Here is a 133,750-nt window from a genome sequence, read left to right on the forward strand (position 1 = left end):
GAACCAGAAAATGAAAACAAGATAGCTGTATACGCCTACTTTCTAACATGTAAAGTAACTATTAAATTAATTTATTATTCTTCATATCCTATAACAAGAGTGGCTCTAAATTATTTTACACAGATTAAAAAAATTTAATTTTACAAAATAACCGATGGTTTTATTTATTAAAAACAATTCATCACAATAATTATTATTTTTTAAATATTATAAAAAGGAAGTAATAATATTATATTAAAAAATATATTTGTTTTGAGAGTTTTTTTTCAAAAACTGTATTTATTATGGGACAGAAAAAATAAATAAAATATATATACAATATATATATATATATTTAATCAAAATTATAATTTTATTTAATAATTTACGTAATAAAAAATTTCATTAAATGTTAATATTAATTGCTTGAGAAAACTTTAATTCTACTACCGAAAAATATTTATGGAACCTCATTTAATGAATTAATTAACTACAGTATTATTACGTATGGAAAAACAAATAGTCAACACAACCGAGCGGAAAATCCGTTTAAGGCACAATTAGAAATAAAAATAAATGTGGGGAAAAAGGGTAGTGGGGCTGGTGTATGTAGTAGATCCACGTGTACCATAACGCCTGGACTAAGAAAGTAATATGAATCTGATATATTTGATCGATCCGCGTTCATTTTTATTGTTATATATTAAAAAATTTAATAAAGATTATGAAGTGAATGAGTTTTATTTAATTTGATAAAACAGTGCATCTCTGGCATCACTGACTCGAGAAACTGGACCGAAGCTGGTGAAAGGAGACCCAGCTAGGAAGTCAGAAACCCAGAAGGTTACTCACGTGCACCATCATGTCACTCCCACCATTGATGTTAGCGACAGTTCTTTGAAATTTACCCATGTCCTCTACAATCTCTCCCCTGCTGGTACACGCTTTTCTAAACCTTCATGCGTTACTTTTATTTATTTATTTATTATTATTATTATAGATATTACCTTCCTAAGTTACATTGGATTTGGTCGTCTTCCTCTTTTCAATTAACAATTTCAGTTGACGGTACTAATAGGTAATATGACATAATTTTGTACGTACGGTGTACGAAAATTAGTTCAAGTTAGAACGGCACCGTCTGATTATGTATTTGAAGTAGTCAAGCATAGCGTTTTAAATATTATCATTTACTTTTGTTAATTAAATTATTCCTATGTTAATTAAACATAGTAAAGGCATGTGTATGTGTACCAGATAAAACATTTGTGGTCGATTTGTATTCAAATACTAATACCAATTATTCCCACTAACGGCGTCGACTTTTCTTTTTTACTGGTTCCATTTGATTAATTTAATTAACTAATAAGCTGGATGATTTTGTGGCCGACAAAATTTTCACGAAATTCCTAATGACAGGAACACTAAACTCACTCCTCATGTGTTAGACGTGACAAAATCCTTTGAATATCTTGGTTAATAGAAATTTATTTTAGATAATTATTTGAAGCTAGCTATTGAAGGAGGTTTGAATATTTGGTGCAGAGCTTTATGAACAAGCGATAAAGTATGAGAAAGGAACATTCATCACTTCAACCGGGGCATTGGCAACGCTTTCTGGGGCCAAGACGGGTCGCTCTCCCAGGGACAAACGCGTCGTCAAAGATGATCTTACTGAGAACGAGCTTTGGTGGGGAAAGTGAGTACTAAGTTTAAACAACTAATAATATTTGCGGCTTATATATCTCTGTCATGCTATATGTTCCATTTTCTTTGTCTTTATTTGCAATGGATCACACGTTATTTAATTTCCATATTTGGTAATCACAGGGGTTCCCCTAACATCGAGATGGACGAGCACACTTTCATGGTGAACAGAGAAAGAGCTGTTGATTACTTGAACTCCTTGGACAAGGTAATTTAATTTTCCCCTTCTTTTATTGAAAATAATCAGATATTATATTAGTAAGGAAATTTTATACGATGAACCAATTAAAAATTATGAGTATGACTTATAAATTACGATGTCGATATAGATATATTTTTTTTTCCACTCGAGTTTTTGTTAGAAAAATGCGATGATGATAACTTTTAATGAATATTTTAACGAACGGTCCATGATAGCTAAAGAGGAAGGCGTATGTGTATCTCGTGTTTTGGCTTTTAAGATGGTGACGTGGGGATGGTGCTTGGATTGTCTTTTTGTCCAAGTGAGTGGGCGAGAGAAAAGTTCGGTTGATCCCTTAGGAAACACGAGTCACACGACACTTTCGTCATGTGTCATTTACTTTGAATAGGGTGGTTCGTGTTTTGTACTGGCTTTGCTTAGCGGTGCTTTGTATTTAGTATGTTTATGGGTATTTTCATTCTGTTAAGAAATAGAGGTTATGCAATTGTGCATCCAGAAAACCATTACTCAACCGCAGGATTCATGAACGAATAAGGATATATACCTTTCCTTTCACAGTACAGAGACTGTGACTGTGATGTGCCGTGCCTTGTCCTTCTATGTTAGTGATGAGTTCATTACTTCCGTTAGAAAAGCGTCCAGCTGTTTGTTCGTATCTGTAATGCTATCCGCCCCCACAAAACACTGTTATACAACATCATTTTATATTAAAATTGAGTTTAGTAGATATGCATCGTTATTATAAAAGTTTAGTTAATCAGAAATTATCTTTCATATAATTTTTAAGATAATTATAAAAGTAATGATTGTTTGGAATTACATGACAATTTTAGTAAACTCTTAAGAATCGTAGCAAATTTTTTCACAGTGAATACTAGGATAAGCTCCCTGAGTAATGGATGAGAGTTTTCAAGCAGTTATTCTTTGCTTAAATAATAAAAATACTAGTACTTTATATCATGTCTCATCTCATTGGATGGAGATCCCAATTAATAGTGTTCTAATTAATAACAATGTTTGTGATTTGCATGTTCAAATGAATGATCAATTTGTTGCTTAAACAACAATTATACTTTATATCATATCATATCTGATCTTATCTGGATGACAATTCCTCCTACTAGCAATAACATTGGTGATATGCAGGTCTTCGTCAATGACCAGTTCTTGAATTGGGACACAGAGAACAGAATCAAAGTCCGGATTGTCTCTGCCAGAGCTTACCATTCATTGTACATGCACAACATGTAAGTGAAAACTAAAGAATAATTTACCATTGCCAACTTGATCATTCTTTCTCTCTTCTTCCTTCGAGACAAAAGGTAAAGGTATAAGCCCCGCCAGATAAGTGCCCTATCGTTGAAAGCCTTAATTTATTATAAATTTATACATACATGTATATATATATATATATATATGGGTGGTGATGTGAATGGAGGAAAAGGTCCCCCCGAATGCATGTTAGTTTAGTTTAGTGTACAAGTGGATAACTGGGTGGGTGACAGGTGTATCCGACCCACTCCTGAAGAGCTGGAGAATTTTGGTACTCCGGACTTCACTATATACAATGCTGGACAGTTCCCGTGTAATCGTTATACTCACTACATGACATCCTCCACTAGCATAGATCTTAATCTTGCTAGGAGGGAAATGGTCATCCTCGGCACACAATACGCCGGGGAAATGAAGAAGGGTCTTTTCAGTGTCATGCATTATCTCATGCCTATGCGTCGAATCCTCTCCCTACACTCTGGATGCAACATGGGCAAAGATGGGGATGTTGCACTCTTCTTTGGACTTTCAGGTATAGTATCACCCCATCAAAGGTTGCATCGGTATAGTGTGCCTCCACACAGCTACCCTACCTTCCTTCCTCAGCCATACTCAATACTCCACTGCTTTTCTTGTATGCTTGTTATGGCTACTTGTGTTGCCTTTTCCTATAATCCTGATGGACCCTTTTCTTCTCTTCTTTATTATTGTTTCTTTTAGGCACTGGAAAGACCACTCTCTCTACCGACCACAATAGGTATTTAATTGGAGATGATGAACACTGTTGGAGTGACAATGGTGTCTCCAACATTGAAGGTGGTTGCTATGCCAAATGCATTGATCTCTCGCAGGAGAAAGAGCCTGATATTTGGAATGCAATCAGGTTTGGCACAGGTATTTGATCAGCCCCAAATAAATAAAAAAAAGCATTTTCACTTTTTTATTTGTCTTTCACTTCCCTCCTATTCCTAATATGAAATGCATTTTGACTTTTTATTCTTCTTTCACTTGATTTCCAGTCTTGGAAAACGTGGTGTTTGATGAGCATGACAGAGAAGTTGATTACTGTGATAAATCGGTTACAGGTAATTATATTGTCATGGTTGAACCCGATTTTGATTGTGTAATGAAATTGATTGTGTTATTAAATTATTTGCCGGTTAGCTGACAACAATAGGACTAAGCTGAGACTTTTTCTTGCTAATGAACAGTTGACCTCATACGTGCAAGTTGTTTTTCAGAAGCAACAGCTAATCTATTTATAATGCGAGGCCACTTCATAAAACTAAACATCCGCACATACGCAAGAAGGAATTGAATAATAAAGTCACAAGAATATGACAGATAAATAATTGAATATGAACATTATTTTGTCTTTAATCAAGCAATATGACAGAACTTGACGGGGAATTTTGGGGTGCTACGTGTAAACGTAGCTTGTAATCATCCATTACAAGAGAACCCTGCTAATAATTACATAATTGCATGATCATTTTTTTATTTTTATTTTGCAGAAAATACTCGTGCAGCTTATCCTATAGAGTACATTCCAAATGCAAAGTTACCTTGTGTTGGCCCTCACCCAAAGAATGTCATACTTTTGGCTTGTGACGCATTTGGTGTGCTCCCACCCGTGAGCAAGCTAAACCTGGCGCAGACCATGTACCATTTCATCAGTGGATACACTGCTTTGGTAATGTTTCACATTAACTAGCTTCATTCCAACGTTATAGTATTTATTAATGTTGCCTTTTCTGTAATTCTCACAATCTTTTTTTTATAACAACTTTAGGTGGCTGGCACAGAGGAAGGCGTAAAGGAGCCCCAGGCAACTTTTTCAGCTTGTTTTGGTGCAGCATTCATTATGCTACACCCTACTAAGTACGCGGCAATGCTTGCTGACAAGATGCAGAAACATGGTGCTACTGGATGGCTGGTTAACACTGGTTGGTCTGCTGGCAGGTATGGTTCTAATTATGTCATTGAGATAGAATTTCTCTCTGACCTTATATAGTATTGTACCCTACAAAGTCTAGAATTCACCAAATTATATCATATGTTAAACTGCAGCTATGGTTATGGGAGTCGTATTAAACTACAATACACAAGAAAAATCATTGATGCCATTCACTCTGGAAGCCTCCTGAATGAAGAGTACAAGAAGACTGAGATTTTTGGGCTTGAGATCCCCACCGCAGTGGAGGGTGTCCCTTCAGAAATTCTGGACCCTGTGAACACTGTAAGTTATCATAGACATGTCCACCTTTTTTTTTTTTTTTTTTTTTTTTTTCTATCCTTTGACATGTTCTTTTTTAACATTGGTGTTTTTGTGATTGCAGTGGTCAGACAAAAAGGCTTACAAGGAGACACTATTGAAGTTAGCTGGATTGTTCAAGAAGAATTTTGAAACATTCACCAACTACAAGATTGGCAAGGGCAGCAACAACCTGACAGAAGAGATTCTCGCAGCTGGTCCAATCTTTTGAGACAATGTTATGTTGTATTGTGTGGTTCGGATTGTTAGGATAGTATAAGATAAAATCTCGCCTTAGAATAATATTGTACCATTGGTTCTGTTCAAATTTACAACTCTAGTCTTATATGAGAATGGTATTTATGTAGTGTTACATTTACATTTTTCTTCCCTTTGGGTCCTCCTTAAGCTTTTAACATTTTCTATCATGCGTTGCAAACCAAGCAAGTTTTCCCTTCTGTGTCACACCACCATCTCTTATCTTGTCTGCCATTGCTCTCTTCTCGTTGCCACTAGAATTATAATGCATAGCGTGCGTTGTCAACTTCAATTGATTGTGTCGTGATTCACGATTAGCAGGGGATGAACATTGAACATTGGCTTTCAATTTAAGTTCCAAGTACTACGCTAATCATTCATTCTATTACACTTTCCCAACAGTCAACACACTAAACATAAGGAATATATGTTTATTCTTGTTTAATTTTACAAGTCTACCACACGGCTAATTCATTGCTCGAGAAGAACTATTTAACGTGACAGAGAACACCCTAACCAGGAAATTATGTGAGAAAATCTATATACACTACTCGAAAATTAAGAGCTGTTTTTTTTTTCCATTTTGAAATGAAATTATCTGTTTAAAAGGTTATTAAATTGAAATTGGTTGTGCGCTTATAAAAATCCTCTTAAATATAATTAAATTTGAGAGAAATTCATTAAACTAATTTCACAAGTTAGACCAATTAATTTGATATTAAATTTATTTATATTCTTTAATTATTCAAACCACAGTGAAATATAAACAGGGCAACTCTGTTCAGACTCGAATCAAATATTACAAGTTGCATAATATATGTTTGAATTTGAAAAGGAAATATAGATGGCACTTGTGATAATGTTCAGTATTGACTTGGGGACTGTATGTGAAAGGAGGGGGTAGTTTGGGTGGCCTAAAAGGTAACCAATCGAGAAAAAAGAAAACTAAAAATTTTGCTCATTAATTATTGTTTGCACATTTTTTAGATGAGTCTTTTAGTAGATAGCAGTACTGCGTCTTGTAATAGAGTTGTGTAGTTCGGCCTTAGCGTGTAGGAATCTATTGATTTTTATTTATTTATAGAAATTAAATAACAATAGTTAAATTCAAATATATAAGACTACCTATATATTACTCCAATTTTTCTTCAAATCCGACTCTTATAATTGTATAGAAATAACTTGAATTAGTTTAACAAATCCGTAAATACGTATTTTAGCTCGGTCTCCTTAGAGAAGTGTATTAATAATGCATTTAATTACAGTCATGGTTCATTAACCTTAACATTGATATAATTAAATTTGTTTCCAACATTCTTTTTACATATTTACTAAGGTTGAGCTAGAAGAATATTTTAGTGATTTATTTTAAATTAAATAGGTTTAAGTTATTTCAATGCATGTTAGTTTGTTTTTTTTCCATAAATATAGTTTATGCAATATTTCAAAATTCACAACTGATGATTAATATGTATTTGTGAGTTGTGATTTTTATTAAACAAATATTATTTTAAAATAGAAAGCATTATACCGACTTCCGTATTCTCATGTGTGTGATAGTTTAGTGTCAGGGGCTTTTGTTTTGTTCTTTTATTTATTTTTTAAATAGTCACAAGTGTGTAGATATATTTTATTTAACTCTAATAACTGCAAATTGGTATTAGGATGAAAGAAACTTGATTAATGTAATTGGAGGAGATGTTGCTACATGGGGGCGCAGGCAGGGATCTAGATATATTTTTCTTAAAGTTAATCACTTTTTAAATATTAACTAAATTCATATATTATTAAAAATTAACTAAATTTATATTATTTTTTAAAATTTACTTAATAATTTTAAATATATTATAGTGTGCGAAGATAATATTCATTTTAAATTTTTTAAGTTTTTGAGAAAAAAAACGTAAAAATTTACATATTTACTAATGATTTTATTAGAACGAACTATGGTTATTTTATTTTTTATAAGAATCAATTCTATTTGAGTTGACGAGGATCACTGTGAACAAAAAAAAGTTGATACTACTATGAAAAATTATTTCCTTAATTTAATTGCATATCAACTTAGACGTGAGAGAGATAAGAGATTTATATCAATTAACTAAGTGATTAAAATTTGAATTTTAACTTTTATAAATATAAAAAATTCAAGCTAATAGAAAATACCTAACTATTTAATTTGTGTTAAACTTCTAAAAAAAATTATTTCCATGTCCAAAGAAGAATACTCATTGATAATAAACAAAAAGAAATTACATATTTGAAATTTGATTTCAATATTAAATATTGATTAAACTAAAACTATTGTATAAATTATTCAACACGTTTATGGATAGTGAATTTTTATTTATTTATTAAAAATTATAATGACGATACTAGAATTTAAATTTCCAATCAGGTAAGGTTTCAATCTCTCCACTATTAGAAGAGTTTGTTGGTTTTAATAATGAATTACATGATTTAAATATGTCGGATGAAATATATGTAAAAATAAAATCTTAAGTCAATTTCAAAAATTGTATAATAATTAATAAAACATGAAGAAATTAATTTGGAAAAAAATGACGCCAAATCTGGGATTTTTCTTAACTCACAATCTTCTGTTGATTAAGTCACACAATTTTCTCAACCATGTTTGAAAGATTATTATGTTGTACAGAAAATAATGAGCAATAAAAAGCCCTAAAAAAACTTTAAAAATTTATGATAAATAAAAGATTGAAAATACGAGAGAACCATGAGTTTGAATTCTTTCTTAATTTAAGTTTTAACAAGTTTTCGCGATTTTTTTATCCAATTTAGTTCACATATAAGTGTTACAAGTATTCCATGATAAAAAAAAGACTAAAATATTTCACACTTTGATTATTTGTTTTAGGATTTAAGATTTAAAATCGGCAATTAAGACCTAATTGTAAGAGATGACATCTTTCTTTCTTAACTCTTATAATTATTGAAGGAAATCTACAACAGGTGGAGATTAATATAATAATATAGATACAAAATACACCATGTTCTATTATGAATTAAAGAAAAAAGTTATGACTAAAATGGTGAATTTGGTAACAAAGAATGATTCAGTTTTGTTTAATCCTTTTTAAGAAATAAAATAACAATTAACAATATATAAACCACCATTTCTTTAATAATTTAGAGTTTACACCTATTTAATAGGAAATAGTTTCTATACTCTTATATATATATATATATATATATATATATATATATATATATATATATATATATATAAAAGTAGGTAGTTTTATTGACATATCGTTAATATAAGTGGAACTTAGTTCACATATTTTAAATAAGATTTTAAATTTGATTATTACAAATAAAAATAACATAGAGATTTCATTAAATATAGTGAATCAAATTTTTCTGTGAAACTTAGTTATAAATAAAAAAATTAATAAACATTTTATGCTAATAATATAATTAAAAAAATTATTTTTTGATGCACGTTATATAATAACTCAATTTAACGGGGTCATCAAAATAAAAGTTAAGCTACAATTTCACGATGTAGTTAGGTATCGTGATCAATATAATCTTTACAAATTACAAATTTACAATTGGCATATTTAATAATTGAAGAATTATTTTCAAATAATTAATTAATACTAATTCACAAATAAGTATTATCGTTTTCCATAAATTTTAGGTAAAACATTTATATCACCTTTATATATAAATTAAAATAACTATGTTGGACTGGAATGTTTTTAGATAATATTTTTTTAAACATATTTTTTAAAAAATTATTGTGTAGTGTTTTTAGATTTTTTTAATTTCTTACATATTTTTATTTATGAATTTTTATCTTTATTTTTAAATTGAATTTTAGTACTTTTAAAAGTAAATATTAATAATTAAAAATAACTTTATATCATAATATAAATCATTTATCATAAATTTAAAATGTATGTTACATATTTAAAAATATTAATTTATTAAAAATTTAATTATATTATAACTTATATTATCAAAAGTATTCATTTATTATAAATTTGTTGCATAAAAATATGTATTCAATGTATTACACAAGTTAAAATCATATTTGATATAAATAATTTTAACAAACGTCACCGAACCTTTGCACAAATCAAATGCAAATGTATTAACACCAAATGTATTTGAAAATACATGTCATGAAATCTTAACCGTAAAAAGTGTTTTATTTTATGGGAAAAAAGTTGTAAAGCCAAGTAAATAAGTACTAACAGTCCGATTAAGTTGTTCCTGTTTGGTTCGTATGTTGTGTTGCATTCATTGATAAGAGGTTTGAACTCAAATACTTGTCTTTGATGTTCAGCAACATAGTAAGGGGACATATAGTTCTAGCTTGACCGAATTCACAAGCTGCACATGATTGGACACGTGTTGCCTAGTTGGCATCTTGTCTTGTCTTTATGTTTCTAGTTTCAAAATGAAGCAATGATTTGGATGAGCGACACAGTTACATTATCATGGACACGAGTGTGATTGTGGTTCAATATCAGTCTCTTGCAGCTTCAGGACACAGCTTTCTGAACCTGAAATCAGAATATGGGGACATTGTTTTTTTTCCACTCACCCGTTCCACGCCTTTCACACCCCTCCATCCCAAAACCCATTGCACTTCCTCCTCTCTCTTGTTTCAGGTCAGAATTTGACTCCCACTTCTCTACCCTTTCAATCTTCACCACTATTTTTTGTGTTTTACAGTTATATTCTAAGTGGGGTGTCCTCAAAATCCAACTTTGGTACCTTTTAGACTAAAAAGTTGCCCCTTTTGCTTTGATCGTTCATAATTTATGCAATTCAGCTCATGAATGGTTCATGGCTTACCCTTTTTCTTCTGCTTAATTCTTGTGATGAATTTTCACTTTTTCAGGAATAATGGAGATGTCAATGGCTTACATGAACAAAAGTAACCTTTTTCCTTTTATGTTCGCTTCTTTTGTTTCTGAATTTTAAATAATTTTTTCCGGTGTATATTAGCCGATTCATATACGAGGCTAGTCGGCAACTAACTTGGGAATTTGTATCTTAGGTCAGAGGGTAATAAAAAAGTGGACATGTCCCAGGTATGTTGCTTTTTGTAGTTTTGTTTCAAAGATGATGTGTTTTCACATGTCCTTTTACTTTCGCATTGCCTTCTCACTGTTTTTCCCCCTTTGTGTTTCAGTCAATATATGATGATGACCAGAATGTGAAACAAGATAATATTTGGCAATTGTTCAAAGAAGCTCAACAGAGTTAGTTCTTTCACCTCAGTCATACTTGTACCTTTTCTTGTTAAATAACTTCTTGTGTATTTTCTTGTTGCATGTAGACATACTATACTTAAACAAACAACGCCTTGGGGCCATTGATGAACTAGACAAAACAAACAGAGAAAAGCAGTTGCTACTCAAAAAGATAAAGAAGTTGGAAGCAGAAAAGCAGGCTGGTGCTGGTAAAGGTAAAAGGTGATAGTTTAATAGCATGTACTTTCGAACCTCATGATACATATTTGGTCAATTCTAGATAAATACATGTCATTTGTTGTTAGCATCCTTTAGTTTATCTTCTGTCATACTATTGAAACATGATTCCATAGACACATGTTTGATTACATTTGGTTTCTTCCCTTAAATTAAGAAATACATTTCCTTCCCTTTGCTTAAAGGACCAGTGTTTTCTTTACTTCATTTCCCATGATAAGAACCTTGGATGAATCATGTCACAAAAGCTAGCCATTGCCCCTTGTAGTTGGAGAGCCCGAGGCCTTATAAACCCCATGTCATACTTTCGAATGTAGGACTCAAGTCCTATACCTTGCAATTGAATCCTAACATCCAACCACGCTCTGCAGCCCTGACATTCATGTGGGCTGCTTGTGCACTAGCCCTTTGATTAGTCCCAGGCAAAAGCTGCAATGCCAGTGACCACCTGCACTGTTTGTGCGTAGCTGAGAGATGCGGTGAAAGACTTTGATATCAATTGATAAGAACCTTAGAAGAACCACACCACAATAGTTAGCTTATTTAGTTGGACAGACCATTGCCTTATAAGCCTCACCCCAGAATACTTTCAAATCTATAGTAACAAAATTTATTATTAATCCAATTTTAACAATAATAAAGTCTTTTAAGTTCTAGATGATTAATTGAACTATGTTTTTGTTTGTATTTTGTAACCCAGATAGCCTATCAGCTAGTTCAGAATTGTTGCTTCGGATAGACTCCATGGTCCTTGGCAGCATGATTAGTCCCAGAGAGGCATCTGAATTAAGAAGTTTGGTGGTGAACCACAGAGTGAGTGTGGCTGATGTTTTTAATACTATCTCACAGAAAAGAGATCCTGAACTTCTGGGAGACCTTCGTCACTTTTCAAATGGACACAAAAAGTAAATCCTGCTTGTACTTGATTTAAAGCTCTCAATGAATGATCCAATGTATGTTGTGTTATGTGCCTACTCAAACCTCTGAAAAAAATTCAAAATTCTCGGTAATTTTATTTTACTGGGTAGTAGTGGCACACAGCATGTAGCATACTCAAGTTACTGAAAAGTAACTGAGCTTGCAGAGAGGCATAAATATTATAATCTATAAAACTAGAGATGTATAAGCTTATTGTATTAACTATAAACAATAAAACATTTGATGTTTAATATGATACTGAGTCAGCCTAGGTTTATGCTGGAACTATTCTCTGTTCATAATTGGTATAATAAGTTACTATGTTTATTCTTCAGTTTTCTTTTCTCAGATGAAGTATTTAAAACCTGATTGTCCTTTGTTGTATCAACTTCATTCAGGAATGGTTTTCATATTGTTCACATTTGCACAGAAATGACACCATTGGTTCCTAGAGGATCAATAGCTTCATATGTGACCGGCATATCTCGTGCACTTCAAAGAAAGGGCCACGTGGTGGAGGTTATATTGCCAAAGTAATTAAGAAATTTATGTCCTTTTATTTCCTTTGCCTTGTGTTACTCTTTCAATTAATTATCGACCAAAATGGGCATAAAACTTCTTAGTCTATTTTGTGCTCTGTTTCTAGGCATTTGACGTATATTATAATGCTATGTTAGTTTAATACTTTGTTGATATTTTATAATTCCTTAATTTTGTTGTATCTAATTTTCATGTAGGTATGCAAGTTTAAACCTAGATGAAGTGCAAGGATTACGTGTACTTAATGCAGAGGTTTACTCATATTTTAATGGTCAATTACATGGAAATAGAATTTGGACTGGGTTAGTTTGGCTTTCTTTGTCTGTTTAATTACCATATGTTTTCATATAAAATGGATAAAATTATCAATGAAAGATATTAGAAATAATATTTTATGTCTTGTTCCTTGTTTAAAATCTACTGATTTTCATTTATTCTATACTTACTCTTAGTGTGTGACAGTGTTGTTTATGGCATTGGAGTCATTTTGATCGAGCCAGTGTACTATTCATCATTTTTCAGCCGTGAGATGATATATGGCTACCCTGATGATTTTGAAAGGTGAGTGAAATGATATATGTAATGATTGATTTATCTAGTTTCCATCTGCTATTATGGCAAAACAAAGAAAAACTTACACTTTGAAGTATATATAAAATGCTAATGAGAATTTTGAAATGTTTTTGGTTAAAGGGAAAATTAATATAATTAAGAATTAAAATTAGAGACTGGAAGGCAGGATATTTTCTTCAAATGCAAGTGTTTTCAGCTTGACAATATATAGTTTGAGTGCTGCCACTGTTGCAACAAAAAATAGATGAGTTAATTCACAGACTGCAAAGGTAAAAAAAATAGAAGTTAAAATGAGGAAAAGATTGTATAATTTTTGCATATCAACATACTATTTTTGAAACCCATTATGACTGAATTTTTGTGCATTCAAACTATCTACATATCTAAAAAGAGATACTCTGATAGCTAGTATCTCATCTGGACCTTAGTTTCTGGTTATAAGTGAGAGGAAAGTTTTTACTTGAAAAGAGATCTGAATTGTATATTATTTTTCTGATTAGTTTACAGCAGTAGCTACTATATATATATATATAGCCATGAAAATCAGATGAAATAAATGATAACCTAGAGATTTAGGCTACAAATATGTACATAATAATAATAAGAGAGAAATAAGGAAAACTAATCCCAATTATAATAAGGGAACTATAAATAATTGCATGCAACAACATTTTCCTTTTACTTTGGTGTACTTAAATGTCAATAATCTTTATATGATTTCTCTTTCCATCAGGTTCTCCTATTTTTGTCGGGCATCATTGGATTATATGGTAAAATGTGGGAAGCAGCCTGATGTATTGCATCTGCATAATTGGGAGACTGCCATTGTTGCCCCCCTTTTCTGGGATATGTTTGTTAAACAGGTGTCTGTTCTTAATTATAAATTTTACGTAGTTTGATTTGTAAACTTTTCTATTGGTAATGGTATGAAAGTCTCCATTAATGGGAGAAAAGATACAAAGAGTATTGACAACAATAGGAGGTGATAGTGTGATACAATAACTGGAAAAAGAAAAGAGAAAAAAAAATCACTGTGAAACTATTTTGCTCAAGTTAATAACAAAAAACAAACCTTAAATTTTATAGATTGGTAATGCCGTTTGATTCATGATGGAGCATAAACCAGGGAAGGGAAATTCAATTCCAATGGCCTCAAAATGACGCAATCCAACAATTGAAAGTTCAAGGTCTTGTTATTTGTTTCCCCAAAAGGCTATAGATGTAATCATTAAGTTCTTATTGAGTCCATCTCACCTTTTCCTGGCATTATCTCAGAGGATCTTGTTGTAACAGTCCTGCATTATTTGTAATTGTAATTTATTGTAAATTAGGACATATTTTAATGAAAAATTAATGTAGTAGAGCCTTGTAAAATTCAATAGCGTGAATAACATTCAGAATTTTTCTAGTCTTGTTTCAAGTGATCCTTTTCTTCATCCATCCGGGGGGGGGGGGGGGTGGAGAGCATATTTCTACTTTCTCCATCCTGTAGCATATTGGAAACTGCACTCTGTGTATGGTGGTGGTATAACCATCTTTATCCTTTATGGCCCTTAAATTGCTTTGTCTTTTTTATTTTATTTTAAAAACTGCAGTTTTTCTTGTTATGTACAAGGATGATTTAAATATGGAAGATTATATTGCTTTGTTGCATAGATCTTTATTGGCATTTATTCTTTTGTTTCTGGTTCTTTACCTAGAAGAAAAGATCATCTGTAATATTCTTAATCTTTTGTTTTGTTTAGGGACTCGAAGGAACCAGAATATTGTTTACATGCCATGGTTTCAATTCACAGGCTAGTAACAGATGTTTCCCTGTTGAATATGCATTTTATTTTGAATTTTCTCCACCTTATCATTTCTTCCAGCTGAAATTTGCCGGAAAAACTACATATTGTTTGTTGTGGAGTTTATGTTTACATTTTCCATGTCAATCTTGTAATTATTGGATGTGCTGTGTGTGTTATAGGGTATTGAGAAACCAGATAAATTGGCCTTATGTGGGCTTGATCCTTTAAGACTCCATCGCCCTGATCGTTTACAAGACAACACTAACACACAACTTGTCAATATTTTAAAGGTGTCCTCTTTACTCTTGTATTCTTTATTTTTCTCCTACTTTCATCTCTATAACAATTGCAAGGTGATATTGAAAAAGTCATTGGAGCTTTCTTTTCAAGGTTTATTTTTCCCTTATTCTGGAAGACACTTAGGAAGTCTTGAATTTTGACCAGTCTGGTGAATTTAGATATTCATTAAAGTCTGTGTCTCAGAGGAAGGCTTAGTTATTTATGTTTCTAGTGAGTGGTGACCTAATTTTGAGCTTTAGTCAATTCTCAGCAACATTTGCTGTCATGGATCTGATTCTTCCTTTTGTGAAGGGGGAGGAGGGTTGTAATCTTGAGTTTATATTTATATTAAATTACTTTGTTGGCAATTGTGAAACTCCTTAGCAAATTATACATTAACCATTTGTGACACTGTTAAAAGGCGACAACTAATCGCCTTGCATTTAAAAAGAAAAACAAGAGGACAAATTTCCCTAAGGTTCCTGATGGAAGAATGAGAGCCTTGCATCTTCATACTATTTGAAAAATGAGTATGCATGTCTTGCGATGTTTATAAACTCTGCTTAGTCATTGAGCATTTAATATGAAGATTTCAACTAGTTATTATCTGACCCATCTCATGGGATAGAATAAATGTTTGTTCTTGCAGGTTAGTCAATGTTAACTTCTTTTCTAGATTATACCCCTCAAGCTGCAATATTATTGTTGAATAACATCATATACTGTATCACAAAGTGTATTTTATTTTTTCAGACTATACGAGTATTTTCTTGTTACTGTCCACCATTGAGTCTTCCATCTAACTTGCAGGGTGGAGTTATCTATTCAAATAGAGTTGTAATAATGTCATCTATCTATCCAAAGCACATATTTGTTCATAATTTGAGTCATGAACTGGAACCTACTTTAAATGTTTATAGGTAAGTATACTGTCATAACATACTTTCACTCTGGTTTAATGAGGTTTTTTTTTGTCTTTTCTTGCAAATCAATATTAATTTGAAATTGTTAACATAGCTAATGGGCTGGTTGATAAATATATAGTTTATTTTTTTTTAAATAGTGCCCCTTGTTAAGTTTAACAATGTTTTTTACACTAAAGCCTCCTCCCACTGGCTTTCCCTTAGTATTCAACATGGAAAATTACATTTGGTTGCAGGGATAAATTGGTTATTGCTCCTTATGGATTAGACAAATCAACTTGGGATCCTTTAACAGACTATTTTCTTCCAGAAAATTTCAATGCTGAAAATATGAATGGTAAAGCTGTTTGCAAAGTTGCATTGCTGCAGCAGCTGGGGCTATCTGAACATTCTTCTACTATTCTTGTAAGCAGATCACCCCTTGCTCCTTTCTTATTTCTGTGCCATGTTAAGTGTATACAAGGAGAAACTTAGTGATCCATTATGTTTCTTTTATATGCAATTCCTGCTTTAGAACTGCTCATCTATAAGATACAATGAAGTTGCACTTTTGTTAACTTTAGTTTTAGCATTCTTGAAATAATTAGTTTGGACAGTTGCATGACTATTGTATAATTTTATGTGTATATTCCTCTCACTTTATCTTCAGCAAGATTTTAATATAATACTTTTTAGCATTGTATCAATTGGATCTTCACTAAAATTTACATATAGAATAAGCATAGTGCCAAATTCACCTTACAAGATCTGAATTTCTGCCTAAACCTCTAGGACAGATTTGTGGAAATAAGCAAACACTAGAGAGGATGAATTGGGTTGCTCTCAATTCCCCCAACAAACAAGTATAATGTTATGAATGTCTTCTGCTCTTCTTTAGGTTCTTCCTAAACTGATTAGTGAGCCTCCTATTGCTCCTCCAATTGGTGACACCTCTGTCCTTGTCTCCCAAAGCAGCAATCTGGGTCCCTCTCGGGGTGGCCAATCCACACAAGAATTGTTCTAAGTTTGATCATTGTAATCATCCAAGGCATATTATTGATTGCTACTAAAAATTAAATAGCAAACCTCCATGCCTTGCCAATGTCGTCCAAACACATCCATCTCACACCCAAGGCAACTAATCACCCTTGGGTCACCCCTGCCACATATGAAGATTTTCTCTAGCGGTATGAGAATTGCTAGAAGCCCGAGACTATTGCTTCACACTAGTAATTCATTTTCTTGCATATCTCAGTCTCCTTCCCTTGGTTCTTGAGTTCTTGACTTTAGTATTACTTCAGCCAATGGTTCCTGTACAGTTCCCAAACCTAGTCCCTAGGGATTGGCTCTATCCATCCCCTCCCTTCCTTGACTCTTTCCTTTATGTAACTGGTTGTTTGTTTAATTTGTTTTTTGTTGTCCATCGCTTAACCTACTTTCATGATTATTTAATTACCTTTACTAAAGACTTGGGGAAATTATTTAATTTGTTAACTTCAGGGTATCAAGGAAGGGAGGGGATGGGTAGTGCCAATCCCTTGGGACTAGGTTTGGGAACCATTGGCTAAAGGAATACTAGGTAAATAATCATATGTAAGAAGACGAAATTGGGGAGAAGAGGGGCTTTTGTGTAAAGGAAATTTGGATTCAGGGAGAATTAACTCCGAGAAATTCCACAACCAGTAGCAGGGAAACCAAAATTAGGAATGGTATCCATTGCCAATAGAAGGAGAAAATAACAGAGAAAAATTAAGAGTTATATTTTTTGTGTATGGTAAAAACTCCACTGAGCCCACAAGGCCATGTTAAAAGGCATCAGGCAGATACAACAATATTCAGAAAAGAGATTATAAAAAACCTCTCCACTACCTACTGCCACATCAGCACCCTAAAACAACAATAACTCATGAAACCGAAAATAAAGCTGATGACAAATGCATAATAACAACTACTAAAAGTAAAACTAAACCATAGGGTAAAGATAAAATGTTACAGCATTGTAATTACTGTAACAATACCCTCTCATTCAAGTGCAGCCTTGTCCTCAAGGGTGAAAATTAGGAAATTGTTTGAGCAGATCATAATAGAACACCCAAGTAGCCTGTTCTAGAGGTAAATTTTTCAAATTAACTAGCACCTTAGCAGCAGGGATGCGCCCCCTTTTAACCACCAAGTTTCGTTGTAGTAATTTGATATCGTCATCAGGGATTTGGTGATACTATTAATTTCCTATCTTGTTTACGGAGAACATGTTTGAAATATTGATTTAAATTTATAATATAGCAAATAAAAGAAATATTACAAATATAGAAAACTTTATATGAGAGAGAGATTGGATTCAAATGTACTTTCTAACTCCTTTAATCTTTATCAAATAAATATGATTCCAATTCAATTACTTCCACGTTCATTAAATAACTCAACCAGATTCTTCAAAATTGAGTTCTAAGGTGATTAATCTTAAACATGATTTCTCTATGATTTAAGATCAACACCTTGCATTAAGAACAACAACTTGAACAAAAGTGGCTAACAAAATCAAGTCTATTCCTAGAACAAGAGATTGTTAGGTGTGTGATTCAGTTCAGGTTTTCGAAAACGTTTCCCAATAGAGTTCAAAAACCAAATATCATAAAACGGGTGATCAAACCGAATTAAGCATTAAAATAAGAATCAAACACAAGTAATGGAATGGAATATCATATAGATCTAAGAAGAAACAGAGTTAGTAGTTACAATGAATCCAATCCAAAAGAAACTAGCCGCTCATGGTGAGGGCCATAACAAATAAAAAGATGAAATTACACTATAGAAGAAGTGAAGACGGGTCCTCGTTCCCAAGCAATCCAATATTCAAATCTGATCTTCACGCTCTCCCGTTCTTCTGGAGTTTCTTTCTCTATTTGTGTCTTCTCTGTCGGTCTTCTGTCTCTTTAATCCCTTATATATGTTCTATCCAAAACAGTGGAAAGTTGGGATTTTTAACCCAAGGCTACAGCTCTAGATGTGTGGTTGTGGCTCCAGAAAGTACTTCAAGACAAAGGAAGCTCCAGATCTGTAGCTCTGGAATGGGGGTCGTAGCTTTGAATGTCTAGATTGGCCAGAATGTTCTATTTCCCAAGGTTGGAGCTCTGGCTTCATGAGTAAAGCTTCAACTCTCTGGAATACTTCTTTTTGGCTCAAGTTCTGTGGCTGCAGATCTGGCTTTGGAGCTATAGCCGTAACCCTCTGGAATACTTCTTTTTGGTTCAGGTTCTGTGGCGGCAGCTCTAGTTTTGGAGCTATAGCCTTAGATTTCTAACTTCATCAAAATCTACACAAAAGAAAGATATTTTTGGTCAAAGAAAACTATACTATTGTAACTTCTTAGATTAATCTTAATTTATCTATTTAGGGGTCAAATACAACCAAAATTAATTACATCTCTCCCAAAAAGAGTGCCAAATCAAGGATAAAAACATGTAATTTAGGCACTTATCATCTCTGCCCAGTTGTAATTACTGTAACATTTTGCCTTGGAAAGATTTGTGGAGCGAAAGGAAGCCATGATTAGAAACAAGAGGTTAGAAAAAGTTAACAAGATAGTACCTTGTCAGAAAGTCGTTGGCAGCCGGTGGATTGGAGTGGCAAACCAGGTTAGAACACAGTTGCCAAAAAAATGTCATCGAGAACAATGGATCCATTGGGTAGGCACAATTTCTAGAGTTTCCTCAACCTTGCTTTAGATACCATATTTAAAAGAAGAAAAATTAAATGGTGTAGTTGCTAAAAGCCTGAAACCTTATGTAAAATGACTCCACGAAGCTTGATTTATATAATTAATAGGAGGTTTTGTTATAATTAATACAATTGATTATAGGAGGTTTTGTTTCTGATTTTCAATAAGGCTTATGTTTTTCACAGAAATCTCTTGTAAACCATAACTTTTCTGACTGGTATACAATGTCATGAATTATGTACATGTCATTTTACTTGGATTTTCTGCTCATTAGTTATTACTGAATTTTTTATCAGGTTGGATGCGTTTTTTCAGAAGGATGTGACTTTGATGAAAAAAGGGTGAAGGAAGTTATCTTGAATGCTAAGCAGCACGATGTCCAGGTGCCATCTCTGTGGAGCTTATTTATTTATTTATTTATTTTTCCACAAAAAAGTGTAGTTTCATTGCTTATAAGACTTTCTCATTATATGATACTAGATCTAAACATATATGAATATGAATTTTTATCTGTTTGCTAATAGGAGAAACATAATCTTTATTGTCCCTTGCATTTTCATAATGAAAATAAAGTGTTATAAAATCTCAAAGTAAATTGACGTTGTATGAAATGAATCTGGCCATGGAAAATTCTTGTTTCAGGATTTCCTGTTTAAAAGAATAATTATTCTTTGCAGTTTATATTTATGGGGACCAGTGAAAGCACAATCTTGAATCAGGCACTTGAATCACTTCAGAAGGAACTCAAGGTAGTTCCCAGACTGTCATCTTTTTAGTTTCTGTGGCTTATCTGGTCATATTCATTATTCAGCAGAAATTTAAATTATCTGGTCATAAAGCTGCATTATTTTGACACTATGTTCTAAAGGGGACATATTTAGTGAGAGCATGAGAGGTGGAAAGAGTTAATTTTGACCATACAACCATACAAAGATGGTCAAAATTGTTTAATTAGTTCAAATATTAACTATTTATTTTAGTTATACAGTTGAGATGCATTCTTTTCACGCTCTCTTGATACACTTCCATGTTTTAGAAAACCTTAGTTAATAATATTTACTTTTCCTTGTCTGCTACTATTGACCCGCCATTCCATTAAAAATCTGCAGGATGATAATCTTAAACTTGTGCCTACATATGATGAAGCATTGTTGCATTTAGTCTTTGCTGGATCTGACATCATCTTGTGCCAATCTTTTCTTGATCCTACTGATGAAACTCCAGTAAGATCATTCTATCCACTTAAGTGATGATTTTCCCCCACTAATTTAGCACCTCGAGTAAAACACGTAGGAAGTTGCCTGTTTCTAAAAGAAATTGAAGTCGCTATAAAACTTTATTTTGTTATCTTCATGAGACACTAAATATTGCCACTGTGGAGTTTGATAATGGTATAGATGCTAAGACAATCCGTTCCTTCCTCTTTTTTTGGCCATTTGATGTGGAAAATGTAATGTAATGCACATAACTATTTTACTTGAGAAAAGTCTGTTTTTCACTTTTTCTATTATATGTGGAACCTTATTTTCCTTGTGTTCTGATGGTTGGCCTTTGATGTTTATCAACTTGCACAATATTTATTTATTTATTTTGTAATATAGTATTAAATAATGCACTCTAAGCAAATTTTGTTTCGAGTAGAGTGGAGATTTTCATGTATATCAACTGAATCATACATTTTTTATGACTTGACTGTGTAGCTCATAGCTTTAAGGTATGGAGCAGCTCCAATAGCACTTGCCCCTGATGCTAGCACAAACAGGTAGTCCATAAATATATTTTTGGTACACGAAATTTTTTTCTCTATACTTGTTTAACACTCATTTCATTTATATATTGCATCTACAAGGGCGATACCTTTTGATAGGAACTTCATAAACCAAGACAACGAGGCCACCAAGTACTCCAAGTTAATCAACTCTACCTTTGGAAACATGTCTCTTAGCCTTGCTATTGATGAAATTGTATGTAGTTTGTGGTGGTTTTTCCTTATCAAGTTTTACACTATTCTAGAAAAGATATCATCTCTGGTTATGATACATTACTTAAATGACTTTCCTTCACCTGTAGAGGACTAACCCAGTGATGTGGAAACGAAAGATAATGCAAGCAATGGCGCATGACTTATCATGGGATGGTGAATGCTACGATGTTCATGTTGCATCTTACTCAGCTATAAAGAATATGTGAAGTGGGTCTGACATACATCTTTGTATATATATAATCATTTTATGTTTAATATTTTGAGATATGGCTGAACTGCAGAATAATTATTTGTTATTTGTAAGTTAATTGCTCCTCAAACTCATTTGTGGATTCAAGACCTACTATATATAGCAAAATAGAAATGTTGAAAACAATGATTAGTGAATTTAATATATAAAATTATAGAGTGGAAAATCTCACTCTCACTATAGTATGGTCCACTGTTCAAACTCTTCTCTTGTAAAATCTGTTGTATAGTGAACAATGATATACTGAGACAAGGAAAATCCGTCACAACGAGAATGAAGGGCTTGGAAGCGTAATATTAAGCTTTCCCATGTTTAGGGGCAGAATAATGCAATTATGATACATTTTATATTTCGAGAGGAGTCGAATAGGCCGAATAAATTATCAATGTTTGTTCTCTTTACAATAAAATGTATTCTATTTAACTCGTGAAACAAAATATTTTTATAAAAAAAAAATGAGAATCTCGTGTATTTTGTAGTTTCAAGAACAGCGGAATGGTTCTAATATTTAATGGGTCATGAGAAAATAATAAATAAGACCCTTTATATATGCATATGAATATTCAGCACGTAAACGTATGTTGAATAAGAAATTAGACACAAAATTTCATCCAAAATAATACATTTTAGTTTAAAATATTTTTTAAAATTTTTTATAGTTTTACTTATTTTACTTTTTAGTTCTTATAATTTAAAAGATTTTTTTTAATTTCTATATTTTTTATTCTTTTTTAGTTCCAATAGTTTTTTAATTCGTGTATTTGTAGTTTTTTTTATAATCTTTTTAGTTTTTGTTATTTTTTGAGTGTAACATTGTCTCTTTTGTGCTTATATGATAATATTAATTTAATTTTGTAGGCAAAACACCTAATTTGGTTCCTTATAATATTTAATAGTTTCAATTTCGTCCTTCTATATTTTTTTGTTTCAATTTGGTTCCTAATAAATTAAATTGCTACAATGTCGGACTTTCGTCCAAATGATTTAAACGCCGTTTGTGCATTTTCCACGTGAAAAAAAAAAGATAATTTCTTTTAATTGAGACGTGGATTTCCAACGTGGAAGAAGAGATTTTGTTTCCCAAAATCGCGAGAGAGAAGAGAGAAGATAGAACTCTTGATCCATTCGTTCATAGGAGAAAGAGTTGTTCTTAGGGTTTAGGATTTGGAGAAGAAGAAGAAGTCGCATGCATTGGCAATTGATTTGAAGAAGAAGAAGCCACGTTTGTGTGTTGTTGTAATCGTGTATGTATTTACTTTAGGGTTTTTTGTTTTTTCCTTTCACGTTTGATTGAGGGGTCTTATTGGGTGAATTTAGGGATATGGGTGAGAGTGGGTCTGGGTTATGAGTTGCGTTTTGATGTTTATTGGATAGATTTTGCTTTTGGTGTGGTCCCAAACAATGGGTTCGTGGCAATTTGTAGTGTATTTTGGTTACCGTATGAAAAAATCTTGTCCATTTGTTTCATTTTGTTGTGTGGCCCCGAAAAATGTTGTTGTGTGTTGTGCATATATTGGCCCCACTGAGTTTTATTAAGGAGTATCCAAAACTAAAATTGAATGATATTAGAGAAAGAGTATAGAGAAAATGGAATGCTAGCATCTCTAAGGCCATGGCATGTAGGGTTAAGAAATTTGCAAAGAGTTATGTTGAAGGGTCTTTCAAAGAACAATTTAAGAGGATCTATGACTACAATCATGAGCTAATCAGATCTAACCCAGGTTCTACAGTGAAGGTGAAGGTTGATGACAATCAAGATTGTGAGAATAATGTTGGGAATAATGTTGAAGGGCCTAGTAGAGTACTTGCAACCTTTCAAAGAATTTATATCTGTTTTCAAGGTTGCAAACAAAGTTTCTTAAAGTGTAGACCCATAATAGGCTTAGATGGATGTTTTCTAAAGGGTTATTATGGTGGCCAATTATTGGCAGCAATTAGAAGAGATCCAAATAAGCAAATGTTGCCAATATGTTTTGCAATTGTTGAAGGCGAGACTAAAGACTTATGGGAGTGGTTTTTACACCTCCTAATTTCTGATCTTTGAGGATTTTCAGCTTGTGTCAATTACACATTTATTTTTTATCAGCAAAAGGTACAATTTTATTTTTGTTTACTAATATAGTTGAGAATTATTATATTGATTGATTCTGTGTGTAATATTTATTTTGTAGGGGTTGCTGCCAGCAATCAATGAATTGTTGCCTGGTTCGATCAGAGGTTTTGTGTTAGACACCTTTAGAATAATTTTAGGAAGAAGTTTCCTGGAAAAAATTAAAGGATTTGATGTGGAAGGCAGCTATAGCCACATATCCTCAAGCATGGGCAACATATGAAGCTGTATATCAATCAATGATATATCCAGTAAATGGCCAACAGCTCTAGATGAAGACATGGTGCCCTAATGTTCTTCCACCGCCAAGTAAGAAAATGCCAGGACACCCAAAGAAAAGAAGAAATTTGGAGTCATGGGAACTGAAGAAGGCTGACACTCAATTGAAAAAAAAGTGGATATAGGAGAAAGTGCAGTAGGTGCAAGAGTTTTGGCCATAACAAATCAACCTGTAAAGAAAACCTAAGTAATACACCAATACCACATGAAACACATCAACCCACCCAACCATCTGAACCCACCCAACCATCTGAGCCGACCCAACCATCTGAACCCACTCAACCATCTGAACCCACCTAACCATCTAAGCCGACCCAACCATCTGAACCCACCCAACCCTCTCATCCCACCAACCATCTGAGCTGACCCAACCATATGAACCCACCCAACGCTCTCATCCCACCGAACCATCTCAAACATCTAAGCCAAAGAACAATTTAAGGGACAAGTTGAAGCCTAGGAAAGCACGACCACACTGGAAACCATGACAAAGTTGAAGATTGTTATTTGTTGCTTTTAGGGTTTATAGACAATATTTTGTGTTTAGACTGTATTGGTGATTTATGATGTAGCATACTTTTGAGATAATGTTCTGCATGACAATATTCACTGATAATGATATGACGATATTTAATGTAGGAGACTAATATTATAACTTTTTACAACAATTGGCTACTTTTATTTCAACAAATGCTACAAGTTATTTATATGATCATTGTTTGATTTATATAGTTTTTACAAATGCGAGAGAGAAGAGATTCCGAAATAATACGGCAAAGTGTGGTAAATGACAGTATTAACTAACTGTTGTAAAGAATATGCTAAAGTGTGGTAAATGACAATATTAAGTAAGTGTGCTAAAAAACATGATAAGTCAAAGCCGTGAGAATCACAGCCGTGATTTACAATCACACCCGTGATTCCCACGGTGTTAGTCAGTCAAAAAAAATCCTACGTAACAACTATGAAAATCACAGCCGAGATTCTGAATCACGCCCGTGATTTCCACGGTGTCTGTCACTCAAAAAAATTTTATATGAAGCATTAACAATCACGCCCATGATTCGTATAGCGTTTGTCACATTAAAAAACACGGTAACTTAGACTGTGAGAATCACGACCGTGATTCTAAATCACGGTTGTGATTCCTACGACGTGAGTCAACCTAAACCCTACTATACATCAGTGCGAGAATCACGGCCGTGCTTCACAATCACGCCCGTGATTGACACGACGTCAGTGATGTTAAAACCATTATAGAATCATCGCGAGAATCATAGGCGTGAATGTCAGTCACGCCCGTGATTCATCCCTGCCACCGAAAACCCTAGCTTCCTCCTATAAATACCCATGCTCGTGACTTTTAAACTTAATTCATTTATTCATAACAGATAATCACGTCTTATTCTGTGAAACCCTAACCCACTCAAACCCTAACCCTTGCAATGGCCCCAAAGCGAACTCGTGCATCTCATGGGTCATCTTCTAATCCCACACCTGAGTTGGAAGACATGGAAGTACCCGTTATTCCGCCTCTACAATTCCGAGACAGTGAGCAACACGATAGGTATCAGACTCTTAGTACTCGTACAATAACTGCAACAAGGTATCTTGATTTTCAATTTTTGCGCGAATTAGGGTTACATGCTGACATCAATTTCATGTTGACAAACATTGGGCGGAGTAATTTTGCGACGATCCATGTCGAAAAGGTTTATCCAAGGGTTGTTCTTGAGTTTCTTAGTTCTCTCCACACTGAAATTTTGACTGGGGCAAATTGTGGACCAGGATTGATTTCCTTTAGACTTTTTAATATAGAACATCGTCTCAATTTGGAGGAATTCAATGCTATCTTTGGATTTCAAATTGAAGGGGAAAAAAGAAACCCAATATCATTTAATCCATATATGTTTTGGAGGGCTGTAACAGGTCATAGACAATGGTTGGCTGGTAAATGCAATTCGTCTACATTTCGCCACCCTGCCATTAGAATTATGCATAGGTTTATTGCATCTACTATTCTAGGTCGTGGCGACTCAGAGGGAAAGGTACGCCTAACTGATTTACTTTTTATATGGGCAATGATGAAAAATAGGGATGAAAAGATCAACTCTGGTGCATATTTGGCTAGATAATTGCAAAGCATTTCAAACACTAGATTTGGTAATATTGTCAATGGGGGCTTGATAACTACAATTGCTAAAAATTTGGGCTATAGCGAATTTCTGGACCATTTGCAGGATACCAAAGCTCCTAGAATGATTAATTTTAATACTTGTTATGCAATGCAGTGTATTACTAAGGACAATGATGGCAGATTTTATTTCATTGTTAGCCAAACTAGAGTGCACCACTTACTACCAAACCGACAGTATACACTCAAGGATGAAACCACATGGTGTTTCCCCTTGCAGTCATTGACTGATGTACCCGAACAACAACCTGTTCCTCAGGAGGTAGCACTTGAAGCAGAGGAAGCGGAGACAGAGGACCAACATTTCACCACACAACCACATGTACAGGTAGACAATGCTGATATTCTATCTGCCATTCAGTGTATGGATCGTCGACTACAAGAGATGGATGAACGTCAACAACACTATAATTATATGCTAGATAGGATGTATAATTGGCACCTTCAGCGTTATTTAGATGATTTTCCTCCTCAGTGATTTCTCTAAATCATATTGTGTCAGCACAAGAAAATTATGTGATGATTTCCTGTTGTTTACTCTTTGAACTATCTTAGCATATATATTTATCTCTTTCAAATTTCAGACCATATGTATTCAAGTCTTTAAAAACTTAGACCTTAATATATCTACGTTTATGATTATTGGTATGGTTTGACGTTCATATTTGGTGCACCGATGGTTTTACTCTTAAAAACCAACTGGTAAATTTCAACTTCAGGCAATGCTTCAATACTAACATTACTAATTGTTGATAATTCCATTGAGATTAAACCAACATTACAAAAATATCCAACAACAACATCCCAAAAGTTGTCATTACATACAAAACACCATATTTGACTACTTCAAATAAAACACCCTTCCAAATTGAACCAAGTTGTTACAAATTACATACATTAACACCAAATTCAACAACAACAAAAAACAACAACAATTATCAACAACTTCATCTAGCATCTTATTGACTTCAGAGAACTCTGGAGATTGTTGATCTTTCTCCTTTGCTAGGTATCAACAAATCCATTTTATCCACATATTCCTCTAAAAACTACTTGAAAAAGTTGCATCCTTGTTGTTCAGCATCACCAAACTACAAAATTTAATAACCAAAGTAACAAAACCCCAAAATCATAAATTAGGGAAAAATAAATTTAATTAATTAACATAACATACCTTGTAATTTGAACAACCCCAGAATCTTTTACCAGTATTTGCAAATGTCATTGTTGTTCGCAACACAACAACCTCCCCACAATAGCAATAGGGAACACAATACCTGCTACCATGACCTTCAGACCCACTTGAATTCATGGAGTTCATTGGGCATGAGTTTGAAGACATCCGAGACATTTTCGTTGTAGAACAGTAAATCCTATCAAATCTTGCAAATTTCAATATCCTGCAAATTTCAAGATGGGGAGAACAAAAACTAATTTGGGGAGAACAAAAACTAATTTGTGAAGAAGAAGAAGAAGAAGAAGAAGAAGAAGAAGAAGAAGAAGAAGAAGAAGAAGAAGAAGAAGAAGAAGAAGAAGAAGAAGAAGAAGAAGAAGAAGAAGAAGAAGAAGAAGAAGAAGAAGAAGAAGAAGAAGAAGAAGAAGAAGAAGAAGAAGAAGAAGAAGAAGAAGAAGAAGAAGAAGAAGAAGAAGAAGAAGAAGAAGAAGAAGAAGAAGAAGAAGAAGAAGAAGAAGAAGAAGAAGAAGAAGAAGAAGAAGAAGAAGAAGAAGAAGAAGAAGAAGAAGAAGAAGAAGAAGAAGAAGAAGAAGAAGAAGAAGAAGAAGAAGAAGAAGAAGAAGAAGAAGAAGAAGAAGAAGAAGAAGAAGAAGAAGAAGAAGAAGAAGAAGAAGAAGAAGAAGAAGAAGAAGAAGAAGAAGAAGAAGAAGAAGAAGAAGAAGAAGAAGAAGAAGAAGAAGAAGAAGAAGAAGAAGAAGAAGAAGAAGAAGAAGAAGAAGAAGAAGAAGAAGAAGAAGAAGAAGAAGAAGAAGAAGAAGAAGAAGAAGAAGAAGAAGAAGAAGAAGAAGAAGAAGAAGAAGAAGAAAGAAGAAGAAAGAAGAAGAAGAAGAAGAAGAAGAAGAAGAAGAAGAAGAAAAACAAGAAGAGGAAGTGGGGGGCAGATAATAAGAACCTTCAGATGAGAATAATGAAAACATACCCATCAACGAAAACATGAAGAAGAAGAAGGAATCCACGTGGCCATGGTCATTCCACGTAAGCCTCCACGTGGCCATGGTAAATCTACGTATACATCCATGTGGCCAAAACTTAACCTCGTTTAAATCATTTGGACGGAAGTCTGACATTGCAATAATTTAATTTATTAGGGACCAAATTGAAACAAAAAATTATAGAGGGACGGAATTGAAACTATTAAATATTATAAGGAACCAAATTAGGTGTTTTGCCTAACTTTGTATGTCTGATATTGAATTTATTTTGATGGAATTACGTTAAGTTTTTTCGATACTTCATACTTTTTGTAGTTTTATTTACAATGTCCATTATTGAGACACATTTTTTTACTTTCACTAATTTGAAAATCTCTAACACGTTAATACTAAATAAACGTTAAAAAATTAATAATAAGACTATAAGAGTTAAAAGGATTACAAAATTGTAAGTATGAGGGTTAAAAAAAATATCTTAAACTATAGGGACTAAAATGGTCTATTTCAACTACAAAAATTACAAGGTAAAGTAAATGAAACTATAAGGATTAAAAAAGTATTTTAATCAACATTTTGCTACATTAGACAAAATAATATAGTTTTAAATACCTATATTTTCAATACTTTAAGTTGGTAATAACGCTTAAAATACGAAAACATGATTACATAAATATATAAACAATTACTAATAAGTTGTTGGTCTAAGTGATATTTGACTCGTTCTATAATGTTTCAAATTCGAATCTTGTGTATAAAAAAAATGTATTTAGAAGAGAAAATTTCAATGACCAATTAAGTTTTTTGATAATTTTTTATCATGAAAGTATAATAACAATTGTGAGAGATAATCATATTTTCAAATAATATATCTTACTGCACTTCCACTTACAGATGACACATACCATTATTTTATCATCATTGCACTTGAGTTCTTCCTTCCTTATCTTTGATAAGTTTGCCATTTCAAAGGAAAATGTTGATCTACACCCAAAAGAGGTTAATTCCTATTTCCAACCTTATGGAACACAAAAAAATGCTAATAAGAATGCAAAAATGATGATCTTACTTTTGCTTGTGATACTTGCATTCCTTCTGAAACTATGTGTTTATTTGTCTAATATTATTTACTATAATCAAGAATGATAGGGAAAAATTTTAAGTTTTACACAATTGAGATAACAAATAATACCTCTTGCTTCATTTATTTTATTTATTTTTTCACTTTTTAATATTTTTATCTCAATTTTTTTCCACGTAGAACATCATAGGAAAGAGAAAATAATTTGTTAAGAGTGTTATTTGAGTGTTTTTGTCTTTTATAAATATCTAAAACACATTATCATTATCAAGTATTATGTTATCTTGATCTCAATTTTTTAGAGATAGCAAAACATATCAACTCATGTTATTTGAGTTGAACTCACTTGTCATCTAAAAATAAATAGAGTTAAACTAGGTCTATCTCCTAATGACTTAATAGGTTAAACCTACTAATTGCACGATATTCATTTTACCATTTCTAATCTTTTCTAAATTATATTAACTCTTAGTAAAAAATAATTAACATACGACCTAAAACTTAGATATCATAATGAATAATTTACATAATATTTTTATATAGAATAAAATAAGAATGTAGCATGTGTTTTATAAAACTCAAAATGTCAAATTCTGCCTTAAATTAATGTCCATACCTTCTTAATGTATTATAAGAAGCCAACGCATGTTATACTAAGTGAGAAGTAAACGCTTATCACCTTGACCTCAAATATTTAATTTTGATTTTTTTAAATATTTTTTTTCTAAATTATTTATATTTTTAGTAGAAAATAATTTCCTTTGTATTAAATATATTCATAATATTTTTATACAAAATTAATGTTTAAGACCTTGGTTAAAAGGAAAATTCAAGTATATGCCACCTAACTAAATATCCGTTGATATAAACAGTTATACAAATATATATTATAGATGATAAATTGACACGAGGATTTTTTCTTTTTAAATTAAAAAACTTAGTTGTGTTCAAACTGGTTGGTTACTTATGGTGCACGAACTGTTGTAAATCGTATCAAGTTTGATTTTAATAAATAAAAAATAAGCATGTAATTAACAAAAATGTTATTATAATTTATCTGATTAGATCATCCGATATTTGATAAGAAGATGACGAGGCATTTTTAATTTTTTTTTTTATTAAAGGAAGGAAAAATGAAACATAGAGCCAAGCGGTGAAGTTTCTGAGGAAGGAAGGTTACGTAAATGAAGAGAGTTAGTTGAAGTATAGACTACATTTGCATTTATCAATTCATCCATTATCTAAGCAGTTGCAGCCGAAAATGGCATCGGAGTCAGGTCAAAGTCCCAATCCTTCTTGGTTTACTCCCAAAAGGTCCTTCTTCTCATAAACCTACTTTTGCATTTCATTCCTTTTCTCTTTTGCTTTTTATGTTTTCCAAATTCACTCATTATGCAATTCACAGCTCACAGTGCTTTGTCCTCGGTGTTTAAATCAAGTAATTAATTTTAATTGTAACACATGTGCCGATTTCAGGCTTCTTATAATATTTTGTATCATTAACATGCTCAACTATGTGGATCGAGGAGCTATAGCTAGTAACGGTGTGAATGGAAGCCTTGCAACTTGTACTGAATCTGGTATTTGTACCGGTGGCAGTGGAATTCAGTGAGTTCTGTTTCTGCTACCCCCCCCCCCCCCCCCCTTTTGATATTGATCGTCATCATCATCTTATTGTACGGTGGTTTTTCACGTTTCAGGGGGGATTTTAACTTGAACAATTTTCAAGATGGTGTTCTGTCATCTGCATTTATGGTTGGGCTTCTAATTGCTTCTCCAATATTTGCTTCTCTGGCCAAAAGGTGAATTGCTTCGTGTTGCAGGAGCTTCTGCTCGCTTATGGATTAACCATGATGTCAAACTCAAAGCGTCGCAGTGATAAGATGTTTTTACTTTATGTGTTGTAGACATATGTAGAGGCTAATAGTTGTGGGAATTGCATACATATTAGCACGAGCTGAGGGCTAGTTTATTAAGTCAATAGCAAAATGATAATATCTGAAGAGGATCCTTCACATATGGGGGTTGTTTTTATGACTCAAAAGGTGTTCAAATCCTCGAGTCTCTAGTTCTGTAAAATATATATATATTTTTAGTATTAACTGTATGAATATATTCCACTTCAGACAATATCACAAGACTTTCTCTTGTATGAGTGATTTATGGAGGAGAGAAGTTAAACTTAATCATCCCAAAAATTAAGCGAGTGAAAGCCTAATAGGCTTTCGGGGCTCCAAATCATGTTGAAGAATCAATTTCCTAAAATCTTCGGGTATTAGGGGCAGGCCAAGAATAGGTTTTATATCTACACGTGTTACTCATATTCTCATTTCCCGCTCCTTTGAAATTCATATATCTGAACACAAGCCAGTTCAAGAACTACATGGTTTAACACCTCCTAGAAAATGTACAGCGCCAAAGAAGTTTCACTTTCTCTCACTTCCAGTTTGGTTAATGTAAATCATAGAGGCAGGAGAATTCTACAGTTATTCTAATTATTATAAATAAATTGACATTTTTTTGTACTTCTATGGTTTATCTAATTTTAAGGAAAAGTGTCACTTTATGGTTTTAATTGTTCTCATGTTGATTTCATGTTACCCTTCTATCATTTGGTTCGGGTTTATTGATCAACTGTGAGCCAATATTTTTCATCTTTGAAATCTATAAATCAAAGGGGGATGAATTGATGTCAGCTTTCATCATGTTTGCTGTGCATGAATGCTTAGCATTTTGTTACAAAGTTATATTAGAAGTGCATAAATGGGAAACTGATAATTTGAGCCATGTTCTTAAAAAAGGCTTAGGTAGCTTGGCTCAGAGTGGGATTAAATATTTGCAACCTCCGTGTTTCCTCTTTCATTGAATGGTAATCTAATGCATTATCAAATTTGCAGTCACAATCCATTTCGGCTTATTGGCGTTGGATTGTCTGTTTGGACAATTGCGATAGCTGGATGTGGTAGTTCGTTTGATTTTTGGTCTATTGCAATATGCCGAATGTAAGGGAATGTTCGAGTACTTTCAACTTCTCAATGCCTTAATACATCACCAGTTTTTCATGCCATATTTTGAGTTGAGGCTGACAACAGCTTTTATGCAGGCTAGTCGGTGTAGGTGAGGCTTCCTTCATAAGTCTTGCAGCACCATTCATTGATGACAATGCTCCTGCTGCACAGGTTTGGCCTAATTCTTTATGCCCCTTGATAATTAGTCAAAACTGTTCCACCATGAATTCAGTGTTGCAACTTTATAGTGTTTTTATTGATGACAGAAAACAGCATGGCTTGCTACATTTTACATGTGTATACCAGCTGGGACTGCTCTGGGCTATGTTTATGGTGGATTTGTAAGACTGCATACTTTTATAATCTAGCTGTGTTAAGATGACTTTTCTTGTTTATTTTGTTTGATGGTGTGAACTCATGGTGTTTGATTATACCTGTTATTTATGTTGTGTCATTTCCTTGGACTGCTATTTATTTAAATTATGTGGAGACATGCGTGTGTGTGTGAACCCCGAGTGCCCAACAAGTAGTATTAGAGTCGTTGGTTCGATCAGGTGATCGGCTCGGCGAGTATGATGGAGTTGACAGGTGAATTTAGGTATATAGGATCACTTGTACCGAAAGTCTTATTAATGGTGGGTCCATGTGTGGAAGAGAGTCTTCCCAGTAACATGAGGGTTAGGAGGCATGTCTCGCTATTGTGAGTTAACATGATGGAGCGATGGTGCAAGTACTTAGAGCGTGACTGAGCTCTATGAGTCACTATTGGTTATAATTGTGGACTAATAGCTTTTGCTGCAAGGGAGGGTAAACTATGATTCTTTGTTTGAGGGGTGTTTGAGAGAATGATTGTTAGGATGCAAGTAAAGTCTCACATTGTTCAAACAAGAAGATGGGTATACAATTGTCTTCATTGGTTAGATGCCTTTTGGGTGATGTCCAAAAGCAAAATCATGAGAGTTTAGGTCCAAAGTGGACAATATTTTACTGTTGTGAGGATGTGTATGTGTGTGAAACTCCCTGGTGCAGAACAAGTCTTAAGAATTGTTGGGCTTTTATTTGTTTAAGTTGAGTTTTTTTTATTATTTATTTATGTATAGGGGGATAAAAAAGGAATACATTAAGATGAAGAAGATTACACTGACAGCGAGATAAAAGGAAGCAATGAATCAAAGTTACTCAGCCCCAAACATACCCTTACGGGATACCCCTCTGAAAAAACCATGAGCTTTATGTCAAGTAGAAGCCAAATACCTAAACCTTTCTCAAAGAATCTTGTTACTCATTGTGCTCTCCTTAAAGATACACGAATTGTGTTCCAACCATATGCAGCAAAGAGTGGCATAGACAGCACATGCCAGAAAATTTTGCCTTCTTTACTTATATGTTATACCAAACCCAATGAAACTGATCACTGAAAACTGGTCCAAGGGTGTAGGACCAACACTCTCCAAAGATGCCAAATAAAGAATTGCACAAAGAAAGTGCTAAGAACAGTGCAAAAATGGATATGGAGCAGACTCTAAGCTTGCAGCATGACATAGCCTGCAACATGTCATTGTTATTAATAATATTAACACAACTGTTAAAATAAAGAACTTTACCCGAGAGATTTGGACTTCCAAATAAGTTTTTCAAGATGGAATTAAAGTGTATTAAAAAAATGAGTAAGTTGGAAGAAGGATTTGGACTTCCAAATGAGAATAATTAGTTTGATAATCTACATTAACACCAGCCAAACTGCTTTTAGACATTGATGTTCAACCTTAAAGAAATTTAAAAAATATGGAGAGAGAGAGAGCATTCAGAACCTTTCCTCATTCTTTTCTAATAAAAACAGAACGATATGATTAGCAAACTGCAAATGTGAGACAACCTCCCCTTTTGATCCCACTTTTAACTTTATTATTGTACCTACAAGCAACTGCTCTAGAAATTAAACAGCTGAGTGCATCCTAAACCAAGGTGAACAAAAAAGATTTTGGTTGAGTTTGGTTTAGAGAGATTGTTTTTAAAATGTCCTCCTTCCACTTTTGCATCTTTTTCTTCAGCAAATGGTTGAGTTGAATTATGAAGGATGAGTATATTGATGGACTTCTTCAGAAGAACTAATAATGTACATCAGCTATATTCTCAAATTTATTAGCGATATCTTCTGGAAAAATGTTTTTTATATTGTTTACCCTTATCTAAGGTACTTGTAAATTTGCAATCTTAACACTCACGCTCAGCTTTTATATATTATTACATTAGTGGGCCCTGGTTGTTGGTACCATATCTTGAACATTGTCCAGTGATAGTGTTAAAATCAATCAGCTTCAAAATTTCAAATAACGTGCAGGTTGGAAGCCAATTTAACTGGAGAGTTGCATTCTGGGTTGAGGCAATTTTGATGCTTCCATTTCCCATATTGGGTTTTGTAATGAAGCCTTTGCAATTGAAAGGTGACCATTTTCTTCTATTTGATGTGTTTCAGAATAGCCTTAATTTTTTTAATCCTTGTCATAGAAATGTACTATTTGACTTTTAATGTAGGTTTTGCACCCTCAGAATCCGAACAGGCACTAACATCTACTGAAACAAATGTTTCAGAAACTGGAGGTATTTCTGAATCTTTTGTCTATTACTTTGGTGATTTATTATCTATATTTTCTTATATTTAATGGGAAAATGTTATCTTTCAATATTATTTTCATAAAATGACCTAGCTTGGGAGAAAATTCAAAGACTGGAGAAATTTCTTAAAGAGAAAGAAAGTTTGAAAAACAACAGTATTGCTAATGAATAGAATAGAATAGAATAGGATGTGTTTTCTGAATATAAAAATAAATAAACATCTTATATGATATCTGTTAGTGGTTGTAAGAAAAAACTGAACTCACCTGAAATCAGTATTTTGCAATATGTCCAGTTCAGTTAAAAGCTGCACTGTGATGATATATTTAATTTGGGGTGGGTGGGGGGATTGCAGTACAACAACAAAGCCTTATCCCACTAATTGAGATCAATTGCATGACACAATTGGGCTTGGTTGAAGACCAAATTCTCAAGGTTATTATTCATCATGAGATTTTTCTTAACAATTTCTTCTGATATCCTTCATGGTCTTGCTCTTATCGTTTTTCATAGGGCTAAAAACCATGTAATCTACTGTCCTCGGTGATGCTTCCAGTGACTATCTTTGTACATATACAAACCACCTTAATAGATTTTCAGTCATATTTTTCTCAATTGGTGCAACATGAATATTTTCTTGATCATTTCGTATCTTATCCCTTGTGTAGCCACACCCAACTTTAACATTCTCATTTCTACTACTCTCACCTTTCTCTCTTGTCTCTTTAGTCCAACATCAACATCTACAATATAGAGTATAGCTGAACTGAGTGTGTAGCAGTACAATAAAACTTTCCTTTGAGCTCGGTAGGTACTTTGTGATTACAAATAACCTCGATGCATTGCTCTATTTTAACCATCCGGCTTGTATTTTATGTGTATCATTGATTTCCCCTTCATTTTGTCATATTGATCTCAAATATTTAAACTTTGGAACTTGTGGTATGACACACTCTCCCATGTTTATTACCAATTCATTTTCCTCTTGTTTCTTGTCAAAATTACAATCCATATACTGTCTTATTCTTAATCAAACAAAAACTCGTTGATTACAAAGTTTATCTCCAAAACCTAAATTTAAAGTTTATCATCCACAAAAAGCATGCAGCTAGGTATAATCTTTTGTACGTTCTTGGTAAGTACATGCAATACTAGGTTATTAAACAAGGACTTGAGGCTGAACCCTTATGCAATCCTATCCTTATAGGAATGTCCGTAGTCTTGCCTTCTGAAGTTTACACTTGTAGTTACCCCCTTATACAGGTCTTGTATAGCTTGGGTATAGGTCGCATGATTTTACCTGGCATAAAATCAAACTGATTTTACACAATCGTAGTCTCTCTTAATCTATGCTCAATCACCTTTTCCCATAATTCATAGTGTGACTCAAGTTTTATTCCTAAGTGGTTTACACAATTTTGAATAGCACCCTTCTTAAATATGGTAACAAAGTGCTTCTCCACCACTTATTTGGCATTGTGTTAGATTTCAAAATCTCATTAAATTTCTTAGTGAACCAAGTGGTACCTTGTTCACCTACACCCTTCGAAACTTTGATAGAAATACCATAAGGAATATTAGGATAAATCCAAGTCCCACATCGATTATAGATAGTCAAAATACAATATATAAGTAGGAAACAATTCTCACCTTATAAGTCGGTTTTATAAAGTTGAGATAGGCTTAAACCCATATCCTAAGATGGTATCAAAGTTATCGCATATTCATTAAAAAAATTGTCACCCACCACTTATACACACCAAGTCCAAATCCCAAATAGTCTAAGTGTGAGGAAGTGTATTGAGAAAAACATAAATCCCACATTGACTAGAGATAAGTCCAAAATACAATATATAAGTTAAGAACAATTTTCACTTTACAAGTTGGTTTTGTAAGGTTAAGTTAGACTCAAACTCATATTTTAAGAAGGAACAATAACTTTACCATTATCTATCCCCTTAAGGGTTTTTTTTTTTTACCTCTTCAACATGAATTCTACATTTGTAAGTCAAATTTTGTTCATCCTCTCAGATTTCTAGTCCTCCCATGTTACAAGTCGATCATTATCCATCATTGAAAAAGTTATAAAAATAATTCTTCCATCTCTCTTTGGTATTTGATCTATAATCGAAACTTCCCCCTTTTCATCCTTAATACATTTTACTTTATCTAAATCTTTTGTTTTCCTTTCTCCATTTTTGGCGAGTTAATATGTTTTATGTTATCCATTCTTTATTAGGAAATATAAATTATATTTTGAACTGCTAACTTTATCCATAATTTATTAATGCTATTTGTCATTTTCAAGGAATAAGCCATGTGTATTAGGCTGTCATTCATATGAGGATAATTGTGTCATGTTTTTTTTAGTATTTAGAATTTTTTCTTTCCCACTTCCCATTATAGCTTTGTTTGCCATTTGTACAGAATGATAGCACTTTTCATGTAGTTCTAAATAATTTCTATGCTCAAATTTAGAGGTTTCCTTTCCTTTATAGATGATGACATGCTAGCTGAAGGTCAAGCCTTGATCAGAGGATCAAAGTGAGTGGCACTATTATCTTTGATTTTCTAATTCTGAATCCCTTCTCCTTTTGGTATTTATTGTTTAGTTTGTCTTTGTTTCCTATTTCTGATTCTGATGTCAAGCTGAAGAAAACCCAAAATCCAGGTATTAAATTTGTACTATGTACATTAAAGGGGAATAGAAAAATAAAGTTAGAGACAGAATTCAACTACCATTTACCATAAATTGTCTGAACAAGTGAGAGAGTAGAGAGTGTCACTTGAAGCAACCTTTGTACTTTGTTTATTTATTCTGCTGGAAATAGTTAATATCCTGAAATGGGAATGCCTTCAGATCATGCAAAGCAGTTCTGGCACTATTACAGATTGACAGCCCTGTCAGAGTTGGGGTAGACTGGCAATGATAGAAAGCAGCCAGGCAGACAAACAGTGACAAACACACTTACTCTTGACACGTGGGCATACACACAATGGCATATTGGAAAGGGGATTCCTGTGCTTGGTGTTGAGTTTCCTTTATCTAAAAGCCCAATACTTTGTTCATAAGATAATTAAAAAAAGAGAGAAGAAAATTATTATTACATATTACACCCACTCCTACTTTTAAGGAATTCTTACACTCACATGATGGGTAGTATTCCTTCTAAAGTTCTTGCACATTTGAAATTCCCTTGATGATTATGGTCAGAATAGATTGGTAAAGTTATTTATTTCTCCTAATCTCTGACATTATGTGAAACATTGCTTTTCTCCTTTATGATTGTTAACTTATGATTGTCAGGTCAACATCCAAATTTTGGAATCAGTTCACCAGATTCTCAAAAGATATGCAGGAGCTCTTGCATGACCAAGTGTATGTTATAAATGTTCTAGGTACTTCTTTTCTCAACCTTCTGAGAAATACTTTTCTTTCATTTGTTTCCTGAACATGACAGTTGTTTAAGAAAATTGGGACAATATTATGATAGTTTTGTTTTGTTTACCATAATGCCCAATAAATTAAAAAAAAAAAAAAAGTTCTGAGAATTTGATATTTGTAGTCAATTCCGAACTGTGGCATTTGTTTCTTTACATAAGAATTAATTTTTGCCAGGGTATATATCATACAATTTTGTCATTGGAGCTTACTCATACTGGGGCCCTAAGGCAGGATACAGCATTTACCATATGGTATTTCTCATATATTACCCAAGATTTTTACGAGTTCTGCAGTTCTGCTTCATATTAAATATTAGGAAAATATTACAAAAGGCCTTAATCTACCAAGTTTATTGAAGATTTGGTTTTTCCAAGATCCCTGTGAAGTTGATTGATCAACCTCACAATGGGACAAGACTTGGTTGTTGTTGTTGCTTATTCACATTATTTGTGTTACATTCACTTTTGTACAAGTCTGGTATTGCCCTTGGGCCTTGTCCTTTGTGGAAATGTGCTTCATTGACAGTACCTTTTATGACAGAATAATGCTGACTTGTTGTTTGGAGGCATTACAATTGTTTGTGGGATTTTGGGGACATTAGCTGGAGGCTTGTTTCTTGACCGGATAAGTTCAACCATCTCTAATGCTTTCAAGGTAAACTAAGTTGATTTCCATTTAAATAGGAAATAAGTCAAATGAATCGAAAGTTAAGCATTTTCTTTTACATTGTACATGAGTCTTTGGCACCCACTTCGCATAAACATAAATATGAAAATAGGAGCAGAGATCACTATCAAGTTTGTATTCCTGTTTTTTGTATGGACAAGTTCCAGGTTTCAGTAACTGTCATGAGAACTTTTATATTAATCATCTATTCTAAACACAATCATTCTATTTACGTGTCCCAGTCTTCTTTTCCTTAAATGTAACTAATTCACTGATGTAATTATCTCATAAGTTCCTTTCTCTTGAATTTTACTCCGTTCTGTTTTCGTTGGTGTGGCTCTGATATTTTTACAATATGTTATTTCATTTCTTCTTTGGTTTCCCTTGTTGCCATTGCAGCTTCTTTCTGTAGCAACATTTCTAGGTGCAATCTTCTGCTTGGTGGCTTTCCTTTTCAGGAGCTTGTCTGGTTTCATAGTTCTCTTCTCTATCGGTGAACTGCTAATTTTTGTCACTCAGGTAATTTTATGAATCACTTGGAGGATTAATTTTTTCTCTCTTAAAAGTAGGGGGTGGAAATTCAATCAATTTATACAGTAACCATCCATATATAAATGCAGGCAATCCATCCAATTATATATATTAAAAAATTTATGGATTGGTTAATTTGATCACCATTTGTTATTGGATATATAATAAACCGTCCAACTTATTTTTGTAATCTATTGGATCAAGTAGTCCAAAATTCATTGGTTAATCTGAACTCTAGTGTTTGGGTGCAAAAATGTGTATAAATAATTAAATATTGAACTTTATTTTGTAAAAATATTTCTTTGAAAAAATAAAATATAATACAATTTAACTGGATGGATTGGATGGTTTTTAATTAAATAAGTAATATAGATGGATTGGACTTTTTGAATTCATTTTCCATCAATCATAAATGGATTAATGGTTTATTTTTTACCCACCTATTATATTGAATTTAAAATTTATCTGATCCATCTGTTTGACACCCCTACTTAAACATGTTCACCTATATTTTACTTGGATACCAGTTGCATTCTACGGTTTCATATTGATTTAGCTGTTGGTAGATTGAGATGTTTGGTTATTTCATCTTTTTCATGCCACATGTGCATAAGTTGATAATGAGATTCAGTATAGTAATCTAGTCTCAATTTATTCCTCCTTTGCATTTCCTGGATGAATTTACTTACAATCCCCTTAAGTTGGATTTAACAATTACTCAGCCAACGGACTAATCGTTGGATGCTGCTGTTGGCTGTCTTTAGGTGGATACCATATATTATTTAGCTTGACAGGAGTGCAGATCATAGCAGAATTATATATCGGCTTTACACATCTTGCTTTGGACTTCTTGATTCACTCTTTTTCCAGAATATGTGATCCAAATAGATGTGTTTGGTTTGTGGAATTTCTGTTTCCATTTTCTCGTTTCATTAATATTCCACCTTATTTCAATTTGTTTTGTTTTCTAAGATCTGTAAGGAAATAGTGAAAATAACATTTTTGTTATTGAAATTGGGAAATAGAGTGAAAACAATGACATTTTTGTAATTCTTGAAAATAACGTATCATATCCTAGGATATCTTAAATTATCCTCTAGGATTAGTTTCTGTATTTCATTGCTACCTCTTAGGATTGATTACCATATTTCCTTATCTTATCATGATTTGTTGCCCTAATTAGTCAGAATTATGATTAGTATAAATCATGGTTATTGCTCTAGATTTTATGAACATATTTATACATCAATATGTTTAAGATATATATCAATACATATCAATATCAATTCAATGCTCCATTCTCTTTTTATCTCTCTCCCTCCCTATATGCCTAAAAAAAGAACCCACAATTTCAACAAACGGAAAATGGACAAAAGAATTCTGCAAAAGCACAACTTTATGCCCACAAATCAAACATCCTAATTGATTCATTATGAGATTTCTAGACTTCCTTTATCGGGGATAATATTTTGAGAGAAATATGATCATTTCATGTTAATCTACTGATTATTTTCTTGGATTATATTCTTTATTCATATAGCCTCATTTTGTTGGAGTTGTTGGTTTAATATTTGGTTGATGATATGGTACTATTTTTTCAGGCTCCTGTAAATTATGTTTCTCTCCGATGTGTAAAACCTAGTTTGAGGCCACTGTCTATGGCTATATCTACTGTTTCAATCCATGTATTTGGTGATGTGCCATCCTCACCACTTGTTGGGGTCCTGCAGGTAACACCTAAGATTTTCAAGATGTTATAGCTGTGTTTTTGTTACTTCTATAACTGGATATTACAGATAGCAACAGTTAACATACTTAAATTTATATACACAGGCTGATTATATATAGGACAGATTCTACAGTGGTCCACCTTTATAGGTGGTCCATCATGTACCACAGTTTTTTGCCATTAGATCAATTTAAGTCTCATAATGTTATAATACATCAGCTGCACAAGATCATTTCCCTCTTCAGCTAAGACTAACAAAGGGCCTCCCACCACCACCGTAAACTGTCACCGGAAGCAATTTCCAATGACGGTGGCTTTTTTCTCTTCTTTCTTCCTTTTCTTCTCCCCCTTCCCTTCTTCTTTTGGTTTGCTTCCTGTACAGCCAACCACGATGATGTTCTTCTGTGCTTGGAGCTCCGGACAGGGCGCCTCACCAAGGCACAATTTGGCATCAACATCATCACATCATCGGAGCAGCACACCAGGCTCTACAACTCCATCTGCGGCAAGTTCACACCAGGCTCTACAACTCCATCTGCCACAAGTTCGACGGCGACCAGAGCAGAGCCGCCTACCTTCATTAGTTCTGAGATGAGATGAAGAACCCTGGAACTTGAAGCTTCCAAGGCCTAAAAAATGGCAACATTTTCGGTTTTGGCTGTGGTCCCTCTTCATATCCATAAGCAAAAGAAGAAGAGGGGAAGGGGAAGAAGGAAAAGGGAAAAAGAAGAAGAAAAAAGAAAGGTATCACCGTCACCAGAAATCGCCTGCAAAGACGTGCACGGTGGTTGAAGGTACTGTGTGAATAGTGGTCTTGAAGAGGGAAGAGATCTGGTGTAGGTGATACATTATTACATCATAAACCTCAGATTGATCTAATGGATATGAATTGTGGAGCACAGTGAACTACTTGTAAAAGTGGTCCACCCTAGAACTCATCTATATATATAGATAATAATTACAAAAGACAATACAACATAAAATTAACGGGCTGCATTTAGCTTTCTTGGTAAGTGGGATAATAATTAAATTATGGAAATACAAACTAATCACAAGCTGTGGGATGCATGTTCACTTGGTTTTATATCTTATAACACTGTTCTTTCTTACTATCCTAAGGCTAAGTACATTTGCCGGCTCCAGACCTCACATTGTTATGCATTGGATTGCCTTTGTTCTTTCTAGCTGCCGCTTTCTCTACTTACCTCTCCCGTTTATCTGAAGGGATTTCCAGTGTTATTTTGTTAGGAGAGAACTAGTATGCCACTTGATTGTCTGTTAGAATATTACTAAAATTTAGTGAGAAGTGAGAACACCACTAGTTTCTGTTGTGCATTTAGACGAGTCCATTGTCCAGATTTGCTGAGTTTACATTATTTGGACTCGTAAGCAACTTGGTTTTCCTGTGCAGGATCATATTAATGACTGGAGGAAAACAGCAGTTTGTCTAACATCCGTTTTCTTTCTTGCTGCTGGAATATGGTTCATAGGTAAGTGGCATACTGCTTAAGTTGTAATTTTCTATTCTTAATTCTTCCAGATATGCATTTAAGTTAGAATAGTTTAGGATTAATTTCTTTAGAACACATGAAGAAAATGTCAATGATGTGCATGTGTTCAAGTTCTTCCACATGTTTATTTGTCTGTATTGTTTTTTTTGAAAATAAAATGATAATATTCAGTACGACGAATCAGAAAATTCTCAACATTGATGAAAAAAATACCAATTTGGCTACTCTTGATGATATCATATCATTCTGTAATTAACCTGAAGTGAAACTGTGTTGAACTTAATGAGCATGTTGCAATAGAGATCAAAAGTGATGTGCTGACATTTGTAGAAAAACAACCTTAATGATTGTGAGTGGAGTGGTTAATATTCTTGCTGAGTATATAAATTGAATTTATAATACATGCACGAGTTTTATATTGTCATCTAATCACAAACTGTTATATATGATAAATTTGTTGATTTTTATAATAATTAAAGTCATATCAGTAATGGTTTTTTGATTAGTTGTTAGTGTAAATGTTTAACATGTGTATCTGTTGAACTGAAATTTGCTTGATGATAACAGAGGATTGTTAGTTGACCACCTACAAACTTAACTGTTTAACAATAACATCAGGAAAACTTCTACGAAGTACGAATTGCATGAAGAAAAAGAAAATTATGCTGTTGAAAGTTGACATATAGCTGGACAATGTTTGTAATTAATCCTATTAAATATTACAGGAATCTTTTTGAGAAGTGCTGATCGATATAACGGAGATGATGAGGATCAATCTGCCACAGTTAGAAGAGAGAAAATGAAGCCATTGCTTGAAGGGAGCAGCGATGCTTCCAATCAAGCCTAATTTCTAATGCAATTTTAGTACTAATGCTATCCCCCAAGTGTATATTAACTGCAAGTATCCCTATAATTCCTTGAAGACAGTAAAAGTCGGTAGCATCATTGCTACTACCAGTCATGTGGAAAATGGTGGATGGTGGTTTGATACTTTGTTATATGCCCAATACCGATGTGATGACAACACTTGAAAAAAAAATTATATAAAAAAAAGATGTTGGTCCTTTTGGACAATTTGTATGATAAATTTGGAAGATTCTGCTGATTCTTTCACCGGTCAATTTGTTGTTCTATGTAAATTTGTAATTATTGTAATTCTCAAGTCTTACCATGGAAAAGAAACTAGCAATGTATATGTTGTGCTGGGAATGTTTACTTCCTCAAAGCAGGTTTCCTCTTTTATGTTGTTCCTCTAAAATTTTAGGAAGATGAGTTATCGGGCATCAAAATGTACGAGTGTATGTGGGACGATTTTTAAAGTTCATTTAACGCATTTAATAATTGCGAGAGAATGGAACAAACTGGAGCGAAAATGAAATTTGTAACAGATTCATTAAAATTCTTTGCAGAAAATAACCATCACCTAACTCGCTAATTGATATAAAAATGTAAAAAAGAAAGTAGGCATATTATTAGCATATTTTATTGGCTTAAAAGTAGTTTGATCAAATCAGGATTTTTTTTATAAAGAAACTTACGCTATTAGCTTATACAGTAGCACGTTTTTGAAACATTACTTTATTTATTGTTTATGTTTACAATTTTTGAACTTTTATCATCATTATCTATTTAGAATTAATTTTATCTTTCTTATTCCACTATTTTATTTTATTATTTAGTAAAATATTTAATCGTCATTGATAAAAATTTAAAGCTACCTATTTCCAAAATGAAGTTATCTCTATCGACCGAAACAGTATCAATAGACATCTGCTCATGACCAATTCATTTAACTAATTAACAGCAACTAAATGGAAATTGAAGTCAGATATGAAATCTTAGGTCGGCGACATGGTTGATTCTAGTGTGATCTGTATTCTGTTTATTTTTAACGAGGATCTTTAAAAGGAAACTAGGTAAAAAGGAGCAATGCCATTCATGTTCTGGAGTTCCATGTAAATCAAATGGACAACCAAAAAAGAGGCAAAAATACTACATTGAAAGGAAGGATTGCCTTTAGATGATTGTTGTTGCTGTTACTCCTAGCACAGAAAGTGAATTTAATAAGCAAAATGCACCTTATGAGAACCTATATTTTTCAAGGTTGCAGCGGTTTACTGAAGAGTAAAAATATTTGACAATGACATAGGTTAAACAGATACATTGTGAATTATGATTCCTATTTCTACTCTAACCTTCACTTTGCCCTTTTCAAGCTCTCTTGTTGCCTTTGGGGCAGATTTACTAAATAAGCAGATCACACTTGATACTACACCGGATATCATTACTGATATACTATTATTATTAAGACAAAGAAATTACTTTTTCATACACATGCATCTAAAATTCTAATATATTGTTGAAGATGCTCATTACTCGCATGTAATTTAGAAAGAATTCTCCCTACATTGACAGGTGCCTCGGCATTTAGCCAAGGAGGCAACCCAACTTAATCCCCACTTACATGCTTCGTAAAGACAAAGACCCATTCAAACCGATTGCGGTGTGGCGGAACAGGTTTTCTTTGCTCTGCAAATTGGCGTGCTGCCTCTCCAGCACAAAGAGATAAATATAAAAGTAAAAAAAATTAAGAAAGAGTGAAAAGTGATGGAAAAACAAACTAGAGATAGTCTACAGAGAGTGCTGCAGGAGAGGAACCGTATCACATAGCCCCAGGGCAACGCAGTGGTGCAATAGCACAGTGGCAGGGCAAAACATTGCTTTTTGTTGCATTTCTCTTGTATTTTAAAAGTATTTCTTATATTAACAATGTTACTCACATGTGGTGCCACATGGTAATAACTAATAAGCATAAGATCAGTACTTTAAAACATCTTACATGAAATTTGCTATGAACTTTAAGATGTAATCCACTATATTACAAAAGAAGATGACATACACAACAAATATTGTCTGTAATCCTACTTCCTTTCGAGCTACAGATCAGTCTTGCATCTTACAGCTGTCCAATTTAGTTGTCTGATCTTCAATATATTGCCTAATGTAAAACTTGTCAAAGTAAAAGGATTGCAACCATTACGGTTGTCAACAAAAGAGAAACAAAGAAATGAGAAAACAACACTACAGATAGACAAAACCAGATCTTACAACTTGATTGTACACCACATACCAACAGACAAGCCTAGTGTACCTCTCCAGTTAGAAGCAAGCAACCCAATAAAACATATGTAAGCACAAATTGAGAAGCTAATGATCTCTCCACCTGGGACTTGAGATGGGGAAAAAACCTGAAGGAGATAACGGAAACATAAGGCCAGGAGAAGGAGGGGGTTGGGGGCCAGGGCCTAAAATCCCCGACTGTGAGAATGGGAAATTCGGTGTAAGTGGTGATGGAAACTGAATGCCAGGTGACAGTAGAGGATAAGGTGACCGTGGGGATAGCAAATTCATGTAGCCAGTTGGAGAAGGCAGGAGGAATTGGGAGGTTGGAGAAGGTAAAAGGGGAGGGCCATTTGCTTGGGGTGAAGGGAGACTAGCACCCATAGGTGGAATAGGACCATTAAATCTCGGAGAAGGGTACATGTGCATGGGAGGATTAGGAAGCAAGGCAGATGAAGGAGGAACATTGCCCGGCACTTGAGGTTGAGCCTGAGCTTGGTTACCACCCCTTGGACCTGGATCCATTATTGAATTCTGAAGGTAACGCATATAAGCAGAGATGGGTGACTCAGTCGTGTTAGACCATATATCCCCAGGTGTCAACGGTTGTGGCGACGGTTGTCCGAACTGAGCAGGTCTAGGTAAGGCATTATTGTAAGGAACCGGAGGAGGGGCAGCAGGCACCGGCATTGGCGGGGGCAAGCGAGGCCTATTGATGGGTGTTAACGGGGGAGGTCTAATCTTCTGCAGCCGCATGCTCTGTGGCTTTGGTGGATTGTTTGGAGGTCTAGGTGGAGGATCCTGGGAGGGTGAGGGTGATCCAGTAAGTTGTTGAACAATATCCCGGAAATCATTCTTGCTTATGTTGTAAACCTGAGGCTGAGGCTGTTGTCTAGCACCATTATTGTTACCAAAATTGGGCTGATGTAAAGGACTCTTCCTTATATTTTTCCCCATCTTGTTCACACCCAAACTATCATTATGCCTGTTTTTCGAGTTATCCATTTGCGAAAAAAAACCTTACTACAATCACAAATCACCACTCGATTTCCCCTTCAAGTAAAACAAACCAATGCTCATAAGCTCCCAACGACACCCAAAACTTTAAAACATAAACCTAAAGAACCCGTGCAATTCCAACAATTCTAATACACTAGGTCAACATACCAAGCCTGAGTTGTAATTTAAGCATCCCTGGAGTCAAACAAATTCTAAACTTGCAATCAACACCCGAAAATCCCCAATTCCTTTATCCGAAATACAAATGAATCCCAGCAACAGCAGCAAAGTTAACCCTAGAGGCGAGGTAAAAAGCAAAAAACATACCCTTGTGGAAGCTTGAGGCGAAATTTGAAGGATTGAAGAAAGAGCAGTGGATGAGATCGAAAGTTGAAATTGTGAAAGTGGAAGGAGAGAGTCAAGGGGTAAACGTAACGGGAAGGAGGCAGAGAAAAGGAAGGGTTGGAGGGTGTATGACTTATTCAAAAAGTGTGAAAGAAAGAAAGAAAAAGGAAGGAGTGGAGAAAACCCTAAGAATGGAGAAGAGAAGAGAAGAGAAGGAGTTGGGTGAATGGTCAATGGTGGAATGAATGAATGAATGATGAGGGCATTTTAGGCATATTTATTAGTATTATTTTATTAGGAGGGCCTAATGGTACTTCTCTCTTTGCCTCAAACACTGTTACAGATTCACAGAACGCACGCAGCCCAGACGCATATTGGAAAGGGGATTGCTTCCTCTTCACAATTCACATTCCTTTTTCCAACATACTTTCTTCATCATATAACTCAATAAGGGAGAATCAAATTTTCATTACATATTATTACACTATTTCCTATATAACAAATGCTGCAAAAATAAAAATAAAAAATAGAAATCAGAGACCACAAATATTTTAATTTACTTTGTTAAGTATAATTTTATTAGGTGGAAAATTATATCTATAAATTTCTTCTGAAAGGAAAATAGTGAAGACTGAATCTTAATAACACTTTTATTTTCTATAAGTCTTGCGTTCAGAGCTGATATATTCGATTAAATATAATTATTATTTGAATAAATTAACTTCCAATAACCTATTTATTTGATTGTATGTTATTAAATTACAACCAAATAAATAAGTGATTTATTCAAATGAAAAGAAAAAAAAATAATAGATATTAAGTAGTTAATTTTTAATCGACTTTTATTCCTGTAAGTCCTTCTCTCATTCGAATAAAATTGTGGTAGTGTCTTCAATTAAATGCAAACATCATTCAAATAAATCAACTTGTAGTGATTTATTTATTTAGTTGTAATCAAATAATATGTGTGTTATTTTCTTGCGATCAAATAAATAAGTTTGATTTATTCAAATAAAAATTTAATTTAATCAATTATGTAGAAAAAAATTATTAGATACTACATAATTAATTTTGAAATAGTAAAATAGTAATTTTTTTTAATTATAATTTCTTTTTTTTTTTATCCATTCAAATCAAACAACTCTATAACATTAATTATTTCTCTTCTATTTCTTAAATATTTCTTTTTAAACTAAATAATCTTATTTTCACCTTTTTCTTTATTCATTTATTTTCCTCTCTTCTATTTCTTCTTTTTTAAAACATCTCTCTTCTATTTTTCTTTGTCTTATTTCTTATCTATTTCTTCAATGTTACATAGTGGATAGTATTCCTTCAAAAATTGTTACAAATTTGAAATTTTCTTGATGATTATGGTCAACATAGATCGGTAAAGTTATTTACTTCCCTTAATCAGGATTTTTTGATAAACAAACTCATGTTATTTGATCAAATCAGGATTCTTTTTTATGTAAACAAAGTCATGTTATTAGCTTATACAGTAGCATCTTTTTAAAATGTTATTTTATTTATTGTTTATGTTTACAATTTTTGAATTTTTTATCATCATTATCTATTTAGAATTTATTTTATATTTCTTATTCCACTATTTTATTTTATTATTTAGTAAAATATTTAATCGTTATTGATAACAATTTAAAACTACCTGTTTCCAAAATAGTTATTTGAAAATTTATTAAAAAATTTAAAAAATACTTTCAAATTTAAAGGAATATAAGTTCATTTAATTATATTAAAATGTGTTTTATGTTGAAAAAGGAGAAACACATCACTGAACACACACAAAAAAATTAATAATTACAAATCATTCATCATATTTAAAAGTAATAAATTGTTCAGTTTTAACGAGAATTCAATAAAATCGTCAAATATTATTTTTATGATATAATATCATTAAAATTATAAAACAATTTATTTAATTACCTCATTTCATTTAATAAAAATATTAAAAATGAGAATCAAATAAACAAATTCTTAATATATTACGTGAAATAAATTAAAATATGAAAAATGGTTATATTTTATTTTTTAATAATGTTATTTATCGTTCAACCATATTGTTTATACACAAGATTCAAAATCAAAGTTTTATTTAAGAAGATTAAATTCAATTCCATTTGAACAAAATAAATGATTATTTAATAATATATGTAATTGTTAAATTTGAAGTTATGATTAAGTAATTGAATAGTTACTATTTTTATTAAGTATATCCAATTTAATAAACTAATTCATAAATTTTTAATTTTTAGCTAATTTATTTATTATTATATTTTGAAGAGCGATTTATTTATTAGTTAAACACACCCTAAAAGAGTGAAGAAAAATCTAACAAACATGTGACAATTATACCAACAAGTTTAATGATGTGTTTGGATGAAAAAGTTTAGAAATTTAAAAAATTTGAAATTCTTAAAATTTAAATTTTTTTTTATCTATCTTTTTTTAAATATTTTATTTGCATAAGTCAATTTAAATTTCTTAAAATTTAAATTTTTAGTTTAAATATAGTAATTTGATTTTTATCGTGGATAAGATTCGTTATATATATATATATATAATGAGATTTTAAAATTAAATTTTATAAAAATAAGTATTAATTAATTTTTAAATATTTAATAATTTTAAAATTAATATTAAATAATTTAAAAACATTTTTAAATATTTAATAATTAAAAATTTATTTAATATTTTTTATGTCAACTTTTGAAAGAGAGGTGAGAGAGTTAGGAGATAAAACAAAAAGAAAACATGGAGAAAAGAAAAAATATAAAGAGGGAGAGATGAAGAGAGAGAAAAAAAATAAGAAAAAAAAAGATAAAATTTAGAGAGAGAAGAAAAAATTGGAAGAGGAAAAAAGGAGAGAGAAGGGAGACAATGGAGGGAGGGAAAAAATAGAAAATAAGAGATGGAAGAGAGAGAAACAAAAAGAAACATAGAGATAAAAGAGAAAGATAAAAGATGAAAGAAATAAAATGATATACAGATGGGACAAAAAATAAAAATTATAAAAAAAATTAAATTCTTACTATTTTAGGAGAATTTAAAATTTTACTATTTTAAATTTTTTTGATAAATATTTAGATTTCAATTTTTTTTATATAAATTTTTCATTCAAACAAAATATTTCACCTTAAAATATATTTAAAAAATTAAAAAAAAAAATTTCTCCATTTAAAATTTTCATCCAATTCAAAGAGGCTTTACTAATATTACTATAAATTCAATTCATTATGTCACAAAAAAAAAAGAGAGTTGAATTCGTTGAATGTTGAAAGTAAAAACAACTTACTATGAAATTAGCTAACCATTAAAAGAATACATGGTGCACTATACAACTACTATATGATATATTATGGGTTGGAGTATCTTTTGTATTCCCTTTTAATACATTTTATTTTGCCTAGCAAAAAAAAACTACTATATGATATAAACTAGCAATAAGATGTTTATGATGTCATATTTAAAATTGTGTTTATTTTTATTAAATGTTAAATAAGTCTCATTTATATTTAATATTTATCAAAGAAATAAGTACAAGATTTTGAACATGAATTTGTTACTTAAATTTTTTTTTTACATATTATTTTTGTACTATCCACATCGGACACTGAGCTCAAGCTCGGCGCCGCACAATCTCGGATAGGCGCTACATGATATCGGTCAAAACAAAGGTCCAATGCCTATTGGGCCACGGCCAATCTCAAGCCCAAATCAACGTTACTCTCGCCTAAGAGAAAAACTATAATTCAGATCAAGGTACGTGCACTATATAGATGAGAGTATGAAACGATTACACTATTAAAGACTAACTTTAGCATCAAAGTCTCTTTTGCAGGTACCACCCTCACTTCGGAGCAGCTGACGTACCCAGCAAGGAAGGCTCACCAATCTTGCCCAATAGATCGTCCCTCCCAACCGATCTCCAGTAAGAACAATTTTTTTACATATAAATTTGTTACTTCTACAAAAATAAAAAACACATGAAAATATCAACGTTTTGCTAATACTTTTTTTCCCTTGCTACAAACTACTCATTGTAATGATTAAATTTTATTATAATATTTCTTTTTCCCACAAAATAATTTTACTCAAAGCATGATTAAGTGTAAAATTATAATTGTCCACTTTATGAAATATTAATTCCTTTGATTTGGATATATAGTTGAGTTTAATTAACACTTTGTGATTTTTTTTTAAATATATCAATTCTTTTTATTTAAATAACCTGGGCTGGTTATTGTTTACCTAAATAATCCACTTTGAAGCCCAAGTGAGAAATCGGTTACCCAGTAACCGATTTCTCAATTGGGTTTTTTTTCTTTTCATTTTTTTGTTTTCAGATTTTGTAAAATAAAAAAAAAATTATTCACTTTTTGATTTTCATATTTTTTTAAAAAGTATAATTAATTTTAAAAAAATATATTTAATATTTAAATTAAATAATTTATAAAATATAATAATTAATAATAAAATTAATATTATATTTATTTATAGATTATAATATTTCTGATTTTAATTTTTTTAAAATAAATATAGTTAATTATAATTTTCAGAATTATATATAAAATTATAAAATTTTGTATAATATTTTAAAATTATGTTAAAAATAAATAAAATGTTAAAACTTATTTATTATACTAAATTTTAGAATTATAAAATGAATTTTATTATTTAAATTAAATTTATTAAATATAGAAAATTGAAAATTGTAATATAATAATAAATATATATTAAGTACACTAATTTTAACGGTTACATCATTAAAATGAAAATAACTTAAAAAAAGACACAATTTAAACAAACTTCAAACATAATAGATAAATAACATGAAACCTAAATCATATAACATTAGTTGTCTAACTTCATTGCTTGGTCAAGGTATTTTTCAATCGCTTCCATCCCATGCAATAATCCAATATACGTCGTGGTAGCATACAATTCAAGACTTGTTAGGTCGTGCAGTTCTCTGAAGAATGAAAACATACACCCCACATCTTCATCATCCCTAAGACGACATGCTGTATATTTATATACACCACCGATACATAAATTTGGGTATCGGTAGTGAATATCTATGACAACTTTGTAATGAGGAAGATTAAGATTATTATTAATAACCTGCTTAAGTTGCTGATAAGTCATCATGTTGCTTACCATTAGGGTTTTAACCTCGTTGCTAACAAATGTATCTCCATGCTCAGTGGAGACAATTTGTCCATCATAGTAAATAGTGGCTGGAACAGTTAACAACTCCATTGATTGGATGTTTCAATCTGTTGCATTTTTGTAGCTTGTATTTAGGGTTTATATAAAACTAAAGCAACCTAATGTAGACAAACGCAAAGTCATTGGATTCCTGACGCTCTGCACAAAGCATTGATTTTTTTGATGCTCTGAGACCAAGGCAATGACACTCTTAAGCATTGATTTTTCTAATGCTCTAGGACAAAGCAATTGATGACACTGCACAAAGTTATTGAATTCCTGACGCTCTGGGATAAAGCAATTGATGACACTCTGCACAAAGTCATTAATTTTTTTGACGCTCTGGGACCAAGGCAATGACACACGCCACAAAGTGCATATAATTACATGCAAAACATGAATTTTCCTTCATTTTCTTCTTATCACTCTGAGGTCGGTGCAAGTGGTTTGTCAAATCCAGCCAGTGATACTGTTAATATAGAACATGATGAGGAGCAAGTTGAACCACAACAACCACGCATTGATCGTCGAAACTCAACAAGGAACCGACAACCTCCAAGGTATGGAACTGGTGAGCATAAACATCATTAAAGTTGGATTGTAATTTCGTGGATTGTAATTCTGTTGTTCTTTTTTATTCGATCTCCTATATTATTGTTGTTATTTTGTTTTTATTTAAAGTTGTTCATCTCAATTAAAGTTGTTTTTATTTAAAGTTGTGATTTATCATAATTTTTTCATTTATTCAAATTTCTATTTAAAATTAATTTTATTAAATTTTATTCTTTATAATTTATTTTAAATAGATTTTTATAATCTAAAATAAAAATAAAAACTAAATAAATTTTTTAAAAATTCATTATAATTTTTTTAAAATCTGAATATTAAAAACTGAAAAAAAAAATAACAGATTTGAAAAAGAAACAAAAAAAAAGTCCAAAAATGAAAAAAAAAAAAAAAAAAAAGGCACAAGTGAGAAATCGGTTACTGGGTAACCGATTTTTCAAAGGGATTTTGAAAAAAAATTTAAAAATCCTTTTGAGAAATTGGTTACCCAGTAACCGATTTCTCACCTGGACCTCAAAAACGGGTTATTTGCATAAATAATCTTGGGCCCAGGTTATTTAAATAAATAAAAAAATTTGATATATTTTAAAAAAAAAAGTCACACTTTGTAACATAAAGTTGTTTTCAAGTAATATTTTATCAGTGAATGGGATATTGTGGATAGCTTTCTTGTTTAGGTTGTTTATGGGATGTTTCAAAATCTTGGCATGTCCATGAAATCAATGAGACTATTATTTAACTTATCTCCAAAGTAGAGCACATTTCTATATTTAAGGAGTTACGTCATATTAGCCTTTATAATGTATTTTATAAGGTCATTACTAAAATCCTTTCTCAGAGATTGAGACCTTTGATGGAGAGGTCGGTTGTTCCGTGTTAGTCCAACTTTATTCCTAATAAGTAGAGTAGGGATAATATTACCGTTGCTTAGGAAGTTTTCATTCAATGAGACTTAAAAAAGGAGCTAATGGTTGGATAGGGATTAAGATCGATTTAGAGAAAAAGTTATGATAGACTCTATTGGTCTTTTATTCATGATACTTTGTTGGAGGTGGGGTGTCTAGGGAATTTCATAAACATTATTTGGCATTGTATTTCTTCTTTGAGGATGCATATCTTGTAGAATGGGGAAGCTCTTTAAGAATTCCATTTGAGAGAGGAATCAGACAAGGAGATCTTATCTCTCCTTATCCATTTGTCCTCTGTATTGAACGTCTATTCTATATGATTCAGATTGTTGTAGATTCTGATAAGTGAAAACCTATCCAAATTGATATTGTCCCATCTAGCTTATGCAGTGATCTTCTTGTCTTTGTAGAAGCTAGTGTAGAACAGGCAGATCCATGCTTTTGTTTTGAATGCTATTTGTTTTATTCCCCCACCAAACCAACGTAGAGGGGCTAACTCTATCTCCTACATTGCTTCTATAAATGGTGACTTTTTTTTTTATTTTATAAAATCGGTGTATGTTAGCATTACACATAAGGTGGAGTTGACAAGGAACTCGTTGTTTGATTTAATCTGGCACTGGAGTGGTCTGAAGAGATTGATGGTGTTTCTTTGGAAGTTAACATCTAATGCATTACTTACTAATGCAGTAAGACTCGCTAGAAACATTGCCCCAAATGCATCTTGAGCTCGTTGTGGTGTAGACATGGAGGATGTGGACCACGTTTTCCACTTTTTCCCTGCTGCAAGGGTTGTATGGTATATGATTTTGCTACATACTAAACATCAAAATTTCTTCATTGGTGATATAGCTCCTGGCTGCTATAAAATTTCTAGAGGGCAAGTGTTGGAACCATATATTTGCGGTGGTCTTGGGTGAGGTCCAACATTGTCGGAATGCATTAATATTTAATGATGTTTCCTTCCAACTACTTGAAATGCTGCGGAGGATTTTGACTAGTGTCGATACCATTTACTTTAGTATTAAGCAGTTGGAGGAAGAACGTTTCTTTCGACCTTAGCTCAGGGAATAAGGTGATATTAGCTGACATCCCCCTCTTATTGGTAAGTTGAATTGTGAAGCTTTCGTTTGTACCAACGAGGAGAAAGCGACTGTACCTGGCATTTTCAAAGATCGTGGTGGCCAAGTTCTATTTCTTTTGCCGTAAACATTGGGTTTTGCTAGGTGGTTCATGCTGAACTCTAGGCTATTTACATTGGGGTGGAAGTGGCCTGATGCAAAGGGTTTAGGTACTTATAGTCGACTCGAACTCTCAAATTGATATTAATTTGTTGCATTTTGGTTGTGTTCCACATCATTCGTGTGAGGGTTGATTTGTAACATCCATTCCTTTACGGATGGAGGTCTTGTTCTCGGTTGATCTCGTGTTTTATGGGAGGCTAATCAAGTGTTGGACAAACTTGCTAATCTTAGGATATCACTTGCTGCAAATTTGAGAGTGTATGATTTTGCTATGCCTTCTATAGCTTTGGCTGTTATGACTAATTTTACTTCAATTTCTTTCTCTCGTGAATTTAATTAGTTCCAATTGGAACCTTAGCCGTTCCCTTTCATAAAAAAAAATAAAACTAAAATAAAGTTGTGTTTAATTAAAAAAGTTATATATATATATATAAACTCTTTTAATTTGGTGCAAAAAACCTCCTTTAATTAAACATTGTAATACTGTAAGTTGTAATAGTGTTATATTACTCTTAGTTATTTTATGATGTTGAGTTGTTAATGTTGAGAAATTCAGGAGATCTTTGTTGAGCTTCAGTAGTATTGGAAGAGGGTTGGAGGGAAGAGTATATAAGGTTTATGTTTTGAACAAGGCCTCAAAATCTTTTCCCCAACTTTTTAGGGAGAGATTTTTAGAGAAAGGTCTCTGGTCTATGAGCTTCATTTTCTCTCAAATCTTCTTCTTTTCTTCCTCTAAATCTCATTTAAGTTGTGTTGTTGTTGGAGTCTAGAAAAGAGTAGCTAGATTCGTGTGGTTGAGTCATCGAAGTAGTGTTGCAAAGACTTGATCCTCTTGTTCTTCTACCTCAAAATTGAGTTGCCCGAGGTAGGGAAGCTAGATTATCGTTCTTGTGAAGTTGATGAATGGTTGATGGTTGTGGTGTTGTATGTTGCACGAAATCTTTTCCATTCATGGCTATGTGGATTAAATTCGAAGGTGTTGTGTGTTGAAAGTTGGAGGTTGGGTTCTTGGTGAAAAATGTGGTGATTGATGATGTTTTGTGGGTGCTTGTTGAATCTAGGTGTACACATGTATTGAATTCGATGCCTATAGTTGTTGTTTGGTGTTGCATGTGCTAGATTTAGGTTGCATTGCAAGTTTAGACTCAAATCGGATTTAAAATGCAAAACTATAATCCCCTTCAACGCACTGAGTGTTATTCTAACTTGAGGCTCTTTGTCTCGATCACGCTAGATATAGGATTGGTGACATCGGGCGTGAGGAAAGAGACTTGTCTCGAGTTGAAACTACGCTAAGTGTGGTTGAGCGAAGTTGGGTGTGGGAGTCTTAGGAGCTCTCTAAGTTGGTGATATTGGGCCCAATGTTGTGAGGCACCCAACATGGCCAAGCCAGAGCTCTTTGTCTAGATTTCTTCAAGCATCGAGGTGATTATGTCAAGCAAAACTCAAGTAGAGACTTTCTACCTAAAATAGGACTAGAGGTGGGGTTGTACCACACCAAGTGTGATTTCTTAGGGGCCTCTACCTTAGCCATGCCAGACACAACTTGTGTAGCATTGGGCATGGGCGAGGTAGAGAACTCCCTGCATGGATGACACTGGGCGCAAGGTGAGTAGCCCCGGGCATGAGTTGTTGACGTAAAATATGATGATATGGTTGATGAAGAGTTTTCTTCCTATTGAGTTAAGTTGATATGTGATAATATGATGAATGAGTTGTAGAGATGACATAATATATGATGATTGTGTTGTGAGTTGTCGAATGAGGAGTAAATATGCGACGTGATTTATGTGTTGACTATGTTGTATGTTGGTTGTGTAGTGTGTTGAATATATCATGTGTTGTTGAGATGTTAGTTTATTAAAGAGTTGTAAATGAGTTGTGATGATTGAGATGTGAGCTACAAAGTTGCGTGTTGATTGTGTCATCGTGTTGAAAATATAATGAGCTGCTATGTTGTTGAATTGTGTTGACAACTTAGAACTAGAGGGGATTTTTTGAAAGTTGCATATCTCATTGTATGTATATTGTATTGTAGTGCTCTAAGAACCTATTTTTTTGAAAAATCCTTCTTGAGAAGTTGACCCTTGAATTGAATGTTGTATTATTCTCCTCTAAGACTTAGTTGGTACCATGTGTGGGCAAGGTCGAGACACATGTGTATTAAGTGACCATAGTATAGGGGTCAAGTTGAGCTATACCAATTACAAGTAATTAATCGAGTAAAGTATGAAGTCAGAAAGTTCCTAACTGAGTATCAGGAGATTACAGTATTTAGAGTAATCGATGGGTTAATCCCAAAAGAGGTTTGATTAAGCTAGCTAATATCGTGGTAGGTCTATACCCAATTATTCTATCTTAATATTAGTACTATACTTTCTTGTTTAAGTGGCGACATCTAAGAAATTGAGTTGTTAAGTTGTGGATTTATAATTTGTTGTTGATCTAGCAAGTCCAAAAAGATCATCTTGTGTTGTCGGTTCGATAAGATTAAGCCACTTAAACTGGTCATCCTATGTTGTAGAAGATCTCCTAGTTGAAATGTTTGACGACTCATATAACTACTATGTTGAACATATGATGTGTTGAGTTGATTATGATGTTCATATGTTGTGTTGAACTGTGATGAAATGTGTTGCTATGTCAAATTTTAAGTCGTTGTGTTGACTTGTATTGTATACTATGATGCCATGTTGTTGTGTTGTTAAAGATAGGATGATGATGTGATGTTCTTGTGCTGCATATATGTTGTTTCTTTTTAATCTAGCTTACCCTTGCGTATTTTCATGTGGTGTGAATAACAATGATCATATGCGATATGAGAGTAGGACATGGATAGAAATGGAGTATTGTAGTGAAGGTCATACAATGGTGCTGGAGTTGGATGTTTTGATGACTACCTAATGATGGTAGACTTGTATATATAGTATTTGTTGCTTGACCGATAATTTAGGATGTATAGTTTACATTATTGGATTACTGTATTTATATTGTATCTATTTAATTAGTTGATTACCCTTATATGCATGCATTATGATATAGGTTCTAGTATTTGTATGTCTATAGTCTTAAGTTAGATGTTTTTGCTACTAGTAATTGTATTGTAGAGTGTAGAGGTCAAGTTGGATCATTACAAACACAACGTTTATTAGCTCTGGTACTAAATTTTAATGAAATATATTTAAGTCGTATCAAATTATTTTATTAATAATATTATTATTTATTAATACTTATTATTATTTATTAATACTTATTATTTTATTAACTATTGTGTATCATCTCAAAAGATAGTGATTTTATTATTAAAGGTAAAAAAATTAAAAATTGTAATATTTAATTTTTATTTAGTATCTATTAAAAAACCTATAAATAAATATAATAGAAACCATATTTAAAGAATTAATAAAAAAAATATTTTAATTTGTAAAAGGAGTTACTTTTAATTTTGGTCCTTGTAATATTTTTTCTTTATTTTTTATCTCTCTAAAATTGAAATTGTTATTTATAGTCCATAGTATCATGTGATATTTGTTAACTACTTTTGTATTTATCATATGATCAAATGATCATCTCTTGTGACACATAAATTGTATTTGATATCATATAAATATATGACATTTCTAAAACTTTTTTTGTAAATCCTTGAAACAAAGGTTCATTACTATAATTTCTCTTATTACATACGACTTTTCTTGTAAATTTTGTATTAAAATTCATAGCAAACATTATTCCTACGAATTTTTCTACGAAATTTTATCTACAGGTAATACCTTCGTGAATAATATGTTTTTGCAAATTTTAAAATTCACAAGAAATTTTCTTGCGAATTTTTTGCAAGAAATTCTGCAAAAATATTTTTTACGAAAAATAATCAAAGAAATTACTGCAAATTCTTCAACTTTCAAATGCTCACAATGAATTCATCTGAAACATTTGTTTTCATGCCTTCAACATGTGATACATAATCTTTTAAACTCTAAGATTGTAGATTATAAGTCTAACACTCAACCATACAAATCAACTTGTAAGGTAAGTGTTGCCCTCAACTTATAAACTCTTTAATTGTTTTATTTTCAATCGATATGGGATTTGAAGTTTTATTTAAATATTAAACTTATAAATTTATATTTTTTTTATTTTTCCTGCGGATTAAAATTCACAGGAAAATCTGCATGAAAAGATACTTGTGAAATTTTTCTACTATTTAGTAAACATTACTTGCGAATTTATTTTTGCAAGAAAATCTGCAATAAACAAAATAAAAATTTTACAATATTTTTTGCAAAATTTTACCATGAAATTTTTTTTTCTATGATCATTAAAATTGTAGCAAAATTTGCAAAAAATTATTGTAGATTATTTTTTTATAAAAAAAAATTGTAAAAAATATCTGTAAATTATTTTTCACAAATAAATTCGTAAAAAAGTTTTGTGAAATTATTATTGCAAGAAAATTTACAAAAATTTTCTGCGAATACTTTTTTATAGGAAAATCTACAAGAAAATAACACTTTTCTAGTAGTGATTATTTATCCATCTTAAAATGAACATTAGGAATAAGAAATAGTGACTTTAAGTTTTAGAAAGATGAAAAATAAAGAAAAATATTTTATAAGAACCAAAACCAAAATTTAATCAGTTTTTAGGGACAAAAACAACAATTTCAAATCTTAAAGTGTTAAAAAATAAAGATTTTTTTATATATAAAAACTAAAATGAAAACATAACCATTTTATATAAACCAAAAACATATTTAATTCGTGAGAATTCTTTTAAAACGTATTTCTTTTCCTTCAATATATAGTTTTATCTTAACAGAAAACTATGATAAAAAATATAAACAAATTGGTCATGTAGGAATTAAAACATAGAATTTTTAAATATAGATAATAGATTAAAGTAATATTTTTTAGTTTTTATAGTTTAAAATTATTTTTTTTATTTTCTATATTTATCTTTTCACTTATTTTTAGTTTCTATAGTTTAATATAAGTTTTTAGTTCTTATATTTACAATTTTTAAATTCTTTTAATCATTGTTGACTTGACATCTGATGTCAAATTTAATGATAAAAATTAAAAAAATTAAAAAATATTTATCTTAAATTATAGGTACTTATTTTTTGTGATTTTCGTTTAATAGACTTTTTTTTTTATTCAAACTAGTTAATTCAACTCAAGTATGTCTTTAATCAATTATAATTTCAAATTGTTTAATGATTATCACTATTAAGCATATATCATCTACAATGCATGTAATAACAATACAACATTTAAAACTCATATTATGTAAAAGTATATCCGATCAAACATAGATTAAAGTTAACAAACAAAATAAAAAATAAAGATGAAGAGATAAAACAAGAAACTATACTAATCAAAATAAAAGTGGTCCAGAAATACATACATTCCTCCAAAACCAAGAGCCATAAATGCGGGCGTAAGAGGTGTTTAGAGATTTATGTGAAGTATTTCTAACCCTATTCACAACCCTTATCCAAAGAAAAAATTGTGGAAGTAAAGAACAAAGTGCAAAGAACAAATCGTTAATTAAAATTTTGAATCCTAACCGTGGATTAAACTTTATTAGAAAAAGAATACCCATTTTTATAATTTCTAACAAAAATTAATTACTATTTTTAATTATGTATATTTTGTATTTATCTCATGATTAAAAAATACAGAATAAAATAAATATAACGTGATATCAAAATTTTGCTCCCGTTTTGGCGAGAATTGATGTCAAATCTGACACGTTACTTATTATTTTGGTTTAGTTTATAGGAGGGATACGTTACTTTTTAAAAAAGCTCAGGTGTGACTATGTAGAATATACCAAGGTAATAGCATTTATAGTTGTTTTATTTCAATATTATTTCGGTGAAACTCTTGTAAAATCACCTTTAATGATGTAAGTATGTATATATTCCAATCTTTTGCCTTAATTTTCGGAAGGCTATAATTGACAAGTTTGATTAGTTTTAAACAGTGTAACATGTGTAGTTGAATTAGCACACTCACCGTGGATGTGGAATTGATGGCCGTTATTTTGATCCAATAAACCCATAGCATAAATGAGTTTCATGTTTATAAACTCTGCCTTTTCATGTTTCAATGATGACATGGAGGATTGGTTGAGATTTTTTACGTTTCAACAAAGTCGAAGATTTGTGTGTTTTCCTTCCAATGAGTTTAATTGTGTAAAACTTCATTATTTTAGTCCTTGTTATTTTGTTTTAATATTTATAATATACATTTTTTATTTTTTATTTTTGGTCTTATAATACGTGAATAATTTTTTTTAGTCTCTACTAATTTATTTTAAAGGAATTAACTCAATGAGCAAACATTTACAGGAGCTAAAATAAAAATACTATAAGAGCTAGAATAAAATAACAAATCAAAATTAAAAATAAATAAATTTTACATGGATTATTTTTAAGAATAATTTTATGAAGACAAAAATAAAAAAAATACAATATATATTATGGGAACAAAAATATATTTATCCCATATTTGTGAGAATAAACTTAATTGAGATTTTAGAATTTTGGAGGTGATTTTGGTTGATCTCAGCCCTGTATATAGTAAATTAATTTCCTAATTAAAATTAAATTAATTAACAGAATGATAAATAATTAAGTATATCCTTATTCATTTTAAAGAAACATAATTTTCCTATTGGCAGGACAAGGAAATTAAAAAAAAAGGAGGTGATTTGAATACAGTCAAATCACTCTCTGACACTAAACTCTTTCTAGCAACAACATCAGCCGCTAAGTTGGCTTCCCTAAAAATAAGAGTACATGAATGAATATAAATTTGAGAACGGAGAAGAGAAATCTCTTTAACAAAGCTCAAAGCACGAATGAGATTGAGAGCATCCCTCAATTATAATTTTAATAGCCAAATATGAGTCAAATTCTATCACGATTTTATTCGTAGTCCTTCTATCATGAATGAAACGAAGACCAAGAAGAATGGTCCAAAGTTCTACTTGCATGATAGAACATTGATTAAGCTTCCTATAAAAGGTTGCTAAAAATCTCCCAAGGGGTCATGTAATATTCCACCACAAGAAGCTCAACAAATCCTAGCGACCCATCACAATTTAGTTTGAGAGAATTCATTGGAGGACGCAACCACCTATTATGAGGAGTGAACATGTTATCTATAAGACAAGAATTAGACCCATAATAGGACTTCAAGACAGCATCAACACGGTTATTAATCTCAACCACCAGTTGGTCCGTTGAAATTATGGTGCTATTAAACACAAATTTGTTTCTTCTATGCCAAAGGGAGTCCAATGTAATACCAAAACGGATACTCCAATTAGGAGAATGTCCATTTTGATTAGAGAGGTTGCGAGAAAGCCAAGCCAGGTGTTTAGATCTGGGTTGTGAGATAAGAGCATGCTTTCATGGCTTGCCATTTATGTTGAGATAATGGAGATTGTTAAGAGATGATGGGATATCTTGAAGACTCTTGAAGATTGTTTTAGTTTTGATGATGTGTTATATAGATGTTGCTTAGGCCTATGCAAAGGATATTGTATTAATTGTAATAGATATAGGCATGTGTGTGTGTTTGTTTATGATTGATGATAATGATGAATGCTTAATTCAAGAACTAATCAAGTTTTTTAAGAAATCAAGAATTTGATTTTTTAATATTTCCATGTGTAAACATTAAGTAATAGATTATCATGAAAAGATAATTTACTACCAAATGTTTAAACATAGAAATATGACTGGATTCAAATAAGAGTTTTCAAGGTAATATTGTTAATCAATTACCATTCAGGGTAATAGATTACCAAGTCTGTTACTGAAAAAGGATATTCAAATGTCCTTTGTGTTAATAGATTATCAAGTTTGTTACTCGAAAAAGATTTTCAAGTGTTTTCTGAGGTAACAGATTACCAGGGTTGGTAATAGATTAAAATAGAGTCTCTTGCTTGAAACAAGGCTGAAGAATCAAGGTTTTCACCGGAATAATCGATTACCATGGGAGATAATTGATTACCACAAAATGAAACTCAATTCTAGGTCTTAAAAAACTTGGGATAATTGATTACCAAGTCCCGTAATCGATTACTATGGTAATTTTATTTTCTTGGTTCAATTTTAAAGAGCTGGTAACAGATTACCATATCAGGTAATAGATTACCTCTGTTATTACTCTTTATAATTGAATCATGTCTTGCACTTTAAATATCTATCTTTTATGAAATTAAAAAAGAACTTTTTAGAGAATCTTTTTGAAAAAGAACATTAGAGAAAAGGAATACTTTCAGAAACAAGAATCAAAGGCTGATCAAAGAATTTTTCTAAAATACTAAGACATGCAAAGATTAAACATGAGTTCTTGAAGGAAGAAATTCAAGAAGTGAATTCAATTGTGAAAGATCAATGTCTACACAAAATTAGGTGATATCTTTTTGATCTTTAACCTTTAATTTTCATTTTGTATGGTGTATCTCTTAAGATAGGGTGTCTCAATAAGAGATCTTGAAATCTTGAGTGAGATTTTTCAAGTAATTTCTGTGGGGGTACATAAACTTGTGTGTGTTTTCAATCTATGTATGTTTGCATTCTTGTAATATTGTGTGTGCATGGTGTTTGTAAACAATATTATAGTGAATGATCTTTGATTTAGTGTGGTGTTAAATTAGAGAAAATTAAATATAGGCCAAGTGGATGGCTGAACCAGTATAAATTTATGTGTTCTTAATCTTCTTATCCTATATCTCTTTAATAATCTTGATATTATATGTTTAAAGAATCAAAGATTTGTGAGATATGTTGTTTCAATTACCTCGTGTACTTTGAATATTATTCTTGTGATTAAAATTGATTAAGAAGTTGGTAATATAAAATCAACCTTGATTACAAGTGAATGATTTGTTGCGTTAACACTGATATTCTAATATTTTGGTATTGTATCGTGTAATCTGGTATAATTTGTTAAATCAAGTTGAGTAAATGTTGAGTTTTGGATATCTAGCTTGGTAGGTTTTAATTAAGAAATTTTAAAATTAGAATCATCTTGGAATAGAATCTATTCAATCCCCTTCTAGATTCTAGTAATCAGGGATCAACAATTTAGACCCACACGGATTTTGCAAATGCACAGTTGCGAAGGGCATGTAGTGAATCTTCCAACTCAATTAAACAAATAGGACACATGCCATTAAGGGATAGTCCTCTATGAGCATGTGTAGCATTTGTCATCAAGCTATCTCTTGCTAAACGCCAAAGATGAACTCTGATTCTTTCTGGGCCTCGTTATGTAGCATTTGTCATCAAGCTATCTCTTGCTACACGCCAAAGGTGAACTCTGATTCTTTCTGGGCCTCGCTAATGCCGTATAGTTTTAAATAAAGGAAATGGATGATTACTTGAAGGATAAGTACCTGAGTGATGTGAAACTACTGAATATGCATATTTAACTGAGAAGGAGCCATCCGTAGTAAGGCCCCAAACCATCTAATCTTGGCCTGCTTCAATATTTGGAGGACTTTGACTCAACACCATACTCCAAATATTTGGCGGTAACAGATGAGAGGTATGGTCCATCTCCCAATCCCCTTGATCATTGGCATACTCTAATAAAGTTTAGATAGTTCCAACGAGGGAACAAAGGCATATGCATGACAGATAATAACAGAGGATTCGGGTAATTAAGAATCAAGCCAAAAGCGAATGTTGCGACCATCAACTTTCTGCCAAGAAATGAGGTTTCACCAGTTGCCACACATTACAAACCCCACGCCACAAATTAGACATGGTGGGTTTCTTTGCAAAGTAGGGAATAGTCTCTTTACCACCACCATACTTCTCTCTTACCACTTTTACCTAAGGCTTTTCAGGTTGCGTAAGAATACTCCAACAATTCTTTATCATGAAGGTATCGTTCACATCTTTCCTTTTTCTCAGCTCGAGACCTCCTTCTTTAGGGCGACAAATTTCATCCCATTCGACAGCATGAATATTTTTGTGATCACCAAAGTCACCCCATAGGAAGTTTCTACAAATGTGATCAATATCATCACAAAACTTGCGAGGGAGATGGACCATTTGCATTGTATACGTGAACAAGGCTGATAAAACTGATTAATTGCATTGTCATTATCTTTTCAAAGATTTTCGATTTTTTTTCGGATCCAGCTCTATTTTCCGAAGGTTTATGAGCATATGAAGAGGTTATTATCATTTTATCTTCTACCATGGCATCAGAACGAAAATATTGGCTTTAGTGCTTTACCATCGGTTTTTATTCATAAACATCTATTTTCTGTTTTACAAATTGCATGGAAGCCTATTACGAGTGCTTTCAGTCGTTTAAAGAGTTCTAATCTTGTAGGGTAAGTTTAACAATGAAGCCAAAGAATACGAATAACTATCAAAAAAATCTACAGGTAAAATTTTCACAATTTTAAAAGACTAAATTTACTGACACAATCACAAATATGCAGTAATATAAGGTAAAAGCCATCACAATCTCAACATGAGCAAGTCCGTTCAAATTGTAATTATTCTGTATCAAGAAGATCAACGGATATTGATGAAGGTATTCTGTGACGCTTCAAAATTCTTGAAGTGGCAACTTTTGCCATTCCATAGCTCAAGACAATGACTCGATCATCGTCCAAATCAATTCGCAAGAATTCTGTGTCACAGCTTTCAATAAGTTGGCGTAAGTGTTCTAGATTGTCAATTTCTGTTCCATTAACCTTCAAAACCTGGGTATTAGAATTTAAATATTAAATCAAATAGTCATCAAAAGATCATCCATTTTGAGTGAACAGTATTAACTTGTAACAATGATCAAAATATTTATAGAACTAGTAATTCTTAGTCCTTATTATAAAAGTGAGAAGGCCAATTCATCCAAAGCATTTGAGACTCAATCCCAAGTAACTCTTAGTCCTTCATGATAACATTGATGACATTCGATGCTTTTGTTCAAGACAAACTTATCCTAAATGACGAGCTCATTGCTTTCGAAATTTCCCGTTGGATGAAAAAAAAAAGAGAAAATGAAGAAAAGGTTACATGTCTTCTGGTTAGTTTATTCCGCATCCTCACCATCTAATTTAAACTCATTTCTAACTGCTGCAACCTTTGCCGGGAAAGAAGAAAGAAGGAATTGAATCCAAACCCCTAACTCGAGAAAAATTCTTCATCTGCACCTGAGACAAGTAACGGATATCCCACTCCGGTAAGCTAGCAAGATTCGAATTTTTTAAAGTTCTTTTTAAAACTCAGAAATGCATAAGCCGCTTTCCCTTTAGGAATCTTGTCTCAAGCCATTGATCTTAGCTTTGGCCCTCTCTGGAAAGGAAAATCTGAAAGCTTCCCTCAAGTAAATAGGATAATTAAGAATTGTCTTTATGTAATTATTTTGATACTTAGGAATATCTTTAAAAATTTGCATTTATGACAATATATAATATCTCTTACGGGGCAATTTAAATATATACAGATCTCTCCAATGTTCTCTCGCTTTTTTTTTTTTTTCAACATGGTATCTAATGTCCAAGAGGTCACTATCATTCGTGTTTAGATGGAACAACTTTCCGGATTTGGCAGTCGGGCTTCTGGCATAGTTTGTTGTCTTTATATGATAACACATTTTTCAATGACTAAGCTGACCACTTAATTTTCCATCGTCATTCTGTTGCAAGATGTATTTACTCAATTGAGTATGTCGACAACATTATCATTACTGGGAAGTGATCACCATGGAATCACACAAGTAAAGCAGCACCTTTATCATCATTTTCAAACAAAAGATCTCGGCAAACTCCATTACATTTTGAGGATAGAGGTGGCACAATTCAAGAATGGTATTGTGATCTATCAAAGAAAGTACGCAAGGACATTTTAAAAGAAACCTGATTGATGAATGCTAAACTCAAGGGCAGTCCTATGGCTCCTAATACCAATCTTCTACCGGTTAGGGAGAGCCATTTTCAGACCCAAAAAGGAAAAGAAGACTGCTTTTAATTTGGAACTCAAGAAGTCCACATAGAGCTACCTACGCTTGATGGGAACAAGGATGCTTGGTAAATCACCGATTCATCACCAATGGAGCCAGTAAATAGATATTCCCCACACTGGGATGCTCACACACAGGCCTAATTAAAGTTGAATATTGACGATTAATGATTCAGAAATTAAGGTACAAGCCTAGGTAGCATCCTTTTGATCACAAGGGAAAACCAATTTTCTCTGATTGTTACCTGGTCCACTCGAGTGTAGTGACTGAAGTTGCTGAATCATTGGCTTTAAGGTGGGGAATCCAACTGCTTATTCAACAGAAGTTTATTCATGTGGTTGTCTCAGATTCTGCTATAGTTGTCAATGCTTTCGGTTAGAGATCAACGGCATCAAGGATTGATTAAATTTTGATGGATTGTTCTATGCCAGCAAATCAGGCATAAGGCTTTAACTTATCGCACTCAAGTAGAGTGGAGAACAAGTCAACTCATATTGCATCTTGTACCCTCATAGGCTCTCAACCGATCTCCCTCATAACCTTGTGGCCAACTTAGGACCTAAGGCAGGTACTGATATACCTAGTTTAGGGCCTGCAACGTTAATGTTCTACTGTAGGTCTTTGACCGACCGATTTAGACTATCATCCATAGGCCGATCGAGCTCATGATAGGTAAAAGAACGATCTATTGCTATGGTGTAACTAACATAAGATAAAGATAAAAATATAACCGTCCACTATTTGATAAAGTAGGATACAACAAACCCAATATATGTGGAACCATCAAATAAAGATAATGGAAATACAATTAGAACATAATAGAGACACAATGTAGATAGTTAAGTTAAGAACAAGAGGGAGGCCCCCATAGAAAGATGTAGATAGAACTCGTGAGGAAAAGATCATCAAGAAAGAGTGAGAGTATTTTGAGTGTTCTAGTAACAAGACCCACTTCATGGCCGAAACATTTTGGCACCCATTCGCCTATTCCACACAATTACAATATTCCAAAGTTGATCCTTTTGATAGGATGCAAGATCCTAGCCAACATCTAACAAACTTCTGAACTTAGATTCTTATCAGTGAAGGGACTATTAGAGTTCGATGCAAAATATTCATGGGAACATTGAAAAGAGCTATTCCTTGAACATGGAACTCAGCGTCTCTTCGGAATTATTACAACTAATCTTTAGTCACTTGATTCTCGAGCCTATCAAAATTTTGATTATTTTGTCAGTTATTTCTCTACTATCAACACTTTTAATTCTTTGTTGTGCAATTTCAAATTTTTATTAAATAAAAGCTTGGAGGCATTTTAGTACATGAATTTTATTCTCCCCCCAATTATCCGACCCTAACATGATCCTTGAGTCGTGCTGAGGTTGTGAACAACATGAGCCAACCCTAGTATGATCAACGAGTCGTGCTGAGGTTGCGAATGACACAAACCGACTTTAGTACGATCCTTAAGTCGTGTTGAGGTTGCAAACGACTCGAATATAGTCGACCCTGTACAATCAATGAGTCATGTTGAGGTTGTGAACTAGAAAATTTTTCATGACTTCGTTAACTAGCTCGATATTGAGATGATTGAAAAAAATTTCACATGACAAGTTAGCTTCATAGCTCAAAAAATTGTCATAATTTATGTCATTTTTTCAACTCAATATTTAGGTGATAGCATCGGTTACTTTCGTAACTTAGAAATTTTTATAGTGTGCCTCATTTCACTAACTTGGTATTTAGGTGGTATATCGATTACCTTCGTAACTTAGAAAAAGATTACAAAAGTCTTCAGTTTCATCAACATATGTGCACAAATGCACAACAAAAGGATCATCAAACATAGGAAAGTGCAATTTAACATAACACAGTCTAAGACGAAGGGTCGACTAGAACAACATCAAGTATTTCCCTAAACTAGTCCATTTGTGCTAAGTCGAGACCAAGATGATGGAATTCAACTTGCTCCCGAGCAACATCAAAACCCTCCACGAACTTCTCAACAATCTTGGTCTTGGCAGCCGTCAAAAGGTTCTAGGTATCAGTCAATTGAGCTTTCAGATCCATGATCTCCTTTTCGCAATCAACAATTGTAGTCTCCAATGCACTTGCTCGTCCTTCTTCCGTGACCAATGTGGTCTTTATCTCTATAAGCTCGATCTCCAAACACACTTTTTCCTCAACAACTACCTTTCTCTCCCTTTCAATATTTACAATTGTACCAACCATCTTGTCTATTTGATCCTAAAGTAATAGTGCATCCTTCTTGGCTTTCTTCCAAGCTTGAGTTGATACCCGACTCTTGTTCTTGGCTACCCAAGATAGAAGGGCCATTCGGTTGACCAAGCCCTCCATCTCTTTATAGATAATGACCACCCCAACTATTTCCACTATGCTTATAACAATTGGGCAAGCAATGCACTTCTTGATTAGTTCGGAATGCGTGAATGATTTGTCCCACAAAGAGGCTGATTATGAACGAATATTGTGCTACTCTGCTACCTATAGCCTGAAGTGGAGTGGTCTCCCTAGTAGTTTCCTTTGATTGAGCTTTATCATCGCCCTTAATATGATGACCTTCAAAGAGGACAATGATCTCGTTCCCTTCGGTTTCCAGTCATGGTCTCTTAGCTGTTGGTGAACCTATAACAGTGGTATTGGAGGCGGCTTCACTGACTTTCATGCCTTTGTCAGCAACCTTAACAACCTTTTTCTCCTTCAAAATTCGAGCCATCTTAGCATGAAGTGCTCATATGTTCTTCAATAAGAAAAATAAAGGGATCAGAATACAGAGACATCACTTGATAATCGATGGTCAGTGTGTGAATAACTATGTATTTACGAAGTTCTAGACACCTGCTCTCCAACTGCAACTTGACCCAACCAAAAAATCCCATCTTCATTTTTTCAATATTGGTTTGCTCTCCTTCCAATAATGTTTTGAGGTCCAATCCCTTATGAATATTTGGGTTTGATCCCCAATACAAAGGAGAACCCTGAATAGTAGATCAATTATGCATTGGGGCCCGAACTTGAAAGTATTTTGTTTTAAAATTCTTGTAGGATGATTGGAATAAGCTTATCATGGGGCAACCATTGACCCATTAATAGATATCCAACTAGCTTACTTTGATTTCTTTCAAAAAAAGTAGAACTTCTCTATAGAAGGGACCACATCGAGCGCCCCCAAAGAATCTTGAATGCTTGGATGAAAGCCCAGCTATTTGGGTGTAGTTGTGTAGGAGCCACATTCAAAGTCCGCAACACCGCCTTTAGCAGTTCGGATAATGGGAAGTGTACACAAAATTTTGTCACCAAAGTTTTGTAGAAAAAGGTGAATCTTCCTCTCTTGATGACCGAGCTATGCATATCAGTTCGTCGAGTGTGCAAGGGTTCGCTATGATGTTTTCCTTTAATCCATCTTACATCAAAATGTTATTTGGACGAAAGTTTTGCACCGCACTCCAGTCAGCATACTCTAACTTCGACCGATGAATATCATCCCTTACCCAAAGAAACAACTCTACATATGTCATTCCCAAACCTCTAGGTACTACTCACTGCCTCTCCCCCCTCCCCCCCCCCCCCCTAACAAGAACAATATAAAGGAATCAACTAGGGCGAGGGGCGTACCTCTAAGTCAAATTCCTGTGATAAATCTCAAACCACCATGCTTTGCCCTCCTTTCTGCCTTACACGATTGCTGAATCGTCACGATCGTGACAAATAGAGAACCAAGAAAGAGAAAAAAGTGGGTGAAGCTTTATGGGGAAACAATGAAGAAGCCGCTATGGGAAGTTGATATTTATAGCAAGGAAATAAAAGAAATGAAGCATTTATAACATGGAACCATTGGATTGAACCCGTATACGAGAGCCGTAGGATCACATGCCTCTTCATCTCCCAATCAACGCCTTGGGTCTCATTTAATGGCCAAACCTTACATTAAAAGTGTGCCCTTTGAATGATGCCAGATGCAGTAGGTGCAGCCTTCGAGTCATGTGCTAGGGTTATCAATGACATGATGCAACAAGCGTCTTCACCTTTCAAGGTGACGTTTTTGTCCTTGTCTAACATCAAACAAAGAGTAGAAAAGATTGAAAATTCCTGCTTAAATCTTAGGGAGGATTGTATCCTGAATGATCGTGTGAGCTAAAAATCTAATGTTGGCTAATCGAGTTAATTAGATCGTGCATTTTATGAAGAAAGAAACGCAGTAGTATGAGTTGAGAAAGTAAAAACCTTCGATTATTAGTCCTTTTGTCTTATAGACTCAAGACTAAAGGGTTGTGCACCCTCATAGGTTGTCGACCAACCTCCCTCATAGGTTTGTGGCCAACCTAACAGATAAAGCAAGTATTGATCCGCACCATCTTATATATTAATTTTTTCGTCTTATAGACTCAAGACTAAGGGGTTGTGTACCCCCATAGGCTCTCAACCAACCTCCCTCATAGGCGTGTGGCTGACTTATTACCTATGGTAGGTATCAATCTACCTAGTTTATGGCCCTACAATGTTAATGTTCTATTGTAGGTCTTTGATCAACCGATTAGTTTTCGTTATACAAGCCAACCAACTTAGACTTATCATCCGTAGGTCGACCGAGCTCATGATAGGTAAAAAAACTAATCTATTGTTATGGTGTAACAAACATTAGATAAAAATAAAGAAATAACAACCCACTATTTGATAAGGAAGGATACAATAGGCTTGATATACGTGAAACCATCAAATGAGGATGATAACGGAAATACAATCAAAACATAATGGAGATATAGGCCAAATAAAGGGAGACATGATATAGATTGTTAGGCTAAGAACTAGGTGGAGGTCCTTGAAAAGATATAGAAAGAACTGGTGAACAAAAGATCAAAGAGAGAGAGAGAGACAGTTGTTTGAGTGCTCTGACAACGAGATGCACTTCAAGCAAAACAAGGCATTTGCATACACATCCCATTCCGTCTCTAACAATTGAATTTGTTCTGTATGTACCCAATTGTCCTTTCAACCTACTTTTTGTCCATTGCCTTACCCAAACCCATGTTTGTCTCATTACATTTACTAAAGATTCTGTTACCTTACAAAAACAGAGTTTTGGACAAACGATTGGCGTCGAATGTGTCTCATGGCCTTTATTACCTCTTTGCTCCACCAAAGGCATGCTCAGCCATGTCTTCGCTAACAATTCATGCTCAATTGGGGCATTTTGGTTTGCCAAAGCTTAGAAGATGGTTCCTAGTCTCCAAGTTGTTTAGTCTACAATGTGAATCATGTCAACTAGGGAAACACACTCGTAATTTGTTTCCCAATTGAGTCAATAAAAGAGCGTCATCCTTATTTGCCTTAGTTCATTCTAATATTTGGGGTCCTTCCTGTATCACTAGTTCATTTGGTTTTAAGTACTTTGTTTCATTTATCAATGATTTTTCTTGTTGTACACAATTATTTTTAATAAAAAACAGGTCTGAGTTATTTTCTTTATTTGAGAAAATATTAAATTAATAGTATAAATTTAAATTTTATTCCAAAAATGCCTTTTGAATTAAATGATTTATGTAGTGGTTACAATTAATGTTCTATTTTTTTACATAAATATATGCATCCACTTGCATGAGAGATGAGTAAGTGTCTCATTAATAGATTTTACCATAAATGATTACCATAAAAAGAAATTAACAATTAATACAAGTGAACCTATATTTCTCATAATTAGGACAAAAAAGAGTACACATTTATTTCTTATATAAATAAGGACAGAAAGAAGTATTATATTGAAAACACGTCATTTTATTTATTTATTAAATAATTAGAAACATTTAATGTTTTTTAACATGTGCTCATGGGCAAACATTTGAAAAACTAGACTTTCTATATATATATATAACTCTGATGATCATTGAAGTGATAGGCTGTTAGTTTTCAATATCTACTTAAAATAAAATAAAAATCTGTCACGTTCAAGAACTGATTTTGCCAAGGCATTTTGTCTTTAAAGGATAGCTCTATGTTAAGTAATTTCTAAGCCATATTTTAGTAAGAATTAGCTACGGGGTGGCCATTGCATCTCTAGTATAGTGAATTTTGGAGATCCCATATTTATAAACTAGGTTTTGGGATTAAGTTAGACCTGAACTCAAATTTGAAGAGTGAATTGAAACTATGATGTGATGTGACCATTATATGATTTACTAAAAGAATAAATAACTTAACCATAGACCAGTTGGCACCTGTAATTCTGCAAGACGCTCATATCCGGCATTGATATCATCCATCAGGACCTAAAATAACAAGATATCATTAATAGAACAACCCTTGAACCAAATGTCTGCTTTCATTCGCTAAAACCAACTCGTAAGGAATCTCTACCATATAATAACTTGACCGTTATTTTAAATGAGAAAGTTCACTTTAGTCTCCCCATAGAACTTGGGCAAATAATTTTCTACAGTCTTTACTCCTTTGTCTAAATTAGTTCTACTCGAGTTGAATTTTAAGTTAATTTGACATGGTAAATCTAATCATTAGGAGATGCAAGTTATGTGCTATCCATTTGAGTGCATTATAAATATTATTCACAGTGCCACAAACTAATGTGTTGCATAACAAGATACTCTCAGCAGAGGCATTATATGCATTATGCCAATCCTTCTTTAGTGTAGCAAAACAAGTAAAATTCATGTGGAGTTAATCATGTCAACAAGCTTTAGAAGGGTAGACACTGTTATAATCCTAAGAAAAGAAATATTATAGGAAAAGCAAAGGAATGAAGCACAACAGCAGATGATAATCCTCCTAGAAGAAACTAAGAAACATAAAAAGCCTTAGCAATTGAGAAAGACACAATGCATGGGGGACCTGTGTCATATCTTGGCAATCACCAGTACAAATCCGGTATTGGGTAAGCACATAACAGAGGTAGAAATAGCAAACGACAGCTATATAAGATCATCACTAGAGTTAAAAAGATGTTTACCTGAGAAAGGATAACAAGTTGTTGATTTGCTTTCTTGGGCAATTCCCTCAGTGCCCGTTCACACAAACGACGAGGTGAAGTATTATACCAGTCTTCCCCATACTCGTGAAGGTATGGCTGAGTGAGTTGAACAAATACCAGACCAGCAAAAATGTAATAACTAGGAAGTTTATCGAACTGATGAACTGGAACTAAGGGTTGGATCTGAAATATTGATAGAAATATATTTAACAAAACTATTGTCCAGAACCAACTGGTCACACAAAACTGTAATTAGTAGGAAATGGATCACCCTGCAGTTTGAAGGGGGGAAAACCTGCAGGCATTGTACAGTTAACATTCTCACTGTTCAAATAAATCATTTTTTCCATCATACATTAAAATTATCAAACATTTAAACTAAATTAAGGGGATATTTGGTATGCGGAATATTTTTACTTTCATGTGAATCTTAAATTAGGAATCTTGATTTCCCTTGTTTCGTAGCTATTTAAAAAAAAAAAAAAAAGATTCTCAGAAATATAGTTTCCCGAAAATCATTTTTATCCCACTTTTCACAAAAAATTCCCATAAGGGAGAGATGGGAATTCAACTTACCCGAGTTAGGGGAATGCTTTATGTTAAAAAGGCCACAATATCTCTTTTTAAAATAGAAAATCTTTGTCTCTATCCTTTTATTTCTCTTTGTTTCCCTCTCCCTCTCTCTCTCTCTGTCACTCTCACTCTCACTCCCCCTCTCTTCCTCTCTCTCCCTCTCATATCTCTATTCTCTCTCTCTTTTATCTCATTATTTCTTGATCTTGTCAATTTAAGTAATATTATTAAGATCTGTTTTGTTTCTACACTTTAATGGTATTTATTAACACTTATTTATTTGAATGAAATGAAATACTATATTTTTATCCTTCTTATTTATTATGCAACATTTTTCTTTGTTTATTTCTTTTGTTGAATTATGTATTTAAATAATTTTAATTATAAGTTTTCAAATTTTTAAAATAGTTTAATGTCATATTTGTAATAAGATTTGAGTAAATAAATATATCTCATAAGTTTATTTGAAAATACTTAATTCCCAAGAATCTTATATGAATATTCCCAAGAACCTCTATGAGTAACAAAACAAATTTTAACTAATCTTGGAAATCATGATTCCAGGATATGAGAAAACTTCTCTCCTACCAAATGCTCCCTAAGGGTTTTGATCCCCTTCTATTTAAAAGAAAAAATGCAGGGGATCTTAATCCATTATATGTAACGACGATAAAACAGTAAAATGACAGTGACTCTGTAACCTGGAAATTAAATTAAAGGTTATAGAAGTTTGAACAGTAAAAAATCACAAATTCAAATGAGTAGTCTATTAACACTTTCAATTTCAAACATAGAAAATCATCTCTTTAGCATTTACTCCATAAAATTAAAATTTATAAAGTCAGTTACCACGGACAGAAATCATTTCAACTTGTTTCCACTCCATAGAGAACATATATTAAATACAAAGGGTGGAAAGTACAACCACAAGACAACATATCCTATAAAATAGATAAAAGCAAAACATATCATGACACAAATAAAGAATGCAGCAAAGCTGCCCCATCTGCATGCATTGTCAAAAATGTCAACTCCCTGAAAATGTCAATTACCAAAACACCAGAGACAAGCCATACAAACAATCCTATTCTATAGCAAGTTGAAGGTAATCATTCTCTTTCTTACAGGTTGGACAACGACACTAAGCTCATGCTCTTGGCCATCCCGCAGAACCCTGACTATTGCTTTTTCATTAGGTTTCTTCATAGTTACCAAGTGATCAAATGTTATTCGTTCTCTGTTTCGAAAAGGAACTGCAATATACATGTCATGTTATGTCAATGAACTTGATGGAAAATCATAGACCAAAAGCATAATTCATGAAAGTGTTAGAAATTATGAAAAGTAATGAATAATCTTGCACATAAATAAATTAGAATAATTATCTTGAAAGAGGGCATTTTGGGGGAATTTTTTTTAATGAGTGATTTTAGAAGGTTTTCTTCAATGAAAGCATTTCTTTTCTTAATCTCTTTCAATTTATTCATCTATATATTTAAATTGAATTTTAATATTTTTGAAAATATCAAAACTATGAAGCACTGACTTCAATACGGACAATGAACACAACACGAACACTGAAACATGACTAATGTCCAAAATGTAAGATACGAGGACATGACACACACACACATATATAAGTTTTACAATTTTTATAAGATAATGACTCTTAGAAGATGAATCATATCTCTCAAAAGTTAAAGAAACTAGTAATTCTAATAAAAATGAGCCTTACAAAAGTTAAAAAAATGTTATTAGCTTTGCAATATTTATAAATAAGTTGACTTTTTAATTTTTTTATAATAGAAGTGTCAGATAAGTGTGTAGCTAAGAGTAGGTGTCGACTTACTCTCTTAATTTGTGTCCAAGTCGTGTTGAAAAGATATTAAAGTTGTGTCAAAGAGATATCCAAATTAAAAAGTAAAAGTAATATTTTTTCAATTATGATAAGGTGGAGAGAAGTTGGACAAGTGTCAAGGCATGTCTAACAAAGGTTGTGTCCGAAATGTGTTATACACGCCACCATGATGTTCTGTAGATGTGTCCATACTTGGTAAGAGAATCTGCTCACTAATCTTAAGTAGGAATATGTAGTACAAGTTGCTTTGCCAGAACCTTATCTCAATCAAAAAAAAAATCAATCTCCCAATGTTTTGTGTGGACATGAAGAACTGAATTGTGTGCCAAAAAAAAAAGCACTTAAATTGTCCCAAAAACATTGTTAGTGAGCTATGAGCAATGCCCAATTCTTTTTGTACAGTTTATATCCAAAGTAAGTTAGCAGTAGCTTGAGCAAGACTTTGAGATTCAACTTCAATGTTGGATCAAGCAACGACTTGATTTTTTCGAGACCACCAAGAGATGATATTAGGTCCAAGATAAATGGGAGATCCTAAGACAGAATGTCTATCATTTGGATTTGCTGCCCTGTAGGCATCATAAAAGGCTTTGAGACAGGTTCTTTTGGAGAAGCTGAATAAAACTACAAACCACAATAAAGAATGCCTTTCAAATATCTAAGAATGTTTCATTGCAGCCCAATGTGATTCCAAGGGTTATGCCATGAATTAACAAACTTTATTTATAACAAAACTTAGTTTTGGGTGAGTAATAGCGAGATATCGCAGAGCCCCAAAGTTTTGAGATTATGCCTTTATTACTGTTGTTTATCTCATTAATAGACTCGCTATCACTTCCTTCAACTTCTCTATTCCCTACATTGTTCTCTTTAAGAAAGAACCAGATTACACTTCTCTAAAACCCTTTGGTTGAGCCTGTTTTCCTCTTCTTCGTCCATATAATCCCCATAAACTTGCTTTCGGATCCCATGAATGTTTGTTCCTTCACTTCATTGGTTATTCCACTTCACACAAGGGTACATATGCCTTTCTCCTACAGGAAAACTTTGTCTCTAAAGATGTTATCTAATGAATATCGATTTCCCTATCCTGATCTCTTTTCTAACCCCACCTCCACTCCTACTCCTTGCTACTCTCCGTTGCCATCTGCATCTATTTCTATTGTGTCTGCTGCTCAACAATTCTCAAATACTCAACTTTCTTGTTCAACCACTCCATTATCCTCCCATCAAACTACAAATTCCCCAACAATCAGTCAATCCTTAGTCACTCAATCCCCTCTGTCTCCTCCTACTATCCCCAACCCTTCTAGTACACCGGTCACCACCTTTTGCTGAAACTAATTTATCTCCTCATTCTTCATCTGCTCTAACTGGGCCTTCAAATGTTCATCCTATGCAAACTAGATCTAAGTTTGGAATTCCTCAAAAACAATTACATCCGTCTCTCTTTTTAGTTCACTTTGAGCCTAAAACTATTAAACAAGCTCCAAAAGATCCCAATTGGTTTGAAGCTATGTAGGAAGAGTATACTGCTCTAATTAAAAACAACACTTGGACTCTTGTTTACTTGCCACCTAATAGACAAGCTATTGACTGCAAATGGGTTTTTGGTATAAAAGAAAATGCTAATGGTACGATAAATAAATATAAAGCAATATTAGTGGCCAAGGGTTTCATCAATTACCTGGATCTAATTTTAATGAGACATTTTCTCCCGTCATTAAACCTGTCACTATTGGTCTTGTTATCACTCTCGTGTCAGTGTCACTAATCATTGGACCATGCACCAACTTGATATTCACAATGCCATTTTAAATGGCCTTCTTGATGAAACTATTTACATGCTGCAACCACCTGGCTTTGATAGCCCTGATTCGTCACTGGTTTGTAAGATGAATAAGGCCCTATATGTGGCAGTGGTTTGACAGATTACGGAGCATATTACTGCAGTTTGGTTTTACAGCCAGCAAGTGTGACCCTTCCCTTTTTATATACCATTAAAATACTAATATCGTTTATCTTCTAGTTTATGTAGATGATATTATTATTACATGCAGCTCGTCTCATCTTACCCAAAGGCTCATCACTCAACCCAGTCAAATTTTCTCCCTTAAGCAACTTGGCAAGCTTGATTATTTTCTGGGCAGAGTCTGATATCTTCCAATTCTTTCAGTCTTGCTTACACAAAGAAAATACATTCAGGATCTCCTTCACAAGACCAATATGTTTGAAGCCAAAGCTATATCCTCTCCTTTGGTCTCCAACTGCAAACTCTCCAAAAATGGTTCTGATGTCTTGCAAGATGATACTATTTATAGATCTGTGGTTGGAGCACTCCAATATGTAACACTTACTAGACCTGAAATCAGTTTTGCTGTCAATAAAGCCTGTCAATTCATGGCTAAACCTCTAAAGTCTCATTGGACAGCTGTCAAAAGGATTCTTCACTACCTCAAGGGTACCTTACATAATGGTCTTCACATTCAGCCTGCCAAATCTCACCAACCAACCATTCACTCTCCAAACATTATGTGATGCTGATTGCACTGCTGATCTCGAAGATCGCAGATCCACCTCTGGAGCTGCTGTCTTTCTTGCTCCAAATTTAATTTCCTGGCGGTCTAGCAAACAACCTATTGTTGCAAGATCTAGTACTGAAGCTTAGTATCAAAGTTTAGCTCAAGCTACTGTTGAAGTCTTGTGGGTTGAAACATCATTGTCTGAACTGAAAGTCTCCTTTTCCACTCCTGTCATCTACTGTGATAATCTGAGCATTGTATCTCTTGCCCACAACCCTGTCTTGCATGCTCGTACCAAACATATGGAGATCAATTTATTTATTGTCCGAGAGAAGGTTCTTGCAAAACAAATTTTTGTTCAACATATTCCTGCTCAAGATCAATGGGCTGACACTTTTACTAAGCCCTTTTCCTCTACTCGATTTTTGTATCTCAGGAACAAACTCAAGGTGCTTGAGCTTCCTTCCTTAGCTCACCCAACTTGAGTTTGTGTGGGGGTGTGTGAATATTGTAACAGAGCAGTTTATTACAAGTCTCTTAAGTAGTTAGAAAACAGTTAGTTAGAATCTTGTTAGTTTGTTATAACCTGTGTAGCCTGTAGTTAGTTACATTTGTTAGTGTATATATACAAAAAATCAATATACAGAAACATTCATTGTTTGTTCTCTCTCTCTCTCTCTCTCTCTCTCTGATAAAAGGTCAAAACCTTGTGAACTAAGTTGCCCTTTTAGTGAAGCTGCTTGATAATGATAAAATTAATATAAAAACATCCCTATACCATTTATCTAACAGCTTAAGCTTAAAGCATAGTTAATTCATGATACCAAGTAGATTACACTTTGATCCTTGTGGCTTTTTGCTTTTAATAAATAAAAAAAATTGATTTTTTGTACAAGTTGGTGAGCATATGCATTATTCACTCTTCAAGTCCAAATGGCTCATGTGAGAGGTGCATGACAGATGTGAATGAGAAAACCTTGTATATGGCCATCACCTAATAACTTAAGGTGGTAATAACACAATTACCACCTTTATTTTTTTGTTTTCATTGTTTCCCATACAACTTTTAGAAAATAGAAAATAGAAAAAATAAAGTGACATTTTTGTAATTAAAAGTGAATAAGTAACAAAAATAGAAAACATTATATCAAAGTAAACATATCCCAAGTTTGTGGAGGGGTAGGTTCATTACACTTCTCTCTGATATATTTATCTAGTTTTATACGTTTGATCCTTTCGTTTAATTAGGTTGATGCTTACAATGCAGACACGCAAAATTAAACCAAGATAGGAACTCATAAATGAAATAACTTAGACATTTGCTGCTATGTTTGGGGTTGAGAATTCTCAAAGGTTATCTATACAGAAAATCCAGGAAACAGAAAAGAAAGAACACACCTGTCCCATCATTTGCTATAGGCACGCCATCAAATGAAAGTATAATATCATCTTTCTTTAAAACCTTGTATGCATCTGAAAGTGGGTTAATTTTGCTTACAAGCACACCGGTCATGTCAGGTCGCATGCTAAAATGGTTTCTGAGGTGCACATTTTCAGTAATCTGGCATGACAAACCCAGAGAGCAAAATCCAATATATTTCCCATTTTCTTCTACACCAGATATAAAATGCTTTATTACAGGTACAGGTATAATGTAACTGCAACATCCAATATGAAAGGAAGTAATCTAGTATGCAAAATTTAAGCTTGATCAGAAAAACAGAATATATAATGCTTCATGATAGATTGCATGGTTGTATACTTGATCTAGCAACTTGATCATGATAGTTTGCAGTGTTGCCAATATGCATCTCAAATAAGAAATGAAACAAAATAAAATAAAACTTATTTAAAATAGTGTGAAAAAATACATTGATTAATATTTTCCCACCCATTTTTTTAATTTTTTTCTTGACCATTTGCATGATTTTTCCCCATCTGTTTGCATGGGTTTCTCCACTCATTTTGTACATGTGCGGTCATTCACGTGAATATTCACATAAATTTTTCATTGGCAAGTATTCTTTTACAATTCATTCAACCACGTGAATTTTGTTATGAATACTATATCATTTGCTTCATGGTTTAGTTTTTTATTTTGTTTCTTCTCGTTAATAAACTTATTTGTGAACTATACTAGTATATATGAAATGAAATTATAAAAATAGCTGGGATATTAAGGGTTTAATAAATCTTAAGCTTTGAATTCAAGAATAATAAAGGCAAAGAAAGTCAGACTTACCCTATATTCTCAGCACCTGAAAGATTTTGGAATGCTACTCCTGCAACCTTATTGCTCATAATTGCAGGGCCACCACTGTTCCCTGGATTTATGGCTGCATCAATCTGTATTGCCATCAGCTGTGAAGCACCATGGACATATTGTGTAGGTTCAACCCTGGAAACAACTCCTTTAGTGACTGAAATGTTGTCACCACCTGCAAACAAACACCTATGTTCATTATTTAATTCAAATGTACAGTCATTTCTGCAACAAGTGTTCACAGATCCCCATGGAACGTAGGCCTCGTATAACTTTGCAGTAATGACACTTGCCTTGCCTGAAAGCTTATTATTTTTCTTTTTGGGAGAAAAGAGTTTTTCAAAAGAAAGAAAACTACAAATGAGGATAAGAAACCTTCACAGAACCTCCCCACTCCTAAAAAAGTAAAAAAAAAAAAAAAAAAAAAAAAAAGGTCAAGCAAACAAGATGGAAACATTGACTGGAAAGAACCCTTCAGTTTCTCTATGTAAGCCAACAATCATTGCAACTCATCTAAGTCCTTGGAAGTTTATTTCTCAAGGAAAACCTTATTTTAGACCATTAATTTCCACAGATCAAGTTGGGCAGGCATTTCAGTGTGGGGTATTCCTTCCTTAGAGACTTTACTTCATTTCTATTGGCTCTTTTATTTGAATCATTCTCAATTGAAATATTTTTTTTTTCTATTTTAGTTCCACAAATATTTCTTGAGATTTTCAACTTAGGAAGCAGAATGATAAAGAAACTAGTAGTTAAAAAAGAAACTGTATATTAATTGTGTATTTGATAGAGCCCAATTAGTAAGACAAGATTGCGGGCCCAAGGTTTGGAAGTTGATAATTATTTATGTTTTATCTTTTTAAATTAAAGTAAGGATTATCTACGAAGTTAATAATAGATAAGATTATCTAGGAAGTTTGCTAAGAGGGATATTAGTCTTGTGGGACTGATTATCTCCATTCTGTTTTATTACAGGTACAGGATCTGAAAATGGATCGAAACTCAGCAATTAAAATTGTCTTTCCCAAGGCAAGGTCCTGAAAGACACAATGAAAATGGAAAAAAAGTTATTGAACAATTTAAATCTTGAGTAAGCCAATGTATAGAAATGAGATTATTAGCTAATTTAGGGACATGAAGAACATTGTGTAGGGATAGAGATGATTGCAGTTTGATGTTGCCTGATCCAACAATAAGAACACGATCTCCATTAGCAACTGTAATAAGTTGTTTGTTAGATGCTTTAGTGTATGTTGTAAAGTGTGTAGGGAATGGGTCATGCGGGCTATTGCTTCAGAATCAAGAACCCATATGCTTTGAGAAACAGAACCAGAAATATTAAAGGAACTATTACCCTTCATGGTCAAGACATAGGAATCAGATGACTTACTCATGCAATCAAGGAGGGTTTGGAAACAATTTACTTCCTCCTTAGTGACTGTTAAAAAATCCTAGTGAACAATACCATGTGAACAGTGTGCAGTGAACAGCACCATGTGAACAGTGCAATAGGGAATAGTGACATGCATACAACCTTTTTTATTTATGTCTGACAGGCAAAGGAAAGTTGCACCTCTTGATTCGACAACCGACGATGCCATAGGCAATTATAGTGATGGACAATACATAAATATTGAGCAGCAAAAGATACGCTAGTATTGAGCAGTGGAAATAAAACTCGCAAGATCAAGAGATTTGATAGCAAGTTAAAAAAGAAATGGTATATTAATTGTGTATTTCGTACATTCTCTAATATCATATTTATAGAGTAAATGTCTATGCTTAAATAAGGAAATAAAAATAATAAAGAAATAAGAAAACAAAATAATAAAGTAGGGAAACCAACATCTAAAGATATTTAGAGATATTCAAGATCTTCTAAATATCTAGGATATTTACAACACTAGTGAATTAGAGTTGCTAACTATTTCACTCGATTCTATCTCTCCTTTGATCCAAACCAAACAGATGGATTTGAATTTTGATTCTTTTCAGTTTTCATGTTTTAGCGGTTTTATTTTGAATCTTTTTTTAGTTTCTATGCATTTCCCAAACCATTAGGGGTTTCTTCTTGACAAACTGGTGTAAATCCATCTGAAAGTCTAAACCATCTCTTAGGTGAACTCTTTTGCTTAGAACCTTAGACAATTGTATATAATAGGATCCATAATAATGTATGTTGTAGATTTGTTGGCTGTAGTTCTTTCTTATATGTATTTGTTGGCTCTAGTATTGGCTGTAGTTCCATCTTCCCCTTGACATCAATGGAGTTTCTCTTTTAGAATTTGGACATAGGCCTAACCCTGGTTTACAAAATGAGCTTGTAAGGTGAGAATGTCCAAACATTATAAGATCTATTTAAGCCATATCACTAGTCGATATGTGATTGTGTGATTTAGGAATTGTGTGTAAATCTTCAGCTCACATAACTTATTTATAATGAAAATAAGGATTTATGCGATACGATATGATTAGTGATCTCCACCATTTCTTAACACTCCCCCTCAAGTTAGAGCATATATATCATATGCACCAAGCTTGTCAAAATCAACCCGAGGTCCTTAAAGTGACTTTTGTGAACAAATATGCTAACTGGTCACTAGAGTGGACGAACTCAGTTGTGATCTCTCTTGAGAGCACTTTCTCTCTTACAAAATGACAATCTATTTCTATGTGCTTAGTTCGTTCGTGATAGACCAAATTGGAGGCAATGTGATGAGCAGCTTAATTATCACAGATGAGTTTAGTTTCCTAATTCTCTCCAATTTGGAGTTGCTTGAGAAGTTGTTGTAGTCATGTAATTTCACTCGTAGCTGCTACCATATTTTGCTTCTTGCTTCTCCATGAAATCAAGTTACCTCCAATTAAAACACAATAGTTAAAGGTAGACCTTCTATATGATGGGGTGATCCTGCCTAATCAACATTAGAGTAACAGACAATTTTGGAATTGTCTTTGTCCTCATATAGGAGTCCATAACCCAATGCCTTCTTGATATATCTGAGGATCCTCATGACTGCAATCCAATGGCTATTACGAGGATCGTTGATAAATTGGCTTACCACAGTTACTGGGAATATGATGTTTGACCTAGTCACAATTAGATAATTGAGTTTTCCAATAAGTCTACGATATCTTTCCGGTCATCCAATGGCTTCCCCTGACCTGAAAGAAGCCTGACGTTGAAGTACATTGGAGTATCACTAGGGCAACAATCAAACATACTAGACTTAGTGAGAATGTCTAAAGCATAGTTTTGCTAGAACATGGAAATAGCAAAGTGGATTGAGCAACCTTGATTCCCAAAAAATATTTCAAAAGGTCGAGGTCTTTCATCTAAAATTGGCACTGAAGGTGAGATTTGAGGTGACAATACCATTGGAGTCATCACCAGTAATGACAATGTCATCAATATATACACTTAAATAAGTGCAAAGACCAGGTAAGGAGTGAAGGAAGAAAACAGAGTGACCAACCTCACATTGAGTTATAACGAATACAATTAAGGTTGAGCTGAAGCAACCAAACCAAGCATGAGAAGATTGCTTCAGGCCATAAATAGAATGACGAAGGTGATATACAAGGTGAGAGTCACCAGAAGTAGTAAAGTTGAGGGTTAGTCCATATAAGCCTCTTCGTGCAATTCACATTTTAAAAATGCATTTTTAAAATCCAACTGGTCCATATAAGCCTCATCGGAGGATTATCTCTTAGAAGTAGGGATGGCAACGGGACGGGTCGGGTACGGGTTTCATGATACCCGTCCCCGTCCCTGCAAGTTAAACCCATCCCCATCCCCGTCCTCGTCCCCATACCCGTCGAGTATAGATTTTCATCCCCATCCTCGTCCCCGTCGGGTATCGGGTATACCCGTACCCGTACTCGTCAATTTTTTTATTTTTTATTTTTTGTAAAAAAAAATGATTTTTTTAAATGATTTTTTTAAATGATTTTTTTATTATATTATAATTATAATTAGGTTATTTTTTTATCTCATATTATAATAAATAATCACACATAAAAAAATATTAAATTTTTTTAATATAATTAAATTGAAAGTGAGTATTAAATTAAAAATGAGAACGGAGACGGGTACGGGTACGGGGCGGGTAAGTACATACCCGTACCCGTACCCGATTTAATATATCGGGTTTTACCTGTACCCGTACCCGGTCAAACCGGGTATTCTCCGTCAAAGTCAGGACGGGTTCGAGTATTACCCGCGGGTACGGGTATATTTGCCATCCCTACTTAGAAGAGCAAGAAACAAAGTGTTGTTGTCCAGTCCAATGCAAAGGCTGATTATAAATCCATGGCTTTGGATACTTGGGAACTTGTGTGGATTAAATAGCTCCTTCAAGAATTGAGAATTTGTGAAGTTGAGCAGATGATGTTATACTGTGACAACCAGGAAACCCTTCATATTGCCTCCAATCTAGTGTTTCATGGGATAACTAAACACATAGAAATTGATTGTCATTTTGTTAGGGAGAAGCTACTATCCAAGGACCTTAGTACCGAGTTTGTCAACACTAATGACCAGCTTACATTACATACATTCTAACTAAGTCCTTAAGAGGACCTAGAATTTAGTTTATATGTTCCAAGTTTGGTGCATACAATTTATATGCTCCAACTAGAGGAGGAGTGTTAAAATAATATTTTGTTATTTGTTATGTAGTACAACTATATAAAGTTGTTTTAGTTGTATTTTTTTACTTTTGGTCAGAAGTCATAGGCAGGAGCCTTTTTTTGATTATGCCCCTTTGATTGTACTTTTTGTCTCTCTCATACATATACATATATATAAAGTGCATCAGCTGAGATTTCTCATTGATTTTACGACCATATTCAAATCTTAAGTAACCTAATTCAATCCCACAAAACTAACTTGTAAAGATGATCTAAGTTTTATACGCTCTGTTTTAGCCATATCTTTAATTGATGTGGGACTAAATCACCACCCTTGAGGCTGCAACTAAGGCAGCCCCCAAAGAGACCACAGCTAAGTGGGCTAGGGGTGATTGCAATTAAGGCGGCTTTCCAACAATTATTATAATTTTACTTGTTAATATTCATTCATGAAGATGTATTATCTTTCTTTTGTGGTAGATTCTTTTATTTCATGCCCAGTAATATATAATTGTTTACGCAACACAAATTAATCCATACTCTATTACTACCTTGAGGATATCCCACAACAGCAACAGCTTCTTGTAGAAATGGGACATCTCCAAGCTCCAAGGGAATCATACCATCCCAAAACTCTTCATTCTCAATAACCAATATAGCTAAGTCACATTCATGACCAACAGCTTTGACTTCTGCTCTATATTTGGTGGGACAGCCATGCTTCCTTACAAGTACAAAAGAATGATCAGCTACCACATGAGCATTTGTAAGAATCTTTCTACCCAGAATTACAAACCCTGCATCACCATCATAAATTTTTTTTAGAGAAAGTAAAAGGCATAAAAGTAAACAACTAGGACAGCATAGCCAAGGGAATAAATGCTTCACAAGTTTACAGAAAATTACCATTTTAGTCCTCAGAATATATGTATTTTATCAGTTTAGCCATTTAGTCTAATTTTATCAATAGTTTTTGATAATAAAAAAATTTAAAAAGAGAGACAGAGAGAGAGAGAAAGAGAGAGAGAGGAAGATCTCATTTTCTGAATATGCTTGAGTGATAATTCCACCCAGCAGAATGGGTTTATTTATATACAAGAGAATTACAAAGATAATTAATGCCAAAACAATTTACAAGAGAACAACTAAGATACCATTACTTCCTATGATGCATTGAACTTAGCTATACCAAGTATCCAGGCAACCTAGAAAAATAAACATTAAAGGAGTTCCAATCTCCTAAAATATTCCTATTTCCAACAGTTTTCATAATTTTTTATTTTATCTTAGTTAGTTCAGTCATATACATCAAAGCTTTACAGGACCAAATTGAGAATATTAAAAACATGCAAGCACAGGATTGATAAAAATAAATCATGGAATAATATATGGAGTACATCATTGGGAACATTTAAAGCAACAAGGTTTATATTTCAAGAAAGGTTCTTTCTTTCAAAATGAAGATACTGATTTTGCAGAAGGGCAAATACATAATGCAATTCCAAATTCTCATAGATAATCATCACCGACTCATTGATGTCTAAGAAATACTAAGTTGTTTTCCTTTTCTTTTTTGTAGTAAAAAATGATTTTAAAACAGATGATGAAAGCTTAGGCCAAAAGAAGAATTAAAAATCAAACAAAAAGCAAAGAAAAATTACAATGCAGCAAAGCTGTTGAATCTCTAAGCATGTTTAAAATGGCAACACCCATGACTCAACCATTAGTGGAATGTCAAAGGGAGACCATTGCACAATCTTATGAATCCCATTGCAAGGTCAGAGACAAATAAGTAACATTAAACATGAGAGCACTCTACTTCAATCAAATGCATACTAAAGGTGGTGCTTGGTTTGAGGATCCCCAACATCTCCTATCTACCATCTTATGGGTAAAAAAAATGCATACTAAAGGTGGTTAGGAGAGAGGCCCCACTAAAAGTGTCAAGCCAAATTCTCTAATGGAGAATAGTCATCTACATAATCAGTATATATTTCGTACCAATAACATAGTAATAGAAAAAAATGCACAAAAGGACTGCATGAACTACAACTTGCACCACTGCCACAATTATGTCCTGCATTTGAAAGCCTTCAAACCAAATTTAGAAAATATTCCTTAGTAGGACAAACATGATGCTTATTGTTAAGTCTAAGAGATCCGACCTTAAGTTTTAATGACAAGCAAACGTTAATAAGATTTGCTTCATTGAGCTAATTATATCTCTAAGTGTCCTATAACAAATAGATTGAATACGTCAACTGACTTTTGGTAAAGAATGATGCACATCATTTGTTGGCTCATAAGCTTAGTCGGACGATGCTTCATCTGGTCAGAACTCAGAAGGATTTCGTTCTACAAGAGTGAAGATTTAAAGATTAGCAAGCACATCTAAACAAGCTTTGGGATATTATTCGTCTAACTCAAAAAAGACACGCAGGGGAGGAAATCCATTTCTGATCGAATAACAGTCTCGGTTAGCATGATTGAGACAAAAGCAGAAGCAAATAGGACGTCTGTGTTTAGAAAAAGTCAGTGCTCCTATCATATGAATGGAAATCAGCACCTATTGCGCAGCTAAAGTACAAAATGATCCTGACAAAGCAGATTTCTGCTCCATTTTCCAGCACAACATGAAATGCATTCAATTTTGCATTGAATGAGATTCAATCTTCAAATTTAAGACTCCTCTCCAACTATAAATTGGCTACAACTGACGGATGAAACTGAGTTAATATGCATATTTATTCTCAATCATTTTAACATTCATTTGAAGAGGAAACAGAATCAATATGCATATTTATTTTCAATCATTTGAACAAACATCCTTTGAACGTATTGTAAATAATCATTCAAGATCAAGATCTTTCAAAGGTAATGCTCTCTATAAATGAATATCAAACTTAGAAGTTGAAAATTATCGGGGTTAGTTTGACGCGAACAATCCAGTCCGAAAAAACTTTTAAGTAAAATAAACTAACCAGAGCCCGTTGTTTCCCGCTGGGATTTGTTCTGCCAAGGAAGTAAGTAGTTGGGACTGCACGAAACAGTGAAAACTTTGACTACAGAATTCAATGCAAGGTCGACCGCTGTATTGTGCATCGCGTTGGCCTCATAACCCTTCTTAATAGGCGTTCTCCCGTGCCTGAACTTGTAACTTTTTATCACAGACGATGAAGACGATTCGCTTTCAGGTTTGCTCATAGTTTGCTGGGTGATATTGTTCTCGACAATTGACAATGATTGCGACTCGGCATTCTGTATGGTCTTGGTCGCTGGTGGAGCGAAAGGACAGTCTTTCAACAGATGGGAATGAAAGGAAGACGAAAAAAGGCTCCGAGCCATGCGGACAAGTGAAGCCATGACGACACTAACAAATCCGGCGATGGTGCACTCCGTCTGCGAGTCAGTACAGCTCAAATTAGGGCGCCATATACTCTAATTTATACGAAGGTAATTTAGCTTTCCTCACCATCTTTCATTTTGTTAGTGAGAAAATAAGTACATGTTTAGTAAAAAGTTAATTAAATTTAGCTTTGGATTAACGAGAAGTAATTGATACATGCATGTATTGCGGTATGAATTGCAATGTTCAAAATGGTTGTTGGGTTGTTGTTTTTAAATTTCAAATATGTAAATTTTTGGGTTTTCCTACCCTCATGGAGTTGCTTAAAATGAGCAGGTGTGACCTAAGAAAGCTTATTGATAAAAGAATATTTAGATAATTATTTGAAAAAATAAGTCAAAAAATATTCAAGGTCGAACTAAAAATGATTTGTTAAAAAAATACTTGTATCTTTGTGTAAAGATAGTAGAACTTAATGTTGTTGGATTAAGAAATGGCGTAATCTCAATAACTAAGATGAATCCATATAAAAAAATATGCAGTGCTCCATTTGATTGCTTTTTGCATTTCATTTGATTAAGATTACTACTTCACTATGAAAAATGTGTGAATTTTTTATACACACTATTTAACCCCCCTCCCTTTTTAGTATTTATCTTTTTTCCACTTATATTATGAGATGTTGCAACCCCATTGGGAGAGTTGATTATGATGACGAGACAATATCTTTCTGTTGATCCTTAAAATCACTTCATATATGTATATTGCTTGATGTCCAAATTTTGTTAATGCATGTGAATCCTATGTTATATGACTTACATGTGGTGCCTATAAAGTGTTACACATATTAAGTCATTACACTTTATGGTATTATAGTCATTACACATATTAAATTTGGTTTTTGAATATTGTTAAGAAATATATTAAACCATTTATCACATGTTTTTTATTGTTGCAAGATAAGCCATACAATTAAGAATTGTTATACTATGAAATAATGTTCCAAATGGTAAATATATTTGGATAGCTAAAAGTTAAGGGATGAGTACTAACATGCAAGGACCCAATACATAGGTACCTAACAAATCCGGCGATGGTGCACTCCGTCTAGGGGTCAGTACAGCTCAAATTAGGGTCATATACTCTATTTTATACGGAGGTAATTTAGCTTTCCTCACCATCTTTCATTTTGTTAGTGAGAAAATAAGTGCATGTTTGGTAAAAAGTCAATTAAATTTAGCTTTGGATTAACGAGAAGTAATTGATACATGCATGTATTGTGGTATGAATTGCAATGTTCAAAATGGTTGTTGGGTTGTTGTTTTTAAATTTCAAATATGTAAATTTTTGGGTTTTCCTACCCTCATGGAGTTGCTTAAAATGAGCAGGTGTGACCTAAGAAAGCTTATTGATAAAAGAATATTTAGATAATTATTTGAAAAAATAAGTCAAAAAATATTCAAGGTCGAACTAAAAATGATTTGTTAAAAAAATACTTGTATCTTTGTGTAAAGATAGTAGAACTTAATGTTGTTGGATTAAGAAATGGCGTAATCTCAATAACTAAGATGAATCCATATAAAAAATATGCAGTGCTCCATTTGATTGCTTTTTGCATTTCATTTGATTAAGATTACTACTTCACTATGAAAAATGTGTGAATTTTTTATACACACTATTTAACCCCCCTCCCTTTTTAGTATTTATCTTTTTTCCACTTATATTATGAGATGTTGCAACCCCATTGGGAGAGTTGATTATGATGACGAGACAATATCTTTTTGTTGATCCTTAAAATCACTTCATATATGTATATTGCTTGATGTCCAAATTTTGTTAATGCATGTGAATCCTATGTTATATGACTTACATGTGGTGCCTATAAAGTGTTACACATATTAAGTCATTACACTTTATGGTATTATAGTCATTACACATATTAAATTTGGTTTTTATTGTTAATAAATATATTAAACCCTTTATCACATGTTTTTTATTGTTGCAAGATAAGCCATACAATTAAGAATTGCTATACTATGAAATGATGTTCCAAATGGTAAATATATTTGGATAGTTAAAAGTTAAGGGATGAGTACTAACATGCAAGGACCCAATACATAGGTACCTAAATTTGGTTTTTGAATGTTGTTGTAGGAATGCTTGAGAAGCAAAAGTTTGATGTGGTATTTGGATAGTGGTTGTTGAAAGTATATGACTGGAGATCCTTTTGAGTTCTCAAGCCTTAAAATGAAGCATGAATGTTATGTGACTTATAAGGACAACAACAAAGGCAAGATACTTGGTTGTGGTAATGTTGGTAACATTTTCTCTACTTTAATTGAAAATGTTTTACTTTTTTAATGACTTAAACATAATCTGCTAAGTATGAGTCAAGACAGTGGAGAGACTTGAGCAAATGAATAGGATTATGAAAACACAAGAGGGATTATATGGATCTAAGAAAGAAGGGCACCAAAGGAAGCCCTATGACAGACCTTCTTAATTTCTTAAGAATTTTGTTATTAGGTGACTTTAGATTGCACTTCAAGGTGGAGCCCATGAGTTGAAGTTTTTCAAAACTTAAGAGACTAGCCATATGGCAAAAACATGTGTTATGAGGGCTACTCTATTTGGGAATGCAACTAAAGTTGATAGACTTATTGCTTTTGGGAAGGTGCTTGCTCTAAGTAAAGTTAGATTCCATTAGGGGAATAGTGACATAGCTAGTAACTCTTTTTTTGTAATGTTTGATTCAGGTGTTACAAATTTGTTCATATCTAATGCTTAAGTGAGGAAGTTGGGTTTGTTTGTATGTATTTTACTAATGGATTTGAAGGTTTCCACACCAATCACTTCTCTTGTTAATATTTGATGTGTTAATGAAGTGTGCTCCCTTTTTGCCTATTAACAAGTTTTCCTCGAAGAAGATGACTCAATAGCATGTTAAGGACAAAGTGTGGTTGCATAAAGTGTAGTCCAACATTATCTCTAACAGAGATACATGGTTAAATTATAGGTTTTGACAGAGTTTACACCAAATCCTGGGTACCAACTACCAAGTTGATGTTAAGTTTTGCATATGACCCTCAGATAAACGATTAACTAGAAATGAGTATCTAATCCTTAAAGAACTTGTTAAGAGCATGTGTATTGGACAATTTGGGGAGTTGTGATGAGATTCTACCTTTGGTGAAATTCACCTACAATAATAGTTTCCATGTTGGTATTGACATGACTCCTTTTGATGCTTTATATGGTAGAATGTGTTAGATGCCTCATTGTTGGTATAAAGAGAATGAGAGCTAATTGGTGGGACCAAAGTTAGTGTTATAAACGACTAAGAAAGTGAAATTGATTTAGGAAATGTTGAAAACTACTCAAAGTTGGAAAAAGTCTTGTATGAAAAAAAGGAGGAAACCCTTGAAGTTTGTAAAAGGTGACCATGGGTTCTTAAAGGTGACACCCACAACATGAAGTGCAGATTCAGTGGTTGTATCAGATTTCCTTACCATATTTCCATACAACCTATATGAGTGTTTCATGTTTCTCAAATAAGAAAACTTGTTTTTGATCTGACTCATGTGGTGGAGCTAAACTTAGTGCAAGTCAAAGAGAATTTGACATATGAGTCGAGGCCTACAAGGGTGTTGGATTAGAGGGAGAGACAACTATAGGGAAAAAATGGTAAAGGTTGTAACATTGTTGTTCTTATTGTGTGATTGTGTGTTGTATGATGATATATGATGTTTTAAGTTGTTGGTTGTGTTTGAGTTGTGTTGTAGTTGTTTATTAATAAGAGTTAAGGAATCATTGAGAGTTGTGTTTAAAGTTGTTTAAGTTGAGTTCATGTTTGACGAAGAAAGGGTAACTGCATATAATGTTTTTAGAAACAAGAACTTCATAAGTTATTTTCTTAGCCTTTTAGAGAGAAGTTGTAGAGAGAGAAACTTTGGAACCAAATGAGGAATTTATTCTTTTGATTTCACTAGGAGTATCTAGATCTTACCTTAAAGCTAACTTGGTTTTGTAGAAGTTGGATTCAAGGTTGTGGAGCTTGGATTAGAGGATTGAAGTTGTCTCTAAGGAGCTGAGTTGTTCTTCCCCTCTTCAATTTATTGCTATTTGAAAGCAAATTAAGGTAAGGGAAATTTGTTATTTAATCCCTTGAAGTTGTTGAATGTTGAATTATTGTCAAATTCACCCATTGCTGACATTTAAGTTGAGTTAGAAGTTGGGGATCTTAGGTTTGAAGAACTAAGACCTCAAAGTTGCCAAAGTCCATTATGTTTAGTTGTTGCATATGGTTTTTGAGGCCAAATCCATGTTTTTTTTGAGTTGTTTAGATTCATTCTTATGAATTGCATGTGGTTTTAAAGTGTTAAAATTTGTTAGGTAAGTGCATGTACCTTGGGGTGCATTGCATTCTTGCCCAACAAGATACTACTTGATAAGTAAGCCTCCATAGTTGAAGGTTAGAGCATCTAAAAAAAGTGTTATCACTCAATGGCACATTGGTTGCTTAATGATAATGCATGAACATAAAAAACCTCATTGAAGCTCCATCATGTGACACATTTTTCCTTAGGCGAGCTTTGGTCACTAATGTGTCCTTTTGTTTTCTTTCAACAAGCCCTAATTTATGGAATTACGGGTTGTTGCGTCTCTCTAAGTGACATAAGGGCCATTGAGCGAGACTTGACCATGACTAGGGCAAGTTAGTAAACTTGTTGAGCCATAAGTGTTGGTTGAGTGAGCTTAATGCTCTACTAAGACCCACTTTTTGGGGTCACCTAGAAAAGATTCAACCAAATAGTTTTTGTTGCTCAACGAGTCATTGCTTGCTTAGCAAGAATCCCTCAATGACATTTAGTCGCTCAGCGAGTGTTAAGTCTCAATTTTACCACTTTTTGGATGAGACTTATTGAACGAATTCCACTCATCCTCTGAATCATTGCAATATAATTGTTCTCTTTTTGGTTTTTTTTATGTGCAGATATAACTAACCCAAATTTAGCTAACAATACCTTAATACACCTCATTTTTTGTGAAGGTATTTAGCTAGGGACTTGAGGATTGAAGATCCATAGGATTGGAAACTAAAGGAGCTAAGGAGCAGAGAAGAGGTTATGCGCCAGGCGCAAGGTGATCCACGCCGGGCGAGCAAAACAGAGCATCTCACCTCTGGAAGCTACTGCGTCGGGCGCAATATGAATTGCGCCGGGCGTGTCCTGAAGACAGAGGGCAATTGGAAGGCCATGCGCCGGGCGCGAAGACTTATGCGCCGGGCGCATGAACCCTAATTTGTCTCCCCAAGCTCGTATTTGAAGGCATTTTCGGGGACTTCTCCCCCATTCTCACATTGGGCGCCTCCAGGAGCTGCGGAAGGGATTCCCAGGGCTTGGGATCGTCCGTGTGCGGATCTTTCCTTCGGTTCTTCACTTCCTCTTCCATTTCTATTTTTGTATTTGCCCTCATTGTTGTGAGTGGTTTCACCCATTTTGTGGGGTTAGATGTAACCAACGTACTCTATTGTAATCTTTACGGTTTTAATGATATATATACATGTTGTTTTATTCTTTGTTGTGTTTGTTTCTATTCTTAATGCTTGCTTTGGATTGATCACCCTTTGCATGATTTAAGGTTCCATGGGTATTGGAAAATAACCTTTGAAACTAGTTCTGAAACATATGCCTAGTGGTGATTGTATCTAGGGATAGAGCTTGACCCATTAGTAGTCTTAAACCCTAGCCCGTAATGCGGGTGTAGATATTGGGTACTCAAGGGATTGATATTCAATATCCGCATCTAGGCTCTTTCTCTAAGGGATTAGGTTTGAGTAAACTCTTGGGTTGACTAAGCAATGAATTCAACAAGAGATTAAGGATATATTAGTGTTACGTTTGGTGAAATCTGACCCCCACAACCTCACAATACCACAATATCATTCCTTACCTTTTCCACTCACAAAACAATATTTATTTACAGCTTTCATTCCAATAGTCACAACTTTGAATTCACTGCACAAACTATGAAATTGGAATTATTCTTTAGTCACGAATAGTCAATAAATGCTTATATTACCTTCTAATCCTTGTGGATACGATATTTTTACTACTTGAACGGCCGGTATACTTGCCGTGTTTGAGACCGTTGATAGAATTAAACGAATTTACAAATATTAATAAAAGTGTTTCAACGGAAATCTCAACAGCGAGCCATCCCTCGCACAACAAAAAATCATGTTTCAAGAATACTAAGTTAGATTACCTACATGACTATGTTGTGGTATCTTAATGATGCAAGATGTATATACATGTTGTATTATGATGAATGGAAATGATTGGTGATGAGTTAAGATGATTTATTGATGAATGTTGTATATGTTATGATAAATTGTTGAGATGTTGTGTAGTAACCCAATTTCGTCTGGGAAATGTCAATTTTGTTTTAAAAAAATAGCAAAAAAGGTATATACAAGAAAGAATAAAAAAGACAAAAATATGGAAGCCAATTGTAACGCCTCATTTTTTATATTTTTATGGGGGGATAATTTAGTAATTTTCATATGATTTCAGAAGTCCAGAACGGGCCGTTCCAACATTCCAAAAAGCCCCAAAATTTCTAGCCCAGAACGGGCCGTTTCAAAATAGGAACGGGTCGTTCCAACCTTCCAAAAAATCTTAAAATTTCTAGCCCAGAACGGGCCGTTCCAAAACTGGAATGGGCCGTTCCAACCTTACAAAAAGCCTTGAAATTTCTAGTCCAGAACGGGCTGTTCCAAAACTCGAATGGGTCGTTCCAACCATCCAAAAGACTTATAAATTCTAGCCCAGAACGGGCTGTTCCCAGAAACTGGAACGGCCCGTTCCCAAACTAGAACGGGCTGTTCCAACCTTAAAAAAGGACCTATAATTTTTAGCCCAGAATGGGCCATTCTCGAACTACCAAAATACCTACAAATTTTAGTCCAGAATGGGACATTCCGAAATTGGAACAGCCCGTTCTGAAAATGGCCGTTGTGAGTAAAATTGCAACCCCAGAACGGGCCGTTCCGGATTCAGAACGGGCCGTTCCGGTCCCTCCTGAAAGTCTATAAATAGCGGCCCTTCCCCTTCCCAAAGGCACCCACACACACACATCTCCACCCTGGACCAGAGGGAACTCGAAGGAAGAGACCAACGACTTACCACTTCTTGGGCGAAGAATAGTGAGTACATCGAACTCACTTCTTTTTATTATTATTATTTTTTATATTAATAATATTTGTCATTAGTCTTTATTTAAATTCAAAATGTGATTAAATATCAAATATAATGTTACAATATTTAATGTAAATATCTGAAATCATTGTATTAAAATTTTTATTGGAGGAATGATTAACTAGATGTGACATCTTTTTAACCTTTGAATTTAAAGTACAAGTTGTGACAACTTATCTATAAATTTTTTCTCCAAAAACAAAAATGTCCAATCAATAAATTTTTTAACATCATAACATCTCTAGTAATAATTATAATTAAAATTTTATTGAATTGACTTTGGTGTACACCTTAGTCAATTTTATATTTTTAGGGTGAATGAGTTGAGACAGTTCAAGAATCCTATATTTAACAAAAATAAAATTTAATTAAAAAATATCAACACGCAAATATTTTCTATCAAAGAATTACGTGACTCTGATTCTTCATTATACATGAAGATACGTAGGAGCAAGAACTAAATCTTGTCGAGCCAAAAAATAAAAAATATATTATTTTCTTTTTATATAACAATAATAATTTAAACCCTTTTTATATATACAATAATAGTTTAGTTAAATAAAATATATTTAATCATTTTAGTGAGATAAATATTTTATAAATTATAAATAATTAGTTTAATTAATTAAAGGTAATCGTCTTAGGACGAACGTTGTGAGGTGCTAATACCTTCCTCACACGTAATCGACTCCCGAACTCAAAAATTTGGTTTTCGTAGACTGTTTTCTACTTTATGGTTTTTCCAGTGTTTTTCCGTAAAAAATAACATTGGTGGCGACTCCTCTTTTTCAATTTATTTTTCGTCATCCCGTCGCGATCGAGGTTGCTACATGTTGTAATATGATTTAGTTGAATATGTAAAAGTTACCTGAGTATTAATTTTAAGTTAATATGGTGATACATTATGCATGGTTCTTTTGAGTTGAAATAAAATTAGAAGAGATGAAGTTATTTTTAATTTGAAAGATCCCATTGTGCAGATCGGAGTTGTGGTATTCGAAGAACCTAATCTTGAAAACCCTTTAGTGGCAGAGTTAGCTCTCGTAGGGAGAGTTGTTTTTGAAAAGTTGCCTCCTTTAGATTTTAAAGTTGACAACCATATGGGACTAGATCGAGCATAGTTGATATAAGTGACCAAGTAAGGTACAAAGTCAGGAGTCATAATCTCTAACCGAGTGATGAAAGGGTGCATTGTATTGAGAGGATATGTAGTAGACTACTTCCATTTAGAGCTTGGTTAAACTATACCAATGTTGTGGTAAGTCTTCACCTAAGTTGTACTATAATTGAAGGTTGTATTATACCTTCCTAGTTTAAGTGGCAACGTTTAAGAAACCATTTGAGTTGTTTATGGCTATTATGTCTGCTGAGTTGTATTTACGACCTAAAGATAACATGAAGCATTATAGGTTCAGTAGGATCAAACCACTTAAATTTCTCACAAAGTTATAAGAGATATCCATAATTGAAAATGTGTGACAACACATAGAGATGTTAAGTTGTAAAGATTTTGCATTCATTATATTTTAAAGTGTTAGGTTGGAAGTTGTATTTGTGTTTGAGTTAATTTTGAGCTATTGTGTTGATATAAGGATATAATGTTGAAAGGTGTGAGATGAAATGCATTTTGATTTGGGTTGAAAATACGTTGCTAATGATAAAATTGGTTATTTGATTTGATACATGTTGAAAAGTTATATAAAGTTGTTTTAATTAGATTATAAAGCTTTCTCGTATATGTTGTTTCTGTTGTACGAGCTCACCTTTATTTTCATGTGTTAGACTGTAATGATCATACTTGGTATGTGAGCTGGTTAAGATTAGGGGGAGGGTGGGCTTGGAGAGTTTTGGGTGGCCTTGTTGGTAGTGGCTTTTGGTTAGAGCTATTCTAACACAACATGTTTATAAAGTTGTTTGATGGGTAGTAGGATGTTTATGTTTTTAATTCCTTTAGGAAACTTAAAGTTGGGTTTTTGGAAAGACTTTTTTTTTCATTAGTCTTAACTCATAGAAAGTTAATTTAAGGTTAATAAAACTTAATTTTTGTTTATATATGTTGTGTGAATGATTATGATGTTGTTTGGAGCTAATTTGATGACTTATTATTTGTAGTCAATATTAGATTTGGTTTTGAGCACATGGAAAGCCCTCGATGTGGAATATTCTAGGCTTGCTTTCTCAACAAGCCTTCGAGGGATGAAGGACCAAGTGTAAGATGATGAATTTTTGTTCAACAAGATTGGTCTCACTTAGAGAAAATGATGAACAAGTTGAATCTTGGTTGAGTGAACCATTATTTGCTTAGCCAAGCACACATATGTTTTTGGGACCCCCTAGTGGATTTGCTTAGGAAACAAGATGGGTAAGTGAGGTTTAACCTTTGTATGTTTGTTTGGGGAAAAAGCTCACGTGTGACTTTGTGAGGACGGATAAAAAATGATGTTATTACCTACTACTTGGGATTGAGACCGAAAATAGTACAAGTTCACTTCTCTCATATTTTGTTACGGGGCATCCCATGGTTGGTAGCATTCACTGTTCACAAATATTAATGATAATACCGGAATAAAATGTTTTAAAATATAATTTAATGATTATTCAATATTAGTATAAAAATTTTAATTAGACAAAAATATATTTTTTATCCCTTATATTATTTAGTGTCAATTTAGTCCCATTTTAATTAATTAAATTAATTTAGTTTCACATCTTTAAAATATATCTGAATGTTTGATTTTTTTATTTAAATACTTAACGAATATGACACGTGTCATGCTATCATGTCACATGATATGATATCATGACATGTGTCATCACATGTGGTATTGTAGCATAACACGTGATATGTCATCATGTCACGTGTCATAACACAAGTTAAATTTATTAAATATTTAAACAAAGAAAATCAAAAATCAAATATTGAAATAAATTTTATAAATGTGAGATTAAATTAATTTAATTAATTAAAGTGAGATTAAATTAACACTAATAAATAATATAAGAGATGAAAAATATATTTTTGCCTTTAATTATTAGTCCTGTCCATAACCAACTTTTTCTTTGAAATATTTTTATGTCTCTAGTGTATGAATATATCTTTTTATTGCATAAAACTTGTATGAAATGAAATGTATAAATAAAATTAATTTTCCACGTGTGTGTGGATTGCCCACTATAAGTGTGATTGATTGGAGACAGACAGTGAGTTTCCCTGCGTTCCACATCTCCATTCCCTTTCCTTGTTGACTCTGAATTTTGATTTTCGTCCTACCCAAAACTTTCTTCTGTTTCTGTAATGCAACTCTAATATTTTCATGTGTTCTACATTTGGATTATTATCGGTCGCCTTCACAAACCCATCTCACAGATTCACCTAACACCCTTTCATTTCAATCAAAAGCACCATTCCCTCTTCAATTCTACCTCCAATTTTTCCCTTTTGTTCATTCTGCACTTCTGATAAAAGGGTTGATTGAATTTGATTCATTTTTCATCAATTTTTTTGGGAACCAGCGAGAGCACGGTAACGTTCTAGCTTTGTTCTAAAGTTCATGTTTTTAGAAGGATTAATGCATGTGTCATTAGTGATCCGATTCCTGACACTATCTGTATTCTACCTTCAGATGTTTGATTGATAAAATAGTGTTTTTTTTTTAATTTTTTTTTCGAGTTATCTAATTTAGTTAGACGATCATAAACTTGATTCATTCTTGATAGTGATCCTACATCTCTAATGTTGCTGCATTTGTGAATTTGTGGGTGCTTGGTTAAATGAGCAAAAGGAGTCGTTTTTAAGCAATATGGGGTTAATCTTCTTATTCATGAAGAAAAAAACAGTGAAAGATGGAGTGTCACCTTCCTTCACCTGTTTTAATTTGAACCACTTTCAAATTCTATTTTTGCTGTATATCTTTTGAAAGAATTAATGTACTATGGGCAACAAGTATATGGTAGATCGCAAAGTGGCCTGAATGCCATATATGGCTTTAAATAAGTCTGAAATAAGAAAAACAATTCTTACTCTAAGGTGTATTTTGCCGGGTCTCATAAAATGCCTCTTGGTTTAATTTATAACAAATTTGGATGAAATTGAGTTCTTGAAAACCTTAAAAATAAACCTTCTAGACAGGATGATGCATGTATGTAAACTGTTTCTGTAGTTTGAGTGGTTGCATATGATTTCAATGTATACAATTGAGGAGGAATGAGAAATCCCTGTGTAACTATGTTGCATATATGAACATATCTTTTTTGTGATATCTTAATTCACTCCGTCATGGTATTCTTTCATGAGGTGAAATGACAGTCATGACACACATAATTAATCAACAATGTACATGATATGATGACTAAAATATTTTATTTTGCATTACTGCATCCCTTTTCAAATGCAAAGTTTGTGGTTTGCGAAGAATTTTCACTATGACTGTTGATGTTTTCTCATCTAACACTTCTAAAGTTTTTAATCATTATTCAACTAAAAGACATGAGTCATTCATTGAGAGAGAAGAACATGTATAAATGGATACGTATAAATATTTACTTCAGTTTGCTTTCACCCCTAATGCTGTGTAGGAGAACACTTAATGTTGTTACAATTGTTATATTTTCAAGCATTCTGTTTGGATACTTTATGGTATAATTTTTTAAAACTTTGATTCTTATTATATTTAAGTCTTTTTAAAATTTTAAGTTGCCATTTTGTGGTTCAGTTGGTATGATCATGTATTTTATATCAACATGAGTATGTGCATCAATACATTACAAATCTGCTGTCTGAGACATCAACATGAAATTGGGTTTCACTATTTTCTTTCCTTTTTGGTTTCCCTTGCATTGTTTGATAGAAAGGAAATGAAGTTAAAGATAAGGTAGTTCATGTATTCATAATGAGATTTGATCTTTATAACTGCAGCAATTTTCCCTTCATTTCCTTCTAATCCTTACCAAATGATGTCACTGTTACAGAAAGTTTTATAGATCTATTTCTGGCCTCAGATTTGTTAGGATTTGGTAAGAAACTATAGCATACAGTTTTGAGCTAATTAGCAAACAATACCCATTATACTCCCATGTCAAGCGTGTAAAGCTCTAAAGTTTTTAAAACTCTTTCTTATCCTTTTAACCAGCTTTTTGCTAAACAGAGATTTGATCACCAGAAAGTTATTGGCTTATACCTTTTCTAGAAGTGTAAGAGTTTTATGCGTCGATCATGATATTATGGAAGCCTCTAAATGACCCATGCGCTAGTTACAAGATTGGTTTGGTCAATTTATTTCTGATCTCTATTGCCAAAAGGATAATTTCTCAGGTTTGTGACAGTGCTTTGTGCCTGCAGCAGTGAGAAATTAATCTTATCGCCTCTAAAAAAATTTCTTGGATTTATTATTTTTTTTACACAAGAGTGTGGTTTGCAGACCTGCAAAGGTCAATAAAGGTGCTGATGAGGACAGTTGATTACATGGTTTTTACTCCAGGGTATAGGGTGACTAAGAACTTTGGAAGAAATTATTAAAGGGGGTCTCATGATCAATAATATCTCTAAGAATTTGGTTTTTAACTGATAGTAATAATGTCGTGTGATTCATGTATCCATCTCACCTACTGAGATAAAGCTATTGTTTTTTTTTTTTTTGGTCAGCAAAAGAAATTTATTAATAAGTAGGCACTAGAAGTACTTAGAAGTACAAAGGTAATTAACACACTCCAACAAATGATAAATAAGAAATATCAACCCTTCCAAACAAACCTAATAAAATATGTTTCAATTACATAAGCAAGTTCCAAGTGAGTTTTGTCATTGACTAAAGGAGTATGTGAAGTCCTTTGAATAAAGCTATTGTTGTTATTGTTGTAGTTACTACCTCTTAGAAATATTTTCAAAAGGAACAAAGGATATGAATAAAAGCGATTTGTTTTATTATTACTTTCCAAACTATGCTTTTACGCGTTATTGCAGTCTGAGAATGCCTCTCCTGAAAAATAAGAGCAAAATCCTCGCTCTAGTCCTTAAAATTGTAAATGTCAGTCACTTAAATCCTTGATACGTTGATTCCTGACTTTTCAAGAAGTTACTCATTTTATTCTTTTCCTATTTCATTTTATACTGTTGTTTTCCAGCAAAAGAGACTAAAGTAGTGATTTGTGAAGTCATGGACTAAAGTAATTCATGCATACAATTTTAAGTGCTAGAATGAGAGTTTACTCTAATGAAGTTTAGCTCTCCCAGTAGCACTACTTTTACCCTGAAAAGTATCATATATGCCTTCAACTTCTGACACATGTTCATGGGGACATAAGAAGTTAATGCGAAAGGGATGCCCAAGGGATTGTGGTTTTGAAACACAGACAATCCTGCTCTCAATGCTTCTTTTTTTGTAGAGATAAAGTGCATGCTCAAGATTTTTTGTTTTCTCCAGTATTGTATAAATGGGCTGTTTTCTCGAGTATTGTAAATGTTATTTGTCATAGTAATTTCACTTCACATGTTCAAGTTACTTGTCTTAAACCTTGGTTCTCGTTCTTGGAATTTTGATATTTCAGATGGGAGATGTGGCAAAGGACCTTACAGCTGGGACTGTTGGAGGGGCATCACAATTGATAGTTGGACATCCATTTGACACCATCAAGGTCAAGCTTCAAAGCCAACCTACACCACTCCCTGGCCAGCTTCCCAGGTATTCTGGTGCAATTGATGCTGTCAAGCAGACAGTGGCAGCTGAAGGTCCAAGGGGTTTATACAAGGGTATGGGAGCCCCACTTGCCACAGTAGCCGCCTTCAATGCTGTCCTGTTTACAGTTAGGGGACAAATGGAAGCATTACTGAGGTCGCATCCCGGTGCTATCCTCACAGTAAATCAGCAGGTTGTTTGTGGAGCTGGAGCCGGGATTGCTGTTTCCTTTCTAGCATGCCCTACTGAATTGATCAAATGCAGGTCAGAGTTCATTGATGGTGTTTTAATTGTTAAGATTTAGTTGCATTTCCTGTATAGTCTATATATATATGTATATATATATATATATATATATTGTGTCTTCCTTTTCTCCTTTTAAATTTTTTTCGTAGATTTTGACCTCTGTGAAAACAATAACTTTTGTAGCTAGTACTAAGTTTTTATTTCCTTGTTATTTTGAAGCACTGCTCATTTAAGTGCTTATTTTAATCAAATTCGGGGCTTGCTTGAATTTATTCATAAGCACTTTTGGGCGGAAAAAATAAGAAGGAAAAATGACATAAAACCTATTTGGATACAAGTTATATAAGTTTAAAAGCGCTTTTGAGAGCTTCTCTACCAGAAAATACTCTTTATTTTCAGTAGAGAAACCCTTATAAGCACTTTTATCTTGTATCTAAATAGGCTCATAGACTTCTCTATAAACTAAAATTAATTTATGTATAAACTAATTTGTAAAAACTTTCTCATATAACTTCTTCAAAAAATTACAATTTAGCTTGTACATAAACTAACCCTAGCTTATGGAGAGTTTATTTCATTTTTCCTTTCTTTTTCTTTCTCCCAGAAGTGTTTGTGGAAAAATTTATCCAAACAGACCCTCAATCACATATGTTGTAGTTGACATGAAATCAGATAATCATGAGAATGAGCTGAAAGAATTCAACTACAGATTACCCTTGGTTAACTTTTCACACTTTTCATGTTATTGTTATCATTTAACAGAAGTACACAAACTATGTATTGATCTTCCAACTGTTTTGTTTAACGGGGAATATCAGATTGCAAGCTCAAAGTACGCTAGCTGGCTCCGGAGCAGCTGCAGTGGCAGTGAAATATGGTGGACCTATGGATGTGGCCAGGCATGTTCTCAGGTCAGAAGGGGGCTTGAAAGGTCTTTTCAAGGGCTTGGTTCCCACTATGGCACGAGAAATACCAGGAAATGCTGCAATGTTTGGTGCATATGAAGCATTAAAGCAATTACTTGCAGGTGGCACTGATACCTCAGGACTGGGTAGAGGTTCTTTGTTGCTTGCTGGAGGCTTGGCTGGAGCTGCCTTCTGGGCCATAGTTTACCCAACTGATGTTGTTAAGAGTGTGATTCAAGTAGATGATTACAAAAACCCAAAGTTTTCTGGTTCAATTGATGCTTTCAGAAGAATTCGAGCTTCTGAGGGGCTCAAAGGCCTGTACAAGGGTTTCGGTCCTGCTATGGCTCGAAGTGTTCCTGCTAATGCAGCTTGCTTCTTGGCATATGAAATGACAAGATCAGCTATGGGATGATTAATTCATACAGAAAGCCTCATAGGAGGGGTGCCATTGAGTTCCCATGTTTCCTTTTTCTTTTTTTAATTCCTAAAACATTTTCATTTCATGCATTGCAATTGTAATATGGCCACAAAGGCTTAACTTGTTATTGCTTCAAGGAATCATTCTTTCACCCGTGGAAATACATGCATCCTTTTTTATGGGTTTTGTGAATTATCTTCATGCTTGATATATATTGTTAATGCACAATATTAGGATGGAATCATTTGAACTTGCAAGAATTAGATCACACACTGTATTTTAGCTAACAAAACTTTCAATTTTGGACTTTGAAAGGAAAGTTGTCCGAGACACAGATATTGATTGTGAATTCTGAAGTTGATGACTATGTGTATCCAGTTACATGGCCTTTGGAAAGGCAGTGACTCTTGCCATTTCAATGTCATCTTGTAAGTGGTGCTTGTCATTTGTTTTTAGATTCCATGGAGAAGATTACTCCAAACATACAGTAAATACATCAGGAATTGTGGTAAGAAAAAGATGTACTCTGATCAATTAGATTATTCTACCTTGTCCTGAGATGTGAATGGACAAAATTTTATGTAGAGTAGACTACATGATTGCAGAAAGGATGGAGCTAAAACAAGTGTTATTGCTGTGAGTTCTATCACTGTTAGTAATTTGTATAATTTGGTGAGGATTCTACAGCTGTTACCTAGTTTAATAATCTACATGGACTAGGATGAAAAAGAATTAGGGTCTCACAAGTGTTATTGCTGTGAGTTCTATCACTGTTAGTAATTTGTATAATTTGGTGAGGATTCTACAGCTGTTACCTAGTTTAATAATCTACATGGACTAGGATGAAAAAGAATTAGGGTCTCACAAGTGTTATTGCTGTGAGTTCTATCACTGTTAGTAATTTGTATAATTTGGTGAGGATTCTACAGCTGTTACCTAGTTTAATAATCTACATGGACTAGGATGAAAAAGAATTAGGGTCTCATCTGTGTATATGATAATAATATAATGGACTAACCATCAATAATCCTATATGCGCCCAATACGATATTCACTTGGGAGTAGTGGTTATTAACAATGTCCAAAATATTGAGAACTTTTTTTGGGTTTATAGTATGCTCTATTTAATTTTCACACTCAATTAATTTAGGTTTCATAAAATATAATGTAAATTATGCTAATCCATGTAAGAAATCTAACATAATTTGAAAGATGGATCCCATAGAAGAATACTATAGAGAGCAAAGTGCACATTTGTGTTCGGATTATAAATAGGCTGAGAATAGTAGTTGGATCAAGCTCAAAGCCAGAACAGAAGTTCAAACTTCAAAAATTTGGTAAAACTCTCTTTGACTATGAGGCTAATTCCATCTCGAGTAAAGGATTGCTTTATAGAATTAAGTTTATATTCAAGAAATGACATAATTCTTGTGTAAACATAAGGTAAAAATAGGGTTGCGAAACTCCTTTCTCCTCCCTGTGCTTGAACCCATTTACTTAAAATTATGCGCTCACGAAGAATAAATTTTACTTTGATAAGTGAGATATATCAAGTAAGACAGAATAAAATTAACAGATAAAGAGTCCAATCCATCTCAAAAACAACATTGTGTAGTAATAGAAATAGGTTGCAATACACACTTTACAACTTCACAATTTGCATTACAGAAATAACTGAATATCAGTTGTAAATAGTTGGGATTCTTCTAGAATATGATGAGTTGTATAGTGGTTATTTTCTTGTACTATATTTTTCTTCCTTTCAGCTTTTTCCTTTTATGGTATCAGAGCTTTTTTCTAAATTGTCAGACTCCGTCTCTCATATGTACAATCTAGGGGCCGATGATACTCTTTTACATCCCCCACCAGACCCCACCCAAAATCCTTCTAGTCTCTATCACATTCGCCCTAGTGAAATTCCCTCAACAATCATTGTTGCTCTAGCCCTTATTGGCAACAATTATCATTCATGGTCTCGGTCATTTCGTATGACCCTTGTTTCCAAAAACAAAATGGTGTTCCTCAATGGTTCCATTCCAGTTCCTGCTGCTACAAACCCATTATTCCCCACTAGGAACGATGCAACACACTCATCATGTCATGGTTATTGAGCTCTTTGTTGCCTTCCATCACTCAGAGTGTGATCTGCCTTGATAAATCTATCGACATTTGGACTGATCTTCATGAACATTTTTTCCGAGGTGGTCTACTTCGAATTGTGGAACTTTAAGAAGTCTATGCCTTCAACTAGGGTACTCGAAATGTCACTAATTACTTTACTAGCTTAAAAGCCTTATGGGAAGAACTGGATAACTTTCGTCCCATGGCTGCTTGCGGATGCTCTGCCAAAACATATCATACACAAGACTTTATCATCAGGTTCCTTAAAGGTCTCGACGATCGTTTTGTAGTGGTTCAGTCTCAAGTGCTCCTCCTGGACCCTTTACCTTCCGTGAATTAGATTTTTCCAGGTCATTCAACACGAACGCCAACAACTTGATGCCACTTCTTCCATTGCTGAGCCTAATTCGTTTGCTAATGTTGCAGTAGACAAAGCTCGACGCACCATAAACACAACAAACTCCAACAAAAAGTGTGGCTATTTTCATCATCTCAGCCACACAATGGACGTTTGTTGTAGCAAACATGGCTATCCACTAGGTCATCCTCTTTATCCCGGTAGGCCAAAGTTTAATCCTTGCACTAGTTCTTCAGCTAATAGCACCATCAGTGATGTCTCTTATGTTAAGGAGGAGACCAATGAGGGTTTCCCTCGTGATTCTGAGCTTAATCTCACTAAGGCCCAATTTCAGCGTTTAATTAGTCTTCTCCAGCAAACTCCTCGTCCTAGTGGTTCAGGCTTAGTAGACAACACCTAGCCTAATAGAGCATTCGGTGGAAAATAATAATAATTAACGATCATTACAAATTGAAACCGCTACTTTACATACCTAAAGCCAACATGAATATACCACAAAAGTTGAAGTAAAATGTACTCATCAACAGTTATTCGTACACTAAAAAAGAATAATAGGTTTTTTTTTTTAATGCTTGTGAGACTTTTTTACAAATTTTTTTTTATATAAATAAGGTTATTTTGAAACATATTATATTTTTGGAACTATTTCAAATAGTGTTGTTATGAATTATAGCTACACTAGTGATACGTGACATTTTTTTTAGCCAGCAAAAGTCGTTGTAGGTAACAATAACTTCAGTTAGAGTCAATATATGTCGCTATGGACTACAATGCCACTTAAATATATATATATATATATATATTATTTTTAATTTTAGGGGGGTCATTGTGGACTACTATGCCCCCATTAATATTTTTTGGGTCGTTGTGGGCTACAATGACCCTGGTTTAACCTTTTTTTTTTCTTTGTACATTTTGTCAATTAGAATGTGTCACATGGCCCCAAAGAGTAAACAAATAATTTTTTACTCCTTTATAAAAAATATTTTACCCATTTGTTGGTTTTTCTTATAAAAAATACATTCTAAAAAATAATAAATAAATAAATAAGTGTGTAGTTGTAGCCCACAATAACATACAAAAAATATATATAAAAAATAGTGTAGGTTTGACACACAATGACACAAACACAAAAAAAAAAAGTGTAGTTATGGCTCACAATGACACAAAAAACAAAAAAAAAATAGTGTAGTTGTGATCCACAGTGACACACAAAAAACAAAAAAAATAGTGTAGTTGTGACCCAAAACGACACACAAACACAAAATATATATAACTGGGTCGTTATAGGCTACAATAACCCTTAGTCAAGTTAGTTTGTGTCATTGTAGACTACAATAACTCATTTTGAGTCGCTTTAGACTATAATGATGCAAAAAAATAATAATAAATTGACCACGTGTCACAAATGTCGTTGTGCACTACAATGACACTTTGTGAAACAAGTTACTATGTAAAACAACTATTGGAATTATCACGAGGAGTTATCAATGAGCATTGCATTTTTTTAATATTGTAAGAAACATGTAAGTTAATATAAACTTAACATTAAATATAACACAAGTACTTACTTATTCAAATATAATTGCTAAGTACATTTTCTTTCCTTTGTCCTTGAACCAATCTATCAAATATCAACTCATCTTAGTGTCTTTTTTACTGACAGATTGGATGGCAATCAATCAATGAAACCAAAATAAAAGACATTTGGAATGCCCATGGCCATATGATAAAGATGCCTATAGTTGTGAATAGAAATATACTATAAGGAATGTGTAATTGAATATATTAAATTAAGAACCATTATAAATAATACCTACCTAATCTATCAGTGCATCACTGATATGGAAAAAAGGTCATCCCCAAAAATTATGTCCACGACATCATGTTGACAAATAAAGAAAATAGGCATGTCCTTGCCAATCTTAGGAGACATGTCTATGTATACATCATGCCTTTGAAGATCAATAGATGCTAAGGCCAATCAATGGATTAAAGAAAGCTTAGAAGTTGTTGCACGTGAAGTAGCAACAACTTTCCCTTTCTAGAAGGTACCTAAACATCTTATACAATTGAATTAGTAAAATACAATTAATTAAGGACATCATTAAAATGTAATATATTGAAACATTGATTACCTTAGCCACATTGGCCCTAGATGGCCATAAGATAAAGGTACTTAGGGTCAATTCCACAATCTGAACCTTTAGGACTCAAGCATCATGCCTTCTAACATCAATAACCTCCACTTGTAGCATATCATATGTAATCTCCTCGGGGTGGATGGTTGACCTCATCATATGCACCTTGCCTATGGCTACCAATTGTTCTAATGTGCCATCAATGAATAATTACACTAGGGGTTGTGCTGCATCAATTGCATCCTCTCTTAATACGTCATGGGCAACACAACTCCATTAAGAATTGACAGCAGCAGGAGGAGGAGGAGGGAAACACCTCTACCCCTTTTAGTTGTACACACACATCTCCAATGCTTTTGAGTGCCAAATGCAATCGTCAAAATGTCTTGTTGCCTCTCCTTAACAAAGGTTCCCTAATAGGCTTGTTCCTCTAAATCACCATACAACACAATAAATTTTTTAGTAATTAATGAGTAATTCATCTAACATATGAGAAACATATACATGATACTTAAAATCCTTTGTACCACTTTCTCGAGTGGCATCATCTGTATATTCCCTTGATTTTCTCTATCAAGCTACTTTTCATTTACCATGACAACTAGGTTGGTTGTACTGGCCAACCCCTAATCCATCACCTAAAGAATTAGCAAACTCCTTCATCATGTTCCCCTCAAGTTGGCGTCATACCCCCCACAAGATAATATGTACGTGTAGACATTAAGAACTTGTACTTGTGTGCCCATCTTCTCTTTTCCTATTTTATACATAATAAAAACACAAAAATTATTAGCAATAAGATAACATATAAGTAAATAAATTATTTATATGACTGTTGAGTTGATTTAATTACCAAATAATCTGATGAGAGTTTGTACTTGCGAAATCTGTCCCAACTCTCTTAATCAATATATAGATAATCATGACAAGGGTTTTTATCTACCTTGTCACAAAAAATATGCTCATTGCTCAGCTGACTCTTAAAACCTCTCCAACGTTAACCAGCATAACTAACATATTTATTCCTCAATCAATCAACATTGAGAATATCATAAGTGAGTTGCATGTATAACAATTTAGTTAGTAAATGTGCAATACATAATTAACAATCATTTTATATGCAACAATAACATTTCATACCATAATAGTTTGTCATATTTGGTTTTTCACACTCTTGGGGACATGTTCCCAACTCTTATAAGTAATGGAAGCCTTGCTCCTCTTAGTCAAGTCTACAAAATTGTGAAAATGCTGCTTATGCAGCCTAAAAGCAAGCTCATCTACATATTAATGTCCATGTGCTTCAACTCCCCTTTATTTAGGCCAATAGTTAGGTCTTTCAAAGTAGTAGGTTGTCTAACCCTTTTCAATTGGTAGGCTGACTCGGCTAACTCTACTCAGCATCTATTAAATAAGATGGAGGAGGAGGAGGAGAAGAAAAAAGAGGAGTATCACTTGCATTAACCATAGGTCTATAAAAAAGAAAAAAAAATCATGTAATAATTAAAATAACAACAAATATTATACACATAACAAGTAATAATATAATAAATATGAACATTATAAATTAAACATATTACTGGTTTTAAATTTGAATATTCTCCCACAATCCTTCATCATGGTTTTAATTTTGAATATGAACATTATAAATTAAGCATATCAATATTCCTAATTGTTCTTACCGGAAATCCGAGGTAGGGATGATCCTCCGAGTAAGATTGGTGAGCCTCATTCGCTAGTACGCTTGATGCTCCAAGATGGGGGTGGTACCTGCAAAAGAGACTCCGATGCTAAAGTTAGTGTTTGTGGGTGTATGAGTCTCGTATAAGTAATGCACGTACCTTTGTGTGTATTAGGGTTTTTTTGGGCCTTGGGCCCGAGATCAGTTTATGACCTAATTGGATAGCGAGCCGATGTCGCCTAGCGCGTGTCCGAGGTCACTCCGCACTGTGATGCCGAGCTCGAGCTCGACATAGCGGTACGGATAGTACACTAGCCCCCCGAGCTCCGAAGACCGTAGGTCGAGGAGTTAAGACCGAGCTCAACAAGGGGTCGTGACTTTTCGCGTACGCCTATTTGTCATGACGCCATGTGTCATAACCGTCACCTCGTTCCCATAACGCGTGGACGGCGCGGTGACAAGAGTGTATTTTTATTTGCTTGATGACGTGGCCTCTTTGGCCCGATGTGGTGTTCCGATGTCCATGTTTCATGGTCGGGCTGAGGAGCTCGGCAATAATGAGCTTACTACTTGGTTAGGCTGGTAAACATTTGACCGAGTCAGCAGATTGGTGAGGGACAAGTCGGCAACTCGGCTGACCAGTACACTTGCCCCCCAAGCACCGAATGATCTAAGAGCAAAGGGGCTTTTGAGGAGTTCCCAAATTTGTTGTTTGAAGGTTCAAATTCGACCTTGTTAAGTAGATGTGATCTCAAGGTTCGGACTCGACCTTGGCATATCAAGGTTCGAACTCGACCTTGGTTAAGAAAATGTGATCTCGAGGTTCGGACTCGACCTTGGCATATCAAGGTTCGAGCTCGACCTTGGTTAAGAAAATGTGATCTCAAGGTTCGGACTCGACCTTGGCATATCAAGGTTTGAACTTGGCCTTGGTTAAGAAAATGTGATCTCAAGGTTCGGACTCGACCTCGGCATATCAAGGTTCAAACTCGACCTTGGTTAAGAAAATGTGATCTCAAGGTTCGGACTCGACCTTGGCATATCAAGGTTTGAACTCGACCTTGGTTAAGAAAATGTGATCTCAAGGTTCGAACTCGACCTTGGCATCAAGGTTCGAACTCGACCTTGGCATCAAGGTTCGGATTCGACCTTGGTTAAGAAAATGTGATCTCAAGGTTCGGACTCGACCTTGGCATATCAAGGTTCGAACTCGACTTTGGTTAAGAAAATGTGATCTCAAGGTTCGAACTCGACCTTGGCAAGTCGTCATAGTTAATGTGCCAATACCAAAAATGTTGGGAATGGAGTTGCTTTGTTGATTTATTTTTGAGGTGTGCCTCGTTAAAACCTTCCTTGGCCAAAAACCCTTTTCTTTAGAGGGAAAAAAGGCTGAGGAGGAAAAAGAGTACATCACCTGAATTTACAAGTTAAGAGAAATAAAATTTGAGGTGGGTGGAATTCCAAGTTCCAAATTTTCCTTTGGAGGGGTCTGTTCTTGCTTCTCCCCGTAATCTCTAAACAAGGTCGCCAACTTTAAATATTCGTGGCCTGACCTTGGTCTTGCTTTCCTTGTGGTTTGTTGTGAATTGTCTTGCGGAACTCGGCATGCTCCTCCATCTGGATGTATCCAGCAGCACGGGCGCGGAGTTCGTCCATATCGCGAGGAGCTTCACGACATAGACTGTCAACGAACGGTCCGGGCTTGAGTTCCATGAGCATGGCGTGTAGAGCGACCTCAGGGTTCAGATTCCGAATCTTTACTGAGATGGCGGCGAATCGTTCCATGAACGTTCGGAGTGGTTCATCGTCACCCTGTCGGAGACTGGCCAGGGCAGCTGATGTTATGTGATGAGGTTGGTTCGTCGCATACTGTGCTGTGAACCGTCTGACCAGGGTGCCGAAGCTGTCAATTGACTCGGCAGGTAGCTGGGTGTACCAGTTTAGCGCGGCCTCTTTGAGCGAGTTGGAAAAACCCTACACAGAATAGCATCGTTATTAGTGTAGAGGTTTACCTGCGTTGTATACAGGTCAATGTGCTCATCCGAGTCCGTCGTGCCGTCGTAACGGTCAAGGTGGATAGGTTTCCATCCGTGAGGGAGCGGCGTCTCCATGATGCCATCCACGAAAGGGTGACGGCGGAAGGTTGCTTGATCCCCCGTGACATGAGTAGGGGCCTTGCTGAGTTCATGGGCTGACTTGTTCGTTGGTGCATGAGACCGATGCATGGCAGGTTGTGGAGTCGGTGCCCTAGTCGCAGTTCGGGGCTGAGAGACTGAATGCCCTTCTTCCTCGTGGAGGTTGCTCACCTCAGGAGGATGATCAGAGGGGCGTCGAGAGAGCAGGGCACGAATCCGCTCGTTTTCAGCGCGTAGTGCCACTAGATCAGCTTCATTGGCGGTCCGCATTGCGGCTAGGTCGGTTTCGTGCTTGGCACGCATGTTTTGCAGATCGGCATCGTGTTGTTGCCGTATCTGTTCGACCTGTTCGATCATCCTTCTCAATGCCGCTTCGTTGTCCATGCTTGTCGTGCGATCTGCGTTGTCTGTTGCGCGTCTACTATGGCTTCGGGTGAATACCATAAGCGTGGCCGATAAGAGCTGTCTTGATCGGCCCCACGGTGGGCGCCAAATGTTCTTACCAGAAATCCGAGGTAGGGATGATCCTCCGAGTAAGATTGGTGAGCCTCCTTCGCTGGTACGCTTGATGCTCCAAGATGGGGGTGGTACCTGCAAAAGAGACTCCGATGCTAAAGTTAGTGTTTGTGGGTGTATGAGTCTCGTGTAAGTAATGCACGTACCTTTGTGTGTATTAGGATTTTTTTGGGCCTTGGGCCCGAGATCAGTTTATGACCTAATTGGATAGCGAGCCGATATCGCCTAGCACGTGTCCGAGGTCACTCTGCGCTGTGATGCCGAGCTCGAGCTCGGCATAGCGGTACGGATAGTACACTAATTATAAATTATATGAAATAAATCCAAGTCATGTTATGGATTTATTTAACTATGTACATTATGGGTGTATACATACAACATTTATAAATTTTGTTAAGTTACTCAAGCATACTCTACAACAATATAGCTACTAAAGAGAATCTCAAATGAGTCCCCAAAACAATCTATTGCTTTACAACAAAACAGCCACATTAATCATCAAAATAACTTTATTATAAGCCCCAAGAAAAACCTCCTGTGCAACTATCCCATAATAGTCCCAAACTAACACATTCTATGGAACAACATATTAGCACATTGCATAAACACACAATACCAACAAATTATGCACCCAAACCATGTCAACATCTCCAAACACTTGGAAGCCCAACAAAAATTATACACACAATACAAACAACAAAAATCATAACACAAAAAAAAAGGGAACACAGTTCTTAATCAAGCAATACCAACTTTCTGCCAACAACACTTTCCAACACAAAGCTTATGTACCAAAATACAAGTAAAGCAATGGGTGAACGAAGAAGTCTTATCGGAGCAAGCAATGGCTGAATGAACCCGAATAGAAGGACAACAAATACAAATCATCAAAATCACTGGAAACATCAACTAAAGGAATCATCAAAATAGTCACAAGTGATGAGTTTGTCAAAGAGAAAGAAGAGTAAACAGTGAGAGCACGAATGAGTTCGCATCCTCTCATGCCCTAATAATAACAATTCTATATTAAGTGATGAAATACCTATCATAAAATATTCATATTCTATAACGGGTAAGTCAATACCCGTCATAAAATGGTTTTTATGACGAATGTTGATTTATCCGTTATAGAAAGAACATTCTATGACGAATAAGTCAACACTCATTATAGAATATTTTGGCACATTTACAAGCATGTCATCATGTCATTTTCTATGTCGTGTAGATAAAACTCTACATAGAAAATGCATCAAAAAATGTATATTTTTTTACCAATGTATATTTATTACAATTATGATAATGAGAACTTAAAATAAGTATCAATATATCATATTCTTTCATTTATGCATATTCCAATAGCTTCTTTATATAATTAACCATATTTTTTAATTAATAACATTTGATCAATTAATCAAGGTATCATTTTGTTTACATTAAAAGTTGTTAACATAAACACTTAAATTTTTAAATTGAATCTTAAATTTGAATTCAAACTACCTTCGTGCGTACATCTAGAAAGTTGTCTCCTCTCTTTCATAAGAGACATCATCTTTAGCTCAATATTGACAGCCTAATGTAAACATTTTCCAATCTCTTATCTCTTTGCACACCTATTACTTTTCTCCAAAACTTTGCACAACTTACACAAATGCCAAACTACAAGTCAGAATTCCTCTTAGAATATACTGATAATCCATCATTTCCAAGAGATTGGTGAAAATGGGATAAGAAGAGATGGAACTATATAGGTTAAATACTTCTTTTGGTCCCTTATAATGTTTTTTGTTTCAATTTAGTCCCACTTTAATTTTCGGTCTCAATTTGGTTCCCAATAATTTAAATCGTTTCAATTTGGGACTTCCGTCTAAATGATTTAAACAGAGTTAACTGGTGGCCACGTGGATGCCAGGTGGATGCCACGTAGGTTAAATACCTCTACAAACTTAATGTTTTATATCTTTATTTTTATATACACGTCACATAAATATTCTTCAAAATCAATAGAGACAACTTTTATTGATGCATTTCTTATACATAAAAATAAAACCTTTTCCAAATTTCTAACAGGAGCATCTACAAACAGAAAAGAAATATGATTGGACTTAATTTTATATATTTCTGGCCCTACATTTTCATTTCATTGGCTTTAGGAGGCCTTTAGTTGTGATTGTGGCCACTACTTTTTGCCTCGCAGAAGAGCCAATAATGAACTAGCAAAATGAAAAGAAAAAGGAAATGCTTGAATTTGGACTAAAAGATTCTTTGAGACACACCAGCATTTGATCATTTCCCTCCTCTAAAGCTAGACTTTGTAGCTTCTATTCCTCCTTGTCGCTCTCTATCTCCAAGTTTTCGCCTTTCTTTAGTATCAAGTTGGCAACTTGTATCCACCCCAATACCCCAATTGGATGATCTCAAAAGGGGCCAAGTCGCTTTCTTTACACTTTCTTATCGTGGGGCTTAGTGCTCTTCACGTGCTATGTTTACTTGAAGGAATTTTGTTAAAAAAAAGATAAATATAATAGGTTTAATGGTTATAATTGTAAATGATTTTTAAGATAATTATTGTAAACATTAATAAATTTATTATGCATGATAATTTATAATTGAATAATAATATAAAACTATTTTATATTATCGATGTATAATTTTTTTAAAATATAATTCACATATAAATTTAAGAATTTAGATATTTTATAACTTAGAGAAATAGGATATGAGACAAAAAAAATTATGTATTATCAGTATAAAACAATTTTACGCTATTATATAATTATAAATCATGATTTATGATAAATATTTTGATTTTTACAATAATAATCTTAAATATCAATAATAATTTTTTGTTGCTCGATAATATAAATTTGTTTTACACCACTACTATATAATTATTAAATTCAAAGAATATAACCTTGTTAGAGTGAAAAGGAGACAATTTTTATTCAATAAAAAAAGTGTGTAATTTTTTAAAACATGATTATACCTTATTTTTCAATAACAACAAATGATTCACATTCTAAAACTAATGTGTGCATATACTAAAAAAAATCCTCCCAAAAAAAGGGTCAAGATGTACATTTTTTTTTACCTAAATCCCTTCCATCCACTAATAAGATTCCCATATTTTATAAACATTTTTTTCTTATATATTTTCAAAATATTGAAAACATAGAATTGTTGAGTCTATCTACGAAGTTCATAATGACAATGATCTAAAAGAAATTCTTAGAATTGGGAGATTTCTCTACTCCCCTGCAATGGGTGGCCATGATTTAAACTTTAAAGCTAAATGGCATTCAGCTCATCATGTCAATGTATGAATCAAATCCTTCCCTCTCACTATTGGATAATTGGATATACCTGCCAAAAGGGGTGGTCTCACACGTCGGACAATACCTTCAGTTTTGACATATACATAACTTTCCCAGGAAAATAACTGTTCAAGGGCTCATCCTCTACTATTTCAAAAGTTGCTTTTCAGCTTCACCAGCCCCACACTGACCAATTTTTTAATTTTCTTTTTCTTTTTTCACCCAACTCTTGCGCCCACAACCAATTTAAACTTCAAAGAGCTTATGAAAATTTCTTTATTGAAAATAAAACATTTTTCGAAAAAGAATATATTTCATAAAGTTCTATTATAGTACATGTTACTTTGCTACAAATAAATACTCTTCTTTCAATGCCAAAATTCTAAAAACTGCAAGATATTTTTTGGTTGAGAAATATTAGTAATATGTTTTTTAATCTATTCTTTTAAAAAGTTATTTCTAAATATAATTTTTATTTTCATTTAAATCAAACTTATTATCTAATGAATCTCTTCAGCGATGATTTTGTAATTTTTAAGAAAATTAAATTAATAAAAATATGTTAAAGGATATATTACTACATTCGTCTTTTCTTCTAAAATTTAGAAGAAATTTAGTTTCACTAATTATTATTCAACTGATATATATGAGCCATATGGAATACGACAAGAACAACCGTCCAAGCCACTGATATGAGCCAACCATGAGATTTGTCATTCGTACACATTCAATAATTCTATAACGAATATAAAATGTGGTTTAATGATAAATGATATTATTAAGAAAACATATTGATAGTATTCCTGTCCAAGAGCATTAAAGTATGTTTTTGTGACAAATAATTGACTAAGAAAATTGGCAACGAAAGAAGTTTGATTGAATTTGTGCACTGCACTTCACTTTTCTACAACTTACACGCAAGTTGTTCAGCTACAGCTAGATATACACAAATCAAATTATCAGTTTCAAAGCAATATTTGAAGACTAATAGGCAGAGGCTGAAACAAATTTGTTCAAATCTTCCTATAGAGCGTTCCACAAAATTTGGAATAACAAGGAATCTAATTAGTTTATTCCTTTTGTGAGCGTATTATATACTCAGAGTCCTCATCTTGCTTACCATTTAATTACCACAATTCAACAATCAGATCATTCATATTCATATATAAATCCGGTATATATTCTATTTTATTTTAACAATAGTGACAGATTTAATTTAAATTAATCTGTGACCTTATTATATAAACTACCATATATCCCATCAGCATACTATTTATCAGTGTGCTGTCTGCATGCACGATGGAAAGTGTAAACCCTTTTATATATGTAATATAGCATCGAGGTCTACCCTTATATATTAATTATTAAACAGAACTTAATTCTGAATTCTTTTAGGTATAAAGCAAAGAAACAAAGTGATACTAATTAAAATAACAAAAAGGTCGGAGGTTGTAAAAGTGAAATGAATTTAATTATCATGAATGCGTATCCTTGCTCAATTCGTGGTGTTCCATTGCTCAAAATCATATGATCCATAAATATATAACGAAAATCTCAACTAAAATAGTTTGACTTATCATATGATTTATTCATTCATTTTCACTTATATATGCCATCATGCATAGCCCACAATTAATTGAGTGAGTTTAAGCGCAACCAACCGATTGTCCATGTCATTTATATATATAATGTGTTGCCTACCAAATCCATTTTGATACGTTCCAATCTGGAAAATCAGTAACCTAACATGGAGACGTTGACAGTATGAGTATCCCTGAATAGTGACAACCTAAAAGTGCCTAAACAATACTCGTATGTATGTATGTGTGTATAACTGTATATATATATAATAATAAATATATTAATATAATCATGAAAATTTGAAAACCCTATATTGCCAGCTCTAGAGATACAGGAAATTAAAACCCTGCATAGATTGGAAAAAAAGAAAGAAAGAAAAAAAGAAGGCCCACCACATAAATATACCTCTGGTAGCATGCAACACATTGAACGAGGCATCAATATCATTATAACAGCGACCAGACCTAACAGGTAAACCATGTCAATGGGGCCCTAGCATTGTGAACGAACGGTTAAGAAGCATGCAACTAACTAGAACATTTGGATTATTGCTAATGCCCTTAATCGGATACCAAGAGCCACCTTTTAACCGAACCTGGAAGTGGAAGCAACGCTACAAAAACTTGGCAGAAAACGGGTCCTCAATTTTTTAGCTTCCATAGAAATTCCCCTTTTCTGCATGCACTGCAATTCAGAGAAAGATGCTCCATTAATTCTGACACAATTTATTCTCAATTTTTCTCACTACCCACCCACTTATGTGAGAAACAAAAGGAAGCACTGTGAAACCTGCCTTCTAGGTGCTTATTCACCTTCTCATGGGTTCCAGAATCTGCTTAACATTGCAGCTATATTAGAAATTATTAATCCCATGTTTATAATTTGATTAATCTACCCATAAGTTGTTTAGTAACATTCCATCTCCTTAATTAAAGTCTCGAGTTGAATTTTTTTTTTTATAAAAAAATATAATTAAAAAAAGGGATCTTATTAAAAATGAATGGTCGGATTAATTTCTAATTTATTATATATTCCTAAAATTTATTAAAAATTATAAAATTATGAATAGAAATCATTAAATAAAAGTAAATTTTACGAGTTTTAATAATTTTAATTTAATAACCTTATTTTTTTTTAAAAGAAAATGTGCTAAAAATATATATTAGTAACAATTGTTTTTTATATATAAAATGATTTGGGTCCAATTCTCGCGAGTCTTGAACATTAAGAGATTGATGACAGTAGCATTTATCAGGACAATTGTATATTTCATTAAGAGTTATATTCTTCATTTTCATAAGAATATTGGATCACGTCACAAAAGTTATAGAGTCGAAAGTCTCACCTCTCGCACCAATTTTTTTCCTAAATATAAGACTTAGTCTCGTATTTTGAAATTGAATTATACAATATGTTTACAAAAGTTGTACAAATACAGTTTCTCTGTTGAAATTAAATAATGGTCATATTGCCATGTCAACAAGACAGCAACCTAATGCGATACCAATGTTAGAAAAGAGAGAGGAGAGGGAATAATCTAAATTATTGAGTTATAGTATTTAATTTTTTTAAAAGATAGTTTATATAATTGATTTTTTTAATTTATTTGTATCACATTATTCATTTTATTACATTTCTCCCTTTTTCTTTTTATCTCTCTTGTACCGTAAGAGACAAAGCCGGTTCTAGAGTTGTTTCGAGGTGCAATCACTTAGGATCCATGTATAAGAGGATCAATTTTTTTTAAAACAAATATTATTATGTTATAATTTTATATTATATTAAAACTAAAATATTATTTTTTACAAATTAATTCTTTTAACTTTTTATATTTTTTGTAATTTAATCCATAGGTTTAAAATTTTGTTTACAAATTGTAAACTATGACATAATATTTTTTACATTATACATACATAGTCATTATCAAATTAATATTTGTTCTTACCGGAGATCGGTGGTAGGGACGATCTGCTGGGTAAGATCGGTGTGCCTCCTTCACTGGTACGTTGATGTTCCAAGATGGGGGTGGTACCTGTAAAAGAGACCCCGATGCTAAAATTAGGGTTTGTATGAGTATGAGTCTCGTATAAGTAATGCACGTACTTTGGTGTGAATTAGGGTTTCGTTGGGCCTTGGGCCTGAGATCGGTTATGATCTGATTAGATAGTAGATCTCGTCTAGACCGAGATCTCCCAGCGCATGTCCAAGGTCGTCCTGCGCTGTGATACTGAGTTCGAGCTCGGCATAGCGGTACGGATAGTACACTATTATATATAGCACCATCCATATGTAACATGTTTTAATCTATTTGTAAAAATTATTGTAATCTCTTTAATCATATAAATTATAGAATAGTAAAAATATTTAACATACAGAGAATAAAACTTAATACACATAGATGATGACATAAAATAATAATACAATATAATTATTTAAGTATGAGAATATAAAAAATATTCTATCAAATTTCGCAGATGACAAACGAATCTTTATTCTTAGTATTAAATTATAAAAATATAAAAAAGATAAAAATATCTTATTATAATTTTTTTAGCTTAAAAATTTAATTAAAATTTTTCAAAAAAATTCAAAGACTAAATGATATATTGAACTTTAATTAAAATACACATATTTTATATTATAAATACTTATATATAAAAACTCATATTTTTCATTTCGTTTAAAGATTATGAAATGTTAAGACGTGCACTGATAAGAGAAGTTGTATAAATTTAAATGATGAGGTAAATTCATTAAATTGTTTATATATTCAATTTTGCAGTTTAGAGTGAGTTTGAACTTTGTTGAATTAATTTTGTATATGATCTTTTTGTTAAAGGATTAAAATTAATTTTACTTATTTCACTTTAATGTGAAATTAGATAGGATCGAAATAGACATAACTCATGTCGGAACTTGTAAAGCTCACCCAACACACACTGTCTCAATAAAAACAACTTAGGATTTAACAAATACTGAAGTTACCCTATAATTGGAAATGGTAAATGGATCAGATTCTCGATAGGAGAAAATGTAAGGCGGTCTAAACACGTAGCAAAGTATAGACATTGAGATTTTTGTTAAATTAAAAAACTTGAATACATATCACTACTATATATTAATCATATTATAAACACATAGCAATTATGAACTACTACTTAATAATTTTTCCAGTATAGATTAATCAAATTATTTTTTTTAATCATGATACTAACCAAGGCTAGAGATTTTAAAATTTTATAATCATCTCTTAATGTTGATTTCTATTCGTAAATATCCAACACAACTCCCAAGTTGTCTTTCGATATTTGATGATATTGAAATTAAAACAAAATGGAAGATGATTGTCAGTAAAGTAAAAATTAGAGAAGTAGACAAAAATCAACAATGCTATGATACCCATATTTTGAAAATTGAGAATAATAAAATAAAATAAAATCATGTTTTATTCCATTCTACTTTTGAGTTTAAATATAGCTTTGATCCCTTTATTTTTATATTTGTGCAGTTTAATTTGATACCCATGTTTCTAATCGAGCGAGAATGTTATTATATGTCAAAATTAGATTCTTTCATAATTAAGCCTCACATAGAATTTACACACATGGGCCATCTTTTACTAAATTAATAGCTTGATGTTTAATCAATGGTTGACATGGAAACAGTTGACATACCAATATGTTCTTTAAAAAATAAATAAAATCCATTCCATTATAGAATTTGACAATTTGTGAGCCTTTTCACTTCCCTTACACACATTGTTGCTCATTCTTAGAATAGTTTTATACAAAAGTTAATGTTTTTTTAACTTCTGTCAACCCGTCAATAAAGTAACAGATGATTGATATCATCTAATATCCAATAAAATTTGGAAACTAAATTACTTAATTAAAATCATAAAAACAAAAATTACATCGATGAAACGCTATTCAAATAAGTTCCTGAAAGTGTATATTGCTGATAGTTTAATTTCTAAAAGTATAAAAAAAAAAAAAAAATCTAAAATTATACAACATTACTCATTTTAGTTTAATTTTTTAAAAAAAAATATGTGACTTAAATATTAATATTAATATATTTTAGAGGCTTAAATCACCATAAGTGATTAATTAAAACAAGTAAAACCTTTAAAAACTTTTTTTTTTTTTTAAATTTTCTTTTTTTCATAAACTAAAGTGGTTGCACTACTTTCAAGGACTATTTTACTCAAATTACATTTAAGTCTTGTTTTTATTTCAACTAGTTAGCCACTAACAAAGCAACAACTTACGTAAAATTTAATTTAATTTATTTTATTCCCATCAACCAAAGGAGCTCTAATTAATGTTGTGTTGGAATGATAGGACGAAGATGGTGTTGAATGTAAAAGACAAAAAGAATTGATTCTACCATTCGTGACACCTTGGATTGTGGGAGGGAAAGAGACTCTAATGACTATGCTCTACCTTATTTTTTATTCCCATTTCCATTTCTCAGCCTCCAGATCATAAATCGAGCACACCATACAGACATGCAAAGTAAAGTTTAGTGAAAACATCAGGTTAAAAACTTTGATGATTGAAATAGGATGCAACTATCAAGTGCGGGTATAGTTATTTCTAGAATTAATCTTCCTAGCTAGAAAATTTTAATAATCTAAGAGATTATTTGATTCTTGGAAATTATATGCAATTAATCTAGAGAAGGAGAAGGAAGCATCTTGTTGGGAGAAAAAGGAAAAGATATGGAATAAAATCGAGAGGAGGAAAAGCAAAAAAAGGGAAATGATATTCACAGAACAGTTAAAAAGACGATGAACATCACAAGTCAACATTTCCTGTACACGTGCATTGACCGATTTGCCCTCACCCATTGTAATGACAAAATTCAACGGTGCATCCACCACGACCAAGGAGGACATGCTAAACAAACACTCTCACCCGAAAAAAGAAAACAAAATGAATTTCAAGAAAAAAAAAAAAAAGGAACAAAGAAAATAAAACTTGTTTTTCTCCTTTTATGAATTCGTTGGGGGCGGAGCGATTGTTTCAAATTCCAAATTTTGAATATTTTTTCTTTTATTTTGTGGAGTGGTGGTTCACCGCACGTGCGGCTTAGCGTCACCGTCGCGGTTGGTTCCTTCGGTGACGGAGGCGAGCTTCTGGAGGTTGAGCTTGACGACGGTGTCCGCGAAGAGACGCGTGTCCTCCTCGGTGTTCCCGTCGGGGACGTCGACGATGTAGGACTCCAGGACGACGGTGTAGATCTTATCGTCGTCGTCGTCGTCGTGGTGGTGGAAGGAGTGGACGGTGGTGACGGAGCGGTAATTCCGGAGGCGGTGTTCTCCGCCGATGATGCTGAAGCCGGTGACACGGCGGAGGTCGTCGAGGAGGTCGAGGCGCTCGGTGCTGGTGGCGGCGGGAAGGCCGGAGATGACATTGACGTCGCGGGTGCAGCCGACGGCCATGTGGAAGGGGTGTTTGACGGCGCAGCTCTTGATGAAGTGCTTGTAGGCCTGTGGCTTGTCGAAGCGGCGGACCACGGACCAGACGGCGTCGGGCGGCGCGTGGACGCGCTGCGCCAGGAGGGAGGAGCATTGGCCGGGGCCCATGAGGTAGGTGTGGTGCTCCATGACGGAGGGGACGAGCGAGACGAACTCGTCCGGGGTGAGGCCGGCGGGCGGGGTGAGGTGGTGGGCCGTCGGGTGGCGGCTCTCGTCGGAGTCTGGCTCCGACGTGGAGGCGGAGCTCTCGCCTTTCTCCATCGCGGGGAGAGAGAAAGAAAGAGAGAGAGTGTGTGTTGGGGACGCTATTGGCACTTGCGGGAGGAGATTTTGAGGAACGGGTAAGGGTATTTTTGGGAATTCCTCTCTAATACTCTCTTTTCTTCTGTGCTTTCCCTCCCACTTCTGTTGTTAATAACTCTAGGACTATTAACTATTAACTGCTTACTTATACTTCAAACTTTCTTTCCCAACAAAATATCCGGATTAGGTTTGCCTTTTCTTTTGTTCATTCTAATTATAACAATAACATTTAGGTTTAAATTTAAAATCCAGTACATACTCGACTCTAATAATTTAAATTTAATTTATTTGGTTCAATGATTAAATTTGAAGTAAAATTTGAGTTTGATTTTATATGGTTGGAAAAAAAAAAAGTGAATCTAGTTTTTTTGATTAATTTTAATTTGTATTCTACTCTTCTTATCTAAAATGAGAGGAATATTAATTGAAATGATTTTTCGTTCTATTCTACATTTCAATGGTTTATTTGTAGAATTCAAGTTAGCGTTTGCATAAGAGAATAGAAATGTAGAAATAAAAAAATATATAGTTGATACTTATATGATAATGATTATTACACGATGAGACGTGAGAAATAAATCTAGGCTGTATTTTGCAATTTTGGTTATGTATTGCTTAGTAGAGTGGTTTTGTGATTATATTGGAGTTGATGTTAGTTCAAAAGGTTCCCAATCCCTTATGTATATCGTTCTGGTCTTAAACCAAATATTAGGCTTAATAGTATCATGTAAACGCATTGACTTTTGACTTTTATGTGGGCCCATGCCTTTTGGAGAAGGGCCCAATTTTTTTATTTTTATTTATATTTATCAAATATATTTTAAACTTTAAATTTATTCATATGATACAAAACATACATTTCATATTAAAAAAAAAGTAAAAATAAGAAATAATAAAATTAAATATAAAACTCACGAATTTTTTTTATTTAATTTACAACTTTTTAAAAAATATTTTTAGCTTTATATATTAGTGGATTATTTACAAGTTTTTAGTGTATATTCTATAAATTTTAAATTTGATTCATATAATCAAAACTTAAAATGAAGTTTGAGTTTATAAATTAATCAATTAAATATTTAACAAGTTAGTAAGTTTGAATAATTGATGAATAGGTAAGTTAATTTATACTCCAGAATAGAAACAATGCATATTTTTATGACATATATAGGAAAAGGAGTACTTACATGTTTTTTAACATAATTTTGTTATATATATATATATATATATATATATATATATATATATATATATATATATCACTCATTTTAATCAATTTTTCTTTTATAAAACAACGGTTCTGGTTTAATAATGTTATCATTATTATGTCATATTTCGTTATAATATTGTTTGTTAGGAACTATAAAGTGTATTTTTTTTTGTTCGTCCTGATAGTAGTGACTAATCTTCTCACTAGGTTGGAGGCACCTCAAAGGGTGGAATAGCTGGCCCCAAGATTTAACGCGGCTGCATACACAATACAGGATTCGAATCCCTGACCTTGTTTAAATATAGGTCAATCCCTACAACTGAATCACACGCTTGGGATATATATAAGAATAAAAATTAAATGTTACTCCAATAACTACTTGTAGGACGCTTGTTCATGTAAGGTTGCATGTAGTCAGACTGGCATAGCAAACGGGTGGTCAAAAATTTGTACTATCCCGACAAAAAGGTGAAACTACCTTCTTCGCTCGTCCACCCATAGATTTATAATTATTTTTGATTCAGATTAATAGGTTTATACATAATGGAAGTGCATAAATGATGAATTGAATTTTGGTCTGAATCATCACCAACCAGAGTATAGAACTGGAGTATGTTAATTTGGGTATTGTTGGAAATCCGCTCATGAAGATAATTGAGAGTCAATTATATTACTTGACTCAAGAATTATTCTAAGCTTATGTTTGTGGAGTGATTTAACAAGGTGGGAAAGAATTTGAAAGGAAAAAAGAAAAGTATTTGTATTCGATGGAATGTATTTAAGGAAAATTACAAAAAAAAAAATAGAAATAAATTTCACATTATTTTTTATACTCTCTTTATTGAGAAGATTCTTGTAAGGTATTAAAAACATGTAAAATATCATATATAAAAAAATAATTTAAATTATATTATAAAGTGAAAGTAAAATAATAATTATAAATACTAATTTTACTCTATTTCTCACCTAATTTTACTTTATTAATTAAATAACTACAAATTTTATTCTATTCTATTTTTTATCAGATCAATTACTACCTGTTGTCTTTTATTATCTTCTTTTTGTCTCTCTCCCAAACAAAGTATAAAATTGTTGAGATGCTTTAATTGGTGCTTGTCACAGGGGATGGATTGAAGTAGCTACAAGTAATAAATAATAATTAAACCAGATTTATCTATTATGTTAGCGGGATAAGATGTAGTTTTTGAGAACTTAAGGTTGAAGAAGGGTACGTGGTAGGAATATAATATTTTCTTTTTAAGTATATTTTTTATTTTTTGGATTTCATATGAGGTTTATTAATTTGAGAATGAGACCTATCAACACATAAATTTCATCTAATAAATACGTTTACGGAAAAAAAAAATTAGAAAACATATTATTAATATTTCTCAAAAAGATAAATACATCTAGAATTTAACTGAGATGCATGTGTCTCGAGTTAGTATTATTTTTTCTTTATTCTTTGAATATTCCTTATAGGAACTCTACACCAAATTTGCTTTACCAGTATTTGAGTAACTTGCGCCCAGGGTGATAATAAAAAATGATTTAGTCGAAGTATTCACAGTCTCCTGGAGTAATTAGTTTTAGTTGAACCTAGGTATAGAGTGTTTATCGACTTCTTCTACAACTAATCTAAAAACTAATTAATATTTTTAGTGAATATTTTGAAGACAAAGTTATGGATACAAAATATTTCTTTGACAATGATTACATAAGAAAGAAGCATTTACGTCTACCATAAATTTGGAGAAAAAAGGTTTTATTTCTATATTTGATTGATGTTAAGCGTTAACTATATGTTTTTTCCGTCTATCTATACCTAAATCTTCAAACTGTCTTTCTTAACATGATTATTCTATGAGAATCTGATCATTAGGTTGTTATAATTAGTTTAATTTTTCTATGGAGCTATTCTTCAAGAAGGCATACTACACGGTACCTTTCTTATTTAATCCCATTGTGGAATTATAGCTTGAACAAATTAAAACATCAAATAAACATGGAAAATATTCTTATAGCTTATAGAAGTTTATGTTAATTGATGTTTATCTCGAGATTTAGCAGAGTTTGATTCTTTATGGGATTGGAACCATAGGTAATGAACGAAATACATAAATAATATATAAGAAAAAAAGTTGAATTATGTGTTTAAAAATTTTTACTTGAGACTTTTTAAAAAAGTAGGTTAGTTATATAAAATGAATGAACAACAGATATAAAAATTAAAGAAAAAGGAAAAGAAAAAACACACAAAAATTTATATTAGTTTACTCTTTACTTAAGAGTTATGTCTAATCATTTCATTCATTAAAACAATTCACTCAATCATTGAGTACAAATTAAATATTCTCAATCTCTAAGGGCTACAAATTGTCGATTGTAACATTGTACTTAGCTTACAAGTATTTTTTTTCTAACAAGCACCTTCAGACTTATTAACACATAAAGGTTAAAAGTTTACAAGTGTTTAACTCATTAGAGTAAGCATATGGAAATTACAAATCACTTAGGATTTCTAAACGCTCACTATAAAATTAAAGTTAGAAAAAAATTTAATATAGGATGTATAATGGAGATCATCCACTCAAGATGACTTGAGTATATAAAACAATGATAATTTTTTTAGTTAAGTATTTACAAAATCATGAGTGCAAAAAGCAGTTTTAACATCAAAAGTTTAAAATTGGTTACTTGTAATCGATTTTGAATTTCACACAATAAAATAATTAAAATTAAATAAATCACTTTTAAAATTGGTTGTTATACAATCAATTTTAGAACACCTCTTTTAAAATCAGTTATAGGATAATTGATTTAAAAATCCTATTTATTTTAAATTTAGTTATATAACAACTAAATTTAAAAGCTCTTGTCATAATCTTTTTAAAATTATTATGCAATCAATTTAGAAAAACTAATTTTAAAATCGATTGTTTAAATAACCAATTTTAAAAGGTTTTTTCTCAATCAATTTTATAACAATCGATTTAGAAACGTTATAAAAATGATACCATACTTCACCTTCTCACTTTGTTCTCTTTTTTTCACAAAACTTTCTTTTTCTTTTGCACTCTCCCTTTTCTCATCGTTCCACCACTATTTTCTAGGTCCATCACTATATAACTGTCTCTGACGCTCTCTCTTGTGCTCTCATTCACACTCTCTCGCATCCTCTGTCCCATTATCATGTCGCTACCACACCATCCCTATTGGCAAGTGTTTTCCTTATCATTCATGTTGGTCTTCTTAGTTGTGTACTTGGTTTCTATATAATTGGTTGAATATGTTGTTTGGTTTTTAGTTGTTTGGGGGTTTGGGTTATATGTAACACCATGTTTTTCACAAAATATAATATAAGTGTTTAATTAATAATTTTGGTATTTTTATTTTAATTAATAATAGTTGTTTAATATTTATTTTAATTATTTAATATATTTTAGAATATAATATAAGATTTTTATTAAAGGTTTTAGTTAAATGTTTTATTTTAATTAATTAATAGGGAGGTGAATTAGTAACTAGGGTTATGTGCTTTAGTTACATGAGGGTTAAGGAAAAGTTAAATTTTTTAAAGAAAAGTTTTGATAAGTTTGTACGCATTTTCCTATTTTATGTATGTGCTCTTCTTTTTATACTTAGAGCTCAAAGATCAGGAGTAAGGAGAAAATTACCCAAAAGTCGACCATTCATCTTTTTTTGTTCAACAGAGTAAGGCAAGAGTAAAAAACCTCGCTCTAGGTGTAAATTTGTATGTCAGGTAGAGAGATTGGTCTCCAATCCTATGTATAATATATGTACGTCTATGTATGAGGGGTTTTCCCTAATACTTCTGTTTTACTATTTGTTCTTCTTACTTATAATTAATGACATGAATTGTTGGAATGTATGATCAATTATATATTTTGGATTGTAATTGTATGATTTGAGATTCTTGTGGGTTCCTATGAAAAATTCTTAAGGAACTTGTTGTGATAATTTTTGAAACTATTGATTGTTATATGTAAATTGAGTGATTTGTAATGTTAATTTCATGTTACAGAGCAATTTTATCAATTGTATATGTATTTATGTGTGAAATTGGATGTGCGTAACTTGTAATTGTTGAGGAGACGTGATTTTCATAAAGAAAGATTGGACTCTCACTCAACGAGACATGCAAGGTCACTTAGCGAGAAGCTCTAGAGAGCTCAACTTGCTCAACTAGATATTGGTCGCTTAGCGAGAAGCCTCAAGGGACTTAGCTCACTCATCTAAATATTGGTTACTCAAGGAGAAGCTTCAGCTCGTTCATGCTAGATGTTGGTCGCTCAACTAAACATTTGTGACTCAGCTAAATGTTATTTGCTCAACGAGAATCTCTAGGAATCTTGACTCGCTTAGCGACTATTAGATGGTTATTTTATTCTTGTGATCTTGATACTACCTTTTTACTAATGATTAGTCGATGTATTTGAGAATGCACATGAGATATATGAGGTGATATGAGGAATATGTGATATGTGATATGTGAAGTGAGATCATGTGTATATTATTGCATTAACTCTATTTGACATGAACCATTTGCATAAAAGATTTTTTTTAAAAGGGTACAATATAAAATACACCGCTAGGAAAGGTCTCTTGTGTAAAAGCTTGGAAATCAATCTTGGGAATAACTTGGTTTGGAAGTCTCAATCTTATCCTCGTGAGCATGAGATGTATCTTGCACAACTTAGCTATCCCGATCAAACCTGGTAGTATGTCCTTCTAATGAGAGTGTGTACATGCAAAGGGTGTTATTATTTGACATATGTACTCCTAGACTACTTTACATGTATTGCTAACAACGATGCATAAGTATGATATGTGATGTTTTACTAATGCATGCATGATATTATGTAATTCGTGTTCATTACATAATGCATTATAATGTAATTATTATTGTTTATTATGCTATGACTAAATGACTGTGTGATTATAATGTTTATTTGTATATGCTATATCTTGTATTCCTTATTTGTGTTTGGTTGTCCGATTTGTATTTCTACATCGTGAGTTAAAGTGAGATATTTCTCACTCCCTTTACTTTGTGTTGTTTTCCTTGGTTGTTATGCAGATAATCATCCGCATAAGGTTGAAAATGTTGGTAATTAATGAGGTTTAGGCTTTAGTGTTGGACTTTGCTTTAATAGAACACGTGACATCAAGGTATACCTAGAATTAAATTAGGATATTGTTCTGTTGAATTATTTTAGAAAATATTAATTTTATTTCCTTACAATTTCATTGATTATGTTATTTTATTAAGTTAAAAATGTGATACTTCTACCTGAACACGTTTGGTTTATTTATGAAGATCATATTATTCAAGTTAATTTATTATTTATGTATTATGACATGCGGGGTAGAAGGTGTTATAAGTTAGGTTTGGTTTTTTGCTTTTACAATATATGCATGTTAAGTATTTCATATTTTGTCTCAATGAACAACATAGTCTCACTCCAAGAGAAGATCCCTGGGGAGTGGAAAAAAGAGAAGAAGAAAGGGATAGTGAAGTTGTTAGAGGAGATGTAAAAAATTTAAAATCAGTTATAAAATGACTGAAGTTACAAATACTTTTAAAATCGATTCTAACTCAATTTTTAAAAGTTTGAAGTTGCAAAATCAATTCTTTTAAAATTGATTAAACAATCGATTTAAATTTTTTTTCCATTAGCAAATCTTTTGTTTCTTTGTTGTATAAATGTGACTAATAAATACTTAACGTACTTCTCTGCATAAGACCAAAATGCAAAGATTATGCCGATAAGTGGGTTGTACTCAAGAAGTATGATACATTTTTTTACGGATTATAAGTAGCAAACACCTCACACTTTCAAAGACTAAATTGATAATTTAAAAAAGAAAAATTGCATGCGCATTGACATACACTATCAATAACACATTGTTTTTAAACTACACCGTAATTAAGTTACAAAACTAAACATTCTTACAGATGGAGAAAGTTAATGCAATTAATTTTGGTCGACATATTGTCTTTAACTTAAAACATAATGATGTTAAGTAGCAAATTTTAACATTCTTACAAATTGAGTAGTTATTACAATTAAGTAGAAAAAAATCCGAAGGATCATACATCAATAACATACTTACAAGTAGAAAAAAAATCTAAATAATCTAATAAATTTATTCTAATAGTAGAAGATTATGATATTATATTAAATTCTTATATTTCAACCTTGATACTGTTATTGTAATTCTAATAAATAATAAAATATCCATAAGTGTTTATCATGATATAAATATCTTGCATGATCATATTGTAATTCTGAGTACAAACATCATAATAAAAACCTTATACAATTAATATTTAAATTTTTTTTCCACGTCTACCATACTTATCGGATCTTAAATACATGTCCTACTGTAGTATTGGTCTAATTCAGTTTCCAAACTATAGTTCAATGCATGTCCTAAAACAGTAAATAAAAACTTAAAATTCATATAATAATTAAGCTTCTTACTTTTAAAATTAGTCATATATATACTCGTTTATTAATTGACGCATAACTACAAAACTTAGAGCATTGCAACAAGTCAACCGCTATTGATTAACTTATAGTAACTTAATGATAATTAAAGCACATGCATAGAGACAGCTTACAATAATAGTTAAGTTGCAACTTGAAACATTACGACATGCGAACAAAAGAAACTTACAACAATAATTTTGGTCTACAATAAATTAAATCAAACTAAATACTATAGTATAAATTAATGAATAATTAGTTTCATTGATTTATTTTGGTTTATAATTTCAACACGCTATTTAAAAAGAATCTTATACTGGGTTTGGTTGGGGGTGCAAATTGATTTTCCAATTACAGCTATCATCACCCATTTATAGCAAAGAGAAAAAGAATAGTATTAAAGATGGTAGTATCCCACATTATCATAATACAATGCATTATTCATGTCATTGTTTCGGGTCAAAGAGGACAAGTTGAATAAAATATGAGACGTTACGCGAAGCATCCAAAGTCACTGGAAAATCCTGTACTTATTATGACCATGATCGATTGAATTGTTTTCATACTAATTCATATTCATTGATTTGTTCATATTAATGACTACCTAATCTTGCTTCTTCCCCTCATTCAAATGATGTAAACATTTAATGAAAGACAAATCTCCTCAACTCGAAAAGAAACATTTAGGTATAGGAGATAAATCACGAGGAACTCATCATCAAGTAGGTCAGAATAATATTTTTATTTTGAGTGGATAACTTGCACTATATAGGCTCACAATTAATTCCATTTCGCCCCTTGGGATGTGTAAGAGGAAAATGGCCCACAAAACCTTGCCACGATGCTTGGGGTT

General features: G+C 33.1%; 7 protein-coding genes across 14 annotated transcripts in view; 4 read left to right on the plus strand and 3 right to left on the minus strand.

The window, feature by feature from the left end:
• PCK1 (phosphoenolpyruvate carboxykinase 1) overlaps window positions 1-5,804 on the plus strand; it is a 6,517-nt gene extending 713 nt beyond the window's left edge. Inside the window, exons 3-13 of the mRNA XM_029271695.2 lie at window positions 741-916; window positions 1,525-1,678; window positions 1,810-1,894; window positions 3,035-3,135; window positions 3,394-3,692; window positions 3,881-4,054; window positions 4,180-4,245; window positions 4,675-4,853; window positions 4,953-5,122; window positions 5,231-5,399; window positions 5,500-5,804. Coding sequence (XP_029127528.1) covers window positions 741-916; window positions 1,525-1,678; window positions 1,810-1,894; window positions 3,035-3,135; window positions 3,394-3,692; window positions 3,881-4,054; window positions 4,180-4,245; window positions 4,675-4,853; window positions 4,953-5,122; window positions 5,231-5,399; window positions 5,500-5,646 — 1,720 coding nt within the window. The 3' untranslated portion in view covers window positions 5,647-5,804. The remainder of the gene's footprint in view (window positions 1-740; window positions 917-1,524; window positions 1,679-1,809; window positions 1,895-3,034; window positions 3,136-3,393; window positions 3,693-3,880; window positions 4,055-4,179; window positions 4,246-4,674; window positions 4,854-4,952; window positions 5,123-5,230; window positions 5,400-5,499) is intronic.
• A 4,202-nt stretch (window positions 5,805-10,006) lies between these two features.
• Window positions 10,007-22,277, plus strand: LOC109800175 (UDP-Glycosyltransferase superfamily protein). 5 transcript variants are annotated; one of them, XM_020360906.3, is made up of 20 exons: window positions 10,013-10,318; window positions 10,552-10,587; window positions 10,711-10,744; window positions 10,846-10,915; window positions 10,993-11,128; window positions 11,848-12,048; window positions 12,460-12,594; window positions 12,799-12,903; window positions 13,064-13,162; window positions 13,908-14,037; window positions 14,920-14,970; window positions 15,144-15,254; window positions 16,054-16,163; window positions 16,403-16,571; window positions 20,160-20,246; window positions 20,541-20,612; window positions 20,973-21,086; window positions 21,564-21,625; window positions 21,713-21,827; window positions 21,934-22,277. In XM_020360906.3, exons 1-20 carry the CDS (start codon window positions 10,224-10,226, stop codon window positions 22,051-22,053), a joined length of 2,052 nt encoding a protein of 683 aa, XP_020216495.1. In that variant the 5' UTR covers window positions 10,013-10,223; the 3' UTR covers window positions 22,054-22,277. The 5 variants fall into 5 exon arrangements, with proteins under 5 accessions (XP_020216499.1, XP_020216495.1, XP_020216496.1 ...); XM_020360907.3 differs by having other exon boundaries at window positions 10,016-10,318; window positions 10,993-11,121; window positions 11,844-12,048; XM_020360909.3 differs by having other exon boundaries at window positions 10,159-10,318; window positions 10,716-10,744.
• Window positions 22,278-31,054: 8,777 nt separating this feature from the next.
• Window positions 31,055-44,670, plus strand: LOC109801560 (putative sphingolipid transporter spinster homolog 2). Of its 2 annotated transcripts, XR_014430710.1 has the most exons (17): window positions 31,055-31,238; window positions 31,401-31,532; window positions 31,625-31,726; window positions 32,822-32,926; window positions 33,028-33,103; window positions 33,199-33,273; window positions 35,274-35,376; window positions 35,468-35,533; window positions 38,047-38,092; window positions 38,856-38,947; window positions 39,168-39,244; window positions 39,534-39,647; window positions 40,059-40,178; window positions 41,792-41,920; window positions 42,024-42,713; window positions 43,331-43,409; window positions 44,156-44,208. XR_014430710.1 is itself a non-coding variant. In XM_020362661.3 (16 exons), exons 1-16 carry the CDS (start codon window positions 31,186-31,188, stop codon window positions 44,275-44,277), a joined length of 1,491 nt encoding a protein of 496 aa, XP_020218250.1. In that variant the 5' UTR covers window positions 31,056-31,185; the 3' UTR covers window positions 44,278-44,670. The 2 variants fall into 2 exon arrangements, 1 of the variants encoding a protein (XP_020218250.1); XM_020362661.3 differs by lacking the exon at window positions 42,024-42,713 and having other exon boundaries at window positions 31,056-31,238; window positions 44,156-44,670.
• A 1,595-nt stretch (window positions 44,671-46,265) lies between these two features.
• On the minus strand, window positions 46,266-48,254 carry LOC109800258 (protein HAIKU1). The gene has a single exon (XM_020361030.3). It carries the CDS (start codon window positions 47,553-47,555, stop codon window positions 46,638-46,640), a length of 918 nt encoding a protein of 305 aa, XP_020216619.1. The 5' UTR covers window positions 47,556-48,254; the 3' UTR covers window positions 46,266-46,637.
• Window positions 48,255-66,236: 17,982 nt separating this feature from the next.
• Window positions 66,237-90,163, minus strand: DEG10 (DegP protease 10). Of its 3 annotated transcripts, none has more exons than XM_020361384.3 (8): window positions 89,677-90,159; window positions 87,247-87,492; window positions 82,043-82,238; window positions 81,199-81,458; window positions 76,546-76,673; window positions 74,827-75,030; window positions 74,081-74,131; window positions 66,237-66,588 (listed from the first exon to the last, which is right to left on the minus strand). In XM_020361384.3, the coding sequence occupies exons 1-8, from the start codon at window positions 90,056-90,058 to the stop codon at window positions 66,379-66,381; spliced, it is 1,677 nt and encodes a 558-aa protein (XP_020216973.2). In that variant the 5' UTR covers window positions 90,059-90,159; the 3' UTR covers window positions 66,237-66,378. The 3 variants fall into 3 exon arrangements, with proteins under 3 accessions (XP_020216973.2, XP_082923107.1, XP_082923108.1); XM_083066981.1 differs by lacking the exon at window positions 66,237-66,588 and adding an exon at window positions 67,341-69,356 and having other exon boundaries at window positions 89,677-90,163; XM_083066982.1 differs by lacking the exon at window positions 66,237-66,588 and adding an exon at window positions 72,745-73,109 and having other exon boundaries at window positions 89,677-90,162.
• A 10,318-nt stretch (window positions 90,164-100,481) lies between these two features.
• LOC109799812 (mitochondrial carnitine/acylcarnitine carrier-like protein) lies at window positions 100,482-105,735 on the plus strand. The gene is made up of 3 exons (XM_020360447.3): window positions 100,482-100,823; window positions 103,844-104,235; window positions 105,036-105,735. Exons 2-3 carry the CDS (start codon window positions 103,844-103,846, stop codon window positions 105,535-105,537), a joined length of 894 nt encoding a protein of 297 aa, XP_020216036.1. The 5' UTR covers window positions 100,482-100,823; the 3' UTR covers window positions 105,538-105,735.
• An 18,667-nt stretch (window positions 105,736-124,402) lies between these two features.
• Window positions 124,403-125,285, minus strand: LOC109801106 (abscisic acid receptor PYR1). Its single transcript, XM_020362095.3, has one exon. The coding sequence runs from the start codon at window positions 125,128-125,130 to the stop codon at window positions 124,465-124,467; it is 666 nt and encodes a 221-aa protein (XP_020217684.1). The 5' UTR covers window positions 125,131-125,285; the 3' UTR covers window positions 124,403-124,464.
• Window positions 125,286-133,750: the final 8,465 nt, after the last annotated feature.

The sequence above is a fragment of the Cajanus cajan genome, chromosome 11, assembly GCF_000230855.2.
Source record: "Cajanus cajan strain Asha chromosome 11, NIPB_CcT2T_4, whole genome shotgun sequence".
Taxonomy (NCBI): Eukaryota; Viridiplantae; Streptophyta; class Magnoliopsida; order Fabales; family Fabaceae; genus Cajanus; species Cajanus cajan.

Coding starts and splice junctions, on each gene's coding strand:
- LOC109800175 (XM_020360906.3), top strand. CDS start 10,224: ATGGGGACATTGTTTTTTTTCCACTCACCCGTTCCACGCCTTTCACAC. Junction 20,613..20,972: donor CACTTCAGAAGGAACTCAAG/GTAGTTCCCAGA, acceptor AAAAATCTGCAG/GATGATAATCTTAAACTTGT. Junction 21,828..21,933: donor GCCTTGCTATTGATGAAATT/GTATGTAGTTTG, acceptor CTTCACCTGTAG/AGGACTAACCCAGTGATGTG.
- LOC109801560 (XM_020362661.3), top strand. CDS start 31,186: ATGGCATCGGAGTCAGGTCAAAGTCCCAATCCTTCTTGGTTTACTCCC. Junction 33,104..33,198: donor ACAATGCTCCTGCTGCACAG/GTTTGGCCTAAT, acceptor TATTGATGACAG/AAAACAGCATGGCTTGCTAC. Junction 41,921..43,330: donor CACTTGTTGGGGTCCTGCAG/GTAACACCTAAG, acceptor TTTCCTGTGCAG/GATCATATTAATGACTGGAG.
- LOC109800258 (XM_020361030.3), bottom strand. CDS start 47,555: ATGGATAACTCGAAAAACAGGCATAATGATAGTTTGGGTGTGAACAAG.
- DEG10 (XM_020361384.3), bottom strand. CDS start 90,058: ATGGCTTCACTTGTCCGCATGGCTCGGAGCCTTTTTTCGTCTTCCTTT. Junction 82,239..87,246: donor TGTTGTGGGATATCCTCAAG/GTAGTAATAGAG, acceptor GTTTGTTTGCAG/GTGGTGACAACATTTCAGTC. Junction 66,589..74,080: donor AGCGTCTTGCAGAATTACAG/GTGCCAACTGGT, acceptor TCTAATACCCAG/GTTTTGAAGGTTAATGGAAC.
- LOC109799812 (XM_020360447.3), top strand. CDS start 103,844: ATGGGAGATGTGGCAAAGGACCTTACAGCTGGGACTGTTGGAGGGGCA. Junction 104,236..105,035: donor ACTGAATTGATCAAATGCAG/GTCAGAGTTCAT, acceptor GGGGAATATCAG/ATTGCAAGCTCAAAGTACGC.
- LOC109801106 (XM_020362095.3), bottom strand. CDS start 125,130: ATGGAGAAAGGCGAGAGCTCCGCCTCCACGTCGGAGCCAGACTCCGAC.